This window comes from Lutzomyia longipalpis, chromosome 4, assembly GCF_024334085.1.
Source record: "Lutzomyia longipalpis isolate SR_M1_2022 chromosome 4, ASM2433408v1".
NCBI classification, from domain to species: domain Eukaryota; kingdom Metazoa; phylum Arthropoda; class Insecta; order Diptera; family Psychodidae; genus Lutzomyia; species Lutzomyia longipalpis.
The window spans coordinates 8,070,164-8,209,976 of NC_074710.1; the positions used below are offsets into that span (position 1 = coordinate 8,070,164).

Below are 139,813 nucleotides of genomic sequence, written 5' to 3' on the forward strand. Positions count from 1 at the left end.
AAACTAAATGACAGATAGAAAACATTTGGCTGTACTTTGCAGGTAACATTTAACAGGTTTTTTTTTGACAACTTGACTTGTATATCAAAACTCTTCGCGTATTTTGCTTTTATTTGCAGTGATTTTTTCTTATTTTACCATAATAATGTGAATTTAATGTCCCTAATTATCCGCACAAAGATCTTCATGAAAACAAAAGTAAAATATGTGGTCATCACCATCCTTCGTTATTTTTTTTTTCGTCACACCCGAAAAGACTTCGTGTATAAACGATATGACTCGTAGACGTAATGTGCTTGCATATCGAAACTGCGAGCCATTTCACTCGTAGCACTCGTAAGTAGAAAATTCGACATTTTTTTTCTGTGTGTAAACTTTTTTGGTATTTTTTACTTATTGATTTGACATTTATAACGGTTGACGTTTGATGTTTTGACATTTGTTTTGATGTATTTTATAACTTTTTATTTATTTATTCTTAAAATTACAGAAAAAATTGAAATATAATATTTAAAATGACAAAAACACGTTAATAAATTTATTTATTTATTTTATTTATTTGATTAATAAAGGGGTTGCCATCATTACTGATGATTCCCCTGTGTATGATATATTACGTTAATAAATAAATGTCAAACGTTAGGAAACAAACGTCAAACACAAGAAAGGAAATGTAAAACATAACAAAATGTACCATGAACTTCAGTTCAAGGTTCCTTTAGTTAAATTTTAGATCTTTCTTATGTATAATGTGTCATTCATAATGTTTGATATTTCTTTGCTTACATTTGACGATATTAAAGGTTAATAAAAATTCTTATTCCAATGTTTTTTTTTTCTATAAATTAAAGCCTATATGTAATAATTATACAGACAGTGTTATATTTCAAAATGAATTAATATTTCTATGTAAATTCTAATTAAATTGTTTGTCATTAAATTAACTTTTAATATCGATAAATAATGCAATAGTGTTTACCTCTAACACCAATAAAATCTACAAAATAACATAATGCAAAAAGGTTTTTCTCACTCAATTTACGTGAATGTAATTTTGACATAATCGGCCTAAGTGATTTAATAGTTGAATGTTTTGACATAATTTTTGTTTATTGTGCATTTTACTTTGTATTTTAAATTGAATTTTATAAACGACGATAGAAATTTTATGTCAAAACTTTGCCAAATCAGTTTTTTTTTAAATCTTCTCTATTCCATTTAATCATCTTAAGTGGGATTCACATTAAAAATTCGTTTTAATTCGTAACTTTTACATACCTAATTGTTTATTTCTAATACGGGTTCCATCCATTTAGATGATTTCTCCGTTTTACATTATTGTTTTTCAATTTTTTTTATTATCTACCTATATATCTGTATTTTCTCCATTAAGAATTTTATAAGTGCAAAATTAATGCTTAAAGGGTGATTAAAATCTCAACTCTGAATCCCAATAATGTACCTTCCCTCTTCACAATGGAAAAGTATGAAAGAGGAGAAGTACAAGCAAATGTCATACCTACAATTGAAATGCGAGTGAAAATGTAAGTGGAAGATTTTCATGGGGAATTGTTTGGAGGGGCCATGGTTTGGGGAGGCATTTTACCAGGGGGGGGGGGGTGGTTTAAAAGTGGGAGGGTAGAAAAGGGACTCAAATGCGGGGGATGATTGCGATTCACCTCGGTGGTGTCCTTTCTATTCCAACCGTCGAGAAGTAATAATAATAATAACCCAAGTAGATGGATAAAAATGATGGGAAGTAAAGGAAAGAAAATTGTTTTTAATACAAATACCGACATAACTCAGGAAGGAGTGAGGTAACTTGAGTGCGGAAGGCGCAGGGGGTGGCTGTATGTGATAAAATCAAATTCAGAAAGTCATTTATTTGAATTGCTCTCTCATCCACAATTGCGACGGGGTTGGGAGTCGGTGGGGTGGTTAGAAAAGAGGGTGGTGGGTGGTTGGAAAAAAAGGTATTGAAGGATGGGGTGATCTTGTGTGAAAGCAAAGGAAAGGTGCGACTGCAAAAAAGACGAGTTTCACATTGTCTCATGAAGTTTTTGTCGGTAGTATATGTATTCTGCGCGGGAAAGAGGAAGTAGGATGGAAAATCGAGATGTTATATGTCGTAGCAGAATGTACATAGCATCGTGTAGGTGTATATGGAGGTTAGGTAAACTGAAGGGCAAAAATTGGGCAGGATATTGAGGGTGGGAGGGATGATACAGCACAATGTCCCCGCGCACGGTAAAAACAATTAAAATTATGACTTCACCTTCCGATTGAATTCATGTGTTTTCGATAAATTCCTTCGCTACAAAGCTCGCACTGCGGGGAACAAAAGCGTGAGTTTCGGACAATTCTCCGCTTTAGCTTTTAACATGGGAGTGGGGAGACGGGGTGTTGGGAGAAAAAATTGTGCAAAAGGAGAAATTGGATGCGCGAGAGAGCTTTCTACTCCACTTGAAAAGTTTTTAAGGGTAGGTGTGCTGCTATATATTGAAATGGCACGCACGTTCTCATCCGGGATAATTTCATGGTTTTTGTTCTTGTTCAGCATTTCGTTTATCCTCCCCCAACCGCTCTCGCCAAAGAGCTCAGGGAGAGTGCCTTTTTTCTTACGATTTAATGCATCAAATCATCTCTATGGAATGAAAAATTATCTGCGAAACACAGGATGGAATCATTACCTCATCCCCGAAAACTCCATTCTCGACTAAATGGTAAAAGGAACGACAATGCGGTCCTTTGTCATTCACGGAGAACTTTCAGGGGAAAGCTTATACTGAGGAAAAATCCGTTGTATGTTTAAATATTAATTTTATGGCATCATTATTCTGTTGAAAATATGATTATTTTAAAGATTATTTTTATAATCTTCAAATAGGAATATTGCAAAATATGATAGATGTAAAAATATCGATGAATAGATCTTTTAGCTGAGACACACTTTATGCTATAAAATACTGTATAATTTTGTTTATTCATTCATAATAAGGTTTAAGTAGGTATTATTTAGCCCTCGATTTCTAAAATTAGTTGAAATAAAAAATAAAACAGAATGTAGAAAAAATCAAATGATATTTTTGATAATTAAAAAATGGGGAAACCAAGAAACAAAGAAACTATAAAATATTATTTTGCTATAATCTTGGACACAAATTATAGTATAAGATTTCACAAGAAGAATGTTGAAATGATTTTAATAGAACCGAAATTATCTATAATTTTCATTACAAAATTCTATTGGTTTGTCCAATATTTATCCGGATTTCTAACCTAACATTTTTACCATTACATTAATTGGGGATGAATGAGACAGAAAATCAAAATAGTACTGAATTTATGTGAATATCCTAGGTTAAAAATCCGTGTAAATATTGGACAACTCAATACTTTGTACTGTTCAAAGGTTAATTTCATATTGCCATAAAATTTTGAGCTTTTGTAATTCACAGGGGGCGCTGTTTCACAACTTTATAGCAATTTGTAATGCCATGAACTCACGTGAAAAGACTCTTTTAAGTATGAAAAACGTATTTTAAGTGTTTTTTTTTAATAATTTAGAATAATTAAAAAAATATATAATTTTAATATATAATTCACAAACATTTTCGTGGTAAAATTATCAATGTTCATGCTGGAATATTTTTTCTGTGTGTAAAATGTGTCGGAAGTGGGGTAAAATTTTGAAGTTAGATACTGCGCAGAAGCTTCCTGGTTTGCATGATGAATGCTTTTCCTGGTGGGATGTGAAACCTGAGTGTCCTTTTTAGTCACAGACTCACTCTTGACTACCGCGGACGTTACATTTGGTCTGTCATTTGAATTGTTCCCCCGGCAGTCGTGCGTTTGAGGCAATTTTCCACGATACAGTGCCCAAGGCACGCGCATCCATAAAAAAACGATTATTCTATCTCGGTGTCTATATAGTTGTGTGTATTACCATATAAAAAAATTATTCCATCTCCCATCCACGTGAATTAACGATAAAAAAATCCCTTTTTCATATAATAATTTCATATAATAGTAGGTAATAATAAAAAAAATATATATAGGGTACGTAGTTAGCTCATTTGGCTACTTCTCCCAGCATATATCGTACCCATTATGTATGTTTGTGTCGTTGTGATCGTGTAGAGAAAATAGGACAAAATGTGTTAATACTGCAACAAATTGTTAAATTAAAAAAAAAAAGTTAGGAAGGATTTTGTGGAATGCAATTACGTGGCTTTACTCTCTCTCTCTCCCTCAATGAATTGGAACTAGAAAAAAGGTAAAAAACAAATTAAAAAAATTGTGAGAGTGACAATTCAGCCTGTCCACATCTATTGAAGCATCAATTGGAAGTTTAATTTCAAATTGAACTCTGTGTGGTGTGTGGAAAAATATCCGTTTTGGAAAACTCTCTAGCGCACACGAGCAAACTACTCCGCCGCCTCCACCCGTTGTGGCCTCCGGCGCGGAAATATTCGGTCAAATAATTCGGTATTTTGTGATTATTATCATCGGGAAAATCTCGGTGAGTGGACAAATCATTCTACCATGAAATTTTCATTTAAAATGGATTAAATATATGCGCAAACATTACCAATATACAGCAGGAATTTATATTGGATTGAATTTTCTGAATTTTCCTATAATATTACATATTTAATGAACAGCAAGAAAAGATTTAGAAAGAAACTTGTTTATGTTTATGTTTACAACATGAAATTATGATAATTTAATTATGAAAGAAAATCTTTAAACTAACGGAAAGTTTTGTAAACAATTAATTTTTGAATAAAATTTTCCAGATAAGAGTCAGTCAAGTAGAAGAAAACAACATAATACACAAGAAAAGTTAGAAGAACAATTTTCTTCTTTAGGAAATTGTTAAAGAAGATTTTTCGATTTTATTTTATTTGCAAAAGATTAAACTTTTCACAAGTTTTTTTTCATTTTTTTTTTAAATTTGTAAGTAAGTATAGAAATACAATAAATAAAGGAATATTTCAACTAAATTGACTTTACAAATATTTAGTTAAATATTGAGGGAATTTCTGTCCAGATATTGGATAACTAAATTGCAATATTTCGGGAGGTAAACATTTATAGTGAATCAATTAGTTCTAATTGGAATTCCTTTGGTTTTAATTCTTTGGAAAATGTATTTAAATTGGGTTAAAAGCTCAATTAAATAAACAATTTTGATTAATTTAAACTACATTCTCGATTAAGCTCTCAATACATTATTGTCCTACTCTTTATTGAGAATTAGACTCAAAGTGATTCAAAATTAAAATCAGGGGGATGCCCAACCCCGAGAAATCAGTACTTTTAGTGAGGCAGCAGGTTCTTCCGATCAAAATAAGGGATCAGTTTGCACAATTCCACTTACAATCGAAAGTACATTTAATTAGCTCTCGGTTGATCCCTTCTCATCATCGAAATAACATTATTAATATAAAAAAAGTTAAAGTGTTTCTCGGGAATCGGTCGAGATTGAGCGAGATTCGAGAATTCCTCATACATTTTGTTCAACAAAAAGTGACTTTTCTTCACTGAAAATGAGGTTAAACCATCCCCTTGATTAAAATAATATATTTTCACGAATTCGTGTTAAATCAAAATCATTTTATTTCAATGATCTCATGTTCTATGCAGGCCATGAAAGAGTTCAAAGTAAAATAATAATGAGTATTATTATTAAAATATTTAATTTAATGCTTTATAAAAGACAAATTTTTAATTAAAAAAAAAACTTTAATGCATTCTGCAAAATGTTTATTCTATTTGTATTTTAAAAGGACTTTATTCACTTCAGTATGAAAAACTTCTCCATTCCAGGAGTAATTACGATACGATTTATTTTCTATAGAAGAGAAAATAAAACAATGAAAAAGTTTTCTATACCAACACAAAATCCTTTGAACGTTAGGGAAAGATTAAAATACACAAAATAATTTTATTGCATAAAACATGAGGGTAAAGTTTCATAGGTTAAACAAAACAATATGGGTTTAACGGTTTCAAAACTTGGACAAAACAACTAATTGGTAAATAGTCTTTCAAAGAGGGATAAACATTTCGCGATATTTACTTTTATGCACTACATAGCTTGCCCAAATGTGAAACATTATGTTTCCCAGAATTTATATTTATTAATTTCCTTTTCTAAATTTGAAATGCGTTAATTTTGCTTAGAACAAGTCAAATTAAAAGTTTTTACTGGGAAATTTTCTTTTAAAGCATTCATAGAATAAATATTGTCATATAAAAGACCTAATGTTTCAATGTTTTGTCTATGTTTCACGAGGATGCGAAATTAAACACCAAATAAATACAAAGAATGACTTCACCAATGTATGTTTTGTCTTTTTAATTGTGCGAAAAATTAACCGGAATGCTTTGTTAATAATTTTGACAAGGTATTTTTTTTCATTTCTTGAATTAATTCATATCGAGTCCATGTGAAACAAAGAAACATTGAAACACGCCATTTTTCTCACGATATTTTGAATCTTTGGATGCTCTCAGAAGATTTTTTATCAGATAAAACGTCTCTGTTGACCTCATTTACGTAAATTCAACACATTTCTAACTTGTAATAAACAAATTAAATTGATTCAAATTAGAGAAAGTCAAATGTTTCACGTTTGGGTCTACGTATGAAACAAAAAACGCGAAAGGGTTAAAAGAAATACAAAATTAATAGTGACGTCATTGATTGTATTTCTGGATAAATTTTTGTCGATATTTTTGACAAAATAAAAAATAGAAAGTTTCTTTCGGTGGATTTCTTATTTTTTTTTGTTCTCTGCAAAATTACTCATATATTGATTATTTTTTTTCGAAATGTGTAATTTTCCTCTATAGAAACGGGTTAACCCCTTTTATCACACTGAAATTAAATGTTCAGCAACCCATCGATTTCTGGTATTGAATGTTTTAGTCACATAATGAATCTGTATTGAATAAAATTTGACTAATGAGCATGAGCACTAATTAAAACATCGATTGAGCTTTTTCATAGAAAAGTTTTTCTCTGTTTTGCGTGATTGTGATTTTATTAAATGAAGTATTTTTGATTTGTTCTATGTAAAATGATAGGATATCAATATGTAGTATTTCGGGATTTTTGCATAAATGAGTTCAGGCTGATTGTGATATTTTATTTAAAAAAAAATTGTCATCTGATAGCTCTCACAAATGATATGTTGGGCGGTGGTAGGGTGACGGAAGATGCCAATTTATGTTAGTATGTATGTGGTACATGCATGATCCATTTGTTAAATCATTTATTAATTAAAATTTGAGTACATTTAGTTAATTGACAGATTTTAATTAAAATTTCACGCTCGCAATTTATCTCCGATGTCCACGACATGAGATTTTCAAAATTGAATTATTGTTTGGCTCAATCAGCGATTGTTTAATGAAATTATGGATTTTAATGATTAAACAGAGGGGCAATGGTATATGGGGGAATAAATGCTCAATCTCAATAATACATAGGCAATGATCTATAGTAGCACTATATATGTATGTATGTAATATTATATATTAGTGTTTTTGTACATACCTTTTGTGAGGAATGGAAGAAAATTTTAACCAGGATCATTATGGTTTTTAATTACATATCCCCCCATTTGATGAGCATAAAGCGAGGAGTCTGGTACAGCAGAAGGAAGATACCTTGAGGGTATAGGTATTGGCTTGAAATGGAAGTTGCATAGCAACATCCGAAAGGATGGGATTTCAGTTTGTTTTCCCCACACGATACATTCCATGCTTAACTCCCCATCACACTCCTCCTCTCAAGGACTCTCATTCACTGTTAATGCTAAATTGTGGAAAGTACTTTTCGCACACTATGCGCGCTTAAATGAGGAGTCCCGGGGGTGGTGGTTGGTGTTGCCTCTTTTGCACACCATTCAATGGTTAAGGATTGAGGTGAATAAAATGCTGCCTCTCTCTACATAATCCCTTTTTTCCCATCCGCGTGTGAATGAGAAGAAGTGGCAAAAAGCCCATCCCGCCCCTCCGACAAGCTCTCCTGCCTTGGGTTGTGTGATATACGAGATCCCGCGCGCGGCCCTAGCCATTCGCAATCCACTTCGCAATGAAGGGTATGTTTTCTGTATAGAGCACAGAGTGGGTGAAGAAAAAACGAGAGATGGGGAGGCCCCTCTATTTTCCACTCATAGTCACTGTGGACGTGTTTTTTGCTTTCCACCCGGTGTGCCATCGTCTTCGGAGGATGTGGAGCCATGGTGTGCGCAAAAAAAAAGCCAACCAGAGGCACATAACACACACACACTCTATTTCACCCCTCTTGTGTTTCCCTTAATGGGGACATAGATTTATGAACAACAGAAAGACGTGACAGCGCCACACGAATGAGATACAATCGCAAATGAATTTAAAAATATAAAATCACACCCCTCTAGGCCTTGGTTATGTGCTGTGAAGACTCACTTAGGGGGGTCTCTCTCCTTGCTGTGGTGCTTGGGGGGTGCTCCATTTGGGACGATGAATTTGTCCCATTCTGCTGGGAAATTTTCTTGAAAAATGACATTCACAGCGCATCCGGGGGTTTGCTGCCTGTTTAAAATTCTTTAATTATCTTAGAATGGATTCCATTTTGAATAATATTATTTTGGGGTTAATTTTAAGATTGTATTAGTTGCTTTGGGACACGATCTCCATCATCTTTATACACAACATATTCTATTTTAAAATTATGCCTATATCAAACAATTATTAGATATTTTAATATTTAAAAAAAAAAGCTTTTTTATTGAAAACTAATTTTTGTTTCTTTTGATCTTTCAAAATGGCGGAATATTGTTGCCGTTAACACTTGGAGGACCCAACATTTGGCACAACGCGGAGGATCAAATTCGTAATAACTACCAGTTGATAAAATATGCTCAATAATTAATTATTAATCAGTTTATTGAACGAAGATCGAAAGTTTCACTAATTCTTGATCTCCTTCATGCATTTCTGCATCTAATTACTAAACATTTAATTAAGAAAATGGTCATTGAAAAAATGAATTGCATAGAATCGATGCAAAATTGCCAATTCAAACGACTTTTTTAGCTACAATTTTACATAATTTATTATTGCGCCTAAATCATCACAAACTTTGATTCTTAAAGTAACTTTTTAGTCACGTCCGGCAATAAAATTAGTTCATATTAATTATTTTCACTGAGAAAAAGTGAACAAGAGTACTTTATTTGGGAAATATGGGGAAACATATCCTCAAAACCATGGCTAATATGTATTGGATTTTGACTGGTAGTTATTACCAATTTGATCCTCCGCGTTGGATTCTGACTTTGACCTCAATTATCTTCCAAAGAAAAGACCTTTCTCGAGATTTCCTTTCTGCTATCTTAAAGTAATTAAAATTCCCTACGCATAGATGCTAAATTCATCGAGATAGGTCCAATAGATTTTATTCTGTGACAATTTTTAGGTTCAAATTGGTAGCAAGTACCAGTAAAGTCCTCCGAGTGTTAAGTAAACTAAGGGATGATCTCGAAATTTTGGAAACTCTACAATAACTACTCTACTCTCTCTCTCTTTAATGAACAAAATGTGAGAATTTCAAATAATTTTTTGAGCCCAAAAATTAATTTTCAAAATTGAAAATACTGAATTCTTATCAATATTTGGCTATTTAACGAAAGTGCAAGCCAATTTCTAATTTTTTGTTTCAAAATTGGCTCTAAAACCGCTCTTGAAAGTCCCCGAGTTTCCAAAATTTCGAGATCATCCCTTAAAAGTAATTTTTAAAAAATCCTTTATCATTTAAAGTTTTTATTTGATTTTTTTGGTAGGTCTATGAACGAGGATTTAATTAAAAATTAATTAAAAGAATTTTTTTTTGTATACTTACATACATAGGCTCAAGAGGTTACATCGGTTCAATTTTGAGTTAAATCGTAACGTTTTACGTAACGAATTTGCAATTTGGAAAAATATGAAAATTTCAAATTGTTCTGGCTACTCGAAAGGATTAACACATTTTGGAAGATTCTGAATGATTTTTTCTCATAAATTCTTATATAAGTAAATCATCGATTTTCTACTTATTATGAAACTTTTCTCTCATGTTTTATGCAATGAAACATTTTATATTTCAAATTTTTTCTCTAGTCAAAATATTAGGATCTGAGGGCGTATTATGCGTATTATTTCTTCCCTTAAGAAAAAAATAAGGGTTTTGTTGTTCCAGAAAACACTTAAGAAGATCTTTGAAAAGCCAAAGAAAATTAATTTTCCTTTAAAACGAGAAATAAATAAAGAAACAAATTCCTAAATTTTTGAAAGATTTTTCATAAAATACTGAAAACATTAATAACTGATCAATTGTAAAAAAAAAGAAATGGAAAGATTTTTAAAAGAACCGACCCCAAATATCTCGGGGTTAACTTTTTTGCTGGAATTTCCTCTAGAAATTAAGCATTAAAATTTTAAATTATTATGAAAAAAAGAGATTCCATTGTCCTAATGTAAAACATTACGTAGTGTTTTAATTTTTAATTTTTGCGTGGGAGTTTTTAGCCCCTCGGGGATTGATATACGGATGGCGTGCCGAGGAGGTTGGGGATGTTGCGAGAGGATGTGATAATTTTCGGTGAACTTTGCGGAGGTACGGGTGAAAGGGCACCACGAGAAAATGGCAACGATGATTGCGCGGGGGCTGTGAAGATGGTGTGGCATTTCAGCAGCGTGGATTTTCCTTTTGCGTCTGCACATTCCGTTGTTTCCTGACAAACCTTGTGCCGAATTAATCTCTCTCTCATTTTGCCTGGCATTTCACTTTAGATACTCTTCACAAGATTGAGGTGGAGGAGTCTCCTGAGAGGTGAACTCTGAATTTTCGGTATGTTTGTTACATTTGCCACACGCAGTGCCCAAGATCCTCGTACAGAGGAGCTTCGTCAAGATTCCACAAGCTAAATCACACGCAATTACATTAGGAGTTGGAAACATTTGATAACTCCTCTGCACAGCATTTCTCCGTCTCGGGGATTAGAATTCGGAATTAATTCTCTTTTGAAGAAAGATATCATAATTTATTCTAATTGTGACAATTTTAATCAAACTGACTCAAAGTGAAATTCAATTTAATTACATTTGTGCAAAACCAGAGGATTTCAGTTAAATAGTGCAGAAATTTATGTTGGAAGAACTAACAGGGTCGTTGATCTCAACAATGATGGTATTTTGACTTTTCCACTAAATAATTACTTTGTCTGTAAATCCTAATAAAGTACGATATGAATTAGATTTTAAAAAAAAATCCACTTCTCCTCCCCCGAAGTTAATTAATGTTTAATTAGTTTGTGAATAAATTCATAATATTAGTTTTGAGAGTTCCAAAAACTTTCATAAATGATTCCAAGAGTGAATAAATTGCATTTGACGAGAACTTCTCTCATGGGGTAAACAGATATTTAATTATACTCCGCTTGAACGTCGCTCTTTAATTGGATAAGTGGACTAAATAGCTTCAAATTGAGCGGTCAATTGGTTGGATATTTCCTCTTGCCTTTCAATTACAGCAAAATAATGCGGAAATCCCAATTCACCCTTTTTCTTCTCCTTCGTATTGGTGCAAAGTTTTTGATCCTTCTCTATCTTTGATTTTATCGCATTAACATTTCCATCACGTAAAATCGCGATATGTTCAAATAGAACATTTTTATTTACGACCAAGCTATCGCGAGATGAAATGCCAAAATGAAAGTTTCACGATTAATGTGAAAAATGTACGTTTCATCAAAAGAAAAAAGTTTTTAGATTTTCTAAAAATATTTTATAAATTCTTCGCAATATTTTCTTTTTATTTTTTTGAATATGTATGTTTGTTTTATACGTTAATCAAATACACGAAAATTGATTTTACGATCTGTCTTCAACTTACAATATATATAAAAAAAATTAATTAATAAAATATAATACAATAAAGTAATTAATTAAAATACAGTAGGGGAAGACGGGGTAATTTGGCCACTTTGGCAAAGCCATTAATGGGAATATCTCAAGTCTGGTAAATGCTAGAAAATCCATTTCTTCACAGTTTATACTCCCCATAGAGATAATCAATCGTACCAAGTTTGTGGAAAATCCGATCATTAGATTTTCTTTTATTTGATAAAAATCATTTTTTCACATTTTCAAATGCTTTTAGTATTTTGAGAGTTCGTCATTTTCGATATATTTTCTTAAGCTTAAAAATTAGTTTATACGTCACTAAGGCCATTGATCCCTCAAAAACACGATAGTGTCATCCATTTTCCGACATCTCAAACAGGTTTTCCTGTGGAAATGGTTTTATCCGGAAAATCGGAGTGGGGTAATTTGGCTACTTTAGTTTTTCCAGCACAATTTTCCGACGCACATTTAAGATATTTATTGTGGTTGTGCCTTTTAATGTTTTCTTACAGATTATAAGCAAAGTAGGATAAAAAATTTTATCTAAAAAAAGAAATTTACGATAATTTGAAAAATGGCCTTTTTTAGACTTTGCCCGTTTATGGTTCAGAAAATGTTAAAGTTTGAGGCTCTGTTAAATATTTTTATCTGGCAAATTACTGGAAATGAATCTTAGATAAATAACCTATCTTCCAAAAAAATAATCGTAAAAATAAAATTTTTTTATTGTTCAAAAATTTTCATGTTTAATAATTTGTGCGCCAAAGTGTCCAAATTACCCGTGCTTGGGGTAATTTGGACACTAAGCTAAGGGTCCCAGGAAAATGGAAAATTCACCCATTTCTCATCGAGATAGGGAAAAGTGTTATATGGGGAAGTTGTAGGCCGGAAAATTTCCTATATAATAGGGCTATTTGTTTTTCTTCGTATACTACCACACTTGCTTGATATATCCCAAAAACCGCCAAAGTGTCTAAATAACCCCGTCCTCCCTTAATTATTATGTTTCTCGTGTTTCTCGGAATTTATTTTGATTCTTTGATGCTATATGAAATGTTTTTAATTACCCACTTCAGGAATATCAAATTATTTACATTGTATAAATGTTTTTCTCTGAGTTTTCCTTATATTGTGAAATTAATATCAATATAATCAGTTTCTTGAATTTTTTAAATTGTTTCTTGTGTTTTACGGAAATTTTAGAACATAAAATGCTTTTTCTTATTGTTTTGCGGAATAATTAATTTTAGCTGTGTTTCTTTCAGACACAGCTTTTGTGTACCGAGCAAAATCGAAAGTCGTCAGATCGGGCTCAAACTTGGTATGAGCACGAATTAGGGTCCCCACATTCCAAAAAACGTATGCGCCAAAAATAAGTTTTGTTCCGGCCGGCCGGCCGGCCGGCCGGATTATAAACTTAAATTGCAAGAGAACGGTGATAGATAGAGACTTGCGGTAAACGGCAAAGTTTAAATATCGACCTGAAGAAATCCGATTATGAAGTCAAATCCACCCCCCCACCCCTCCGTCCGCCATTTTGGATAACCTCAAAATTTTGTTTTCGCTATATCTCAGCCCCTGTAATAGCTAAAAATCTGAAATTTTGATATGTTGTAGAGGCCATCAAGAGCTTTCAAACGATACCTCATTTTCGAAAATCGGTCAAGCCGTTTAGTCAATATGGCCGCCACAATTTTTCATCGAAAATCGACCATAACTCGAAAACGGCTTGACCGATTTTGATCAACCCGGGGTCAAATGAAAGATCTCAACAAACCCTACAACTCTCTAGAACATCCGAAGTTTCAAAAGTGACCGCTAGGGGGCCAAAAATCAAAAACAAAATTTTCGATTAGTTTTCGATGAATATCTCGAAAACGACGACATAAATTTTTTTCATTTTTTCATATGTTGTAGCTGACCATATTATCTAGCTTCATGCCAAAAATGAAGAAATGAAGTTGGCATGTCATATCTCGGGTTCTACAAGTCCGATCTTGATCAACTCAAGCGCAAATGAAAGGTTTCGAGAAACCCTACAAATGTATAGAACATTGCAACTTCGAAAAATGACCGCAAGAGGCGCTAAAATCGAAAACAAAGTTTTCGAAAATTTCGAACTCGAATTTTTCGAAAATGGCGACATAAATTTTTTTCAGTTTTCGATATGTTATTGCTGACTTCGAGACCTTTAAAACAAAAAAAAATTTATGAAAATCTATGGATCCGTTCTCGAGATATAGCCTTCTAAAGATTTCTTAGGGTATGACTTTTCTACTTTTCCCGACTTTGCGCGTATTTAAATTAATTTGCGTTCTAGTTTGCTCTCACAAAATTGGTACACTGAAAGAAACACAGCTCCCGTAAGCTTGGTCAGCTTACCAGTACATTTTTTTACGTTATGCGGATTTTTTTTGAAAAATAAATTAATATTTTGAGGATTTGCGAAATTTTGTTCTACAGCCATATTCCGTTTTATCAAGTCTTGGTTAAACTCTTCTCACCCATTAATTTTAATGAGTAAGAAGAGTTTAACCAAGACTTGATAAAACGGGGTATGACTGTAGTTGGAATTATCGATTTTTTTCACGTAAAAGAATCTTCGAATTTCTGAAAATTATAAGTTAAAATATTTCGAAGTTCTTCTTTTTAAATAAGCTAATACTTTCCACGCTTTTTATGTGATTAAAAATTAATGTATCAATATATCTGTGTGGGAATGTATTTCCAAAGAGTCACTCCCGCAAGACATCATTTTCCCACAAAACACGCCAAGTGACGGGCCCAGTGAAGGCTAACATGTTATAGGAAAATACCCATAGCTATATGTCGATTGGCTTTACAAAAGGCAGCATTTGGTGGGTGGAGGCGGGAAGGAGAGCTCATGTGGGGTGGATTTGGTGATGGATATTATTCAATTGAAAATGTCTCGGTGGAAGGCACCATCGCCTAGCTCTCTGAATTGTTAGTTTTCTCATTGAAATACAATCAGCAAGATTTATATCTGGCACATTGTATGTGTTCAGTCCTCATCGGACGGGCAGGGTGGTAAGGGGAGTGTGGGGAAATGGGGGTGAACCAGCCGAAATTCACATGTCCAACGTAGTTGCGATTTTTCATCAAATTTACAACCCCTATCTTGTATTTCTCGCCTTGTGGTAAATTTTTCATGAATTTCAGGGAAAAAAAACGAGTGCGGGGAATATTTTGGGGGATGAAAAAAAACTTCCCCTGTAGGTTTTCCTGTCCAATACGCGAAAAAGCTTACGGGGTGGAAACGAGACCATCGAACTCAATCGATTGCGTTTGTATAAATTTCCTTGTATGGCTATATAAATTTTCCCACACCTCTTCCTCCCCACCCATCAACTTCAAATGGTCCAAAATGCTGTACGACGGAGGAGAGAGGATATAACTTTTGCACCCAAATTCGGTACTGAGTTGTCACCCGATCTCTCCTATATATTTTCTCCGTAATTCCGGGGGTTGTTTCTCATCATGCAAAATATGATTTTCCCCACCACAGCTATTGATTTATTATTTTACATGGTAGGATACACACACAATTCTCAAGACGATCTCTCGTTTGCATTGAAGTCGTCTGAATGGGGGAGGGTTGAAAAAGGACGTGGAAAATGGAGGCAGTCAAAAAAGAAAAAAAGGGGGGTTTATCATTTTTGATATTGTATGTGTACAAATATCTCGTTTTCAAGCAAAACTGTCATCTCTTTGCACCCCCCCCACAACCACTCTTATCGCCACAATGAATAAGAATTGCTTTTTAGGACCACAATGACTCCCTATCCCGTCTCAATTGAGATTTATTGGGATACCCAAGCTTGGGATTACAATGCAACAACAGACACAAAATGCTCGTTTTGTGAAAAGAGCTCCCGCGTCTAAAACCGATTGGAATGAGGAGAGATTCGCCTCCTTTTTCAGGATTTTCCCTCCTTGAAAATTTTCATTTCATTGATGCCACATAAATAATGGCAAAATACGAGGCAAAATACTCGCTTCGTTCACTTTAGCTATGTACGTACAGTGAAGTTTCACAAACCTCACAGAACATTCCAAAATGACCATTATGTCTCTACTGTAAGGCATTTAACAACTAATGAAAGCATCTGACTAAATTATGATGCTTTAGAATTTCTATAATTCATTTGTCAGCCCAACTTTTTTTGGTTTTATAGAGATTTTCCAAAATTCAAAGTAAAGAAGTCTATTCATTTCTAATGGAAAAATCCCTCATTCGTAAAAACAATTTAAACATGCAACATTTTGAAAAAAAAGATCAAAAAAGCATAAGAAATTCATAAAAAAAACTTTCCTTTTCCATTTGAAACAACTATGAGAATAATCGGCAAATATTCTCTAAAAAATGCAAACCATGACGTCACTTACTTAGTTTTTTTCCGTTAAATTTAAAAAAAAAATTGTTAAATTTTTCCTAAAGAAATCTCTGTAATTTTTCTCCCCCTCCCAGAGCCTGATGATGCTAATTAAATTTATTAGCGAAACGTCGCTATTTAGCATAAAATAAGCTTGTATTATTTCTGACTGCGATCCGAAGCTACCTCAAACACAACATTACACAGTCGTTAAAAAGTTCCCTCATGACGTCACCATAGTGTTTTTTGCCATTTTTTATTACATTTAATGAAAAAATACCTTATCAAAAATAATCGATGAAGCAGTAGAGCATTATTGCTTTATACATTTAAATGGACAAATACTGTGACGTCATTGCTTGCTTTTTTTAACCAAACATTTCCCAGGTTTCCTCAGTTAATCCTTTTGGGGAAAAATTGAGAGTCCAGTGACTTTTTCATACAATATTTGATTCTTTCTACATGATCATGCGTATCCTGATTGTTTCTATAAATTAAGGATTTTTAGATTTAAAATTAAAAGAATAAAAATTAATTTGATTAGATGAGTACGTCTATCCCCTAGGTGACTGTATGTGCAAAATAAACTGTTTATACCGTTTGTACAGTGTTAAATTCATTTTTTTTTTAAAAATATTTATTAGTGGTTCTTTGTCTTTATGGCTTATATTTATTGAATTATAAATTAAGGGGTTAGCTGTCTTTCTTTCAGTATTTCATATAGAAACGAATAAACTTCTTTTGCTCATGTTTTAGTGCGCTTAAAGGGGGTCTCTTGTGAGAGCTGGTGAAATTAAATATTTTTATTTTTCTTGGGGTTTTTCTTAAACTTGGTTTTTCAATATTGGTTACATTTGAAGCCTAATTATTGAAGAGTAAGAAAATCACTTTCCGCCATCTTAGATGCGACGCCATCTTGAGATTTTCCTCAAAACACAAAGGTAGGTTTTTCTCAGGATCTACTGGATCGATTTTGATGGGGTAAAAAGCAAATGAAAGAGGAAATACCAATGCAGATTTTGATGGAGCGGAATTTTGAATTTTCACTCTGGGGCTGAGAAAATTGGAAAAATGTGATTTTTTTTCTGATATTTATGACGTTTTTCCACTTTTCTCAGCCCCAGAAAGGAAATTCAAAATTCTGCTACATCAAAATCTGCATTGGTATTTCCTCTTTCATTTGCTTTTTACCCCATCAAAATCCATCCAGTAGATCCTGAGAAAAACCTACCTTTGTGTTTTAGGGCAGTTCTATGGAAAATTCGGAAAATCACAAGATGGTGTCGCACCTAAGATGGCGAAAAGTGATTTTCTTACACTTTAATAATTACGCTTCAAATGTAACCTACATCGGAAAACCATGTTTAAGAAAAACCCCGAAATTTACATCATTAAAAATTATGTAAATTCTAACAATTTTCCCAAGAGACCCCCCTTAAATATGAATTTGTAATAAAGTTAACATGCCCTCGCTAAATGCATAAAGGTAGTTTTGTTAGGTATAATATGAAAATATCGGAAATATGGGTAAAACAAGCTTTTGCAAAATGTACAGCATGTTGAATTAATTTCCGTGTATTTTAATATGTAAATCGGTTTTGCTATACATTCTACTTTTCGATAATGCAATATAATTACATGTCTGTTTTATCTGCAGATGCAACATACAATCCAATTAGTATTATTTTATTCAAATTTCAAACAGGTAACGATATTAAATTGGGTGATTCTGCTTTTTTTTTAAGTATGAAAATCAATGATATAAAGCTTATTATATATGTTCTATATGTACATTAGTCAAAATAAATTATATCGAAAACAGAAATGAATGGAGAAATATGAATTATTAGTTGATACAACTCGTTGATTATATTTTCTTTTTCACCTCTTTCAGTGTATAACGGTGTGAATAATTTATTGCGAAAAATGAAAGGGACACATAGCACGTGCTAAATAAAGTGATTCATTGAAAATTAATAAACATTGAATGGAAATTCTGAACAATTCCCATGTTTTTTTTAACATGGTGGTGAAAATTTAAAGTTGTTGGTAAAGTTTTAAAAACAAAAAATGACGCAATTTTTATTTAAAATGATGTAATCATACATTTCTATCTAATTCTTAGAGATTATAACGCTTTAGGAATTTATATCTTAACTCAAAAAAAAATTGTTTTCCCGGCTATTAACGAGTGTATGGAGGAACTAAAATTTAATTTCATGATAATGCAGCAAATTAAAGAATTAGTTAACTTTACAAAACCGCTCCACGTGCTGATTTGTTTCATTCTGATGAATAAAAAAGTTGTTGAACATTTTTTCTACAAATTCAAACTTTTCTGAAAGCTTAGGTATCAGTTAAATGAATATTTATAGTAAATGTTTGAAAATATTTTTCACCACATTAATGCAATTTAATTTATGAAATTTTGTAGTTTAAAAAAAATAGCAACAGTTATTAGAATGAAGTGGAAATACTTAAGGATGTTTAGAATTGTGTTTTAAGTTTATAATTCGACTAGTTTGGAGCCTATGGTTCTTTATATTAGCTATAAAATTTTTTAAAACTAGAATTTTGTAAAACTCCCATACAGTCGTGTCTGCGTAGTAGGACCGTCGTCAAAAAGACTTTTCCGCGGTAAAACAGCTTCAGAATGAGGAAATTTGCCTTCACAGTAGGACAATTAGTACTATTGGATAGGCAGGATACTAATTGTATCACTCTGGAGGTAAATTTCCTTATTCTGAAGCCGTTTTACCGCGGAGAAGTTTTTTTGACGACGGTCCTACTACGCAAACACGACTGTATTACAATGCAGAACATTTTAATTAGTTTTTTCTTCAACAATAATTCTTTTTATAAGAATTTCAGGCCACAGATTTATTTATTTTCTTTATTTCTCACAATTAATGGTTAATCTGATATAATAATTAAAATAAAATAGATTTTATTTTAAAAATTTAATTTAATTTAATTTTAAGTTAGATTTCGTGAAAATTTCAAAAAATTCTCTAGACATATTCATTCATTTTAGAATAGGGATTTAGACATGACGAAAACTCTTCAACATGAAAAGTTTCTCCATACAAGACATTCCATAATAATTTTTCTTTCATCCTCACAATTCACAACCAACCCATTTTTCCTCTTTTATGTCAATTGGCCGAAGTTTAACAATAAAAAAGCCACTTCCACATAACTCATACCACACACACAATTTGCTGACCCAGAAGAAAAATAGAATTCTTTCTCATCTTGGTGACCATTGTTAATGTTTACAGAGCCACTATCTTGCAGTACGATGGTGTTTTTTTTTTCATCTTTTGCCAAAAAGAGTTTCCCTCCTCAATAATTCAAAGCGCCGCATTTCCCGACACTTCCCGCAACATTTTTTTTTATTTTGAAAAACTACAAAACTCCGTGGTCTGGTTGTGAGTTTTTCTTCCTTCGCGTCTTTCGCACAAGGGGCGTGGAAGGAAGGGGTGTATAAAAAAGACCACCCCATAAATAACTCTCTCGAACATTTTCGTGATATTTGTAGCGCAAAAAGGTGTGGGCATATTTTTCTGGTTGTGACTTCTTTACGGTAATGACGTGAAAATGGGCGAAGGAAGAAGTGTTTGGTATGGGCTGCATTAGCAAAAGTGTGTTTCAGCATAAAATAAATCATCTTGATAAGGAATTGATATCATTCTCCCGCGCTATGCTCTTCTCCTGGTGTTGCACAAACGACTTTTCTGTGAAAATTAATATTTCTTCTTGATTAAAATAATAATTTTCTTAAGTGCACCGCCGGGTGGATCTGGGAAAATTCACACTAAACGAACGGAAGACTTTTCCAGTGATGAACAAGAATAAAGACAACGAGGTGCTCTTATATTTAAAAGTGAGGAAAGTTTTGACAAAGATTTCCTTAAATTTATACTACCTGTCTATATGGGAATTTTCCTCATTTTACTTCAGTTTTCATCATGATTTATGCTCTGCATTATTTTTTCACAGAACTACGAGGATTTTAGTGTAGGTACTTAAAACAAAAAGCCACGTTCCCCTATTACAATAGGCAAATCCATGTTAATGGGTATTGCATTCGAAGTAGTATAGCTTTTGGCGTTTGCGAAATTCTAATATTAAATGTTCTTTCTCTAGCGTTTCACCTTTCGTTCCTTACGGCAATTTTTAACGTCAAAGTCCATATATTTTCAATTTAATGACAACTCCTTTCATTCTAAAAGACTAAAGTTTCTTACCTAACGTTTAACGTACTTTTTAAAGTTTCTCAAGGCTGTTAGGGTCGAAAGCTCTGACTTGATTTGCTGCTTTTTACGTTAGAAAAGAAAATTAAAGAGTAATTTTTAAGGTTTGACGTTTTCTCTGGTTTTTGACGTTCTTTTTCTAGTGTTTGACGTTCATGGCCTAGAGTTTGACGTTCATTCTCATTTCTGACGTTCTTTTTATTAATAATAATGATTTTCCGGGTTTTTCGCCGGTAAAGTTGGGATTTCTCCCCCAGAAAAACTCACGATTTCCAGAGCTTTCGGCTCCGTTCAGAGCCTTCTTCAGTGGCTACAGAGAGAAGGAATTTATTTACAAACATTTTCTACAAAACAAGACAATTTTCCACTCACTGGGGAAATTTTCTGTAAACTAACAAAAATAGAAATATCTAACATTAAAAACAAGAAAACTCGGAAAAATTTGAACTTTTATTAACGTTTCATATTTATTTTTTAACCAAAGTTCTATTGTTTGACTTTTTTGTTGTTTATTGTAACATTAAAAACGTTTAAAAACTCTTATTTTTAGCTGTGATTCTTTCTTCATTCTTTCTTCTTTCTTGAGCCTCGATAGTGCAATGGTTAGCGCACCAGCTGCACAACACCAACGTCGAGGTGGCGGGTTCGATTCCCGTCTTGGTCAATAGATTTGATCATCTTGGCCTGCGCTTCCTTTCTAACCCTTAATCCTTCTATTCACTGCTTTCTTCCTTCCCACAAAAATAGCTCGACGCAAATTTGGAAACTGCATGCGTTTCTCTCTGGCCTCCACAAAAAAATGGAATGCAACTCTTCTGATGAGCCAACACAGTGGATCATCTCTGTCCTCAGAAAAGAGCGGGACCTACAATGGCGAGAGTATGGAGCTGCCTCATCACGCCCGGTATACTCCATCTATGTGTGCACTGGATCTTCTGAAGCGGTCAATCTTGGGGCCCTCCACTTGTACCATTACATGGACAAAAGCTGAGCGTGGTGACAACGCGGATATCATTCTCGATCGGTTGGACCTTTCCTACCACAAAGCTCGATGCAAATTTGGAAACTGCATGCCTTTCTCTCTGGCTTCCACAAAAAATGGAATGCAACTCTTCTGATGAGCCAAACACAGTGGATCATCTCTGTCCCCAAAACAGAACGGGATCTTCAATGACGAGAGTGTATGGCTGCCTTGTCTCGCCCGATGTGCTTCATCTATGTGTGCACTGGATCTTCTGAAGCGGTCAATCTTGGGGCCCTCCACTTGTACCATTACATGGACGCTGAGCGTGATGGCGATGCGGACACCATTCTCGATTAATTGGATCAATGAAAAAGATTTGTACTATCTCTGTAATTGTAACTCTAAACCAGCCAAAACAGCCTTGGAGCTATTAGCTGTGTATCTTTCAAATAATGTAAAAATATTTGAAATGAATAAAAATGAATGAAAAAATGAATTTCGTTTAAATTAATTTATTAAATTTTTAATTTACAATTTTTCTGTAATCTCTAATGAAAAACGTGAACAACCTGAACTTTCAAATTACTTTTCCACACAATTTCAGTTAAGGCTCAAAGCAAATACTAAAAATTAACATTTCTCTTATTTTTTTGCTACAAATCGCTGTATAAAGCAGTGATCCGATTTACCTTGAATTTTTAATTTTTTTTTAAAAAATTTCCAAGTTTCACATATTAGAGAAAAATGGGAAAAACCAACCCTTTTCATCCTATACGATGATAGTAGTTTTCCTTTGAAAACATTTTCAGTTTTATTAAAAGAGGTAACATACCGGTGATACTTCCTCTTTTTGTAGCAATATTGGTCCAAACGGATGTGATTAAAAGGAAAATTTCGCGCAAGGTAAACACAGCACGTTTTTTTGCCAAAGAGGAAAACTCGTATGTTGTGCTCCAACACCAAGAGAGAAAGCAATTTCTCAGCGAGTTCTGTTCTGTACATTATATTTGTACGCAGAATTGGGAGTGAATTGTGGAACAATCCACCTTAGATTGGTATACATAGCATAAAGTGATCCCCAGGGGATTCAGGACAACATCCTTTCTTTTATCTCTGTGCTCTTTCCACGTGTGGGGCGGGGGTTGTGTGTGCTTCCGCCGAATACTTTGCACACAGTGCATTTAGTTGTGAAGGGGGATGAATTTTCACGATGATTCGTAGGGAAGGTGCGGGATGTGGCACGACATTTAGCATTGTGAAGCTCAAGTTCTTGTTTTGCCAAACAGAGTCGGGGGGGCGATGTCATGAAGGTTATATGGGTGGGTATGGTGTGTGAGAAACAAGAGAAATTACGCCATATGAGGATCCTTGCCGGTACTCCCTTTAGCTTACATTTTCCTCCCTCCTCATGTGAGATGTTTATTATCACATCGTAAAAAATATATTAAGGGTATATAAGATATAGCATGGGAAAAGTGGTGTGTGGGTAGGGGGGGGAGGTGGAAATTGGTGGGAAGGAAGAACAGGAAGAGGAAGAGAAAAAAAATGCCAAATGGGTGGGCCGGAGGGGATAGAAAGAAACAATTTTGCCGCACTTAGACTTTTAATTTATTCGTCATAAAACACGACAAGGGATGCAAGAGGGAGTGTGGGTGGCTCTTCAGCGTGCCCTTTATCAAATATTATCCACTCTGGGCGCTTGGGGAGGGGGGTGTGGAATTCATAGCACAGAGGGATTGAGGTGGAAAATTTCGGGACGAAAGAAGAAAATCCTCAACGCACAATCCATTTTGCTCCGGAAAACGGCTTGTTATCTCCACACTTAGCTCCCCTTTTTACCCTTCGTATTTTTTCTTCTTCCTGTGGCAACATAGAGGGGTGTGTATACGCTAAGAATTTATTGTCCGTTTATATTTTGGGAGGAATGATGTCTTGTGCGTGTTTTATTCATTGCACATAACTAAGAAAGAATTTTTTTCTTGCCTTTCTCTTCACATGAGAATATAATGTTGCTGGATCTCAAATACAGACTATCAAATAAATTTTGAGACACTGGGGGCTTAATTTTTTTTAAAGGAAAATTAAAGAATTTTCTGACAAATTAAAAATTAATTTACAATTTTTATTCAAATAAAATATTACTTATAGTGAATTTTAGGTATCTCTTAGATCGAGTTTAACGGAGAAATTCGAAAATTCAAAATATACCTTTGATAGAGGAAAAAGCGATGGTATCTATATAACTGTCTATATAAATTGTGCCTCATACCGAAGACAACGCGTCTCTAACTACGGGAGAAAGGGTTTAGTGGAAAGTGTAGAGAATTATATCCGAGCTCAGCGTTAGTTCGTTTCGCAATTTCGCGCCATTTCTAGCGCACACAAATACAGGAAGGAGAATGAGGTAGGGTGGGGAGGGGGAGATGGAAGGATGTGAGTATAAATTGAGGATGGTAGCATGGTACAGAACTAAGAACCAAATTGCCGGTGTTTGAACCCCTTGAGGGGATCCACTCGATTAGAGGGAAAATTTTCGGTTTTACTACCCTTAATGGAGATATTCTTGCCCCATCTATGGCGTATAAACATACGTATGTATATGTAGTAGTAAAACTATTCTACACCTTAGGCTATAACCCCATATAAAACAATATAATCCCCATCTATGGGGAATCCCATAAATACATTGCCCAGTGTGTGCGAAAATTGCACCAAGCTATCGTAAATAAATCAGTGATGGGATGATAACTATTCCCTCCTCCATCCACTCAAAGCCATTTGCAGTGCTTATTTAACTTTCATAGAAAACCCCCAATGGTCAAGTCTTTGTTCTCCAACACTCTCATTCTTTCGTCCTTAATCAAATTTATTATACATATATATGATAGTTTGAAAACTAAAATTGGAAATTTTCACAGTAATAGGGGAAGGAGTTCTAAGTATGGAATAGATTTGTTTTAAATTGTATCTCCCAGTTAAATTACTAAAACTCATTTTAGTTTAGGTAAAAAAAAATTATATTTAGCAATTAAAGAGCTTAGAAGTTTTCATTTGAGCATGATTTTTTGTTTATTAAAATCGGATAAGTAAAATTGAAGTTTTGGCTGATTTTTGAAAAAAAAAATTACCCTGTAAATGAATTGATTGAGTCAACTAGAGCGCAATTTCATTTATCAAATATTGGGTCTTTTTCAGCGACCAAGAAACCCTTGAAATTCGCATTAAATTTTTGAAATTTGTACTGAAATTTCAACATTAGAAGGATTTTTTAGTGGATGAATATGACCCATTGGTTAATAATTGAAAAATTAATTGAGTCAAATCTGATTGCTCAATAATTGATTAAATTTGAGGTCCTACATTGACTCAATGTCGATACTATCAAAATTGATTCAATTATAAATCGGTCAATAATTGACCATGGATTGATCACTTATTGACCAAAAATTGTTCTTCAAATTTTTAATCAATCAGTAGGTCAATTTATGCTCAATTATTGATCCATCAAATATTTTTTTTTGATGAACCATCTGTAATTCACTCCATTTTCGCGCAATCTTCGATAAATTGACTAATTTTCTCGAAACCTTTGTCACTTTATGTACCAAAAGTTCAATAAATACAGAATAATAAGAATTTTTAGGTTTGACCTTTCGCGTTTATTCTAGTTTCTTTCATCTCATGTCAGTTGACCAATAATTGAGCAGTTATTGTCCATTAATCCTATTGATCAATTGATTCAATATTGGGCAAATTTCTTTAGTGGGTTGAATAATGGTTAATTATTTAAAGCTTTCAAAATTAATGTTTATCTGTTTTTTTTTTTTTTAAATAGCATCCCATATTAACCCATCCTCCCCTATTTGCTCTAATATTTATTTCATTAAATTAAATCCTATTATTCACATTATTTATGTACAAAATAAATGCAATCGTTAACAATTATTATAAATCCTTCTTAGCACTAAATTAATAAATTATAATTTGTCTTGGATATAATTGGAAGATTCTTAGGATATAAAATAAATTGAACTTTAATCCATGCCTATAAATAAAACTCTCCAATCTGATATTCCGGATATTCCCTCCTCTCACACATAAATGTATTTCATTTTAATTTGCGAGTTTCTAACGTAGCACAGGATTTTCATGTAAAAGCCACAATGAAATTGGCCACGACGAAGAGATTTTCACAGAGTGGACGGGGAGGGTAGAGAAAATGCATGAATAGACAGAAAAACGACGTCGGAAATAACAAGGTAATAAAGGCAATCGCACTTGGAACACCTTTTGTATATCATTGCCTCGTTAGGGACGTCCATTTTCTACACTTCACCCCCATTGCTGGGGTCGTCTTTGCACTCTCTCCCCGGGGATATCCCATCAACCACTTCTCCCTCTTGCCAACCCTGCTGTAAAGTGAAAAGATTATAGAAACACGTACACATCTCGCAGCCGTATAATGCCGTCAGCGGAGCATTTCGTGATTCGAGCCCGAGATATAAAGCATAACACCTTAAAATGCAATCTAATAAGCCACTAAAAACACCCCAAGCCAGAATTCATATTATATGGAAAATTTGTATGGCAAGCAGACCCCATTTTACGGCCACCCCGCTTTTCTCTAGAGGGCCCGGAATTGGGGGCAAAACTTGTGAAGATTGTTATAGCCATGGAAAACTCCCACAGGGAGGTACATATTTTTTCTTCTTCTTGACTCCACTTCACATCAGAGAGCATTAGATTGAAACCACATATGCATTGCAAGATGGGGCATCGGTACAAGACAAAAATATTCTGGTAAAAATTCTTCCAGAACAATCGCCCACACTATGGCAAAATTTTCGTATTGTACATATTTCCCTATAGCAGCAAAATATTTTATTGAGCAATTTAGGAAAATACCCCATGAGAAATAATTTTAAATTCACAGACTGAATATAATCCGATTATTTGAGCAAGCAGAGAGAGTTCCAAACGAATTACGTGAAAAGCTCTCTTCTCACTCTTCTAGTGCTTATTTTTTTTCCTACCCCATGCTGGTTTTATTTCAATTTGCCATGGTGGAGGACCATCCCCATTGAAAAATTTGAACACCCTTTTTTTGCTGTGTCTTTTTTTGGGGGTGCCATTCATGGGAAAATTACAAAAAATTATCCAGAGAGAAAGCATGAAAAAGAGATGAGTGGAAAATGGAAATTTGTGATTTAATTTATTTAATTTATAAAACGGGATTTAAGCCCCATAATCAGACTTTTTAAAAATTAAATTGCCGACAAACTCTCAAAATAAGAAAATTGTGTTAAGAGTTGTTTTTTGTACATAGCGAATAATACAGGCACGTTTTGCTGTAGGAATTTCGTTTTTTGTGGGGGTGAGATTTGTTGTACTATACCTACATGTTTAAGGTTATTTTATGAGATTGAAAAATGGAGTAAATAAGATAAATTGAAGCTTTGAGCTTAATCAATTTCTCCCGAATCCTTTCAAGTTTTTTTTTTTTAATAAAATCTTTTAACAATAGTATTTCCGGAAAATTAGGATTAAATGGTTAAAGAAAAGTTTTAAATCTGACAATTATATTCTTCTTATCTTCATCATTTATTCATATTCCCTTTTCAAGGAAAATTCTTAAAGTTTAGTTCTATCCACAGCCCATGGAAAGTATGAAAAAGGAAAATAATAAAATAGAGAATGACTTGATAATTTTCATATTCCTCCCTCTTTTGTTTGCTGTGTCCAACCAATTTTCCTGGTGAGATTTTCGGGGGTATTTCTATTAAAGGAAAATTCTGACACGGTGTATAAGTTAATGTTGACCAACACCTCACAATATAAGAAAGTACCCTACTCGGAAGTCGTCCCTTCCTTACCCCCAACAACTGATATTAAGGTGAACTCCACAATAGACGATGGCGTCACGGTGGCCTCCATTAAGAATTCTTATCACCCGGAGAATCATACATTTCCCCCATCAACAATTGAGGTGTGTAAAAGGGGTGGTGTATAGTGAGCTATGTGATGGAAACTCATGTGATATGAACGAAGAGCTAATAATGTCTGCGGAATATATGTATGTATATACTGAAAATGACAAAGAATTTTAGAAAAAAAATGTCAATTTGCTACACCCGCAATTCCTTCTTTAGAGGTGAATGAGTTGTCAGCACAATTTTGTGGTTTTTTTCACGTTAAATTATTCTTTTAAATTCAAAACTTTTGTACTAATCAATTGTGGAATATTTAATAATTTTTTATTTTAAAAAAAGTTAAGTTTGATATCATGAAAATTCTCTTTAAGCATGATGCAATCTGTCGCAATCTTATTAGTTTTTTGATAAGATTTATGTTGTGCAGTTTACATAAAATTTAATTAATTAATTTGATATGTGTGGAAAATTGAGGAGATTTTTCCTCCTCCCTTGTGAGTTAGACAATTTTGATTATTTTTTGGTTATTTGCGAAATTTTCTAAATTTTCATTTTGTGATAAACCTCCTTAATCAGTCCTAATCATCCTGATTATTCTAAACGTCGCTGATTGCACAAAATGTCGCGTTTTTCTTGTCTTCTCCCGCCTTGACCCCTTTTCCGAGGAAATTCTTGTTCGAGAAACTGATAAAAAGTATTATTTGAATTTGGCGCGCACTCGAAGCGAGATAATCACGGTGGTGAATTCGAGTGGTGAAAACAAGGAATGTGGGGAAAAGGACAGATTTGGCGGCAAAAATAAATTATAATTTATCGCGTAAAATTCGGAAATTTCATGAACATTGGGCCTTATTCAGCGACCAAGAAACCCTTGAAATTCGCTTGAAATCTTTAAATTTCATTACAAAATTCAAAGATTTCAAGGGTTTCTTGGTCGCTGAATTAGACTCATTCTTCATTCGCTCTTTAAGCACTTTCAATGGAAACTTTGTGGGAAATGGATTAATTATTTAGCTGATTCAATTAAGCCCTTCGACGTGAACTAATTGACTTAATAAGTTACAAAATTGACGCCTAAAAGTAAATAAAGTCGATTCCCATGGAATTTTCTAACATCATTAATTAATTTGCAAAGAATTTGTAATTTGTGGAAAATTTAAGCAATTTTTTTTAAATCTATTTACGCGTTTCTTTTAAACTTTCCGTTAAAGAATTAAAATCTTATTTTGTAAAAAAAAAAATACCCAAAGGAAAATTTTAAGACAATTGTTGATTTAATCTTGATTATATATTTTTTCTGCTTTGGTGTTTTCCTGTGGGATTTTGAGAAAATTTACCCCATCCCCCAACATGTCTTCCATTCAATGTGGTTTTTGGGAGGATTACCCAAAAGATTTCCCCCGAAAGCTCTCTGAGGCTAAGAAACTCAAATGACTTTCACATTGTTGGTAAAATCGCTGTGAGAGATGGAGGATGGATTTGTGGGGCAGCTGGGGATCTCTTTTAGCACACTGCCTGAATTGTCTTTCATTTCCTCCTCACGCACAAAATCAACATATGCCCCCACTTATTTTTTGCTCCTTGCGGGGCATACAAGCTGTGAAGAAAGAAACCAGATTGAGATGATGATCGTGGCAATTTTTTTTTTGGCTTCTTTTACTTTCCCATTTCTGGCCAGAAAAAAAGGATCCACCCAGGGTACAAAACAAAGGGCAAGCAGGAGGAGAATTGTGGGTGGAAAATCTCCATGTGCTCATGGGGTATATATATATGGGGGGCGGGGGGTTGTAGGATTGCTCTTGAAAACCCCTATCAGTCGTCTGGTAATCCCTTCCACCCTTGTGATGGGATACCATCTCCATTTCAAAAGGGATAACAAGGAGTGAACGCAATTGTTGCGAGAAGGCGGAAGTGAATCTCTAAGCTAAAATATCCCATTCTGAAGAGACACACACACACTCACAAAGACTAGGGATGAACGACCATTATTGTTGCAAAGACCACCAACCGCATCCACCCCCTCAAGTTAGAGATTCACTTCCAAGCCATCAAGTAAATTGACACAATTGGACGACAATTTTGACTTCTATTCACGAAATGGTGCAGGGTTAGCACTCCAAATGAATCTCTCCCTCTCGAGAAGTTCAAAAGAAAACTCAGAATAACTTTAAGCTCTTTGAAAAAATATATTGGTCATCCTGTAGTTGATTTCTAACCCAGATTTTTTGAACAAAACAGTGCAAGTACATAAAATTATCACGCTAAATAATTAATAGAGAAATTGCTGTTGGTTTATTGAAAAATATTGCCGCATAGAATGGGTGAAAGAATATTTAAAAATTCTACCGCAAAACAAATATGGTATTCATGGGGGAAATTGATGGGAAAATCGATAAAAACAGGTGAAATGGATAAAATATCTAAATTAGTCAATTTAGTGGTATCCGCACACGTGCGAAATCTCCCACGTACACCCCGTGTTTAACAATAGATTTAGACAAAATTGAATTCGTAAATTAACAATATATTTCCGAAATATTGATGGAAATAAACCAATATACGTGATTTTAACATTTTCATTCCACAAAATGCTATTCATCCATAATTTTACTTTCAAATTAAACTTTATTTTTTCTGTGAATTTTATATAAAATGAAGAAAAAATCTTTGAAGTTTTGTGGTCTCTTTCAAAGATGTATAAGCATGTTGATGGGGTATAATGGGCTTTGGGAGTGCTCCTTAAAATGCAAAACTTGCACAGAAACCACAAATTGTGCGCTCCACCATATAAATTTTTAATCTTCAATGAAATTCCATTTTAATATAAATTTTTGACGATGCTCTAAGGTTCTTCTGACAGACTCCAAAAGTTCCGTCATGTTTTTTTTTTGTAAGTACATGAAAGACTTTTACTCTTAAATATTGTATATGTAATATTAAATATTCTTCCTGCCAAAGAAGTTAAATAAACCTTGAAAGGTGAAATTTCGTTGTAAAGATGTGCTTCTCTATGGCTGGAATTTATTTACTTTTAATTAAATATGTTTAAAATTGTTTCTATCAAGGCTATTGGTGTGAGAAGCTTAAATTTGTGGAAAAGACAGTGTGGTGATTGAGACACACAATTTAGGGGGAACTTCCACATTGAGCTTCTTGGAATGTTTATTGTGGCTTTACAAGTAAATTAATTGAGTATCCTTCATTTCCTTTTGCAAAAAGGAGTATAATTTTCAATGGATTTTTTCACAGAATTTTCATGTCATTAGCAAGTTATTGCTTTTGGGAAATAAAGTGTAAATTCTTGTTTTTCATTTAATTTGATTAAATACAATGATTTTTAACCCTTGGAGGATTTTGCTGGCTAACGTGATCAATTTTAAATCAACAAAAAAATAAAATCTGTTTAACACTTCCTGATGAATTCTACATCCATGAGTAGGGATGTTCAATCACTTCAATTTAATTTTTTCTAAGGGTTAAAATAATTTGAAATATTTTCCAAACTTTATAAAAGAAACGTAAGGAATAAATTTAAAAAAAAATACGTAACTGACAGACGTAAGAATAAATATTAAAATTCAAAAAGGAACGTTGAACGTTGAAAACGACATGTCAAAAGCGTCAAAAGCAAGAAAAAGTCAAAATTTTCATCTTCACTCAATTGTTGAAAGATTAACTGTTGCAAGCTCTTGATTTTTTTTCCAATCGGTGAGCAGTCAGATGAAAATTATGAAAAATAGCGTAATTATGCGTTTCAGCGACGTTTCGCCAAATTAATTGGCATCTTCAGGCTCTATTTACATAGAATCAAATGATTTGAATTTTACATTCAATTCCCACAGTTGTTAGACAATGAAATAGTCCTCATGCTGATGTAAGTCTTTGTAGAATAGAATTATGTAGTTTTTCCCTCGAATGCAATTTGTAAAATCCAAATCATTTCATTCCATGAAGATGTGAATTTTGACGAAACATCGCTGGAAAGCATAATTGTGCTGTTTTTCGTTATTTTTGTCTGACTGCACACTGATTTGAAAAAAAGAAAATTAAATCCTTGCTCAGAGCTTTTCTTCGACGTCGTAGAGAAAATTCCTTCTTGATTTAGCCTTTCATGGAAAGTATGAAAGGTGTTTAGAGTGGAAAAGTGAGTGAAATAATGAAATTTGTATTCACCCGCTTTCCATGACCAGTACCAAAGAAAAAAATCAAAGACATGAGTGAATTACTATGCGGAGAAGAGTTTGATGTTTCCAACGCATAAATCTCTTCTTCGGGGAAAGTTTAAAGATTTTGTGGATTTAGTTTTTTTCTTCACACAAAAAGAAAGAAAAATCCGATTGTGGATTTCTTCAGACTTTTTTTTTGCTTCTTTTTCTCCTTCTTCACCTTTCTGGCAGCGGAGAGATTGACTTGAGATGCAAACCATGCCTTAATTTGATTTTAGAACACTACAGGAGTTTTTTTTTAAACGTGAAGCGAAAGGATTTTAGCAAGGATTCTAGAGACTTTCTGCGAAAGTTTTTTTTTGTGTGAACTTTTTGCTTCTTGGAGCTTAAATTGGGGAATGGGGTATTTTTTGCCATGGCATTGAGGAGGGTGGGTGTATACTAATAAATCCGAGATGGAGATTTTGCTGGCGACCCAAGCGTATACAAGAGATTTATTTGGTATGAAAAACCCTCGTAATATTGGGTGCGTGTCTCTTGTTGAAAATGGTTCGTGGGCGCGGGTTGAAGGATGTGGATGACACAAGAAATGATGATCAATTTATATTCACTTATTACATGGTAACAAGATACATCCGAAGCTTTTTCCTCGTGCGGCTTTTCCTTTCGGCACACTCCTACTATGCTATATGGGGACTTGATGCCACGCAGTATGCTGGGAAGGGGAGAGCCCCCATCCCCCAAAAGACACGGGGATGATGAAATGAAATTTTTCACTTGGACTTGGTTCACATTTCTAGGGCGCATATATTAAGTGACTCTAGTCCATCTCCTGATATATATTATATTGTAGAGGATCCATCCTTGGCCATAGCGTATATGTACGTATATATAAGTTATGCATGTGAACATTCTTCCCCTTCTATCCGTGGAATTTAATTTAGCCCTGAAGCTCCTTCTTCCTCAGCGTCGCCATAGCGCTTGTCCTCGTTTATGATCTCAACCCATTTTGCCATGTCTTTTATATGCCCACATTCATAGCCCTGGTGGATGGATTTCACAAAGCAGATAACAAAGCACAACTCTCAAAATGGATTGCCTTTTGTCAAGAGCCTTTTCCTCTGCAACACCACTTCCAAATTACTAGGAAAAGAGGATCCCTCTGATGCATGCATTTAAGATATACCATTGCGAATTAAATACATTTTCATTGCCAACAATAGCACACCAGTATTCTTCAAATTAATTCCTCATCCTTTTCTGCGTCCATGTGGCATTCTTGATGAATGGCATGGAACACACACAGTCTAAATTAAAATTGACAATGTGGTTTCCAAGAATTTTGTGAAAATTCCTACTGGAATGTACAGCAAATAATTAATCTCACTCTTTGACAGTCAAAAGAGTTGATGAATCGACATTTCAAACTCTCTCCATCTCAATCAAATGCCACACAGTATGCAAGAAATATTACGTAACTGATTTTAGTTTCTTCGTTTGAAATCCGTAATACCTGCATTGCAGCTTTTGAAAAAAAAAATAAAAAAGTCAGTTCCAAGAAAAGAAATAGCTTTTAGCCAATATTTTTAAAAATAATCAGAGGTTTTGAGCCAAAATTCACTAATAAATTCGTCTAAGGGGTTCGAAACTATGTAGGCTTAAGTTATCATAAACTAGGCTTGAGTTTTCATAAACCAGGCCTACATTTTTTGGGCCTAACTTACGTTTCTTAATCTAAGCCTAGGTTATTGAGGCTAAACCTCTATTTCCTAAGCTATGCTTAGATATACATTAAAAACTTTTTAATCTAGGACTGAGTTTCTTGAGCTAGACTTAGGTTTTTTAATTCAGACCTAAGTTTATTAAGCTAGGCCTAAGTTTTATACCTGGGCCTAAATTTTTGGGTACGGAATTAAGTTTTTTTTTAGTTAGGTTTAATTTCATAAAAGCCTAACTAAAGCTTTTTGTGATAAGACGGTTTTCGTTGTTTTTTCTCACTTGCTCCTTGTCAAATTGTATCGCGCTGTCACTGTTGAACAAAAAACGCAAATTCTATGTTTTTTACACCGCATTTCTTGTTTGACTTAAGGGTCTGGGTTTTTGGTAAGAAAAAACTTATTAAACCGTGTTTTTTTTCTTCAAAAATGCTTAACTATTTAAACTAAGCTTAAGATTTTAGATCACAGGTTTTTTAATCCGGTTTTTAAGATTTTAGGGTTAGATCAGACTTATACGAGGCCAAATGCATTTCTGGGTGATTTTTACCGATTTTAAAGCTCAAAAAGGACCAGGCAAAAATATATTGATTTTCTTTGGGCTCTAAAATCACATGAAAATTCATTCTGCTTCAATTCAGCTTGACCTAACTTAAAAATGTTAAAATTCTGACCGCAAAAGACTTAGACTCGGCATAGAAAACTAAAGCCTGGCTTGAAAAATTAATCATAGCTTTGGAAATAGACTAATTTTAACTAATTCCTTGATCTTAAAGATCTCAAGCTCTAATGTATCTAATTAAGATAATTAGCACAGATTCTAAGAGCTATATTCTTTCTTTTCAATGATAATGGATTGAACCATTGCAAATCAACCCCTAAACTTATTTTTGTTCGTCTTTGGAAATAAAGAGAAATACTTCATTTTTCAGAACTATTTAGATTTATCAAATTTAGATATGCAGATAAAATGTTATGTAGAATTTTACCTCAGAGGATACAGCTGAAAATTTCGTCAAACCTTACAAAAAATCTTATCTGCTTAAATTTAGAGCTAATCGGTTTATTTTTTTGTTTAAAAACTTTTTAATCATTACAATAATTTTGATTTAACGTGAGATTTTTTCATCAGTTCGCTTTAAATTTTTCCATACGATTTTCCCATAGTATGAGCAGGTGGCTCTATATATCGGTAAGACTGAGTAATACGATTTTCCAAAGATTTGTTTATATGAAGTGTAATATACAGACAAATATTAATTTAATCATTCAGATTAACGAGCAACTATAAAGTTGTGGTGTAATACAAGAGGATTTGTTGCCATAGACGGTCATTATTTCTTTGTATACATACATTACATATCTGTTTGAAATATTTAATACCACTGTAATGAGACACAAAATAACCTGTGGATGCCCGATGGATGTGGCTATGTATGCGGATTTGGCCAAAATGAGGATTTTAATCTTCTCTGGGTGGATGCTTTTCGGTGTGATACTAAATCATGTCGCCCACTCGCAATTTTTGCTCCTCATACACAGAAGACCATCATTCCCCGTATCCCCGCCAGAGCGGAATGGGGCAATTTTAATTACTTATGATCCCACCAGAGCGCAAAGGAAAGAGCGAGGGACCTTCTAGAGCAAAAATGAGTGGGTGGGTTTTGTGCAAAAGTTGATATGAAATTCCCGCATTGCTTTCGGCATGCAGAATTGCACGCGAAACGCGATTATGGATGACATTAAAATTCTTTTGTGTCAAAAGCACCACCACCGATGGAACTTTCCAAAAGAGGAGGAATTTCATTTGATTTAACTTCATATTGTTTTCTTGCACAGCCACTGGACCCACGCTCCTCGTTTTTTTACCATAGCACTCCCCCATGGGGCATATAAAGAAAATTTATATAGAGAACTTTCTTGGCTCCGTTGGAGACCGAAAAGAATGTGAGTGTCGTGGCAGGAAGTTTCACACAGGACTTATACTTTTTCCCCTTATTTTGCGCACTCGGTAATGGGAGGAAAAGAAATTGAGAGCAACTGCCAAGAGCTTTCGAAGATTGATTCAGGGATCCAATATATTTGGGTATTAGTTCCTATTCAAATTGAAATTTTAGTGAAAATTAATGAGGAACTTTTCAAATTAAAGAAAAACTAATTTTGAAAAATGCTGAAATTTTTTTTTAATGAAAAAGTAAAGTAAAAGTGAAATTTCACAATCAATCGATTACATTATTGCTCCACCCATGAATAAATCTCAGCGTGTTATGCATATAGAGTGGATATAGCGCATATTTCGAGGTGTGGAAAAATTGACTTGGAAGAAGAAAAACTTTTTTGGCTGCGAGAAAACTATTCGTGAACTGTACTCAATAGCCTCTATTCTTTTATTGCACAAAAAATATTCTCAAACAATCCCCAAACTCCACCCACTCAAAGACAAAAACAGACTTTCTCTCACAGAGAAAAGTTCGTCATAATCTTTTTTAAATAAAAAAAAAAAGAAATGTTTGCCTCTTTTTTCCTTCATAAATTCAGGCATCTTCCTGAAGTACTTTTTTCCCTTCCATTCGGAGTTGAAATTAAAGGAAAACCTTTTGTAAATCCCATCCAGAAATTCTCCTGAGAACTGAATGGTTTTTGGAGAAGATGAAAGAAAGCTTTATTGCTGTACAAAAATATTTTTATCTACTCTGTAAAATGTTTGAATGGAAAGAAAGGAGATTCTGCTCGAAAGAGGAAAAATAGCTACTTATATGTAGGTACATGTTTTAACCTTATAAAGGATAACTTTAACCCTTTAACGTCCAACGTGAAACATAAAAACATTGAAACATGCGCTCTTTTATCGCGATTTTTATTCTATGAATTTTTTTTAGAGGACTTTTCTCACTCAGAACGTCTTCTTTGACCCCTTATGCGTGAATTTGATGCATTTGTAACATGAAAAAACAATTACATTCATAAATAATTGAAAAAATAAAATGTTTCACGTTTGGGTCAGCGTATGACCCAAAAAACCTTAAAGGGTTAAAATTGTCTCAAAAAAATTCAATTCCTAACCAATATTCATGAAAATTCGCGATAAAGTTCCCAAGCTCTTCTTTTCACAGAATAAATTCAACTTTTGTGGAAATTAAATCCGGAATTAAATGTTTTTTATGCACTCAAAAGTCACAAAATTAACGTATGGTACTGAATTGAGAAAAGCAGGGATAACGTTAAGGGGAAAATAAGAGAAAATCTTTTCTAGAGGTCTTTATTTTTAAAGCCAAGCTTGCAGGATGCAATAAAGGCTCAAGAGTGCAAGAATGAATCAAGAACATTCAAATAATCAACAAAACATTTAAATGGGAATTAATTTGAAGAGTCATTTAATGCTCCGTGAAACGTTAAATAAATGTCACTTGCAACATTATACTATGTACAGATACAGATTCTCATACATAGTTTGAGCATGAAGTTGACATTATATTGTGAAAATTTGCAACATGTCAGCTGAAACAATGTTAGTTCTATCCAGAAGTGGTCACAAAATAAAGAAAGAGAAAAGTTTTATTCACATGAGATGCGACGAAGGGTTGTATGAAGGAAAAGGGGTGTATTGAGTTGAGTCTTATAAAAGTGACTTATACTATTCATATATAATACATACATATGTATATAAAGAAACGGAATGAAATTGAATGAAACAGGAGGGAAATTTGATCTTACTGTCATGTCTTATATTCCTCCCAATAGGTCTCTTACGTGTATCCATTCCGCACATATCAATAAAGTAGCTTTCAGCCACTTTGAATGGGATTTGCCTAATGGTTTCCTCAGTCTATTCTCTCCCACATCTTTTTCTTTGCAAAAGCTCCACGGTGAAGCTTTTGAAATTGTTTCAACCCCTTCGGAGTTATTTTAACCTCCGCACACACTTTCACCATATTTTTTTCACTTCTCTTTTTTTCTGCCTTTTATTGCACAAACGAGACTGAAAATACCTGAAAGATCATTGTAGGTGCTATTGCTTCTACATGGTGAAGAAAACTCACCCCCATGGGGGGAGTTGTTTCAAAGAATAAATTGCTCACATTAAGTGAAAGACCATTTCCGACTCAATATAGCCTAGCCACCTCTCGCTCTCTACATCTCCTCAATGGGAGTGAACACGAAAGGGATGGCTTCCCATACAGCACACGGTGGAACAACCCCCCTACCTCTTTCCGAGAAGAATTGAGGGTGTCAGTTACTCAGAGTGACTTCTCTTATGGGGGCGTACAATGGAATGGTGGGGGCGAAAGAGAACTTTAGGTGATTCCAAGGGACGCCCTTTTCACATTCCCAAATGGGCATCAATGCCATCAAGGAAAACAGTCAGGAAGGAACGAAGACAGCCCACCCTCAAGGAAGAAAAAAAAACCTCATGAACTTTTATTACTCAGACTCATCCTGCATTCACAATTCAAAATTTTTTACCTCCCCGCCACTTATTTTTCTTGTACACCGAAGAATGAAATTAAACATCAGTTTAGGGGATGTTTTGGGGTTGAATCTCTGTACTATGTACTTATACTAATACGTACTATCTACACTTGATGTAAAAACTTTAAACCGTCAAAGTGGCCAAATTACCCCGTCCTCCCCTAATATAGTTAAAGGAAATTGGGGGAAATGCTTTAAAAACAGAACGTTTCAATTAATAAATTGAATTTAGAAAATGCTTTGAAAAGAAATTTTTCCAGAATCTAAATATAAGAGATAGTGAATCATTAAAGCAACAGAATTTCTATATAGGTAACAGGGGCAAAATGGTGAAAGTGCAAGGGTTTCGAAAATGACCTGAAAATGCATTTTCCCGTTAAACTAGAGAGAAATCATCTAAGACAAAGTTGTAGCCTGGAAAATTTGCTATAAGATAGTTGTCAAATTCCGTGGAAAACTCAAATATTTCCACGGAACTCAAGAAAAATTATCTCCCAAAAATTCACCATTTTACCCCACGTTCCCCTATAGGAGTTTCATTTTAGAATTAACTAACCCACCACGTAAAATCAACGTAAATTCCTAATTTTCCAAATGAAAATTCTTCTCACATTGTCCACAAGTTTCCCAAAGGGTGGCAATCAAATTGGAAAAGCATGTTTTTGTGGGGTGTTAGAAAATTTTTGGATGTGCAAAATGAAGGCCCAAATGAACAAATAGAAATTTTTGTCAAGCAGATTTCTCTGTCATATCACCATAATTCTCTTCAACCTCCAAAGGGCCATCCATTGTATACAAAAGACGTTGCAAAACAATAGGAATGTTTTTTGTAATAAGAAACCCACTCGGTATGATTCATTCCCTCATCTCATTCTAGCTCCGTTGTGGATAATATAAAGTGTATGTACAACAAAAAGCTCCTCATCCCTCACCCCTTGGCAAAGTTGAGGGAAAACAAACAGAACGAGGAAGCAAGGCTTTTTTAAGGATCAAAAAATTTACAAATATATTGAAAAATTTTGCTCCAGGATGAGCAGTAAGAAATATAATAAGGACATAATACTGACATATTGACTTTTGGAAGTAGGAAAAGGAAGGTATATATTTTATTTTTCATAAATACACAATCAATTTACTTTCATTCATAAATAACTGATGAAATTGTAGGGACTTTTGGGGATGAAATTGTTCATTGGGGTGGTTTTGCTGAATTTTATAAGCAAAGAGCGAATGAACTTTTCATGGAAAATCAATGAAATCATGAGTTTGATGAAAATAACTGGGCTAACAATGAGGTACTTTTAATTTATTTTTCAGATTCTTAAGAATTTTCATTCAATTTAAAATTAAGATCAAATGGTGTTATAAAATCGTCAAAATTTCACTCTAAATGAAAAGAAAATTCGCCACTACTGTATTTTTATTAATCCATAACTTGAAAATAATCTTCCTTTAAATTCTGTACTCTCTGTTAAACCAAAACGAGAGACTATTAGTAATAAAATCTCTCTCTATCTCGCAACACGAATACGGAAGGAATTATTAAAGCTCCCCAGATAAAAGCTCGAGTATTCATGGTAATAATTGAAGCAAAAATAATCCGCAGAATTTCTATTTGGCATTAGGATTTCGTCAGTGTGGTACTTTTTTTTACGAGGATAACGATAGAATCTAGGGGCGAGATCTTTTAGGAAATCCACATAAAGGTGAAAAATGTCAGGCGCACCTGAAAAGCTCCCCTCAATTACCGCATAAGAATGAACAATTGCAAAATTCATCGTGTGTTGGCTAATTCACAAAAATTTCCTTCTTCCTCCGCCCTCTCGGTACCCCTGACCGGAATCTTGGTTCACCCAAAATGTCCTAGGAGAAGATGAAAAGGCCAAAATAGAGCAAAGACGACGGAGGTTGGGGCAAAAAAAAAACGAATAGGATAGAAATGGGAGAATGTGTGGAGTCAGCATAAAAAAATGGCAACGCGAATGCTTGAAGGAGTGGTGAAAAAAAATCTGAGAGACTATATAGAAAAAAAAGCAATGGGGTTGGGGGCAGTGGGGCTAAAGCACCCATAAAAGTTTCCCGAGGAAATTAAGTGTTTCTCCTCACACTCTTCGTGGTGTTTTTCTTATTTTATTTATCATTTTTTCCTGGTAATTTTGTTATGATACCATTTTCCGCATGGAAATGGTTTCAAAGTTGCACACCATAGCGCGAGAAGAGCACGACGAGGGAAGGGGGAGAGTGGGTGATTTAGCAGAAAAAGGGCACACAGCCCACCCACACCTCTACTAGATGTTCTCACCAAGTCAAGGTAAAGGAGTATTTGTCCTCATGCGCTGAAGGGGTGATTTTCACAGCAATTTTCTCGCATACTCCATCTCCCTCTTTCAATCTCTTCACACTGTTTTTCTTCATTTACAACCCTTCCTTTTGCACTTCTTCAACCCCCTTTTCCTATTCATCAGCCAGCACCAACACTGTAGGTTTTCTAGCAATTGGTGAGAAATTTCGCAATAATTCCAAATTAATCCACCCTGGATTTAATTTTGTAACCCTTGACATACTTTCGTTGGAAATGAATAAAATTTTCATTTCCCTTCTGAGGAAAGATTTCCAAGAAAATTTCTTAAAAAAAGAAAATCTGAACTTTCAATGTTTAAAAAAAAAAGTTTGGAAAGCAAGAAAAGGAAATTGCATAAAGTTATTTACTTTGGAATCAGAAAGGGAATTCTCAGTTTGAAGTACCGGTAATAGAATTCAGAGACCTACATAAGTTGCAATATTGTGATAAAGGCGGTGCAGATGACATGGAGTTTTTAAAATTATTAATATTTGAATTAAAAACAAGAAACTTTGAACGGAATAATTAAATAAACAATTTAATACAACCGAATATGTAATTAAGGGGGTCTCTTAAGCAAATTGTTAGAATTGGCATATTTTTAATGTTTTCATTTTTCTTGTGGTTTTTCTTAAACTTGGTTTTCTGATGTTAATTGCATTTGAAGCCTAATTTTTTGAAGAGTAAGAAAATCACTTTTCGCCATGTTGTGATTTTGATGGGGTAAAAAGCAAATGAAAGAGGAGATACCAATGCAGATTTTGATGTAACAGAATTTTAAATTTCCTTTCTGGGGCTGAGAAAAGTGGAAAAATGTGACTTTTGTTCAGATATTTTTGACGTTTTTCCAATTTTCTCAGTCTCAGAATGGAAATTCAAAATTCTATTCTGGTACATTTTCCACTGACATGTTCTCTTTCATTTGCTTTTTACCCCATCAAAATCCATCCAGTAGATCCTGAGAAAAACATACCTTTGTGGTTTGAGAAAAATCACAAGATGGCGTCACACCTGAGATGGCATCAGGCCTGAACATCAATCACTGCATCATATTCTTCAGTCGTTAAATTTCTTTACATTATGTCAAATATTCAAGGTAACGTTTCAAACGTTCAATGTAAAATGTCAATCGTTAAAAAATATTTTAAAAAATATGTAAGTTTGGAGGTAAAATCTATAAAGCTTAAATTATTCTGAAAAATAATACATTTCCGTTTAAAATCTGCTTATTGGAATTCTCTTAGAAATGTTATATTTTATTTGCGTTTTTACCAAAAGAAAAGAAATTTGCATTTGTGACTCTTTTAAAATAAAATATAATAGAGTTTGCAGATATTTGCTTGAGTCTTTTGCCATTTTGTTCATTCTTCTCAAAAACTGAAAACATCGTAAAAACATCTTGTGCAATTTCCTTTTTCATTTTTAATGCGCATACGTGTATTATTTTTACTCATGTTTTCTCCTGAGCACTTTATCTTTCAAATGTCATACGATAGAATAGAAAATTTCTAGGTAAATGGAATAGGTACATATCTATGTGAATTTCACATATGTATGTTAGATGACATGAGAAGCATTATGTATAAAAGTGTGTGAGCTTTTATCTTAAGTTAGAATCTTTTATAGAATCAATTTAATATTAGAGAAAAAATGATTTTAAATTGCATTCTAATGCACATCCAACTGCTGATTTAATATAGAGGGAAAAAAACTGTGAGAGGTGGATTGGAATGGATTGCAAGCAAAATGATGTCACTTTTTCAAACTTTTCAACATATTTTTTTCTCCCTGTTCTAAGAGCCCGCGGGAGTTTAGGCTGTTCGAGAAAAAAAACATGGTGGGAGGTGAGGCAATTTCCGTTCAGAAATTCGCAATGTGCTGAATAATTTGTCGATCCGACTTGATAAATTGATACACACTGAATTGACAATCTATCATTTTCGCTTTTGGCACCCACACCGTCACAATTTTTCAACCCCTTTTCTGTGTGGCACAGATGATGTAAATCGGTACCGGCAGAGGGTCACAAACTCCTCACCCTTAAAAAAAAACGTATTCAGTATGGTGATTCCCGGAGGTGCTTCCACTATTGCTGGGGATAAAAAAAAACTCATGGAGGTGGTTGGGAGTCATTGCATATAAAACCAACCCCCTGTCGAGTGAACAAAATACGAATAATAGGAATATTTTATGGAGTTTGTAAATTGAGTTTCAACTCCTTTATGCATGTTTACTTTTGCAGAAAAAATGGGGGTGTAGGTGTAGTTTTATATATAAAAATAATAAAAGAATATTATATATGTACGTAACAATCAGATTGACTTTCTAATATACACTTCACCCCATAAATTCATTGCCTAACGTAAAATTGTAAATTAATGCTCGTTTTTTTTTTTTGAGAGAAATAAATTAAAAAATTCCCCAAAGCCCAATTTTATTTTGATGGCGGAAATTGCGAAATGGAAGAGAAGGCATTCAGCAAAAATTTTGATGGGAAATTTCAAAAAAGAAGCATTTTTCTCCTTATCGAAACATCTAATTGGATTTCCGGGTGGATTAGTAATTTTCTCGTTTTTTTTTTGCTTTACCCTCCACATTGCCCCCCGCTTTACACCACCCGCCTACATTCAATAATTTTCCTTGCGTTTTCCTCGCGGCTTTTCCACCAAGCACTCTAATGGGGTGAAATTAGGCTGTTAGATTTTTTTCTTTCTCTTCTTCTCCTTTCCCTCTAAAGGCGTCACGAACCAATTGCACTTGAGAATCCACCGAAAAGGCGTCAACCCCCGAATGACTCGTCAAGAAAATTCATCAAGAGACGATTAGAAGATATAGCTGACTCCTTGTTTTTTTTTTCTTATCTGCATGCAGAGCTTAAATTGAAAAATTCTAATAAAAATTTCACGTGAAAAATGTGATAGAAATTGTGATGAAAGGAAGGTTCTCCTTGAATAATACGAAAAATGTGTTTGCGAAGAAATAGTTGCAATGTACATAGGATATGATTCAAGTCTGCATTACATTTAATATGATTTTAATGTATGTACAATATATAGTTTAAATTGAATGATAAAATCAACTCGTATCTTCCTTGAGAAGCTCTTCGGTGTTGATACTTCCGAACATTCCTCAAATACAGATAAATCGATGAATTCCACCTTTTGAGCCAGAAAAGTATGGAGAAAGAGGAAGTTGGGTGTAAAAAGACTCGAAATTCTCCCCATGTCATGATGACATAGCGAGAAAAGCATTTGGGGCGAATGATTTTCATGGAAAGCTGTGCACGCCATCGAACGCACACGACATATGGATGAGGGATACTTGAGAAGCAAGAGAACCCTTGACTTTTGCCCCACTCACATCCCACCCATAGATTGCCAAAGTATCGTGAAGTTGTGCGCCATGGTGAATTCATCCCAACTCGCGTGAGCTTTTTCCACCCCACGACGAGAGCTTTTTGCGTCTTCCGCAAGAGACTCGTTGCGGAAGACGCGAAAGAAGCGGAAAGGGCGGAAGGGTGGGATAAAATTAGAAACTCCAAGTGAGAAATCTACACCATTATACCATCCTCAATTCACACTGGAAGCGCACCCGAGCTCAAGTCCCACGAGGGTGCCACTTTGATCCACTTTATGGGGGAGAGGTTTCCTTGTTAAGTTTGTGTTTTTTTCCCTGCCACCAAAACCACCGCATCTTCGTGCCAATAGGAAAATCCACATGATGTCGTGTGGCAAATTTTCCGCACCATTCCCCACCCTCTTCACCAATTTACTCACACGAAGCTCCCCTTTTCACGCGTCAACGTTCACACCAATTCTCCCATGTGAGCTTTAAGGGAGCAAAAAAAAGGGAGGCTCACTGCACAATTTACTTCAATCAATCCCACGAATCTTTTCGGGATAAAAGCCCTACTGAGATAAAACGCTTTGTAAGGAATCTTTGGTAGACATGTAAGAGAGATATTTCAATTTTAGTCACGAATTTAACGCAATCACACGGTGATATGTGCGTAAAGTGTAACAAGATTTATTTAATTAAAGCTCATGTTAGAGATTTTTGTACATACCTAAAATTGTAAAAATATTGCTACAGTAGTGGGATATTTTCAAGATAGAATATCTTGTTTCATTCATTGTGAAAAATTATCGAATTTAAATCAATTGAATTATTATTAAAGATTAAAAGCTTAAAGCTCGTGTTTAGTTTTTCGAGGTGATGAAAATAAACCAAGGGCGTAGATAAAAATTTATTTTATTTAGTTTTCGTTTTGTTTTTCTGTTTTTTTTTTTTTTTTTTTTTTTTTTTTGAAAAGAAAAAGAGCAGATTTTGACAATTTTTACGATTCTTATAATTTTTAAAATAGGTTTCTTTTCTAACGTTGACATTTTTGTGAAATGCTTGACGTTTTTTTTTGTTAAGGATGAATTCTCACAATGTTTAGGGCTCTCGGTCGATCGCAACTCTTTAACTTTTTCATATGACTGTAAAAATTAATGTATAGTCCGCAAGGAATCTTTATGTTCACTGGGCATTAATAAAGTAATTCTATTCTATTCTATTCTATTTTATTTTAACGTTATTTTAATAATCGATATTTCTTTTCATACGTTTGAAATCTTGTTATAGAATTTGATAATTTTCGTTTTCTTTTCTACATTGAAACGTTTTTCATTTGAAAAGGTTTTTATTTTTTTTTTTTAATATTTAACAGGAATTCTAATGATTGATATTTCTGATCTAACGTTTGATTTTTTCTATAGTATTTGTCAATAGATTTAAATTTGATGTTTTTTTTTCTAACTTTTGACGTTAATTGCGACGCTAAATGTTCATTTCCTATAATTTTAAAAATTCTATTTTACGGTATATATTATTTTAAAAAAATAGAAAAATAATTTCCTCCTATATTTGTATTTAATGGGAATCAGGGAAAACATAACAAAATCCGAAAGGAGCTTTTGAATATTCATCCTCTGTCACAAGATTTGTTGGACGTTTCTGTGAGGCAAATATACAAACATATGGCATCTGGAGGAGGAAAAAGTGGCTCCTGAGCCTCAACCTTCTGTGTGTGTGGCTCTCAAACACATGTTCCTGCTGGATGTTATTGTTCAATTCCCAAAACAAATAGCAATTCACATGGTGGCACTGTGTAGTGTGGAGTTTTCTTTTGGGAAAATGGAAAGCACTCATGTAATCCCTCTGTGGTGTGACTCCACCAGACATTTGGCATGGGCGCCATATCAACGTCGTCTATACCCAATTCAATAGACAGAGTCCCCAAAGATGGTATACGATGTGTGTTGTAGATTGTGTTATGTTCTCACCGAGATGTGGGACTAAAGGAATTTCCAAAGAATTGAAGAAATAATATATCGTAGCATTATATACTTACAATTTATGTATGTTATGTATATAGAAGAGTTTTAGGCTGTGGGTATATAAATTGAAAGGCTTTTTCTTGTATATCTCCTGTGAGTTTTTGTATGTAACAACAGCAGAGAACCTCCGTGCTAACCAACAATCCTCAAACTAAAGACAAACCCACTCATGTTGGGGGATTTAGGGGGTGAGATTTATGTGAATGGATGTCGATTGTTGGATATAATCTCATGTGTTGACCACAATCGTATGTGATTCCCATACGTGATTTTCATTACTATACGTTTAGAGACCTCCAATCAGTTGGTCATTCACCACATATGTATACCTTCACTTTAGGGGATGAACACAGTTCCGATTAAAAGCTCAAATACCATCTGACTTCTATTCCATTATTATGATCCTCTTCATACAAAATCTCTTCGAACCTAATACTAGAATTATTTGTAAAGAAGTTAGTCACAGAAGCAATACAAAATAGGATGGTGAAGTGTTTGTACTCTCACTAATCGATTGGTTGGCATACAGAAAGGTAATTAGAACCTTCTAAATATTTAAATTGTAGGCCTGTTTTACTAGTCAAATTAATTATATAATATTCTTTCATTTGAAATATCTATGTTGATACTTTTTATAAAAATTCAAACATTAAAGAAACGGGTTAACGTAAATAATAATCAATAAGATAAGAATTAATAAGAATAATCAAATGCCAATTTATCCCAACTTATAATTCGGAAGAATTTGAATCTTTTCTTTTAGCGATTTTCTAATCTGACGATTTTTCTCACTATTACTCATGCACGAACTAAAATATTTTAAACATTAAAAATTTTAGGGAAAAAATATTTAAATTACAGGATAAAGATTTAAAATAAAGATATTTAAATTGAGAATAAACATTCTACATTGCCGATTTTTTTATGATGGATAGGAAAGAGAAAATTTATGGAAAAATTCAATTCAATTTTTTTGTCATCTTCATCCTTGGTTTTGCCAATTTTGAAGATGAATTTAAAACCATCATCAGCCATCACACCGTGTCAGTGTCCAAAATGGAGACAAAGAGTCTAACCCCATTTGTCTCACATCAGTCTCCCCATCCTCCTCCCATCTTTGTATGTAATTCAGCAGCTCCATAACTTGCTAGATAAATCTCTCAAGCTCATTGGGGTGTGAAGCTCAACCCCGAAGTTTGTGGGATAAGTGTCAATTTTTTTTCCTTCTCTTCTCAATAGTTTAGTGGATTATTTTCTCTGTGCACAACTTTCATGTTAGACGATACGATAAAAAAACTTGAGCAATCATATCCGTAGCAGCCGCATCTACACAACCACACAATAATGGATCCTTCATCGTATAAAGTTCCATGCAGTGGAAAAGTTTAGAATATTTTGTAAAGTTTCCTTCCACAAAGAGCTAATTCGGCCATTAAGAAATACTACGGCGTTGTTCTTACCCGCGTGATTATGATTATGATGGTATGTCATTTTCTCATAGCAATTTTATCCTCCTTTAGCACTAAAAGTAAACCACAATCGCGACGAAACACCATGCACCGCACAAGAGTGAATAAATTGAGAAAAGTTCCCACACAGCATCCCTTAAATCACATCTAATTGGTAATTTTGGGATGTACGAGAAAGTTGGTGAAGCGCTGTGGAAGTATCGTGTCAATGAGATAAAATAGGACAGGGTGTATAGAAGGGGTGTTTTCGCCTGTTAAAACAACCCCCTTTTTTGAAGCAAAATTTCTTGATTGGAATGAGTCAGGGGAATGATTAAATTATCCTGAATTTATTATTTTCTTTAACGCAATTAACCTTTTCTTTGTAGGGTTAAATACTAACCATACATGATTAAAAATTCAAACTAAATACATAAAATATTTAATTGAATTGAAATAAAACATTTTTGGACATAGTGTGCGTAATAATTTTTGGATTTGACATGGTTATAAAATTAATATTAATATTATAGCCGAGACACATTTTGTGCTATAAAAAGAAAGAAATCCTTTTATATCCTGTCAAATAAACTATTTATTTTCATGTTGATTTTGTAACAAGTTTTTTTCAACTTTTTTTTTGGAAAAGACAATTTGAAAATTTTGAATACCCAACCAACAGAACCAAGACACATTTTTGCTATAAAATTTAAGAAAACATTTAATATTTTGTCTTAAATTTTATACTAAAAAGACATTCTTAAAATTTCTTAAGAGTTATGAGACGTTATGTGGTAAGAAATGTATAAAAAATCATTCTTTTATTCTAAAATGGAATCGTTCCAACCGTTGGGTGTGTGTCAAGGGTGCTATAAAAACATATATTTTGCTAACAATGAAAATTATGCAATATTTTTTTGTAGACATTGAAGATACAAAAAACAAGATTTTCAAAAAAAAAAATCAATCATTTTATGAAGGAGGAAAATAAATCAATAAATTGAGAGATTGAAACTTTAGGAAAAAATGAGAATATTCTTATGATTTTATATTGCATTTTATCTCCAAAAACTGCACTTTCCCTCTGAAATACTAGTTTATTTTTCATAATTTATACTATATGAGAATTTCCACTGTGAAAGCTACTACTTACTGCATCCGCTTTTCACAACCCCGCAATAAAGTACCCTGTAAATTTGCTGCAATTCCGTCGAAGAATTTATGGGGTTGATGGAGAGAAAAGTGGGAGAGACAAATAGAACAAATTATTGCTATTTGATCTCGCCACATTGGAAAAATGTTCTCTTTCGCGTGAGATTTTCCCCCCTCTCCACACAATAATACATGTTATGGTGGAAAATTTTTAGAGTGGTTGGAGGTGAATGTTACAGAACGAATGTGAAGGTGATTTTTGTGTTGACGACTGTGTGGGATGGCGATGGGAAATGGCAGTAGAGAGAGTCTTAAAGTATAAATGTATACATATGTACATATCTCTAAACCTACATAACATTCCCCATATAAGATCACATGTATTGATTCCGTCTTTAGCGACCATCTTTTCTTAGCACGAAGGTGAGGCGGGGGGACGCGTGAGGGTATGGAATTTGGTGAGGGAGGTAAACAGCCGGAAGTGAATCTTATCGAGGCGAAAATTTATTTTGTGGAACAAAAAGCCACCCACAGTGTCGCCGCCGAAAGGGAAATTGTCTACCGCATCGGATGTTACATAAAATCACTCACACCTTTTGACTAACTCCCCTAAGACTCTTTCTCGCAGCACCCACACCCCCGCCAAAGACAACCCCCTTTTACCGTCTCCACTCTCTTTGAATAAATTCAGTGTGCCGCCACTGCGAAATGGTTTATACATAGAGACAACTTCTCTTCTATGTATATAGAAAACCATAGGAAGGGTTTGGGGGTGCAAACAAACTTCCATAGTCAATGAGGATGATTCAACTTCTCCCTAACACACTGTGGAGAGTGATAAGAAATCGTCTGAGCACTTCCACTTGCTTTCCCATTCGTCGTACCCCATTTGGTGTGGCACATACAGTGTATATAGTGAAGTATATAAAGCAAAATGGGCCCCCTTAGTCGTGTCATGATTTCCCAATCAAATTTGTGGTGAGAAAAACTTTCTTCCAAGGGGATTCTTTTAATGCTTGTCCGTAAAATGCTTTCTTTTTCACCCTCAGGGAGTAACACCGAAACTTCTTAGCGCTATACTACCACCCCTCACACCACAAAAGGGAAGTTTCACGCAACGATATGCTATTTTTCTACACTTCACCCTTCCCCACACCCCTCTGTATACTACCTCCTATGCTATATACCTATACTTTTGTAAAGTTAAAGGCAAAAAGCTCCCAGAGTGAAAGCTCCGCTCTTTTGGCACTTAATTGCTGGTGAGAAAGCCAACAAAGTCAAGTGGAAAATTATGCAAATTTATTCAATTGATTGCCACCATTAAAAATTACCACTTTAATGGTATCCCCTTTTGATTGTTTCTATTTATTTTAATAATTACCATCCTACACGAGGGTCTCCTTTAACATTAATTGATATTTTAGTGGTAAAACTGTGGTTGTTTTTTTTTTTAAAGAACTCTTTATTATTAGTTGGTATACCACAATCGTGGCATACCAAGTATTTTTTTTAGTTGTTTTATTGAATTTCTTACGTACAGAAAAGAAAAACTTTAAACACCAAGTATTAGGTAAATCATTAGGCAATTAAACGTTAAAACGACTGTAAAGATTATGATTTATATGGAGATACTTTTAATTTATTTTTCAAATTCTTCAGAATTTACATTTAACTGTGAGGGTGGAATTCACTACTCAGTCAGGCTTAAAAATTTAAGTCAGTTTTTAAGTCGGTGTTAAAAATTTAAGTCAGTTTTTTAAGTCGGTCTTAAAATTTGTAAGACGGTCTTAAGATTTTAAGTCGGTCTTAAGGTTTTAAGTTAGTTTTCTTTAAGTTTGACTTAAAAAATTTAAGTCGGCCTTAAAATTTGTAAGTCGGTCTTGTTTTTAAGTCTGAATTAACATTTTACAAATTTTATTTGGAGATTGTCAGATTCACTTTTTGGAACTTAAAAAATTGAAAAGTGTAATCATTAAGTACACTTTTCAATTTTTTAAGTTCCAAAAAGTGCATCTGACAATCTCCAAACATCAAAATTTGTAAAATTTATTGAAAAATATGCAATTTGTTAATTTGACTTACAAATTTTAAGACTGACTTAAAATTTTTAAGTCAGACTTAAAAAAAACTTACTTAAAACCTTAAGACCGACTTAAAATCTTAAGACCGTCTTACAAATTTTAAGACCGACTTAAAAAACTGACTTAAAACCTTAAGACCGACTTAAAAACTGACTTAAATTTTTAAGCCCGACTGAGTAGTGAATTTCGCCCTGTGAGTTGATACCAAAAATCATAAAATTTCCTTGCAAGGTAGCAGAAGCTTTCAAAATATATATAGCATGAGTTACAAAAATCAATCCAGAACATATTTTTATTTCTATTTTTTCGGTTAAAATAATTTAAAGTTAATTTTTAGTTTATTTTTTTCGGAGGGGATGCCTCTGAAATTTCTCATGGAAATTCATGACATTTAAAAAGAATCTATTAGTTTTCAAAGATATATCCAAAAGTATGAATAATACATAGCTTTAAAAGCTCCTCTTTAAAGCTTTCCTCTCAAGTCTCAAATACAAAAGTTCATTCAAGAATTTTTGAACTAGTCGACAAAGCTTGTTAATTTTTCATTTTATTTCTATTAAATCTCAACTTTATGCTTTCCCAAATTAGCATATTAATGATTAAACAATGTTATTATTTAGTCACTTAAAATTAAGTCATACAACAAGATTGTTTAATTATTTATAACAATTAAGTGTCGCCTGGCAAAATGCAAATATCTGCAGAGAAGACAAATAAGTAGACGAGTCAGTGTGGGAGTTTGCCATCTGGGAAGATGTCTTTTTCTCTCTTGTCAACAAATTCATTGCTTCGAATCTTTTCTCTGGCAAACTCGAAACAATTACCACGTCTCATGGGAGGTCTGGGGAGGGGGCAGCACACACATACGCCATTTTGTTTGTTTAATTAACTTTTGGTAGAAATGACAGAGCAACAAAAAATTCCCAATAGTTCGTGAAAATATGAATGAGGGCGGAAAGTTGTTGAATGCAAAAAGGGGGATTTTGGGGTGGGAGAAATATGTATGGTGTGTACTTTGAAAGGAAACACACAGAGAGGGTTGTAAAAGGGAAACAATGAGCATAGTAAATTTTTCAATATTTATCTTCTACATCCGACAAGCATTACACAAAAAAAAAATCATCATAACCCCTCCACGTATTGCACAATCACTTTGCTCCCGGGGAATAATGGTTGGATGCACTTTCACCATTCCATGGAGGCTGCTTTTTTGTCTCTCTCTTTCGTTTTCACAAAAATAAAATATATATCAAGTTGCAGCAGATGGGCTGCAGAAAAGCACATAGTTGCCTTTTGTCAATGTCCACGGAGAGCTTTATTTATTCTAATGCAACTTGAAACTCATAATATAAAGCAGAGACATTCCTTCCGCCCTGGGAACTGTCTTTCAAAAATACAAGAGCTAAAGCCATAAGAAATGAAGCAACAACAGAGTTATTTTTACATTTTTGCTGCTGTTGTTATAAAAAAGAGCTTCCGGAATGCAATATTTGCAAGGAAATATTTTTCAATATGAAGAATCAATACAAAAAATGATTGTGAAACATTTTTATCGAGATGGAAAAAATCGAGATGGAAAATATGAGGAAAATCTTTTGCACTGCAACTATTTTTTTATCCTACTGAAGTGGAAAGCTATTTTGTTTTATGATTTTTTGAGTTTTCAAAAGCTCTTGTATTTCTTTCCTCGAATACAGAGGGGTTCCTAGTGGTTAGGAATAAATTTCTTTTAGATTGTTTTTGGTTTCACAGAGTCGATATGAGTAATGTAATTAAGCATTTACATTTTGCATTAATTGGTGTTTATTAAAAACATTAGATTTTTCAAAATAATTCATTTTAATTATTTTATTTATTATTTATTTTTAATTATAATTTAAAGTTTTCTTTATTGACTTTGACTGCATAAAGTATTAGAAATTTTCACACAAAAAATCAAATGAATCTGATTAAGGGGAGAGTTGGATTTTAATTGAGAATTTTATAAACGATTTTGATAAAATTGATATAGCAAATATTAAAAAAAAATCTTCGGTATTCTCTGTAATATTTTAATTATTTTATTAAGTTATAAATGTGCTAAATTTACGTAGAAAAGCCAAAGAAGACGTTTGGGCTGACTGAGGAATGTTCTCCGAAATGATCAAATATAGTAATTCTTATGGGATTATTACTAAATTGTTTTGGAAACTCAGGAAATTTTAAAAGCGATTTTTGGGCCAATTTTATAACAAATAATTAACAATCTGCTTGCATTCAGATTAATTGGCCAAATGATTAGTTTTTAGCATTTTCAATTTTGAAAATAAATTTTTGTGCTCAAAAAGTTATTTGAAATTCTCATATTTTGGTCATTTTGTTCCATTTCACCATCTCTTATTAGTTGGTGTTCCACTTCGTGGCCAACACCAAGTATTGTAATCGTCGGAAAAACCGACCTCCTCAGATCGGGCTCAAACTTGGTATGAGCACGTTTTAGACAACCCACATTCTGAAAATGGTGGTGGAAAATTTTTGATCCGGCCGGCCTGCCGGCCGGCCGGTGCGCCAAACTTTGCCTTATATCTCGAGAACGGTAAGAGATAGAGCCTTCAGGTTTGAAGTTTTCTATAGAAATGTGGGTGTAAAATTTCATTTTTTCGCATTTTTAAAATCCAAGATGGCCGCCGTCCGCCATTTTGAAACACCGTCAACCACTTTCCTTATAGCTAGAGATCTGAAATTTTAGTATGTTGTACAGCTCAGTGATACGTTTTCATCAATAATTCATACTTGAAAATCGGTCAAGCCGTTTAGCAAATATGGCGGCCTAAAGCAAAAAGTGTTTTTTCGATATATCTCGAGAACGGCTTGACCGATTTTGATCATCTTTGTATCAAATGATGGGTTTCAAGAAGCCCTACAACTGTCTAGAACATTCCAAGTTCCAAAAACATCCGCAAGAGGCGCTAAAATCAAAAACAAAAATTGACTAACTTTAAGGGGCAATATCTCCGAACATCTGTTATAGATTTCCTTTAAATTTTGATATGTTGTGGCCTGACTCAATATCTGTCATCAGTCCGAAAATGAAGAAAATCTATGTCGCCGTTTAGAAGATATGGCCATTTGAAAAATTCTTGAATTTGAAAAGTTCTAAGAGCCATATCTCTTGAACCGCTTGTCCGATTTTGCTCAGTTTGGTATCAAATTAAAGGTTTTGCAATTATCTACAACTTTCTAGAACATCATTAACCTCTAGAGCCATTCCTTTAGGACGAAAAATGCGAAAAACTCTTTTTGTGAAACAAAAATCCGCCATTTTGTGTTTTATAGGTGACCTTGAAAATCATTGAGATATATGTCAAATTATAGCTTATTTCAAGACCTTTCCAAAACTAGTCACGAAATTTCTGTAGGTGTTATAGAACTAGAGATATGTCCATTTTTATGCATCAAATTGCTGAATTTCACAAAAAATTTCAACTTTGCCTACTAATATTGCTCACAAATAGTATTACAACGCATAAACAAACTTCTACACGTTGTGGGACACCAACTCTTATAACTGGACGCGTTATGATTGACTTATGTATGTATTTTTATTTTACTACCTCAGAATTTTAACATATTCTGATGGAAAATCAGAAAAAAAGATTCACATAGATAGAATCACACAGATAGGAAAATTATGAGTAAAATATTATTTAAATATGTAGGTACCTACATAAAGTGCAATATAATCATACAAAATGTGTTAAAAGGTTTGAAATAAACGCATAAGGCGATTAAAAAGCATTAAAAATGCTTAATGTCAAAAATAGCTATAAAAGGGGAAAAAGTATATGTACCTACCTATACATAATGGTGAAAAAAAATGCTATCAACTTTGACAAAAAGAGATAAAAGGGTTTTATAAAATCGATAAAAATGTTTAAAACGTATAAAAAGAGAAAATAAAAATGAATACGCCTGGTACCAGGCGTCTCCATATGGATTTTTAAAAATATATTTCTTGTCTTTTAGCAATTATTGCTAGATTTTCATCTGCATATCATACGTAGATAAATTTTCTTAAAATAAAAAAAATCTCCTCTTTTCCTTAAAGTTTCAGAGATAGTACAAGAAATACGAGAAGGAGAGTGTGAAAGAGATGTAATGTCTCGTGGTGTCGTGCAGTCAAATACTAAATCAGTTTATTTTAACCACTTCATTTGAAACTGTATCCCTGCGATTTTATCAGTTAATTTGGTGAAATAAAAGAGCGAAACCGCTCCGTCCTTCGCCAATAAAAATAAACACGGAGCAATGCTGGTAATTGGATTTTCACCCATTCCAGGGTATTTTGCTCTCTCTCTCGCTCTCTCTCCTTTTCAGGCCGGAATGAGCTCTCTGTGATTCAGTGTGGAAAGGAAAATTCCTAAAATGATGGGAGGGTGAGAGGGTGTGTGTTTATATAGCAAACCACCCCCTTGTTAGGCATCTTTCCACTAAATACTTGAGAGGAATGAAAGAGTGCAAAAAGGCAACACACAGGACGTTTTTTCCTCATCTTCTTCTCTCATTCTCTCCTCCGTAGGGGAAGCAGCAAAACCTCCTGGCACGGGAAGTGTATCCCCCCACATCCTGAGGTGAATCCATCTGGGTGACCCCATCACGAATTCTCGGCCAAGTGCGCAAACGAGAGGGATGGATCGTGGCAAATTGTTTGCCAAGTTGATACTGGCATTGCTGAATGTTCTTGTTGGTCAGCATCAGCCAGGTGAGTTTGAATAATAAATTAGTTCCTGGGAAAGTCGACACGATATCACTTGGAACAGCATCCCCCCGAAACACTCCATCGTCACTCACCAGCAATTTCACAGTTCGTGAGAATTCTATGAAATTCTCGATGTATGTAATTATGCCACCGTGTTTTGAGACATGAAATCTGCATTATAGAACATTTAATGCTCCATTTCCATCAATCAATTCTTTTTTGATACAATGTCATTAATTTTAGGAACCTTTTGCTATTAGCTGTGATTCTTTTTTTTTTTCTTTGGTCAAATGGTGTTCATCTGCGAATATTTGATACCAAATATTGCGAAATATATACGAATAATCGGTTCTATTCAGTGACCAAGAAATCCTATGTAAAGAAATTTCAAGCGATTTTCAAGGGTTCTTGAGCGCATTATTATACAATTTTGCGCATTTTTTCTTACAAATTATCTTTTCACATTTTATCTGTAGGGGAATGTGGCCCAATTCAGACCTCTATAGGTCCGCGCATAATAAGAGAAAATGGTATAAAATAAAAAGCAATATTCTAAAATTTGGTACTATTTTAAAGCTCATTTAATGGTCTTTTAACTCCTGTAACTTACTACATTCAATTTTTTATCAGTTTCAAGTAATAGCGGATTGAAAAAAAAAGGCATTAAGAGGTCCAAATTGGACCACGTTTCCTTTCATTTTGTTTCATTTTTATCGCTTTTTGCATTATTCTTATTGAGCTTTAGTTTTGCTAATTTTTGTCACATTTTTGGTTTTCTTTTCCGTAATTTTATTGAATTTTTGCGTTTTTTTTTTTTTGCTTTTTCGTTGCTCTTTATGAGATTTAATAGTAGTTTAGGGGAGAGCGGGGTTAAAAAAGTCACTTAAGGGTTTAGAAAAAGCTCAAAATATCATATTTCCCAAACAGATAAAACGAAATGTATAGCTCAATTCTTTAGGATATTTCTTGCCCTACAACTCTTTCTCAGATCATTTTGTTCTATCTAGCTAGGAAATATGATATTTTAAGCTTTTTCCAAACCCTTAAGTGACTTTATTAGCTCCGCCCTCCCCTATCCTTTTTTTGTTGAAGAATTTTGATATAATTTAACATGAATATCAGTGGAAGGATTCCGTTATAAAATGCAATTAATGTAGTTTTCCTACAAGTAATTTTTAGAATAAATTTGTGTGTGAAAGAGGTTTTTTGTGCGTTTCATCATAATTTTTCTTTCAGCTCATTCTTACACGAAAATGTTTAACCCTTGGAGGATTTTTCTGGCCGATGTGGCCAATTCGTTTTTTTTTAATTGCCACAGAATTAAAATCTTTTTTTTTCCGTGTTAAATTCTACGTCTGTGTATACTTCAAGATTGTCGAAAGAAAACTTGGAAAAATATTTTCTTTTGAGAGAAAATGTAGGTATGTCAAACTTTTGGGGTTAGAAACCTCGTCGATCCTTTAAGTGTTAAGAAAAAATAAATGTAAAATCGTATAGGAAGGTTGCATTTCACATTACAATCTAGCTACATAATGTAGGGGGACATGGGGCAATTTGTTAGTTTTTTGGGAGAAACATTTTCCTGATTTTCCTGAAAATATTTGAGTTTTCTCATGACGACTATCTTATAGGAAATTTTCCGGGCTACAACTTTGTCTCAGACGATTTTTCTCTATTTCAACGGGAAAATGCATTTTCAGGCCATTTTCCAAACCCTTGCACATTTGCCTGTTTCAAAAATCATGGGGCAAAATGTTAGTTTGCGTTTTTTGGCCTTAAATTTCAATTTTATGAATTTATTTCATCTAGACACTATAAAAGCAATTGATAATAAGGTATTTGTGTAACAATTAGAATTTTTTTTTAATAAAAAAAATACAAAAAATAAAAAAAATGAAAAATTTATGAAATTGCACTTTTTATTTTTTAAATAATTTTATATTAGTAATAGAGAGTAATATAACATGCTAAATTATAAGTATTAAGTGTACTGACTAGGGAAAAATAAAATAAATAAACAAAAAAAAGTTAACAGCCTTAAAAACGGTTTCTAACATTTTGCCCCAAGTGGTACTTTTTAGTGTCAGTGTTCTACGGGAAAACCCGGAAAATTTTTTCGGAAAATTTAGACTAGATTCGTGTTCAGCAATAGTTACTCTATCTAAAAATACATTTGGATCAAAAAAAAAAATACAGAGAAATACGCCAAAATACCATATTGAAATGAAAGGTGAAAGTAACTTTGAAATTCGAAAAATTTGTTTTTTAAATAAATCCCAAAATATTAGATCAATTATTATAAAACTTTATAGGCTTAGTTAGAGTTATAAAAGATACCTTTTGACTAAATTAGAACAATTACGAAATAATATTTACTGAGATATTGGAGATGTGTGGTCTTGATTTTCTAACATTTTGCCCCATTTCCCCCTATGTATTTTTTTTTTAAATAGCAATCATCCCTGAGTGGTTGAGAAAATGATCAATTTCCCATCACCCCTGGTGAAGATTTTAATCATATGACAATAGGTCAATTATGCGAAATAAAGAGCTCAAAGGGAAATTGTAATGAAGTTTTCTCCTCAAACACATTTCGCAATATTTGGCATGAAAAGTCAATAAAACATTTTAGTCGGAGGGTATCGTCAAGAGGAAATATGGGCATGTGTACCATCCTATGTCCATTTGTGTTCACTGCAGAAATAGAGGTCCAAGGGGGTGGGTGGCTTTAGCAATTGCTTGTGGATTGATGCGCAAAAGTTCTCGAGTGTCGTATTTGATTGGATTTGTGGAGAGTGAAATGGATATATATGGGAAAGGTTTTATTGTTCCTTTGTCACTTCAGGTGTCTGCCAGAGTCTATCAATGGATACACCACACATGGATAGTGATGGACTTCCAACAGTGCTACCTAAATTCATCTCACGAGGGAATCTTTACAAAGTAACAACGGGAGATATGGTCACCCTTCCGTGTAGGGTGCAAAATCTCGGGAGCTTTGTTCTACTCTGGAGACGTGGGAGTTCCGTCCTAACAGCTGGACCGCTCAAAATTACACGTGACGCACGATTTAAGCTCGTCGATACGTACGACTTGCAGATAACTGGGGTTAAAACTCAAGATGCTGGGGATTATATTTGCCAAATTGGTGATCAAGAAACTCGCGATCAGGTGCACACCCTTGAGATTCTTGGTAGGTTTCTATTTGTTCTCTCTTTTGCAATTTTAGGTGCTCAAATCACCTCAATTTTTACAGATTTTTCAAATTTTAATTTGAAAATAAAAATATTTTCTTTAAAATATTTTTTCAGTACCCCCAACGGTACGAGCTGTACCCCAAAATGGTCAGGTTACAGCACGAAAGGGTAGTACTGTGACATTGGAATGTAAAGCATCTGGGAATCCTGTACCGTCGATTTATTGGTACAAAAAGGATCCCCTGGCGGGTGCAACACATCTCTCAGATAGTTCAACCCTTATCCTGGAACGGGTTGAAAGGCAACATGCTGGAACGTATCAATGTGCAGCTGACAATGGTGTGAGAGATCCCGTCTCAGCAGATGTTCAACTCACAGTTCTCTGTAAGTACAAACTTCTTCCTACTGAATTGCTACGTCTCCAAGAGGAGTCAAAGGGCGCAAGCAAGACGTGCATTAATAGTTTTCAGATTGACTGACAAAGTTTAATATTGAGAAATACATTTTACAACTTTTTGAAAGGGTATCCAAATGATTTCTTTGGTTGATTTACAAGGCAAAAAAAAACTTCCTGCATTTCGTGTCATTTCCATGACAGAGTCGACACTTAAGGCAATGCCATGGGAAGTTCAAAAGTCGCAACTAAAAGTTACATCAAATGAAAAGTGTTTCATCACGTTTTCCAAGATGGAAAAAAATCTTGCACAGAGAAGGAAATTTTAAATGCATTCTAGGAAATTGAATTCTTAATAAAAATTGGATCCTCAATTCAATATGTCGGAATATGGATTTTATTAGGTATACCCTTGGCAGCAGTACTGAGCATTTATTTGGCAAATACATTAAAAGCATATAAAATAAATAAGATTATATTTTGAAAACAACTAAATTAAAGGAAAATGGATCATAATACCGACTCTTGCTTAATTAACTGCAAAATAAATTGAAAGCAAATGATATAAATAAAATAACATTCTGAAACCAAGAAGTATGAATATTAGTTTTCTTACTTGCACTTCAGTTCAATTACTTGGCAAATGAATTGTGAACATATAAATGGAAATTACTATTCCTTAGTAAATAAAGGAAGAAATATGAATTTATTCAGTTACAGGTATCTACATTACCTCATATTATTTATTTCATAAATAAAATATTTACTCTAATGTTCAAGTTTGAAAAGTTGCTTATTTTCCACCTTTAAATAAAGAATTAAAATTAGCACAGTTCTTTCTAAAAATCAATGGAGAGGCGTTGTCAGAAATCTATTCAAAGATTTGTTTTTTTTTTATGTTTTAATTTTAAAGAAAATGAAAATTATTTAAAAATAGACGATATTTATAAAAATTGAATTTCCTAAATCGACTTAACGTCAGTTGTATTCAAATTAACAGCCTGGATTTTATTTTATTTTTCATAATTCTGGGTTTTATTTTTAAAACTTTGCCGTGTTTTTTTTAAAGCTTGACATTTCTTCAATATTTAAAAAATCCTCATTTTAATGGTTTGTAATGTATTTTGACATGAGAAGAAATTTTTGAGACCTCCTAAGAAAAACGTCTGAATTTTTTGAACTACTGGAATACTCTCCTGGAACGGTAGTGTAGGCGGAATAAAGTCTTAGAAGCTCATATTTTGACAATAAAAGCTCAATTAAATAAAAAAATCAATTTTCCTCCAATTTTTCACATAATTTTGAAAAATTTAAGCTCTATACAAAACATTTTAAAATATTACATGTATTACTCAAATGCATAGTTTTATATAGCTCCATTAGTGCTCAATATTTGATCAAATATTGATTCATTTCCTTTAGTGGGTTTAGTCTTTAATAGTATCGACATAAACATTTCTATTAAATTGATTTTCAAACATGTCTCACATAAATTTAAAACTTATTTTATTTACCATCGAAAATGTCTGAAAAATCACCATGAAGATGCACGAAATATATCATAAATATAATGTATAATATTTTTTTCATCATACTTCTGGCACAACAGGGAAAATATATCGCATTATTTTGCCTCCACCCACATGTATATACGTTTTCATGCAGAAGGAATAAATAATACCTACAAGAAAAAAAAGCTGAGAAAATCACCTCGGAGGTGTTTAAAACATCCGCGTGTGGCATGAAGGAGCCGAAGGCACTTTGTGGGTGAATTTTATTTGCGAATATTTTCCAGGAAGGAATTTCAATACATAAATAAATTTAGCGATTTCACATGCTAATCCCACGAGTGATTGTATACAGCTGAGGGTTGGGGGGAGGCGTTAACGCTCCACCCCATCCATCGAAATGGTTTCTCCTCTTTTTATTTCACGAATTGCTCTAAATTTTATTTACCATTTTATTTGATGAGGATTGGAGGAACGAATTTACAATTCTTTAAGGGATAATGCTTGAATCGTTTGTTTCTTTTTTTATGAAGAGAACAAAAATCATGAACAAAAATTTATGTGAAAAACTTGAGAAAATGGGGAATTTTTAAAAAAAATCTCCTTCTGGTGAGCGTCAATTTGTTTTGATTCAGCAATTAAAACATTCGAATTGCCAGAGCTTTCGACACTCGGCGTTTCATCCTCAGTGGTCAAAAACTAGTGAATTAATGCTGTGTGAATCACGTAATAAGCAAGAGAAGTGAGGGCATACTAATTACACAAACTGAGAATGCTGAAGGCATGTAAACTTCTAAATTTTACAATAAATTAAACAATTTTTAAAATTAATACAACAACAAGAGATGAAGAGAATGATTGTTTATTCTCACCATTCGAATTCACCATCTTTGTTATTTCACCTCAAATTCAAACTTATATTTTTTTTATCCGTTTCTGGAACAATTATTTTATGATAACTCTACATAAAAAAAAGTTCTTAGAATTTTTTTCAAACTTCTTCATGCTTTCTTGCCATGTATTGGGGCGAAAGTATAGGTAGGGGAGATCGGGGCTAATAAAGTCACTTAAGGGTTTGGAAAAAGCCTAAAATATCATATTTCCTAGCTAGATAGAACAAAATGATCTGAGAAAGAGTTGTAGGGCAGTAAATTTCCTAAAGAAATGAGCTATACATTTCGCTTTATCCATTTGGGAAATATGATATTTTAGGCTTTTTCTAAACCTTTAAGTGACTTTTTTAACCCCGGTCTCCTCTACACATCAAAAATATTTAACTTTTCTTTATTAGAATCATCTAAAATTCTTCTCTACGATCTATTTCTTTCCATTTAAATAAGAATATTATTCTAAGCCAAATCATCTGATTAGTGTGCAAATTTATAAGCAATATGTATATATAGTTTGTGTACTAATTCTATAATTTTACGCCTCAACACTACTTCCCAAAAATTATCCATTTGCAAACAATGTTGCATGAAATAATCAAAATATGGATCAGATTCAGGCAAATGAATTAATTTGCATGCTCTAGTACGCAGAAGTGGAATCAGTGAATGAACCTTGTAGTTGAATTTCATTAAAAGTTGTTTTTCCCTCCTCCTCCACCACCCGTAGGGAGGCGAAATTTCAAATTACAATTAAATTTTAAAAACCTCCCACACACCCCTCCTTCACCCCACAACAGCTGTCCCTCGCTATACACAGTCACATTATTGCCATCCATCCACGCCTCCCATACTCGAGCTTCTCTCGGGTGGGATTAAGTGGGGCTTTAAGGAAACATTTTCCTTTGCCCCGAGCTTTGAAATGTAGAGAATTTATTGGTGCACTTGATGGAGGAATTTATTGCTGTTGTGATTTTCTTATTTTTTAACAAAATGAAAATGTAAAGGCGCATGGATACTGCTGCATTGATATTGCAAAGACAAGAAAAAATTGCTCAAAGAGGCAGAAGATTCGCGAGAAATTTATCTGACAAGACTTTTAAACTTTACACTAACTGACGCTCATGTTGTTTTTTTTTCATACTGATTGTGAGCAAAGAAAAATCTCACATTTCACAATGAATTGCTTTTCTTTTCCTCCTGTTTCGCTATCCTTCCTCCATTCTATGCTCATAAAAACGATTAAAAGCACACATTCGCACAAGAAAAAGCTCTCAAATGCCTTCTGCAGGTTTTCTTGTCTATTTTGTAGTCTGAAAGGTGTTACTGGCGGGAGTTTAACAGGAATGTTTTGTTTTTGATTTTTTTTTAAGCTAGAGCTATGAATTAGCGGCTATTGAGACATATTCTTGCACTGATTTCAAACAATGTCTTATTAGAATTTCCTTAGCTAAATTTTAAGAAATTTCAAAAAAAAACTTTTTCTAAACACTTTTAAATGCAAAAATTGTAAAAAAAAATCATGGGCATATTAAGGAAAAAGAAACCTCTTTTTACATAAAAAATTGAAATAATATGCCTCAGAAAATAACTTAAAATCAACCTTTCAATACACCCTTTAACCCTTTAAGGTCCATTGGGTCATACGCTGACCCAAAGGCTCGATTTTGAAAATGTTAATTTTAAATAGTTATTTTCTGAATATTGAGTCCAAATTAGTACAAGACTATGTCTTTACAATCCCTGATCATTTTATGACCATAAAAGGACATCCCCAAGGACACCCAGGATCAGGAAAGACGAAGGACTGTAAATTTTTGAGTTGGGGTTTTTTTGCCAAAAATGTCTTATTTGAACTCAAAGGAACCCATAAAAATTATTTTTAGTTCAATCAACTTGCTAGATTGATCGCGTACATTAAAGGGTTAACAATGGATGTTTATTTGAATGATTTTTAAAAAGAAAAATTTCAAATATTAGAAAATTATATAGTAGTTTCAGTGGTATATTCCTAAAATAAATTTGAACATCCTAAAAATGCTGACAATTCAAGTTACTTCAAGAAGTTTTTTAGAAAAGTTTTTCGGTTTGAATAAATTAATTTTAAACTAAAAATTACATTACAATTAGTCAAACGTGGAAAGAAAAATATCAAATGTTATAAAAGAAACTTTAAACGTACCTATCAAAGAAGCATTGAAAGTTTGAAAAAAAATGTGAAATGTTTGAAAAGAAACGTCAAATGTCTGGAAAGAAAAATAGAGATTATGGACCTGAAAGGGTTAAAATGGTGGTACAACCTACACACAGAGAAATTTTGACCAAAAATCGTAGTGAAACTGTCAATTTTCGTGAGTAGGCCACTTACATTCGTTAATGACGAGTATTTCCTATATTGTTTACATTAGACAGTGCGACTCAAACAGAGGTTATGTGCGAATATTTCACTCGCATTCGACTAATGCGAAAAATTTTTCTGTGTGTATATATAAATTGTGCCTTATAAGGATTTCCAGGCGCCATTTTGAATTTTAGGAGATACGCCAGTAAAATTCAATTTTTATTTTTAAAAAAAATCCGTGCTAAAAGGGTTGACAAAAGTTCTATTCTATCCACCTATCAATTGATCTCTAACGAACCACAATATTAAATGAAAAAAAAAAACAAAATATGGCCATTGCATAATATTTTAACCATCTTGACAATTTGCACTAAAACATATTTTTTGCATATAAAAAAAGGAATTATTTTTCATGGTTAACATAAAATAAATTCAGAATAAACTTTCCAAGTTGTATGCGGCAGCAAATTTATTGCCAATGAAGTTGACAACGAAGTCATAATCTTATATGGGTGCAAAAGGGGAGTATCTTCGTGCACTCAGGCTGGTGGAAAATTAAAGTCTCGCCCCAGTGAGTTTGGGACAAGCTATATATATGCATGTGAGGAGAAAGTTTGTGCAGCTTTGCAAAAAAGGGGCAAAAGCATCGCCACATAAATGGTCCAACTTAAATTCCCCCAAGCGTGGAAGTCAACGAAAATTTCCGCCTACGCTCCTTTTTTTTTGCCTTCGCTCTACTCTCTCGTATAAACTTCTTTTAAAAGCCACTATTTCAATCAACTCACTGCAAATTTCCACTGAATAATTCATGTCCAGTCGGTGGAACGTGTGAAAATGCCATTTAATTTTCTCCTCATATTCATCCCACCTCAACCCCTCATCCCCACACACATGACCATATTACCCCCCCAGGAAGATATATTATTTTAGAGTCACCTCCTGCATTACCCCACCATACCACACAAATCACTCGCGTCTCGCTTTGTAGCTTCCACATTATATTAGTATGTATTTCACGTGGGCGAAGCTCATCTGTATCAATTACCTGACATTTTCGTTTAACATCCACCACCTCGCATGACATACGGTGTACTTGCAGCCACACAATGTTCAAATAACCCCGACATTTCTCACCTAAACAATAGGAAGGAGAATTAGGGGTTGGAGGGAGGTTTGTCTTTTCTTTCATCACCTCCTCCTTCCGGGTGGTATCTTGCCCTCTTCTTGCCCTTCAATCGCCGCAATGTATCAGTATGTGTCTAGGTACATACATTTCTTGAATACATGCAATAATACCTTAATGAAGTTTCTAAAATTAATCTCACATCGGGTCGTATACAACCACAAAGAAATCCTTGAAATTTTTGAAATTCCAGAACTTTCAACGATTTCAAGGATTATCTTTTCTCTGAATAGGATCAATTGTTTGTTTTTGGGATCTTATTTATTGCACTATTGCAATTCTTTATTAAATATATTTTTTAATTGTACAGTCAGGTATTACTTAGCGAATTTATTTAGATCATGGATTTTTGTACGTTGTCTAATACCACTCATTTTGTTCCTCATCAAAATCGTTTTTTGGGAAAGTTTTTTTTGGGGATAGATTCTTAGGTCTCTTGGGCAATAATTACAACCAGAATGTTGCAAAATAGCGCAATTATATACTAAATAAATGAAAATGAAAATGTATTTCCAACAAAGGAACTTTAGGTGTTTAACTTTGGCATAAGGAGAGCTTTTAACAAGTATCAACCACAGAAATAATCTGAAAGTTTATTAGAATAAATCTATATTTCAATGAAAAAAAAATTATAGTTATGTTGAGGTATTAATTTTAATGACTTCTGGCAAAAAAAATTTCTTTAATAAATTAATTTTAATCAATAACTGTTTGAAAGTCAATCATAACGCGTCCAGTTATTAGAGTTGGTATACCACAACGCGGATGGGTCAGTCTATGCGTTGTAATTTAATTTGTGAGTAGAATTAGTAGGCAAAGTCGATTTTTTTGTAAAATTTAGCAATTTGACAGATTAAAATGCTTATATCTTAAGTTCTATTAGACCTACAGAAATTTCTTAACTAGTTATGGAAAGCTATTGAAATAAGCTATAATCTGATGTATATTGCGATACATTTCAAGGTCACCTCCAGAACACAAAATGGCGGATTTTTGTTCTACCAAAACAGTTTTTTGCACTTTTTGTCCACAAGGAATGGTTCTAGAGGTTTCTGATGTTCCGGAAAGTTATAGAGTTTTGCAAAACCTTTAATTTGATACCAAATTGAGCAAAATCGGACAAGCCGTTTAAGAGATATGGCTATTAGAACTTTTCAAATTCAAGAATTTTTCAAATGGCCATATCTTCTAAACGGCGACATAGATTTTCTTCATTTTCGGACTGATGATAGATATTGGGTCAGGCTACAACATATCAAAATTTAAAGGAAATCTATAACAGATGTTCGGAGATATTGCCCCTTAAAGTTAGGAAATTTTTGTTTTAGATTTTAGCGCCTCTTGCGGATGTTTTTGAAACTTGGAATGTTCTAGACAGTTGTAGGGCTTCTCAATACCTTTCATTTGATACCAAGATGGTCAAAATCGGTCAAGCCGTTCTCGAGTTATATCGAAAAAACACTTTTTGCTTTAGGCCGCCATATTTGCTAAACCGCTTGACCGATTTTCAAGTATGATTTGTTGATGAAAACATCTCACTGAGCACTACAACATACTAAAATTTCAGACCTCTAACTATAAGGGAAGTGGTTCACGGTATTTCAAAATGGCGGACGGCGGCCATTTTGAATTTTAAAAATGTGAAAAAATGAAATTTTACACCCACATTTCTATAGAAAACTTCAAACCGGAAATCTCTATCTGTTACTGTTCTTGAGATATAAGGCAAAGTTTAGCGCAGAGGCCGGCAGGCCGGCCGGAACATTTTTTTTCCACCACCATTTTCGTAATGTGGGATGTCTAAAACGTGCTCATACCAAGTTTGAGCCCGATCTGAGGTGGTCCGTTTTTCCGACGATTACAATACTTGGTATGCCACGATTGTGGTATACCAACTAATAAACAAAAAATGGCAAATATTGCGTGAAAACTGTAGGATTGATTGATAATTGCACGAAAATTGTATGATTGACCATTAATTGAGCATCAATATTGGTTTATGGATCAGTGGTTATAGGCATAAATTGACCAAACAATTGATGAAATTATTTGAAGAACAATCAGTCGTATTTTGCAACAAATAAATCCTTGAAATCACAGAGAAAGTCTTGGAATTTCAGTAATTTCTTGGTCGTTAGGACCGAATATTTTGCCAATAGTTGATCAATCTGTGGGCAAAAATTGATTGAGGTGAAATTGACTCAATATTGACTCTATCAATATTGAGTTTATTAGATCCGGAGAAGTAATGGGTTGCTAACGAGAGACTACCACATGAGGGCCTTTTTACGGATAGGAGTGTTGGCGGCTGGGGTGCATTTTCGGGCACTTTGCGCCCCAGGCTTTCTGATTCAGTTACTTGATCTGACTCAATTTTAATTATTGATCAATCCTTAGTCAATTTGATTGAATTAATTATATTTAAACACTTTTTGACCCAATCAGATGTTTACTAGGTATCTTATAAAGTTATTCTCAGAAGAATTCTCTTCTTTCACGTGGAAGAAATTCCTTTGAATCGCTTTAGATCTCAGTTTTTATTTAATGAAAAGTAATCCTATATTCACCTTAATTATAAATTGAGTTTGCTCTTTAATACGATCTTACTCTGTCCTGAAAAAGTATATTCATAAAATGCAATATTAAAAAAATATATAATATTATGTATAGAAAATGTCCCTTTTGTGTGGGAACATCAACAGGGGCGTTCCTCGCATGCAATGATTTTCGATAAAAAAAAAAGTGGTTTAAAATTGCATGTTAATTGGAATCTCGTGCCAATAAGTTCTCACTGTGTTTGCATAATTTTATTGCAGCATTTTTCATTATAACTAACTCATATACTATTTATTATTATCCTCTGTCAAAGATATTAATTTTTACAAATGCTTATTTTGTGCTGAAAGTATTGTTTATTGATGCGAAAAAATCGATCGTAAGTCCTGGAGGAAAAAAAAATATAATTGGAATAACTATTTGACATTTTAATATTTTTCAAGCTAATCTATTAAAAGGCTTTCCCGTCTGTTTAGCTATGCATTTTCACACCGTTGGTCCGATCGCGATGTTTGGTACAGAGACTACTGATACCAGGCGATTGTCACCAACGAATAAATCTTCCATTAAATCTATTTCAATTCATCACAAACACCCGCGAAGCGGGGCGAGGAAAATTGGAGCGAAGCGTCAATTTACTTCGTCCACCCCATAATTTTCACCTAGCTTGAAATTCTCATTAATTTTGATTCAAATTAAATTTTGTTATAAAATGTGAAAAAAAATCATTGACTGCTGGAAATCACAGGGTAATTCATTATGAGTTTTTACTTTTGTGAAATGTCAACTGATATGAATTTTATTTAAAAAAAAAAATGCCAATTGCAGAATTCAATAAAAATATCAGCGGCAGATATTGAATGAAAATTCTCTTTCAGCATTCAAATGTTATTTTTTTTATCACTTCAAAAGAAGCTTTGTATTAATGAATATATAAAATAATTTTAATTTATTGTCAAAGAAGGATAAAGCGTCGTTAGTATTGATATTATGAATTTGATCTCCTAATTAACAAAAAGTAAAATATGTAGGTTAAATTCATGATGCAAATTAAGAGCGTTTTATCTCCACTCACCGTATTTTGAGTCAATATTGTGACTTTCCCGCTATATTGGAAAATGAAAATTTAATTAAACAAATAGGTCAGGTAATAACGTCTCATTAGTTCGTCAAAAAATCGCCTGTTTCGACATCTCGTGAATGTCCAAACACAGGCCTAATATTAAAATTTAAACAAAAAAATCACTAAGCTTTGCACGATTGTAAAGCAATCAGCTAAAAGTTGATGACAGATATTTTATATTAAGAGGGATTTTTTTTCTACATACTTTGTATCAATAAAATTGTTTTGAGCTCATATTATTTGGCTTTTGAGCTGAGCTATTATTAAAAATGCTGAAATACAATTAAAATTTCATGAAAAAAAGAATAATGTGATTTATGTAAAAGTAAATTCAATAAATGTCGATATTTCAGTGTTCCCACTTAACTATTATTAACGTCATATCATGCATTAAATAACACTTGAAGTGCCCCATAATTATGTGAAAAATTTATCATTTCAAAAGGTTAATAATTAATTTATGAAGCTTTTATTCCAGGCTAAAAAATTGCGCATTTTTTTTTTTATTTAGTAAATAAATTTTCGCAAACCTATAAGAGCTATATACATACATTTCTGTTCGTATGAGAGCAGGTATGAGAGGAAACCTCATTGAACAAATTAAACTTTTATCCCCACTCAAATCTTCCTGAAGGCTGCAAATTAATTGCAATAAATGAAGATGGAGTTTCAAAATGACGAATTAAATTAATTTTCATCGAGGGTGGATGCTTGAGTTTTCATATTTGTCTAAGGATTTCCCCACACTCAATAAAGTTCTACGGGGGGGTGGTTAAATTTCCTGTGAGAAAATGCATCCGTTGTAGCATCTCAACTTCATTGACTGCTTCCCTCCCCTCAAGACTTCATCCCAACCACATATATAGATACCATATGGCATGAGGATGAGGAATACTCTCTCATAAGTTTCTCTCGATGTTATGTTTCAGAGACAGTTTTCCTTAGAGCAATAAGCAATATTGAGGCAAATGACGGAAAGTTTCCACGTGATTTATTGTTTCGTTATATTCTGTCTTTTGCAGCTCCACCCGAGATTACGGTGGAGAAGAGTTGGGTACATGCAAGTGAGGGGTATGACATTGAGCTCTGTTGCACCGTGCACGGCGATACAAATTCCGAGATGCTGTGGTTCCAAAATTCCTTCCTACTGGACGCCACAGATCGACGCACGATGCACTCAGTCGGTGAGCAGTACATCCTGTCCATTAGGAATTTTCAATCATCCGACTTTGGGAACTACAGCTGTGTGGCTGATAATTCATTGGGACGCACGAAGAAGTACATTGAAGTATCAGGACGTCCGGGACCGGCTACATTCCTCTCACCGGCCTACAGTGGGCATCTTGAATTCTACAATCTCACCTGGAACATCGAATCGATTCCACCACTTGAGGAAATAAGGCTTCTCTACCGGAAGTTGTTGGTGAGTTTATTTTAAAAAAATTTCTTTAAATTCTCTTAAATTAAAAAAAAAAATCCTGGAATTTGATAGGAAAGATATTTTTTCACAATTCAAAATTAAGAAAATTTCGTTTTTTTTTAAATTATGTAATGTTAATTAAAATGTCGTGTTCCAGCTTTATTGTAGCATGACTGACAGCCTTCTTCTTGTCTTTGTAAAGGGAAAAATGTTGAAAGAGAAACAAGTCAATTATAGGTCAGATTTCAATCGCTATTCAGTACAGATTTTACTTTCTCTTTACGATTAATTTCTAAAAACAATTAAAGAAAGAAATAAAGAATTTTTATACCTACTCCAAAAAAAAAATAAAAATGTTGTGTTCGTGTGTCCAAACACCTTCTTATAATTCATTAAACGTTATAAAAACATGAAAATCATTCAAAAGAAACGTTAAACATAGAAAAGCAACATTAAAAGTAAAAAAAAATATTCGGGAAAGTATTTTTCCATTTCACTTCATCATTTTTACGTCGGCTACACAAAAGTAAGAAAAGATACGTTAATTTTTTTTCTTCAAATCTTAGAAAAGAACCGTCGGATGTTGAAAAAGGATCATCGTACGATTAAATGTTTTTATTTTTCTTGGGGTTTTTCTTAAACTTGGTTTTTCAGTGTTGGCCACATTTAAAAACTTATTATTGAAGAGTAAAAAATCACTTTCCGCCATTTTGTGGGCGACGCCATCTTGTGATTTTTCTTAAAACACAAAGGTAGGTTTTTCTCAGGATCTACTGGATGGATTTTGATGGGGTAAAAAGCAAATGAAAGAGAACATGTCAGTGGAAAATGTACCGGAATGGAATTTTGATTTTCCATTCTGGGGCTGAGAAAAGTGGAAAAACGTCAACAAATCGTTAACGAAAATCACTTTTTTTTTTCATTTTACTCAGCCCCAGAATGGAAATTCAAAATTCTCTTTACTTTATTGTTTTAACACATCCTGGACGGCTTGACGCACATCGGCGTCCACTGACAGTTCTCAATTCTGTACGCTGTAACAATTTGCCACTCTTTTTGCGTTTGACATTTACCCGGTAGGAAAACTTCTCCAACATTTTTTCAGCCAATTTTGATTGCTGACTCGTAAGGTGTTCATATATGATTAATAAATCTATTATTTATTAAATTTATGAAATGATTTGAAATCAGCATTTAAAAGATTTCAAATAAGTTGTGACAAGAAAAAGGAATTATCTAGAATATTCTAGATAATGATAATTCTGGATATTATTATCCTATGAAGGAAATATAAATAACAGACTAAGTATTTAGAATATTCTAGATTTTTTTAAATCACACTGTCAGAGTAGATATTAGCTAAATACATGTATTATGAAGTTTTCAGAATTTTTAGAATAAAAAAGTCAACCTGCTTGTTGACGTTATCATCAGGTGATTTAGGTTATATATTTTACGAAAAGAAAATTTTCCTCTTGCATAACCTCAATTTAATTTTTGTGATAAAAAAAATGCTTCATAATGTTTAATAGCAAAAAGGAAACTCGTCTGAAAGATTTTCACTGAAATTATCCCATAAATCTGACTTTTTTCCACATGAATATAAAAGTGCGGTTATGTTGGCATGAGAAAAAATGCCATATACATATGTCCAAAGATTTTTGAAAACTAAATTGTGTTTCCTTTGCGATAATTTTATATTAAAAAAAATTTGTGTTACACATAACTGAATATTGTGTCAAATAAATATTTTCTAATAACGTGCGAAGAACATAAGAACATCATGGTCCCACCGGGTAACATTTCTGGACGCCAGTGACTAATTGTTACATGTCGTGTAAAAAACCTTTGGGAAGTATTTTACCCGTCGTCAGTGTGTTAAGAGCTTTGATATTATAATTTAAGCTAGCTTGCTGTCGAGCAAGAGCACGCAAGTATATGTATGTAGTACATTGTAGACTTCTTTATTCAAAAAGTAAAGTTCAAGGGGTGTTTATCTGAATGAAAATCTTCGGATCTTCGGATTATTCGCCAAATATTCGGATGATTCGCCAAGATTCGGATTATTCACCAAGATTCGGTTGATTCGCCAATATTCGGTTGATTCGCTAAGATTCGGTAGATTCGCCTATATTTTTTATGCACAAATAACACTTTTTAGGCAAAAAACTATAACTTTTAAGCATTTCGCGTATTATAGACGTACCTAAATGTGTTTGTTTGAATTTTTTGTACTATGTTTCAAATTTAGAACAATTTTTTTGTAGAAAAAGGTTCTCAAATCGTCGGAAAATTCGATTCTCTAACTTCGGGTCCAAACTGTGCTTAAAACCACGTTTTATACATCACATATTTGTTTCGTAGAATATGGCCTGTAGGCCGTCAGCTTTTTGTTGGTCAAGCTGGTAACAGATATTGAGTCAGGCTACAACATATCAAAATTTAAAAGATTTGCCTAATTTGGATTCGGAGATATTGCCCCTTAAAGTTAGGCAATTTTTGTTTTTGTTTTTAGCGCATCTTGCGAATGTTTTTGAAACTTGAAATGTTCTAAACAGTTGTAGGGCTTCTCTATACCTATTTGATACCAAGATGATTAAAATCGGTCAAGCCGTTCTCGAGTTATATCGAAAAAACACTTTTTGCTTTAGGCCGCCATAATTGCTAAACGGCTTGACCGATTTTTAAGTATGAGTTGTCGATGAAAACGTCTCACTGAGCTCTACAATATACTAAAATTTCAGATCTATAGCTATAAGGGAAGTGGATGACGGTATTTCAAAATGGCGGACGGCGGCCATCTTGGATTTTGAAAATGCGAAAAAATGAAATTTTACACCCACATTTCTATAGAAAACTTCAAACCAGAAGTCTCTATCTCTTGCCGTTCGAAAGTTATAAGGCAAAGTTTAGGCGACCGGCCGGCAGGCCGGTCGGATCAAAAATGTCACTCCAACTTTTTCGTAATGTGGGGTGACTAAAACACCTAAAATATAACTTAAACGAAGTTTGAACGCGGTCTGAGGTAGTCAGTTATTCCGACATTAACTATTCATGAAGAATATTGATCAAAATTCGCAAATATTTGCATAATTTCCCAATATTCGCCAATATTCGTGAAGATTCGGATTATTCGCCATGATTCGGATGATTCTCTAAGATTCGTCAAGATTCGCGAAGATTCGCCTAAAATACCCAAAGATTCGCCAGATAAACACCCCTTGGTAAAGTTATTGTCTACCAGATTTCCTTTGTTCAGACCATCCCATATACATAGGAAGGAAAATTGCTTCGTGGTACTAATTTTTGTTTTCCAGCAAACTATCCATTGCAAAACGAGGGACTTTTGTACAATAGCCAGGTGTTGGCAATAATTCAGACAACTTCTCACGCATAACCACCATCGTTTTCTCTGGTTACATTTTAGATGAACGATACGTACCAGCATCCAGGGAAGTGGCACGACGTCGTGCTGGTGCCTACGCTGACACGTTCGGAGCCCAACCACTTTGTCATGTCGCACACCATCAAGGGTCTGGAACGGAATTCCGTCTACGAGGCGATTATCCAGGCGAAGAATCGATATGGGTGGAATGAGGTAATTGACATGGGGCCCCATTTCACCATCGACCCCCATAAATAACCCGATGGATTGCTGTCAAATTGACGACGGTGGGAAAATGTTGATGAGACGATGGAGACACTCATAAATCTCCACTCTTGCCACTTCCTGGGGTTTCACACTTATATTTTCCCATTCAAACACACACGCACTTTCTCCTGGACGTTTCTTTGAATTTCCTCCCAGGTATTCCTCCTCCGCATATAACCTACCCCGCAGGCACGTTTTCCCATAATTTATTTCTATATGGGATTGGTTTGTGGGATTTCTCTTGAATCTTGTGAAAATGGCAAAAATCACAAATTGAGAGAGACATCCCAATTTATTAAGCTGAATTGCATTTAATACGAAAAATTACATTTCACAAAATCCAATAATATTGTTCATTTCACTTGAAGAAATCGCGAAATTTATTTGCTGTTAAAGATCATTTAAAAATTTAAACAATTTATCTCTTCTTTTCCTTTTATTTTTTCTTTTCTTTTTCTTCTACAAAAAAAAAGAAGAAATCTTGTTTGTTGTTGAATTCACAGCATTCCACTGAAAGGTCTGGGGGAAATGAAAAGTAAAGAAATTGGTCTCCAGGTGTTGCAAGTTTTCCTTGAATCAATTCACAAATTGATTGTACTTGACAGCCAAACAATTTTCTCAGATTCACTGGCACTTTTCCTGATGGAAGCATTTGCGTCAATGAGAAAAACATTCCTAAAGATGATTTTCTCATTGTTGTTCTGCCCCATTTTGACCCCCATCCATCGTTTATGTGGGAATCAATTGAAATTGTACGAGGAATGTTGAGTTGGGAGTGAAAAGGATGGTGGTAGGTAAAGACATTTCAACTTCTTCTTAATTTTTCTTAGAATGATATTAATTATTTTTTTCCAATGAAAAGTACTTTGATGCTGCTTGGGAAAAATCTCTCGGAATTTTGTGATTTTCACTCTGCTAAATGTTATATGGACAGATGTTTATGACTTACTTATATTACACAAGAAAATTGTATTTTCCACAAAAAATATTATAGGTAAAAAAAGTAGAGCTATTCCTCACTCTTTGCTGCAATCTGGTGTTAAAATGGGAGTGGGTAACAAACTTTGGTGAGCAAATATTTGAATAATGCTCCTACATGCTGTGATATATTTTTATGTTGTGATTTCACTGTATAGGTGTGTAAATATTAATTAAAATGACACTGTTTGATGTGAAATTAACATGTCCTGCACTAAACTAAATATACCGTCCAACGACAGCAATCCATCGTGATATCCTACATGATATTTAACACTGTCTTTTGCAATCAAATACCCAGTAAACATTTCCTGCTCATAATTTATGCTTCAACTAACTTCCTTTCAATACTATTACACAAATATTGAGTTGAAATTTCCCCCTGAAATTATTTTATCAAATTAATCAATACCTTTTTGGGACAAAGAATGATTTTTGTGAATCAATAGTTTGATCAAACATTGCGCAAAGGTTGATTAGAGTTCAACGAGAGTACTGAGAGTATTCTACTTAAATGCTTTAACATCAATAGAATGAAATCCGGGATATTTCATCGCTTTCTTTACAAAAAAAAATTTCTACATATTAATCTTGACCTCAGTTTCTTATTTTAGGATTTTTTTAAAAATACTTTAAACGGGTTTCATATAAAAGATGATTTCCCACCTAAGTTTCTGACCAATCAGTAATTTTGCATACATATTAAGAAATTAAAAACATTTTAATAAAATTTAAAAACTTTTTACAAATCAATTTTTCCGTTAATGTGAAACAACTTTTTGATTTAAAGACTTTTAGTTAATTTTTCACTTATTTCTCTCTCAAATATTGTTTTTACAAATTCTTTACATCTTTTTTTACATTTTTGTTTACATATATTTTATATGTATAATGTGAACAAATAATTTTACATGAAATTGCCCAACTCTGGTCGGAATAGTTTCAAGTGAATGTCGAAAAAAGGTTATTAGCCAGTTTAATTACTCCTTTAACTATTAACCCATTTTAAACTATCCGGATAAACAAAAAAACATGCATTATTTTTAATGCTAAGTACGTTTACCGATTTACCTTATTTAGGAAAAATGTAGTTTTTCTCTATACTAAACTACGGGTTTGTTTAAATCGGTATAGTCGTTTTGTTAAACATTATTGTTTAACATTTTCGCTTTTGACAATATAGATTAGGTATTGATGAAGCAAAAACCGTCAAATAATTTTAAATCTATTTGAAATAAATTAATTAAAATAGTTTTAAAACCAAAATCTGTCTGATTTTGTTAAATTGGCGGTTTATTGAAAACGGGTCTAACTATTTTTTAGCCAATAGTTTTTTATGCCAATAACCGCTGAACTACCAATAAAAACGACAAATGGTCATCACTTGGAGGATACGAATTTCTGACCTCAAACTTTGACTTTAATTTTCTACCATAAAGAAAAGTTTTTTTCTATTTTTTTTTTGGAAGAGCTTCAAGTAATTAAAGTCGCCTACAAATAGATGTAGAATTTATAACAATGAGTTGGATAGATTTTATTCTATCTCGATCATAAAAAAATGGAAATTATTCAAAAATATTAACTTAATTTTCTAACCAAGAAAACTTCTAGGTCTTATGATTACTTTGATAAGGTTTTTCCGGTTTTTCGTTCAATCCATAATTTGTAAGGCTGTGTCTAAGTAGGGTTAAGGAACGTTTTCTAATAACATTCATTTTAAAACCTTGAATTTTTGAGCATTAAATCAGCCACATAATTGATCATTCTTTACTCAGCAATTGCCCCAATATTAAATATGCAAAATTGCCTCAAAATTCAACTCAATAATTGATCAAATATTGCTCAATTCTGTTTACTGGGTATACATTTATTTGTAAAAAAAATCACAAAAGTAACAGAAAAAATGTCTCTCTATTTTTTTCCATCGTGGAAAACCCTAATGGGTTTCCTATAATAAACACCACATTGGAATACGTACCACCCAATGGCTCCGGTAATGACTGTTTGCACCCAAATATTTGCCAGATAAGTGATATCCATCAGTTTTACACACGGAATTCGGAAGCACCGATGGATGACATGGACTTCATAATGAGTTCCATGTCCTCAGCCGTGGGTATCGATTGGGGTGGCATTGTAGCGCACTTCCTACCCATGTTGCCGCTCCAACTATGGATAATTACATCGTAAGAACGAAGGGAAAGTCCGTGTGGTTGTTTTATACCATAAATACGATAGAGTGAGCTTATCCCTCACACAACATGGTGCGTCTTTGCCAACATCATCTCTTAACCATCCATATTGGTGTGTTTTCCCCGGCCCCTGCATCTCATCATATTCCCACTGGAAGACATGTATCAGTGTTAACTATCTTAAAAGTCAATGAACATTCACCAAATAAACTACATGTGCATGCAACGAAGACGGATAAGAAGGTACTCGTGAAGGTCAGAATCCATTTCTGAGCGTGCTACAATATCAGTGTGTTGTACCCCCCCGAAAAAAAAGTTTGTTTCCCCATTTGAAAGCTCCCCTATCAGAGATAAATTTATGCAAGTGCCTTAAATCGTGGAAAAAAACATTCTTGGTGAATTGAGGAAAAATTGAAAAAAAGAAAATTCAAGTACTGAACTGTGTGTAAGATAAGTATATCCTAGGTAATGAAATTTAATCCATAAGTGGTCAATAGTATTTAAGGGTGATATCTATTTTAGTCGGAGTAAAGAAAAGAATTTGGCGTTGAGATAAAGAATTAGCACACAGATGGGTGAGTTTTTTTTTAAACTACGGAAAATGTATTTTGAGAGGTCAATAGATGTGTTTGAGAATTTTTTTTCGAGCCATTGAATAGCAAAGATAATGGAATAATAATGAACTGACTCTTTTATTTGACAAGTAATTACATATTTTTACATTACATTTCAATAAACATTTTATTTCATTTTAATTTTTAATAACCATTAAAAATTAAATAGACAAAGGGTTGTTAAGGTAATGTACCACGTACCTTTTGAGATGTAATTGGAAAAGAAAGAATTAATTATTAGCCCTTTGCCTCCTTCAGCCCTCTAAAAGCTCCTCAATCCTCTTCCACGTTCTCACCTTGAATTATACACGGAAAGGTAGAATTAACTCAATGTGAAAGCTTTCTCCAGTCCCCCCGGAAGTGCATACCTTTAATTGATAAGCAGAACAATTAATCATGAATCTTCTCCGGTCGGAGGACCAGGAATTTTTTGTAGATTCTTCTCCTCGTGGTCCAATAAAGGCACCAATGCCTCAGTAAGAAGATAAGGGGAAGATCAGATGGCAGCACGACGTGATCACAAAAATCTACTTTTTTCTTTTTAATCCACAATTTTATTAATTCAATTTAGTTTAATCCACCACCTGAATAATTTATTTTCTTCAATTATAACTTTTTAATATAAGTTTTACAATAATTTCTCAATAATTTCTCAATAATTTCTCAAAAACTTTGCTAAAAATTTCCACGAACAATTTTTCCACGTAAAGCTCAAAACGGAAGTGATTGTACATAGCTGTCACAAACAGCTGCTGAGCTTTTGGGACTCACAAAGATTACCGATTTTTTAACGTGGCGCTACGCGCGCAAAAGTGGCGCACGCAGAATTTGAATTTTTGATCTTCTATTGTAACGGGTTAACGAGCGGAGCCAACAGGTAATTAAAAAAATTCCGGATAATTAATATTTGGAAAATATTTTTGATTTTTCACTGGAAAATTATATGAATTATTGTTTCGAAAAATTATTATAAAAGCTTCCCATTATTACTTTGAAGTTTTTACATTTTGTAAGTTAATAAAAGTAAAGTCAGGAAGCTTTTTCAATGATTTTAATTTTGATGAAAGCTTAGTAAAATTTGCATTTCTTTTCTATAGGTAATACAAAATTATTATTAGTTTAAGTATTTAAGAAAAAAAGAAACAAAATAACTTTTTTTTTCAAAGAGAAAAATTTTCCCATCAAAATCATCAGGAAATTAAATTGTTGAAAGATGCAAAAAAAAAGAATATTCCGAATCTGCGCAACGTAGAAATATTCAGAAGGAAAAATTAAGCAAAAAAAAGAAAAACAAGTTTGCTGAGTAAACATTTATATGGGAAAGAGTAGAGGTTTATAAGAGGTGGATGCGTTGAGGGGAAAATGATGAGCTTTATTTTCAATTTGGCAGAACATCCATTTGGGCGGGTAATTGAGTGAAAAGTGAAGGAAAATTTGCCATAGCAAGAAAATAACGAGGCTACAAGTGAGTCCTTGCATCTTTTATTCTAAGATTCTTTTTTATTTGTCAGTGGTATGAAGGGATGTAGTTTGCAGTGTGCACACGAAAAATTCGCAGTGTTTCATCCTGTGAGCTTTACAATGGAATAGAGAGAGAAAGAGAGGGAGAGAGAGAGCTTTTGAGAGGGTTGAAAAATGAAATTTATTGCATTGAATCTACTTCATTGTAACTAATTTTCACTTTCGTGCTATTTAAATATTTCATGAAAATTTAATGAATTAACACTGCAATTTTCCCCATATAAACCACTATTTGCATTGTTAATTATCTGCTTTAGACCATTCTACAGCTCTCCTCATTTTTCCTTCAATGAAATTTTAACGAGAAGAGGGTACTTTACACTCCTCCTTTTTTTCATTCTCCCTCCAACCGAAGCTCCTGAATAAATCTCCAATAAAGACATGTGATTTAATTAATTTCACCCCATTCCCATCTCTATTGGAGGCTTTCCTTTCTCTTCGAAGGATTTTCCCTCCTTTTAATTTTTTCTCTCTAGTTAAACTTTTTTTTTGCATCAAAGAATCATTTCATGAATAAAAAAAACGTTTTCTTTAGCCCCTTTTGCTATACAAAAAAATCCTCATTCATCCGAGAATACTCACAGAACTTTAATGAACTTGTGCAAGAATCCTAAAACACGAATTAATTTGTGGTATTTTGCTTTTTTTTGCCATTCAACTTAAGCTTCTTTCATTAAATATTAAATGAAAATGAGTTAAAATACAGCAGAGAGCTTTTTTTAATTCGCTTATTTATTTTAAATTATTGAATAATATAATATGAATATAATATTTGTTTTAATTAAATATTAATGATGTTGGATATATTTTTTTAACTACATAAAGCCTTTTTGTAACTAAAAAAAATATTTTGTGTTTTAGTAAAAAAAAAGGATATAAAAACCTGCTTGTTTTATAGGTTGATGTGAAAATAGGAAAATCTTTCTTCTCTGGTTTTATATTTGGAAGTTTTTACTAATTTTATTAGTTAAAAAATGTATATAATTTTGAAGCATAAAATAAGAAAATTTATCAGAAAAATCAATAGAATTTTAGGCATTGATTTTTAAGTTTTTTAATCTAATTTTAAATAAACGAATTGAATATGTACATGACCCTCAAAAAGTTTCCGGGCAAGTAAGAATAGGGTATTTTGGAAGGCAAATTTCAAGTGGCTGCATCTCCGGCTGTGGTCAACCGATTATCTAAAATTTATTAGTTTTGGAAAGGAGAGAAATGTACCTTTCTAAAACTAATAAATTTTTGAAAATCGATTGACAACATTTGAAGATACAGCCTCTTGAAATTTACCTTCAAAATACCCCATTTTTGCTTGCCCGGAAGCTTTTTTGAGAGTGTATAACGGCGACATTTCTATCTGAATGACACATTCTTCAGAGCATTGAAATCAAGAAATGCTATTCAATAATAAACTCTCCATCCATGGAAATCTCATTAAGGATTTCTCAGTATGTAATATTCATTTACAAAAAGAAATGTTGTCTCACAAAAACATCATAAAATTTATCCTCAATCTCTTTCATACCCTTTATTGAGGAAAAATCAATGAATATTTGCATGTTTAATAAACTCCTCATCATTTCGCAGAATTTTGTGTTTCGTAATTTTGCATCGATGGCTCGAAAAACGGAAAATTCCAAACTCTCAACTATATACCTCTCAAAATTATCTAACTAAAAGCGTCGTCATGGAAGGAGGGTGGGTTAATATATATGTATGTATATGGGAGCTTTTGTTAAGCTCTACATTTTGTCAAAAACCCCTCTCTGTGTGTGGAAACTCGATATGGAGAGGGGGCGCACGATAGTAAATCACTCTGTGCTTAACGAAAACTTTTTCCGAGGCAATGTGATAAACTATCGAGTGAAGAACTGAAATTAAATTCTTGAGAAGAGACTTATGATATCACAAATTATCATTAAAATTACCTAATAAAACATTAGATGAGTAATAAATGTATCTCCTATAAAAGGCAACAAAAAAATGTATAAGGAGGATGGATTGTAATGCATGTCTCATAAATAAAAACAATGTAAAGTGTTAGATGAATTTTCTCGGTTATTTTCTCTCTTTTTCCCCTTCCTTTCTTTTCTATATGGACATGAGTACCGTGCTATAAACAGCTCCTCTCTGGCTCTTAAGCGGACTTCAGCGACGTGGGTAAGAAAAATGAAATATTATCCAAAAAGAAGTGAATTAATAGGTATCCGTAAATAAACTATATACACTGATAAATAATCTCAATGGGGTAAATAATTCCATGTCATTCAATGCGATAATGACTCATTTTCTCATTTGTTCTTATCGTCGTAAAAAAGGGGTTCAGGTGTTTAGGATTGATTTTATTGATTCTATTTTATTCACGTAAAAATATTTATACTTTTTAAGCTTTTCCATTTTATCGTAAAAAAATAAATGTTTGTGATAGTTGAGATTTGAATTTTTGACTTAATTTAATTTTTAGCTGTGATTCTTTCGAAGAAAAGAATAGCACAGCTTCTGTGTCCACTCTAAAACTCAAGGTCGTCGGATCGGGCTCAAACTTGATATGAGCACGAATTAGGGTCCCCACATTCCAAAAAACGTATGCGCCGAAAAACTTTTCCGGCCGTCCGTCCGTCCGTCCGTCCGGCCGTAGTTTGGAGCTCAATTACAAGAGAACGGTAATAGATAGAGACTTGCGGTCAACGGCAAAGTTCAATTATCGACTGGAAGTCGTCCAACTATGATATCAAATTCAGCCCCCCACCCCTGCATCCGCCATTTTGAATTTTTTTCAATTTTGTTTTTGCTATATCTCAGCCTCTATTATAGCTAGAGGTCTGAAATTTTAATATGTTGTAGGGGCCCTTAAGACCTTTTCAACGATACTTCATTTCCAAAAATCGGACAAGCGGTTTAGCAAATATAGAGTTCTATCGTAAGTGGGCTATAACTCCTAAACCGCTTGACCGATTTGGACCAAACCGGTTTTGAATGAAAGATCTCAATGAGGTCTACAATTATCTATACATAGGAACTTTCAAAAGTTACCGCTAGAGGGCCTACAATCAAAAACAAAATTTTCGATGAGTTTTCGACCAGTTTTCGATTAATATCTCAAAAACTGGACGATAGATTTCGATTAAATTTTAGTATGTTATAGGTGATAGGCACACCTTTTAACCAAAAAAAAAAATAAAAAAAATTTATGTCGTGGTTTCAGAGATATAGACCAAAACAGGTTTCCATATGTACCCATTGTTGTAATATTGCCTTATATCGGATTAACGGTACTTGATAAAGACTTTTCGATTGAAGTTTCATCAGGTATAGTGGGCATGACCTATCAGATTTTACTAATTTCAAAATTCAAAATGGCCGCCTTCTGCCATTTTGTTACATCAACAATTACTTTCACCTATTCACATATATTTTAAACAAACTAATTGGCGCCCCGCGAAGCGGGGCGCCTTTTTTATACATAAAAAATATAAAAATATAAAAATAAATAAACCTATAAATATACATATATTAGTACAATGATGGTCCAGCAGAGTAAAGGGAATGTACTGGTAAGTTCCACACTTGGACTGTCATCTGAAGGAAGAATCACAGCCCGTAAGTGAAACTTACCAGTACATTCCCTTTACTCTGCTGGACCATCATTGTACTTTTTTATATGCTTCAAACTTTAAACCGTCGGCCATTAAAGTTAGAACACTAAAAGAAGCTTGAAGAAGTTATTTATAGTTTACGCAATTTGTGGGTGAAGGAGGTGAAAAACAAAGGATTGTAAGTATAGCAAATAGTTTAAATTAAAAATTGTTGAATATAGAAATAAATACATAAACAATATCGGAAAGGAAAGTAGAAATTGGGCAAAATAAAAAAATATTCTTAAATTTAATAATTTCTTGTCATTGATCAAAACAATAAAATCCTTCGTTACCTTCCAGATAAAACTTTCTTTTAAGGTATTTATTATTTTGTAATAAATTTCCATAAACAAGAGCCTCTCTCATAAACTTTCGCTTCTATTATGCTCTTATAATGTTTGAGATGAATGAAAAGACTTGGAAAAGCTCTCAATTTCTAAAGCAATCAACTGATTATCTTCCACTGTGTTATGCAGAAAGAAAATTTTTAAAGTTTTTTTTTTCATCAAACTCTTCACAAAGTAAATTATGTACAAAAAGTTAGTTAATTAGACTAATTAAAATATCAGCTTGATTTACGTTAATTTCAATTTATTTTTGCTGTAGAAATTTAATTTTAATTACAAAATAAAGCATAGAAACTTAATATTTATCTTTCCCCATATACCGCATTAATGTAGGTACTGTACTCACTTTTGGGGACTGTACGACTGAACCCAACTATTATGCAATCACCATAATATGATGTGAGACCAGTAAAAGGCATACCCATGTGGGTGAGCATATCGTCAAGAGAGATAGTCCAGCAATCAACGATGCTCATTTAATTTTAATGAGCCTGGTCACCTGGAAAGTCTATCCTTTCCACATGACATACCATAAATTATTTATAATTCACATTTAATTTGTCAGTGTCGTGGTTTCCGCTCCCGCCTGTGCGAGGAAGGGGTTGAAAAAAAAAGTTTCACCTTCAACCCTTCGTGGTGTTTAACCCCACCTCCCCCACATAAGCTCGTTAAAGCTCCCTCGCAAGTAGCTTAGAGCATGGGACAAGGGGAAAAATTACTCTCTTCCACGTAATTGATAATAGTTTTACGTCTCACACCTCCCGCACCCACAGTGTGTTCAACTTTAGACATTTTTTTTTAACACAACAACATCAGTAAAGGGAAAATTTATTTTGGAGCTTTTCCCTCCTTCCTCAACCCGTTCTGGGTGAAGCTCATACATACTTCTGGTGTTTTTTCCTCTCACGAAGGCACAAGAATGGAAATCAATTTATGACCCTTTTTTTCCTGACAGACGAATGAAAAGCACGTCAAAATTGCAGGAAAATTTGAGTGGCACTTTTTATCAAAAGAATGGTTCATTTTTTTGTGGTAGATATTTTTTATATGCATCAATTCTCAATGATTATCCACATTCAAATTAATTTAATAAATTGGCAAAATGTTCTTTGGCAAAAGCTTTTTTTATGAAAGTAAATCTATGTATTCTAACACAGTTTACTTGTTGATTTCCTACATTAGAATCTCTAAAAATTAAATGAACCAAAACAAAACATTTTAAATTGCCACACACTTTGTAGACCTGATGAATGGAGGATAGAGCCACCGAAGAAAATTGAGTAATATTGAGATAATTTTACTTATTAGAGTTAGGTCAGAAACAGAAGTCATTGTGGGCGTGAGTGAAGAGTGGAAAATTGAATTTTCTCTCAACTCTACCGGAAGTGTGGTTGTGTAACGCAGAAACATAGGGATGACCCGTGGTACAAAGCACAAATAACGACTGTCACGAGCTTTGACACACCAACAGTCGCGCGAAAAAGGGGTTAGAGAAGTGTACAGAAAGCACCACACCGCAAATGGACGATATAATGCTACATGCTACCTATATAATGTAGGTAATATGTGGTGTAGGTAGCATACAATGGGGGTGCTCGCGTGAGGTTGGCGATATGTTCGTGCAAACAATTTTGTTGAAAATTGATTATTAAGGGCTGTTGAGCTTGTTGTTGCTTTACAATAAACACTGGTTTTTAACATTAAACTAAAGCTAATTTAACACATTAACTCACCTCCAATGCGTCCACAGCATAAATTCTTGAGAAACTCGCCCTCACACGCGATTATGCCTCCACTCGCTTCCTCTTCCTCACATCCTTTTCTCACCCATTTTCTATATTGTAAATGAACCTCCCACACCCACATAAAGGAGTTGGGGCACAGAGAAATTTAAGGGTTGTTGTTGGGGTTCAGTGTATTGTCTGACTGGGAAAATATTCTGGTGAATAAATTAATAGAATAAATTGAGAAAAGACTTTTTGAAAATTATTTTTAATTAAAAATTAAGTTTTATCAAAAATATAAAAAGAAACTCTTAAACATTTCCAGTAAAAAGTTGGTGAGCACCATCTAAGAAATCCGTACACGTTACGGTTCATTAATTCTAAAGGAAGAAATGGAAGAAAAGCCCAGAATTTCTTTACATTTTTTTTTAACTTTATGTTAACTAAAATATTAAATCTGTTATAAATGAAAAATTTTCCATGAGCTCTTATTAAGTCCTCTAATTCGTCTAATATACAAAACTCTGGATTGAAAACGTCCCATTGGTCGTTGAGAGATAATTATTAAAATATTCAAATTTTTGGAAATTTATTGTATAATTTTTCTAAAATTATTGTTCAATCATTCCCTTCTAAATATTTTATTGATAAATTCTAAATTCTTCAGATCAATAAATTTTTATTTTTCTCTCTAATTTTTCCACCCCATTCGGAATTAAAAAGTTACTCAATTATTGATCAATAAATTGCCCCTGACAGTAATATTCCACTAGAAGTTGCCTAAATTGATCAAAGATTTAATGAATATTTAATAAAATTAAAGCTAATTTTGTAAATTGGCGAAAATAGATGTGGTTAGAAATTTTACTGACTAACTGATGAAATTGACTAATTGAAAATGATTATAGTTTAATATATTTTTCCAGGAAAACTGGAAGTTATTTATAATGAGTTGAAAAAATAAATATTCATAATGAGTGTAAAATATAGTAAAATTATTTTGCTAATTTATCACAAAAAAAGAAAGAAAGTCATTAAAAAATCCTACCATATGGGACACAAAATTGCGTCAATTAATTAAAAAATATCCTCCTCCATACCCTTGCAATTACCACCTAATTTCACTGTCTGGTTTTTTTTATATTATTATTTACCCCCTGGTGGAGTTTATGCGCAATTGGGGCGAAAAATTGATGGGCAAATTGAATTTTAATGCATGTGCGGATAATACGCGGGTGGGGTTTGGGTATGAGCTCAATTGTGAATAGCCAAATTGTTTTGTGGCTTAACCCCTAGATTTGAGTATAAACCCACGGCAAAGTGGTGCGGATAAGCGGGGGGGATGGGTTGAATTGGAGGAAATCCTTGCCACACAGAGGAGCTTATAAAGCAAAACACAATGGTGGTGAATTGCGTACCCTCCTCTCCGGAATTGTCCCAAAAATTCTTCAGCAAAATGAAGATGCTGGACTGTGTGAGAAGGCAACAAAAATTCTTGGTGGTTTGAGTAAATTCATGAATAAATATTTGATTAATGCTAGGAAAATTAAATTACAATGGATTTTGTATGGAAAGTTGTCCTTAAAAGTCTCCTTTTGTGGTTAATTTATTAAAATTTTATATATAACGAAGAGCAAGATAAAATGCCTGGCTAAAAAGTTGGTCTCAGCCGGATCAATTTCCTCTTTGGGATTTTTTTTCTGTTTTTCTTCTTCTAAATTCGCTTTCAAATCCTCGACGAAACTTTTGGAAGTGTGGCTTATTAAATAACAATTAGTGGAGCTTTTAAATTATTCGGTTATTCGTGAAATAATTATTTAGCTTTTTTTATACAGTTTGCACGATTTTTTTTTCATTAAAATACTCCAAGAATGTATTACAATGAGGTCATGAAACTTCTAACTCCTGCTATAATGTGCAGTGTATGTACACACATAGTTAGACAAATAGAGAATTGGATTGAGCAAATATTTACAAAAGACAGGTAATTATATTTATTTTTAGAATGCAATTATTTTCACAGAATTCCTTACACATGATGTTTTAAGGATATGTTTCATCAACAGATAATATTAAATTCATCTTCCATATCTTACTTCCTGCCTCCTAGTGATTCCTCAAACTCAACCTCAAGTATAATACATCCTCAAGACACAGAGAAAATGTTAGTTAGACAGTGAGACTTTCTATGTTGAAAGCATATCTCTCTTTCTGGAAGTCCTGCCGAGAGTAGCTGTAGCAAATAATATTTCAGCTCGTTATGTTGCTTTCTTATGCAAATGACTTGAGACATCATCCATTGCAACAGCAGTTAACTTCTGATTATGTAGAGAATTTGCTTGAGTTGTGGATGAACAGTGATTCCGTTCAGTCTGCGATCGAGAGATTCGAAATCCGTCACTTCAATCTGAAAAAAAAGGAAAATAAAATTAATAATAATTTTTTTGCATTTCACTAAAGTTTTTCTTAAGTAGTTTTTGATCCTTCTTTCTGATATATTGAATTTTTATTTAAAATTGCCCCAGAAATTGTTTTAAGAAGAAAATGAATTTTCCGAAACGTCGCTGAATGCATAAATTGATGTTTTTTTCCCCTTTCAGTAGGTCACTCCTCCCTTGAAAATTCTTTAAAAATAAATTCGTTGCAGTTGCTAAAAATTTGCACAATATTCCTTAAAAAAGCTTAATTTATTTCTCGTACTAAATGATGCGTTAAAAAGGCAAAAAAAAATTGCTGAAAATAATTCTTAAATACAAATATAATGACTAAAAAGTTTCTTCGTTTCTCTATAAAAAAAATTCTCATTGAAAGAAACATTCGTGTAGAGATATGCGTAATAGAGAATAAAAAAAAGATAAAAAATTACTTAAAAAAAACTTCTCATTCTCCACTGGAGTTAGCCGGGAAAAGTTGATAAAGGTTTGCTCAAAAATGCACACGATGACGTCACAATCGTGTTTTTAGTTTCTTTAAATGCTTGAATCATTCACGCTGATGTTTCTTCGATAATTGATGAGAAGTCTTTTTTTTTTATAATTCATTACATTGAAAGAACTAAAAAGCTGTGTCTGAAGGAAACACAACTAAAATCACAAAAGTGACGTCATTGCGTGAATACTTTGAGAAAATATTTTGAGATTTTTCTCAGATGTTTCTAGTGAAAAGTCAATCATAACGCGTCCAGTTATAAGAGTTGGTATACCACAACGCGGATGGGTCAGTCTATGCGTTGTAATATAATTTTTAAGTACATAGTATTAGAGGCAAAGGTGATTTTTTTTATGAAATTCATCAATTCGAAAGACAAAAATGGTTATATCTCAAGTTCTATTGCACATACAGAAATTTCTTGACTAGTTTTGGAAAGGTATTCAAATAAGCTACAATCTGACATATATTTCGATACATTTCAAGGTCACCTCCAGAACACAAAATGGCGGTTTTTTGTTCTACCAAAACATTTTTTGCACTTTTCGTCCTAAAGGAATGGTTCTAGAGGTTTCTGATGTTCTAGAAAGTTGTAGAGAATTGCAAAACCTTTAATTTGATACCAAGTTGAGTCAAATCGGACAAGCGGTTCAAGAGATATGGCTCTCAGAACTTTTCAAATTCAAGAATTTTTCAAATGGCCATATCTTCTAAACGGCGACATAGATTTTCTTCATTTTTGGACTGATGAAAGATATTGAGTCAGGCTACAACATATCAAAATTTAAAAGATTTGCCTAATGGGGATTCGGAGATATTGCCCCTTAAAGTTAGGCAATTTTTGTTTTTGATTTTAGCGCCTCTTGCGGATGCTTTTGGAACTTGGAATGTTCTAGACAGTTGTAGGGCTTATCGAAACCTTTCATTTGATACCAAGATGGTCAAAATCGGTCAAGCCGTTCTCGAGATATATCGAAAAAACACTTTTTGCTTTAGGCCGCCATATTTGCTAAACCGCTTGACCGATTTTCAAGTATGAATTGTTGATGAAAACGTCTCACTGAGCTCTACAACATACTAAAATTTCAGACCTCTAGCTTTAAGGGAACTGGTCGACGGTATTTCAAAATGGCGGACGGCGGCCATCTTGGATTTTGAAAATGCGAAAAAATGAAATTTTACACCCACATTTCTATAGAAAACTTCAAACCGGAAGTCTCCATCTGTCACCGTTCTCGAGCTATAAGGAAAAGTTTGGGCGACCGGCAGGACGGCCGGCCGGCCGGCCGGCCGGATCAAAATTTTTCCACCACCATTTTCGTAATGTGGGAAGTCTAAAACGTGCTCATACCAAGTTTGAGCCCGATCTGAGGGGGTCGGTTTTTCCGACGATTACAATACTTGGTATGCCACGATTGTGGTATACCAACTAATTGGGAAGTTTTTTTTGCAGATATCTTATTCTTTTCATGGATTTTCTACAAGATTAGGCCTTTGCTGATACGTATGAGAGATTTTCCCACACAGAAATGAATAAACTCCTTTTTCTGGATTTGTTTTTTTTTATTCAGAAGAAATCTTGTGCAAAGTAAAGTGAAGGTATTTCAAAGAAAATTTGAATAAGAAGGAATATAGTTTATACATTTGTTTACCTGAATTTTCACCAGAAAAGCACACTTTTTGGATATTCTCACCTCATGACGTGTATCCATCTCACGGTGGATTGTGGTGATGAATCGCTCAGCAAAAGCCACAATTCCGCACCATGCGCGAAAATTGATTTCCTCATGTGTGCTCAGTGCCAGTTTGCCGGCAATGGAGGCAATTGTATCGGGAGTACCGTGGGGATGTAGCGCGGTTTTCAGTGCCTCCCATACCTCGTCAGTGGGTATGAGGCGCTGACTGAGGTATTCACTCGCTATGTCCTCGCACGATGGATCCACATCAGCTTCACTATCCCGTGGCCCCGGGTTAGCTTCTCTTTCACATAGTTCGTCAATTTTTATCTCAGGAAGGTACCTAATGAAGATACGGTGGTAGAGTTGCTTCCGATAATTGGACACGTGGACGTATTGGCTCAGGTATTCCAATGGGGTGAGTTCTGTAGGAGAAAAAAGGCATGTCCAGCGTGATTTTTATGACGACATGTACCTGGAAGCAATATCAGGGAGGAGGTTGGAATTGCAATTTCACGAGAACCAGCAATGGATAAACGTTGGGAAGTTAGAAATCAATGCTGCTGGTTGTCTGGGTTGCCCTCTATTTCGAGTTTTCCTTTCAAGGATCTACGTGAGCGCTCTTGTGTTTTAATTTACATTTAAATAACGATTCAACAAACAGATAAATGGACAATAGGACAAGATTTTTTCAAAAGAATATTTTTTTTATAATTTTTCAAAGAGGTTTGTTGTTAATTTTGCAAGTTCGATAAGCTATTTCCGGGAGAAATTCTTATAAGAGGAAAATATTTAATTAAATTACTTCTCATGGTCATCAATGGACAGATCATTTTATTATTATAGACAGATGAATGACGTATTTTTAAATGACTTTTCCTCATCTCAACGTTCCCAAGTTAATTAATCGAATAACCGGATTTAATTGAAAGAGGATTTATTTTCCTTTTAAAATCCTGCCAGGAAATGTGATTTCCTTCTCGTTTTTTTTTACTCTCGTATTTGACTTATATTTTATACATAATATATAGGTATTTAAGTATTATGTATGTATGTAATTTGAAGAAAGATCGTGGAGAATATAATCTTGAATGAATGCAATGAATATTAAATTGATGTGTGTGGAATTGGCGGTGGGAGGGAAGCGTATGTTTGAATATTCATAATCATGTATTCATGATGTTTCCTTTAATTAATTGTGCAATTTAATCGATAATAGAAGAGATTTTCTTTGTCAAATACGTCAAATATGTATGTTATCTAATAAAAAAAAGTAACAAAACTAAGATAAAAATTTATATATAGGAGTAACTGGGGTAAAATGGTGAATGTGAAAATAAAATTTAAATTAATATCTCAAAAAGTAGTGGGTAATCTGACTAATTTTGTCAGTAGTTGCACTTCATACTCCTACCTAAGCCTAGAAAGATTCATAATAATTGATCCATTATTTTGGCTTTTATTTGAAAAACAAATTTTTCGAACCTCAAAGTTACTCTGACCATTCAACTACTTAACTTTTGGCGAAATTCTCTGCATTTTTTTTTATCCAAATGCACTTTTAGATAAAGTGAATAATGCTAAACACGAATCTAATCTCAATTTTCCAAAAAAATGTTCCGAGTTTTCCCGTAGAACATAGATAATAAAAAGTACCGCTTGAGGCAAAATGGTGAATTTGGTGTTTTTTTTTTAAAATAACCTTTTAAAATTTTGAAAAAATATTTTTCCTTAATCAGTATAACAATTATATACAATTTATGATGTTTGATCACTCACTATTACCAATTTTTATAAACTAAAAAAATAAAAAAAGAAATTTTATTTTTTGTATTTTTTCAATTAAAAAAAAGTTTTAATTATTATATAAATCTCTCATTCTCAATAGATGTTATAATTCCTTGCTAAAAGAATTTCATTAAATTAAGATTAGCGAACAACAAACGCAATTCACCATTTTACCCCATGGTTGGGTCAAGATGGTGAAAATGTAAGTGTTTGAAAAATGGACTGAAAATGCATTTTCCCGTTAAGTTAGAGAGACAACGCCTAAGACAAAGTAGTAGCCTGGAAAATTCCCTATAAGATAGTCGTCATGGGAAAACTCAAATATTTCCAAGGAACTCAGGAAAAATTATCTCCTAAAAATTCACCGTCTTACCCCAGGTTCCCCTACTCGTAGAATTTCAAGAATATTCAGAATATTTGTAAAATCATGAAAAAACAAACCAATGTTATTAAAATCTTTGCAATAAACTAGTTAAAAAATATATAAAAATATTTGCAATATTCATAAAATATCTTTTGATATACCTACATTATCTCGATATTAATCTGCTTCAAATATTCATTTTTTTTGAAAATAGGTAATACCAATGAACGATGAAAATATTTTACAAAAAAATATCAATTATTTCTTTTCAGATTTGTGTTACCTTTCAGAAAAAAACCTTTCATGGATTTAACGATAAATCTTTTTTAATTTTCAAATATATTTGATTGACATGACTGATTGTTTGCTCCAACATTTTTTCAGCGAATTTTTAGGTGACCTCCCATCACCTCAAAAATTCGCATAAATATGGGGTAAAAGGACACTGTTTGTTCCCTCGCTGAAAGATTTACAATTTGCACATCAGCTGGTTGTATTGTTTGGCCAAAATTGTTTCGGCAAAATGTGGGGGTGGATTTCGAAAAAAAATTGCATTTTCACTGTGGGGGTGTAAATAGAAATTTGCATGAAGCGTTCCCATTTCGACGGTCAATTGGCGCTTTGTTTCACCATAAATAAAAAGTCCATCGAAGTTGACAGAAAAATTCCCCATAAAAAAGGGGGGTTGCGAAATTGCGTTGTTAAAAGCAAATTATTCCTTTTTATCAGTTCTCCTGGTGTGAGGATGGGGTAATTAGGTACGCAGCACGTGGTGTTTGAGAAGGATGAAAAAAATCGCGCACATGGTATAGCTTCCCTAGTCTTCGCATAATTCTCTCATGGCAAAGAGAGCAAAGATGAAGAATTAATTGCAGTTGAAGAGTTCTCGCGTCAGTGCGGAAATTCCTCGAAATTACACCATAAAATTATTTTGAACTTTCCTTTGGAGCTTTCATGCTTCGTATACTCCTTCGGGGGCTCAAAAGTTGTGCGTTTGCCGGTGGGAAAAGAGATTTGTGGGCATGGGGGTGGAGTAACTTACCACTTAGAACCGTTGAATCAATCGGTAATTCAAAACGTGATACAAGTCTTGTGTACTTGCGAGGCAACGTGAGCCACTTTTCGTGATTCACATCTGGTAGATTTAAACTTTCCCTGATGCCACGCACCACATCCGGTTCACGGGGTTCCACGTCAAAGGGGAGACTCCGAATTGCTTCCCTCAGAGCTGCGTTCATCTAATGGGGGAGAACGGAGGGAGGAAAGACTTTTTTCTTTAATACACGATTTATATGGCTGAAATGAAATTTTTAAAAAGAAAAGAATTTAGGTACTGACAAGAGCTCCAAAATTATTCTCAATGAGATCCACGCTAATTCCTCTCCGCAATAAGCTCAGAATTTCATCGTCGAGAAACGAGGACTCCCTCACACTGCTCCGACGTCCAGGTGGTGGAGAATCTTGGGAGGATTTCTTCGGAAGCATCAAAACTGATTCATTCGTTGCAAGAGATGGACGTTGACTCTGACTAGGGGAGTCTGGGACGAGGGTAGCCACCTACAATATGATTGCAATGTGTTAAAGATAGAAAATCAATAAGGGATGGATTGTGTATTGAATTTTGCTTGAAGGGCTATTATGCATTGAAGAACAATACATTAATGTTTCAAAATCAGCTTTATTGAAGGGTTTTGCTTTGAAATCTATTTGATGAGCTATTTTGACTTGATTCACCTGTGGGATGAATGGATCATATGCATAAAGGATTTAGAAGAATCATCCTCCAGCTATAATGGCATTCCCATTATAATTCTAGTAAATACAATAAATCTATAATCGCATAGAATTTTAGAGCAACTTCCTCGAATGGAGCTTCTCAAAAATTCATAATGCTTCCGTTTCATATGCATTATGCATAATGTCCTTTTTCTTATTTAAAAAATTCTCAATAAATAAGGAAAATTTTACAAAAGACTTTTCTTTCAAAAAGATAACTAATGTGAAAGAAAACTTATCTTTCCATATTTTTTTTTAAATTATTAATGATTTTTTTATCATGATATGGCCCCAAAAACATGTATACCTATCTATGTATATCTATATGCAGGTATATAAATTTTCAAATTTTCCGAGAATTCTTTGTAATTTAGTCCTCTGAATAAAATATTTGCGAAAGAGCTTTAACATATAACGTAGTGCGCAGATGAAGCCAGTAAAAGCTCCAAAACACCTAACAGATCATCTAACGTTCATAACTTGGTGAAAATCTCTAATTTCCCAACACTTTACTCCCACCAGATTCAAAAGCCTGTGAGAGATATAGTAATTTTGCGAAGAATTTGCAATGCTTCCAGTAAAATTCATCGAAGTTTTGTCTTTGTTTACCAAAGGATGTTGCCAAAAGTTGCGTCAACTTGAAATGCAGCTAAAAGTTAGTTTTTGAGACATATAGCACCCCCTTCCTACATGCTCCTTCTGCACATTCCAACAAGAAGCGTCAATTGGGAGAGTTTTTTTTGTGACTTTTTGGATCATCTCTTAAGAAAACCCCCATGGGGGGAGATTTTATTGGCAATGGGGATGAAGTCGGAGATATATTTCTTGCATTTCTTTGCTATTCAAACATACTCGTGTGGAGTTTTCAGTGAAATTTCTTTTTTAATCTCTCTCATAGTGAGACGGAAAAGTTGGAGGACTTTTGACATTGCCGTTTGTTGGGGTAATCTTGAAAAGAGGGTTTTTGTGCATGATAAGCCGTATGTACCGGAATTCTCAAATGATATTGTCAAAAGAATCCTTAGAATTTTTCAAAAATTTTCTTTGAAGAATCTCTAAAAAATTCATTGAAGAATTCTTTATAAGAAGTAAATCTTAAATTATAAAGAGCTGTAAGATAAATTTCTTTGCGTTTGTTTTTAAAAAGAATTCGTCAAAGAGTCTTCACAGACCTTTAAAACCAAGGTCTAAGGTTTAAGGAGTTTTAAAATGAACTTAGGAGGGAATGAAAAAAAAACTTTGAATTATTTATTATTATAAAGTTTTCTTCCAAAGAATATTTGAAGGATTATTAAAATTCTTCTTCACAGAACTTTTAGAAAGAATTCTTTAAAGTACGAGTATCTAAAGGGATTTTCTTTCGAGAATTTATAAAGAAAACTCTTAAAAGAATTCATAAGAAAGTTATAAAATAAATTCTCAGGAATATTCTTAAAGGAAGTGCCTTGAACATTTCCTAATTGAATTTCAACTGAATTTCCAAAGAGAATTTTTAAAAGGAATTCCCTGAAAAGAAGAGCTTACCTGTGTTACAGGATCTTGATTTGGACGGAAGGTAGCTGTATCAGTTTGATTTCTATTCTTCTTTTTCTTCTTCCCCCTCCTTCGTGGTTCCTCTTCCATATCATCCCGGGAAAAGGCACAATTTTGCTGTGGACTCCCATTGCGACTCTCCTTGGGTTCGGGACTTCCTTCTGATGTAATAATAGTCGGTGGCACTTGTCGCTGATCTCCCTCCTGCACATCCGGATCCTTTTGCACCTTGTCCGTCTGTGATGTCCAATCAGTGAGGGTAGAAGTCCCCGGGGCTGGTGATAAGTCCGATGGAGCATTCCAGTACACAGTCTCCTGACTATGGCTTCGTCGGAGATCCAAAATGATGCGTTTTTTTGCACTCGAGCAGAAGGTCTTTGGTTCAGGTGTGACGCATCGTCGGGAATTCTTCATGGAGCTGACGCTAACGCGAGTTTTTGTACTAATTACAGTTGGTGTGGGTGTCATGGGGCGACTATCTGTATCCGTAAATCTCCGGAAGAGCTCCTCCGGAACATTTTCAGGCAAATCATAGTCGGACATCCGAACACTGGTACTCCTGCGTCGCCCACCGGATCTTGCTGAATGCTCCTCGGAAATCCCACATGCCGCAAGAGTTTCATTTCGCTAATTAAATTTTTGCATCAGAGACAAAAAAATTCATTATTTCCTCTTTTTCCTTTTTTTCTCACAATTTCGGTGACCTTTTTTTGTCATTTTTTTCCTCGTGCGCGGTAATTAATAAATGCAAAATTCATTATAATAACCGCAAACAAGGAGTTTTTCTCTGTCCTCCAGAAAATTAGCAAAATATTATACGTTAAAGGAAAAATCATGGTAGTCGTGAACAAACTGACCCTCTACGGGAAAAGTTTGCTTTGTGGGATGGTTCATTAGAAATTCTACCTTCTATTAAGAGGAAAAATTCATGAAATGAAGAGCTTCGTGGTAGGAAATATTAAAAAATAAATAAGTTTATTTTTGGATATTTTTATAAATTCATCATTTTGATTAGATGAATTTAATCAATCCATATTGATTTATTTTTCAACAAAATTTATGAATTTATAAAAAAAATCTAATAAATTGAAATTTCTATATTTTTTATATTGTAACCTAGCGCGAAATCTATTCTAGGATATGGATTAGACAATGGGCCTAATTCAGCGATCAAGAAACCCTTGAAATCTTTGAATTTTGTACTGAAATTTCAAGATTTCAAGCGAATTTTAAGGGTTTCTTTGTCGCTGAATAAGGCCCAATATTTTAATAAAAATAAAAAAATTTTAGGCCATACAGGGTGGTGCAATTGAATTAGCAGCTTTTGATAATTTATTTGTGCAATTATTAGAGCAAAAGGAGTAGGGAGTAGGGGTAACTGGGGCAAAATGCTTAAAGTTCAAGGGTTTCGAAAATGGCCTGAACATGCATTTTCCCATTTTCCCCAGGTTCCCCTATTTTGAACGTTAAATCTTTGTCAAACGAATTCAACGTGAAAAAATTACTTTTAGAATTTTCTACTTATCTTTTAAACCTATGACATCTTGAATTAAAATGTTTGGCATCTACTTTTAAACTTTAGATATCTCAAACGTTTGACATTTCTTTCGAAACATTTAACGTTTCTTTTCTAACCTTTGGCATTTTTTTCAAACTTTTAATGCTTCTTTGATACGTTTAAAGTTTATTTTATAACATTTAATATTTTTCTTCTCACATTTGACTAATTGTAATGAAATTTTTAGCTTAAAACTAATTTATTTAAACCGGAAAACTTTTTGAAGAAATTTGAATTATCAGAATTTTTAGGATGTCCAAATTTATTTAGGCTATGCCACTGAAACTACTATATAATTTTCTAATATTTGAAAGTTTTCTTTTTAAAAATCATTCAAATAAACATCCCTTGTTAAAGCTCTTTTAAAATTCTTAAATAATACCCTAAAAAGGAGTTTAAAAAGTTTTTATTGAACTTCCACGAGATTTTACAAATTAAAAGAATTTTAGGTAGCTCTCTTTAAACTTCTGTGGGAACACAAATGATTAAAAAATGTTCCAAATTGTTGTTCAAATTCGTAACTTTTGTCAAAGAGTTTGGTATATGTACTTGTGTGGCAAATTAAAGATGGAGCAAATTGACGAAGAAAGTTGCAAAGAGGTGGTGTGGGCGTTTTGGTGGAAAGGACTTTCTGTACAAATTGCCATGCGAGAAATGGAAAGGCAAATAGTTGAAAAATTGTAAAATGGTAATGGGAAGAACAAACCCAAGATTGCTTCGCAAGTTTAACAACATTTTTAACTTCTGGAGTAGCTGGATGGTTGCACAACACAGAGCAATTCTTCGAGTAGGGGTTGTAGATTGCTGCAAAGGGTCGCAGAAGAAGTGGTGCACGGTGTGTCACTGCACAAATATCCGTAATTGCTCTCGATAGTGGCTGTTTGAGGAAGTCACAAATTATTGCATGTACATACATACATACATATATAGCTACATCTAATATATAATCTATATCCAAAAATGGTACCCACTTGTACGATCCGTTGCCCCACTTTTGGTTGACTGGCAATTAATCCCGTGTGACTGGAAATACTCATCGTTGTGAATGGGTTATGTGTTACTGTGGCTGCAGAGGACACAAAGAGAGAAAAAAAAAGCGAGGATACGAAGTGGAATTGAGGGTCCTTTTTATTGTGATGTCCATGCCATAGTTCTCCACGAGTTCCACCCACACCCCCCCGCAGGCAATACTTCCACCCCAAATGCCACACTCAACCTCACAATTTTACGATCTGGACACAAACACACACTTTTATCGTGTGGGTAGAATTAAATTTTTGATTCACACAGCAGAAGCACGAGGCGAAAATGTGGGCACTTCTGGGGGGCGGGGGATGGTCCACAGAGTGGTCCTTCCACCATGAGATTCACACACAATTGATGGTGCACCAGAAAAAAGGCTACCAGGAGATTTGCCAAAGAGAAAATGATTTCATTTGATTTTATTGATCCAACACGTCGTTACCGAGGCCCCCGTTCCCCACACAATGGCCCCCATTCTCGATGAAGAGCCCAACATTTTCTCTTTTCCTGCTACATTTAATACAATGTAATTTATGTCAAAGTTTCACCCTGTAAATATTTCATTAAATCAATTAATCCCTCAGTTTTTTTTTTAATTTATAATTGCATGGACTAAATATTGCTGAATGAGGTTACAGTTTGATGGCATTTTTGTATATAAATCAATTATTAATTATTCGATAAAAATTATTTTTATAAATGTCAATTGCATTATTTTCAGCAAGATATTACTGGTGAAATTAACTCTGATTAATACGTTAAGTAATTTTAATTTAATTACATACTTTGAGTGACAAATATTCAAGGGGGTGTTTTTAAGAATAATTTGTTATTTTTTTTTTATAAAAAAACGCTAAAATGGATTAAGAAGAATAAATTTCAATTTCTTAAAAATCGGTTGTTTGCATTTTAATTTTCAGCGTCAATTTGACTTTTTTTCTTACGACGGTTTTTCTCTGTCATTTTTGACGTTTGTTTTTTTGAAATTAAACGTCAATTTGACGTTTATTTTCAAACTTTTGACTTTTACAAAATATTTGACGTCTAATTTCTAACGTTTCACATTAAATAAAAAATTCTCACGTTTGACATTTATTTTTAGATAGTTGATTTTCTATTGACACAACATAAAGTTATTTCTCTAATACTTAAAATTACTTTTATAATATTTGACATATCTTTTTCAACGTTTGAAAATTGTTTTAAAACGTTTGACGTATATTTCAAAATATTTCATATTCTATGAAAATTTCTAACGTTTGATATTTGTTTTCTTATGCTTCTACATTTATTATTTACTAAAATAATCCTTTTGACTTCATTCAAATTTACGATAGAAAGAAAAATAAAAAAAAGGTTTTAAATAGAAAAAAGTCCAATGTAGAAAAATCCTAAATGGCGTAGAAAATCATTGAAAGACGTACAATGCAGAAAATAATGTTGCCTGGAAACAAATAGTCGGTGATTGTTGGAAATTACTGTGCTATACTCTATTCTCTTAAATTGGATAAATTCTCCATGCTGTATTTTTTTGTCTTGTACACAACAATGAGCCCCTGTAGAATGTCATAGAGGTCAAGAATTATTGGATTTTCTTGCTATTTTTGGAAAAGTTAAAAAAAAAAGAAAGGAGGAATCACCTGAAAAGCTCTTGAGGATGTCGTAATTTCTGTATGAAGAGTCACAGATGAAAAGAAGAGGAGGGGGTGGTGAATGAGTGTGCGGGCATTCTAGCAGAAAGGTACGAAGAATTTTAATTGGACTCCACGAAGAAATGGAATAAATGCCATTGGAGTCCGCGTGGGAAATTAAAACTTTTCTTGTCCTCACTTGAAATGGATTTTTCTAGCGCGTTTTCCTTCCTTTTGGTGTTTCTCATTTGGAGGAGAAGAAGTTTCCTAAATGACTACTGAGGAAAAAAGCCATTACCTCGTTTCCTTGTGTCAAAAAGACACTTATACCGATTGAAGAAGGAATCCATTGAGATGCATTTTAAAATGTATTTATTAGTGACAAGTAAAGAAAGGAAAGTTTTTCTCATTAATTCTTTGTAAATGTTGTGAGAAGAACTAAAATCAAAGCAGAAAATTTCAAAGGGTATACTCGAATGGAATGGTCAGATTTTCCCAATTTTACATTTAGTTTACAATTTTACAATTTTTAAATTTAGTTGGAAAAATAATATTATTTCTCAATTTATTTCCTGTTGAAATGTAATAAAGGGAATTCCATTCAAGTGTAAAATATGTAGAGAAGATAAATATTTTTATTATATGTACACCTACATACATACATACATGCATGCATACCTACATAGTACATAGGTATGTTTAGTGTGGAATTTTCAAATTAATAAATTCTCCACATCAATGTAGTACAGAGGTTTGGACAATTTTCATATTCACAACCCCAATATCATTTCTTGTTTTATTAGAAATTAATTTTAGTTGGTGTGGAATTTAATCATATAGCTTTGAAGAAAAACCCCCCATAGGTGCTTTATTAAATTTTCACATTTTTCTTTGTGTAAAACATTCATGTATTTTTCATGATCTTTCCATAAAATAATAAAAGGAGGAAAAGCTTATGATGTCTTTGAGTAAAATAGGAGCTTTCTCCATTTGGATATATTGTCTCGAACAGGTTGAATTATGCAAGCGGGGTATTCCTGAAGAATTTTGCATCTTTTCCCCTCACTTCTTCCCTTTTTTCCGGAATAATAGATATCCTGTATAGCAAGAAGACATCCTGCCTTAGGATATATGAGCAAGTACATATGTGAGGTAAAGTTGCTGAGTACAAAGTTAAATCAATACCTTTAGCAAATGGTAAATAGTTTATGGGGTATGAACAACAATCTATGAATTTTATTCAACTTACTCCCAACATAAATTCTTTGTGAGAACTTTGCTGTTGCTCATGGAAAAGTTTCCGCATGCATCAGTGTTTGCTCTGAAAGTCGTAACAATATTTTTTTTATTTGATCATGAATTGCATTGAAATTGAAACAGAATTTAACCAATAAATAACCTGCAAACCTTTTATTTTCATTAGTTCATTTAGAAAAAAGAAAAACTTCAACTTACAATTTTTTTAGAGTGCTCCATCAGGAGCTTTTCCCCTAAATAAACTTTCATCAACATAACCACAATAATTAGCTAATTAGTGCTCATTTTGAATGCAAACATAATTTTAATACCTTCAATGTGAATTCAATATGACTTGTAAGAAAATGTTTGAATAGTTATTTGAATAGCCGAAAGCATTGGAAAGCTCTCAAAGTTTGAAATCGGCAAAGGGATATTTTTGAATTAAGATTACCCTAATTGGTATTTATTGCATGAAAAAATATTTCGCTCTTTGTAAAGAACTCTTTGATGTGCATCTTTTAGTGCAGAATTCATTGGTGTGGTGGATGCTAAAAACTTCAGTAGGTATTTTTTCCAGGTGCAGACTAATGGGCAAACGGGCAGTTCTCTACGTGAGTCAATTCTTTGGACGACGATGTGGAAATTGCACCGTGAAGTGAATATATGATGATAATAATTGAGGGAACGTAAAAGAACTTTCGTGCCATGAATGTGATAAAAAGCTCTTTCAATGAGATGAAAAATAAATCCAAAAAATAAATCATCGCATTTTTAAAAATCATTTTGTAAAGAGATTTTAATGTTTTGTTTTTTTTTTGGTAAAAAAATCATTTCTTTTCAACACTCATTTTATAGTATTTGAGAAAGATTATATACTTTGATTGATATGATTTCATGACGATTCACAAAGAAGCAGAAAGCCCATAAAAAAATCCTTAGAAAAGTTCTCTAATCAATATTCCAGGAAAGCTCCTTAAATCAAATCTTCTTTCAATAAAATTTCAAAATTCAATTCAAATTGCAAAATACGAAAGGACTATTTATTTTAATTCGTTAATTTATTTGAAATTCATTGCTAACTAATTAAATAATTCAATCTTAATAAAGCTGAAATGTTTGTTTGATTGTTTGTTGCACTTGAATTCCTCCTCTTGGCTGATTGTGATGAAATTCAGTATGAAAGTGGAGGGCCCCAATACGAATCGAAAGCGCTATATGGTATTCCGCCCCCCCCCTACCTTCATAGCGCCTTCACAAAAAATGTCTTAAAAAATTTTTTTTTGTTACCTGCTGAAGGGTCAGTAACATTTTTTTTATTTTAAAGAATTTGTCGGGGTACTCTACTATTCACCCCCTTCCCCAACTAATATGCGATCCCCTATTACAGCTTTAATAGGCCAGCTGAGATGTAAAATTACCTCCAAATAAATGGGGGACTAACCAAATTTTGCACCATTTGATTCAGAGAATTATAATAAACCTTTTTATACTTACTACAATGCTCTAAAACTTATGCTCGTTTCAATAAATGCGTTTAAATAGTTCCATACATTTTCCCATAGAAGCCACCAAAGCCATTGAACGAACAAGTGACGTCACTGGGGTGTTCCAAGAAACTGCTCACACAAACCACATAAAATACTATAGTTTTTACAATATCCACTCAACAAATTATAACGAGGATTAAAAAAAGTACTTCCTACATGAGATAATGCAGAAATAATAAGTAAAACACACATTATTTCACAAAAAAAAAAAATCCCCACAAAAAAGAAAATATTTACTCGAAAATTCTCAACTGTCAAATCATACTTTTTCGGAACACGAAATTCAGCGACGTTGCATGTTCGTTCAATGGCTTCGATGGCTTCTATGGAAAAATGTATGAAAAATTTTTCAAACGCATTTTCTGAAATGAGCATAAGTTTTAGAGCATGCACGTAAATTTAAAAAAAATTCTTATATTTTTATGAATCAAATGGTGCAAAATTTGGATAGGCCGAATTTATTTAAAAGTTTGGGGTCATTTTCCGCTAATTCTACTGGCCTATAAATGGAATTTGCTCACACATGATTGGGGGCTCGGGTTGACTAGTAATTTTCATAAAAATCATGACATTCTTCTCTATAGTCTTACCTTTGTTCATATTACATATGATTTATTTGCATTAGGAGCTATTTTTAAAGAAAATTCTTTGTTTAGGTTTATACTTATAAAGAGATTTTTCAAGAATTTAGGATAAGAAGATAAAATGTTCAATTTGGAGCATTGATTTATGTGGCGAATGAACTGTGAAGATTATCTATTTTTGTCATCTTTCAAGGAAAGCTCTTATTCATACCTTTATTATGTATGTATGTAGCGTATAAGGTAACACATTCACATGAAAGTACGATGCACTCAAGTTTTGCATAGTGCACCACCACACAGTCCCATTTCCTGTGGTCTCGACGGTCTCCACAGCCATCGTATTCCATGACCCCACTTTATGATTAAAGTTTCCCTAACTGGCACCCCTCGCAGGGGTACTTAATTAACAATTTATTGATGTGGCTCAATGCGGAATAATTCATCGTTTGGATATTGAACATGAAATTAAGTATTACGTACACCTAATAATTCTCACCGCGCGTCTCACGTTTCATCCCCATTTATTCTTGCACGTTCCTCTCCTTTCCGACTTAGGTGACAGGAAGTCCCTTTTCCCTTAGCCAAGGAGGTGAGACGTGGTGCCGGTAACTTGTGTTGAGTTGATTTCATATTCATTCCAATTTGCTGCAATTCACAAATATCTATCTACACACACATATGTATGTATGTAAAAAAAAAAGATTTTTCTTCGACATTTCTTGTTGGATACTTCCGCTTTTCCTCTTATTTCGGGGACGATGTGGTTTTTCCTTGTTAAAAAATGTGGAAAGAAAAGTGGAGGATGCGCGTCTGCAGTGCTGAACGGGGTTGTGATTGATGAAGGTGCACAAGGCTAGACAGTGTGAGAACATCATATTCCATTTGTTGAACAGCAGTTGCCGTGTCAGAAGAAGTTGCGAGCATCTGGCACAATGCAAATGTTCACTCTGCCTCCAACCCCAAAAAGTCCCTCTCACCAGGTTTTGTGGGAAAAAGCGTTCTCTCGCTTTTGCCAAAGTGCTTGCAACAATTTAAGCATAACCCCGCGCGTTCCCTACCAATAACAGCGCACTCCTCTGCTACTCCCATGGCAAAGCAATTACCTCCAACGAGTGGAGGCACCCTCGACGAATATATAGGGCGAAATTACATTTCGAAGCAATATTTAATAAAATTTTGTAATATTGTTATCAGGAGCCCATTAAACAATTAATGTTGTGCAATAATTCACAATAAATTTTATCAAGAGATTTTTCTACCATTCAACGTCAATGAAATTAATTTGCTTTGCAAATTTCATACATTTCAACCCTTTTTCCACACACACCCCCCAACGCACTATATATATGTTTCTATGTAGGTACTCTCAGTTATGCCCACTCTCCCTTCCTGTCGCACAGTTTTTTTTTACCACCCCTTGCTATCAGAAGTGGTGAATTTAGCAAGTACACACTAAAAGCTTTTGGGAGAGCTTTCACTTGCATTTAAGGGTTGAAAAGTAATATTTCACTTATGAAAGAAATTTATGTATTATCAAATTTAATAGAAATCTTTATATAAACCTGAAAAGTCTGTCTTTCTGTTTGTTTGTTTGTTTGTGGCACAAGAACTACTCCGAAACATCTGGGCCGATCGTAATGAAGTTTGGTATGGAGGTAGTGTTAAAGCCGCATTCAAGAAGTTTACGGCACACGCCTATAAAATTTTTGGGACAAAATGTTTTTTTGAGATGACGTGGCCGGAAGTTGGATTCTTGTCAAAGTTTGTGCTTGTTGAGTGAATAAATCAAAAGTTCTTGTAAAGATAAAAATTAAAATTACTTAATAAAATCAATACTGTCCACTTTTGAATCGTCAATTACATTGCCACGCACTGCTCTATCGCAAAAAGCCTGAACCTGAAGAAAACTTTTTGGCCATCCTGCTAGATGAAATTGTGTTATACACAGGTGCATTTGGGACTCCGCAGACCAACACCATCGCCCTTAACAGTGAGTAAGATTCACTAACTATGTGGGATTCCGCCCCCTCCTGAGATTTTTACCTCCTGAAGGATTAGATATCGGGTTCATTGGTTTATTAAAGCATATTAAAGCCCCACACATATTCCTAGACAACCAAATTTTACATCATTCGATTGAAAAAGTAAAATAAATTTTGTTTCTATGGAAGATAATTCAGCTATGTGGTTGACTTTTTCATTAAAGGCTTTATCATGTGGTGGGAATAGTAGGTTTAGTAGACGGAACCTATACAGTGGGACCCCAGTACAACGACCGCTTGGTTATAGGGGTAACTGGGGCAAAATGTTAAACCGCAAGGTTCGGAAAATGGACTGAAAATGCATTTTCCCATTGAGATAGAAAGAAATCGTGTGAGACAAAGTTGTAGCCCGGAAAATTTCCTATAAGACAGTCGACATTATAAAATTAAAATATTTTCTCGGTACATACCAAGGAAAATATTATTCTTAATTAAAATTAACAAATTGCCCCATGTTCCCCTACTACTCTTGCGCATTGAAAATAATGAGTGTGAAGAGTACATCCGAGTGGTCGTTGTACTGGGGTCCCACTGTATATCACGTGATCAGCGTCAATATGTGAACAAAAAAATGTTTAAGTCCATCAATATGTACAGGTGATTTGTGATAGTAACTTACAAATTTTAAACATGAATGCTCGATATCCAGGAAATAGCTATGATTGGCACGTATTCGAAAATTCTTTCCCAAAAATGAGAATTGAAAATTTAAACATGGAAAATCCAAATACATGTTTTTTGGGAGATAAAGGGCATTCTTTATGATTGTAGTGGTCAGAAATCCAAATAATGACGCAGAAAAAAAATATTTTGTTGTATTCTGCGAGCAAGAAATCTTTGAAATTTTAGTAAAAATTCTTCAAATTTCAAAGATTTCTTAGTCGCAGATTAGGACCCATAATTCATAAAAAAGTAAGAAGACAAGTTGGATATTGTATTGATGTGTTAAAGGGGAGATGGCAATGTCTAAATAAATATTGACCTCCAATATAGTCATGAGATAGCAGGATATATGATTTATGCAATTGGAACTTTGCACAACTAAGTATATTCGCCATTACGGTGTAAATTCCAATTTCCGCAGATTTGCTAGGGAATATTGAGACAAATCGACGCTCCCGTAGATTATGAACCATACTCCTATTCGGGAGCGTTGAAATGTTCTATTTAAAGATCATGAAAATGATTTAGATGATGCAAACAAAAGCAGGGAATATATCTTGTTATAATTACTTAAAATAATAAATGTTTTGAAAATAAAGTAAAATGGAAAATGGAAATGGAAGCAAGATTTTACATTTTACTTCAACATTTCACGTCGGCTTCACTTAATTAGTTTTGAAAATAACATAAAATGAAATCTATTGTTCCCGCGAGACTTGGAAGGGTGGAAAATCTGTCTCATTTTCCCCTTCGCTTGTAGAAAGTTGGCTGGAGAATCCAAAAATTTCATGCTATATGTGGAACGCGTACAATGTGCGCCAATAGTGAGCCAATAGTGAGCCCCTGGCCCACCGTGTGAAGTATCCCGTAGAAGAGGGCACGGAAGCTGATGTCACAGCCGTCGAAGCGACTTCCCCGAAGGAAAGCCGTCCGAGGAGGGCACCAGAAAAGGATTCAACATCAAGAAGACTACCTCCAGGATAGCCCACAGAGCCGCGATAGCGTCGGGAAAACCCAGAAGATCGTCCAATGAGCCAGATGGCCATCGAAGACATCACAACGAAGACACAGGGACATCCACAAGACATAAAACTTGAGTATTCGTGCCATGCACGTAAAATTTGATTTAAAAGAACACAAGTAAAATTGTAACACAAAGTAAAAGGACAAAACAACATAACTTATAACATTAAACAATAAAGCCACACACATAACATTTATAACAAATTATACGATCACACAAAGATTAAAAATCTTAAAATTTATAATGAAATAATTTATTAAAATAAAAGCCTACAAAAATTCACTTAAATATATCCACCCTTCTTTTAATGGGAGGGTTGGTATATTTTTAATAAACACTCTTAAAGAAAATGCAGCACGATGCACTTTTAATTTAAGAAATCGAAGTGTGGGAGGTAGGGGAAAACCCCGAAAAAATGAAACTTTAAAAAATGACGAAAAAATGGAAAATATTATTAAAAATTTTTTGCAAGATAAAGATTTGTCGAAGTGCATTCACATGCTTTCAGTATTGGTGAAATGAAACCATTCTACAATTTATGTAGGTATACTTTATGTCTTAAATAAAATTTAAATCAAAGAGAATTTTAGTGAGAAAAGGGATTTATTGTGCAACAGCTTCAGGAGGAAGCTATCGAAAGTACATAAGATACATAAGTCCCTAAAAGGAACCACAGCATTTATTTGAATCAGTAGAAAAGTTTTGGCCCAATTCTAGACGGAAGGTTCATTAAATGATTTTAAATGTAATTACAGGTAGGCTATGATTCTTTGACTTGAAAATTAACCTATACAACATTGTATTAAAATAAAATTCACTTCAATTTTGAAATTTTCAATATAACAGATAAGTTTCAATGAAATTTTGAGGGTTGGGTAAACCTTAATGCACATTGAGGGTAAATTTGGTGTGGATATTTGCTAAAAAGGGAAAATTATGTCAATCCTGGAAACAAACCCAAGGGGTTGATGGAATGAAATATCAACCCTTGATGTAGGGGAGGCGCTAATATGTTCTATATACTTATGTAATATTTAATTCTCAACACTGACACGTTCTTTTAAAGGGGTCAAAAGGGTCTCTCTGCCGGGGTCAAACCACCATCTAATCCTTACATGTGATAGTAGCCACAATGATTCCCGTGAGAACGAGTGCAAAGAGAACTTCCGTTCGATGTTCATTCTCATGCTGTTTTTTTTTTCACTTCGCGCTTAATCCGCCCCCTTCCGAAAGAGATTTAATCAGAATGCAGGTTGCTATACTCCTTCGAGTCGTGATCCTCCTCCTATATATTTTTACTGGGCCTCATCTGTGTAAAATGTGAATGAAATTCTTTTGCTTAAAAACAGATGAGTTGGATGGTGGTGCAGGCATTTTTGGCGCCAAAATTTCAGTTGTATATACTTATATATGTATGAGAGAAACCACAGTATTATGTATGTATGTAGGTCTTGTCAATGCGTCGAAATATGATGTGGAATATGATGTCCCACCCACATGAGGGGGTGGTGGCCACAAATCCCTCGGCAAGCACCAAACCACCCCCGAGCCGAAGTTTTTGGCACAACGAGACAATTGTACTCCCCAGCAGAACGGTAATAACCAATCTATATGCATAGATTTTTCTGCCACCCGAACACTAAAGCTCCGCATTTGCCAACACGGGTGCCGAGTACGAGGGAATCTCGATACTTTATGGATGAAACTTCATCTCAGTGGCCACCTAGTGATGGTTCGTGGAAACACATCAATAAAGTTCCATTCACAGTCTTCAAAAATATTTTTTCTCCATAATTTTGGCAAATCTAAAGCTCAATTTTGGAATTTTGGCAGTAAGAAAAATGCAAAATTTCACTTCTATTTATTGCAAGATATTTTATTGTGAAACATTGGGGAACTATTGTGAATGGGGCAAACGTTAAAGTTGATATCACCATTGAGAGAGGCGATATAAAGCTACGATGGGAATATTTCGTGCCATAAACTCTCTAATGTTCAACGAGGCGGGTGGCTTTTGGGGGTGGATGGCAAATAAAATGACATGTACTTGTCCTTGCCATAGATTTTTGGGTCCATGCATTATTGTGGCTATAAAAATGATTTGTCAGAAATGTTCTATTTCAAAGAAATCATCAAAGTATTATAATTTACTTCAGAAATTCTAGATAAAGCAAAAAATCAGCAATAGGTTCTTAACAGTAACTTTAAATAAAATTTGGTCATTTTTTATGTCGTTCATTGGGGTTGTTCTCACCTATTAAGAGGCAAAATTTGAGGGTTAAAATTAACGATTTGAAAGCGCAAATATTTAAAGGATTTTTTTAGAAGAACTTTTTTTTAAAAGAATATTTGAACTATTTGTAAGATTCGTGATATATTCTGAAAATAATTTGAAATTTTTGAGAATGATCGGTTTATGATCAATACTTTAGAATATTTGTAATTCTTCAAAATTCTTTTAAATATCTTATGAATAAATTGCAATGTTTTTTAAACAAATATTAAAATATATCTTCGAATTTTCAGAAAGTTTCAGGAATAATCAGAGGAATAATATAAATATATCAGGAATAAGTGAAAAAGAAAGAATTTCAAAGAAAGAATATTTTGAAAGGTTTTTAAACATCTTGAGAATAGTTCTTGAATATTTGTAAATATTTTCAGAATATTTAAAATTACAGAAATATTCGTAAATAAAAAGTTTTTTTTATAAATAAGTATTTTAAAACTTTGTGAGAATATTCTAAAATTTTCAAATTGTTTTCTGATAAATTTTGACCTCAAATTGCTCTTTGATTTGTATTTTCTGTATAGTAAAAAAAAAGTATGAAAAAAACACACAAAAAGAAGCCAAAACTGAATGAATCTTCGTTGCAAATGAATTGTACCAAAAGAAGATTCCAAAATCCAATCAAGGAAGATTGCCGAATGAAAATCCTGCACATTTATCAATGATTTGGACGTAGAAGGAGGTGAAAAGGAGATGAAAAAGGAAAAGAAAAAGAAGTTTTCGTGGTTTGAAATTAATTCGCAAGATATTTCTTTCGTAGAAGATGCTCAGATGAGTCTTTCCTTCTAACAACAAAACGCCCCAAAGGCATATCGCTCCTGAAGATACAAAGAAATTAACAAAAAAATTCTTCTCAATATGAATGAATTTTTGCTCCTCAAACCAAAAAGCACAGACAAAAAGAAGAAGCATTTCCTTAAAGAAAATATTTTTAGAAATTCAAAACAAAACTGAAAAAGTCCAATTTTCGCCTTCCAGACAATGCGCTGTAGAGGAAAAAAAGTCCCAAAATATTCGTAAAATTCCAATTTCACGCAACTCATGTGAAGTCACAGCTCAGTGATGGGCTAATTATGTTGAAAATTTTTCATGTATTATGGCATTTTGATGGATTTTTCACGAGACAGGCCAGATGGTTGGAAAATGTCGAAGGTAGCAAATTGATGAGTTATTTGTCCCATTCCCGCCTCTCGTTGTACAGTTGACAAAACTTCTGCAATGGCAGGAAACATGAGAATTGACTTGTGTTCTTCATCTTTGCCGCAAAAGTTTTTCACTTCCATCTCTCTTATTGCTTGTGGGTGGAACTCCTCAAAATGCATGCTGAGTATGTCACAGATATTGCATTTGACTTGTTATCTATTAAATATTTAAAAGTTTCACATTGAGGGGAGTTTGTCTCATTGAAATATAAAGCAAATATTCGGAATTTTTGGGAATTATTCGGAATAAATTGAAGAAATTTTGCCAAGATTTCTTTCATCTATCCGTGTATCTGCGGGATTGATTATTAAATTCGGAATAAAACAAACTCATATATAGCTATTTTATCTCTTCTTAGTGTTATAACTTGGTGTAGCTTCAGTACATGATTAAATCTTACAGTGTTAAGCTTTTTCTTTCTTTCAAAAGTTCAGAGGGTTATCTTAGAAATCAGAGTCTCTTTTACTTTGACAACATTAACCAATTTTCTCCATTTTGAGAGAGACAGAGAGTTTAACATCCACACAGTATTTCTGCTGAAATGAATGCCAAAGAAAATCCTGAGGGAAGAAAATTATTCCATTTTCACCGCAATGTTGTGAAATGGAAAAAGTTTTTCAGTAGATGCGAAAAGCTAAGATTCGGATGAAATTCCACACGAAAGTCACTCAATGATAACTTCCCCCTCATACCCCTTACCAATTTCCATTTTCATTTATTTTTCCTTTTCATTTTGCAACCGTCTCACAGAAGTTGCGCTGCGCACTCATCAGACCCCACGGCGGTGTTAATTGCTCTTAGAAAGTGTTCTTTTAAAATGATATTCTTGCAATTTCTCGAGAATGCATGATGGGAAAAAAATAATTACATGATTCCGTGGAAAATATTCTTGCAAAGGGGGAGGAGAAAGTTTCTCTTGCGGTGAAAAACCACAGCACCGGGATGAGAGATGGGAAGAAAAAAAAACTTGTGGCCTCTGCGAAGTTATTTCGTGCTCCAGTGATTTTTATCCCTTCTGGGGGAAGTTGAATCCCACCAGGCAGAATCCCTTCACAGCTGCGTCAATTGCAGGGGTATACTACACACGGAGAGGGTGGTTTCATTTGGGTTTTCCATTCGTCAGTGTCGCTCTCTTGGAACATCACCGCAAAATCCAAGCACCTACCCACCTTATTTTGGTGGACGATACCTCATACCAGATTTGTGTTCAAACTTTTTTCCTACCTAGTTTTTCTTTTTTGAAGAACCAACGATGATTTTCCCATTGGAAATACACTTTTCTCAAAGTCTATAATTTTCTTTTGAAGAATGCAACCTGCACTATGTAAGATATAAAGTACATGCCAAAAGATTACGGATGAGCAGAAATTGTGTATTTTTTTTTTAAGGAAATTTTCAAAGGTTTATATCTCAAGCTGTTGTTAACCGATTTTCAAAAATTAACCGTATTTGGAAAGGGAATTAAATTACCTTTTCAATGATAATCTATCGTTACACAAGCAGCCAATATGCAAGAGATTGAACTGAAAATGTTCGGAATTGAACAAGACTTCTTTATTCAATTTATATAACAAATAGCCAACAATGGGGTACTTCAGGGGGCGGTTCCAAGCCTTAGCAATTTCGGCTAAAACAAAGATATTCTACATTAAAACCTATCCAATCATTCCTAATCAATTTTACTCACATTGGGAATAACTATCCCTCCTTATATTTGGCTTGGTGGTCTTTTTTCTAATCCTTTAACTTCCTGTAATAACAATTATAATTTATATTAGTTGGTATACCACAATCGTGGCATACCAAGTATTGTAATCGTCGGAAAAACCGACCACCTCAGATCGGGCTCAAACTTGGTATGAGCACGTTTTAGACATCCCACATTACGAAAATGGTGGTGGAAAATTTTTGATCAAGCCGGCCTGCCGTCCGGTGGTCAACATTTTGCATTATATCTCGAGAACGGTAACAGATAGAGACTTCCGGTTTGAAGTTTTCTATAGGAATGTGGGTGTAAAATTTCATTTTTTCGCATTTTCAAAATCCAAGATGGCCGCCGTCCGCCATTTTGAAATCCTGTCAACCACTTCCCTTACAGCTAGAGGTCTGAAACTTTAGTATGTTGTAGAGCTCAGTGAGACGTTTTCATCAACAATTCGTACTTGACAATCGGTCAAGCCGTTTAGCAAATATGGCGGCCTAAAACAAAAAGTGTTTTTTCGATATATCTCGAGAACGGCTTGACCGATTTTGACCATCTTGGTATCAAATGAAAGGTATTGAGAAGCCCTACAACTGTTTAGAACATTCCAAGTTTCAAAAACATCCGCAAGAGGCGCTAAAAACAAAAACAAAAATTGCCTAACTTTAAGGGGCTATATCTCCGAACATCTGTTATAGATTTCCTTTAAATTTAGATATGTTGTAGCCTGACTCAATATCTGTCACTAGTCCGAAAATGAAGAAATTCTATGTCGCCGTTTAGAAGATATGGCCATTTGAAAAATTCTTGAATTTGAAAAGTTCTAAGAGCCATATCTCTTGAACGGCTTGTCCGATTTCGCTCAATTTGGTATCAAATTAAAGGTTTTGCAATTACCTACAACTTTTTAGAACATCAGAAACCTCTAGAACCTTTCCTTTAGGACGAAAGGTGCAAAAAACTGTTTTGGTAAAACAAAAATCCGTCATTTTGTGTACTAGAGGTGACCTTGAAATGTATCGAAATATATGTCAGATTATAGCTTATTTCAATACCTTTCCAGAACTAGTCAAGAAATTTCTGTATGTGCAATAGAACTTGATATATAACCATTTTTGTCTTTCGAATTGATGAATTTCATAAAAAAAATCAACTTTGCCTACTAATACTACTTAAAAATTAAATTACAACGCATAGATTGACCCATCCGCGTTGTGGTATACCAACTCTAATAACTGGACGCGTTATGATTGACTTTCTACTTCCTTTGCAAAATGGCCATATTTCCTAACCTCTCTTTCTTTTCGCCTTCTCAACAGCTTTTCCCCTGATTCCCGTACATTTCCTCCGTGTATTTCACCTGAAATATGACTTATTCTTATTTCTCTTCTATATCTCATTATTTTTATCCTACTTACTTCGATAATTAATTCACAAATTAATAAAAACGTGGAGCGACTTATTTCACAACTTTCCTCATGTCGCTTAACTCTTCTTCTTCTAAACTAACCTAATCACCCTGAAGTTTAGCCCATACAATTTGAATTTGAATCTTCAACAGAAAATGTGTGAAATTTAAGAAGAAAAAAAGTTTTTCACATAAGTTTACCAAAATGGCTGCCAAGAAGTAATGGTTTGATCGATTTTCAACTATTTTCCAATTTTGGAAAGTTTTGTATTCTCATTACAACCAACTTAAAAATTTTAAGTCCGACTGAGAAGTAAATTCCGCCCATTATTAGTTGTGATTCTTTTCTTCTATGAGTTTGTTGCTACGAAACATTAATGTGAATGTTTTGAAATATTTAAAGGAACAATATTGGTAATGGCCGCCAATTTTTGGATATTTGGAATGAAATTTTTGATGGCTTATTTCTATGTCATCCTATAGGTAAGTGGTAAGTTTTTTTTTAGCGATTTTTTATCCTTATTTTGATTATCTGTGAGTTAAAATTGTTTTCTCAGCCCAGAGAGCAATTCCCATATATAGCTGAATAGAGTCCTTTGCCTTATAAAATACGTAATTTTTGCTCATCCGGAAACTTGTTAAGGGTAGTGTATGTTTAATACCTACTCGGTAAAAATTAAAGAATAAAAAATTCAAGAAGACTTTTATTTACCAAAATATCCTCCTCGTTGTCCTTTAAAGCTCCTAGTATCTCCCCATCTCATCCTTGCGATTAATCTCCGACTTTTGTAGAGTGTTGCGTGTGGGTCGCATCGTAAAATGCATTATGAATTCAAATCCGGGGATTTAGGAGTGGAGATTTAAAGGCTATGATACCGAATGTACACACAAAGAATTGCTGAGGGTTGACTTTCTTGGCGCGTCACAATTTCTTCTAAATAGATTCCAAATGGGTTCAGTCAAGCCTCAGCTTAGAGTGCGGCTTTTCTTGAATCTTCTGGGTAGCGCCCCACTTGGTGGCACACCTCGATGAATCACATAATGTGCTCAGCAAACAATAGATGAGGACAAACAGTAGCTAATTTTTATGATGTGAAATGATCATTGTTTAGTCTTTGTGGGTGTTCTTCCTCACTTCAATTCGATGCATTTGTCTCTCAAACCCAAAAATGTATGAATGAGGTAATTTCAATCATCTGCTGTACTCCCACGCCAGTGAGTATTTGGCACACGCTCGTGGGTGTTTTTGTCAGTGAGAGAGAGCTCTTCCGTGGTTCGTGATCCCGCGTCAGTGTGCGGATGTCGTGCTACATACAGAGGTGGTTGTGAGATGGATGATGCTGTCTTATGAGCCACAGCAGCACTGAAATGAGGGAGGTTGAGAAAATTGATTGAGTTTCGGTTTCGGCGCGCAAATTCTCATCGCATATGGGCTGATTTGGGAGTCATCAGACATCTGCCATGACACCCCAGCCGGGGGAATTTATCACGGGAGACCATCGTTAGTATTCCAACCCCTCGTGGCACACGATCCACAATCCAGATACAATTCACATCCACACACATGATCCGAATGCCAGTCACTTGTGCCGCCTGTGAGACACAACTCAAGCTGAAAGAGCTGATAAGACGCCAGACATGTTCGACTGAATGCGCCTGACGTTCCATGGATATATTTTTGGGGTGGTATGTTTGATAAGGATTTTCATTTCAGACTTCCTGCAAGAGGAGTTCACCCCCTGTGTGTCTCATATAGATTTTTTTTCACCCATCCACCACCTTCCCACTCCAGGCAGGAGAGCAGCAGAAAAAAAGTAGGTACCAAGAGAAATATTTTGTGTATACACGAGAAAGTGCTCAATTGCACAATTTTTCCCTTATCTCAGTCAGACCAAGCATAGTTGTTACCTATATTTATATACATACTTCTCTGTGGGGGCTGGATTTATCGCGAGGGAGGGTTGAGAATTTCTTGGAGGTGCGGAAAAAAAAGGCAACGAGGGAACTAAATTCTAATTTATTCTGCACAATCACGGTTGGTACGGGGTAAGAGAAGTAGTTTTTGTGTCTAATTCTAGAGATTAGAGATAAAGGGTGAAAATTACTTACAAAGTTCGGCCCAGACTGTTTCATAAGCTAGGCTGAAGTCTTTTAAAGTAGGCCTAAGATACTAAGACTGGATCTAAGTTATCTACAACTAAGCTCAAGTCAAGTTTAAGTCTTTGAGCTAAGCCTATATTTTTTTGAAAAGTTCTTGAAAAAAAAAACGGATTTTCGGTCGTATGCTTGGCTATTTTTTTTCCTTTACTAAAATGCCGACATTTCGGACTTTTTAAGTTCTATCTTCGAGCCTACAACATTTTTTGGGCAGAACTTAAGTTTTTCAGAGTCAGACTTTTTAAAATTCATTTTTATACGCGAAAATAGCAAGACACATTTTATCGCTTTCGGGTATCGAAATTGGAGAAAAAAAACTATCAAAAATCATAAGACCTTAAAAAATTGACATTTAAACGCTTAAGTCTGACCTAAAAAACTTAGGTCTAGTTTATAAGACTTAAGCCTAGCATAAAAAACTTAGGCTTATCCTAAAAAACTTAAAACTAGCTTAAGTAACAGCCTAACATACAGAAAGGAGCTTAAACTTCATACCTAACAAAAGAAACCTAAATTTAAATTAAAAAGTATTTTATTAAAAAAAAATTTTGGTCGTGTTTAAAAAATTAAAGTCGAAAATAAAATTACACCCTAAATATAAAATCTTTATTAACTTGTGGGCATTACTTTTAATTTTTCCTTTTCATGCTTTTTATATTTACGCATTTTCACATTATATTTTGATTTGTTAACTTTTTTTATATCATTTTTACCTAATTATTATTTTGTAGCAGATTTATGTATTTTTCACATTTTCTTGAATTTTTGAAATATTTTTTTTCATAATATTTATACCATGTAGGGCACCTTTCACAACTTTCTTGTGTCTTATGTATTTGTATATCTATGTACTGTATTTTATAAAATTTTCAAACAAATATGGATAATTTTTTTTAAATATATACATAAACATAATTTTAAATGTGTCCTACGACGTAAAGAAAAAGTGGAACAAAATGATTAATTTATTGTCTCAAATCACTTACCATTGAAATAAGACCAAGAAAAAATTTTAATATTTATAGGAAAAAGGTGATAATTTGTTAATTAAATTCACGTGAATTTTACATTAATTACGTGAGTGGCTTTTTTATGTGACAAAATACAAGAATATGAATATTTATTGAACAACATGCAAACATTGTTCGTGTTAATGAATAATTAATATTTTTATATTTATTTATTTTCATTCATTCATTCATTCATTTATTCATTTTCATTCCTACAATTTTTACATGTTTCATGCACTATTCACAAATTCAATTTGATCCAAGTTACATCAACTTATGTAGAATTTTTCGGAAGATTACTCCACACCTAGTCGATAGACTGTTTGGGTGGAGGGAAGATCCTGTCGGAGATGTTGGTGCACGGGAAGTTCCGCTATCGCAGGCGCTGGCTGCTAGCATTGGCACTTTTTCGCCGTTGATGATCCACAGTGCAGATCCATATTCAGCGTTGTCCCTCCGCCTACAGATGGCACTGGTGATCTTGGCTCCGACCCATATAGGAAGTTCCGCAAACACAGGCACTGACTGCTAGCAGCTGCACATTTTTCGCTGGTGGACCGGCATATAGCTATGGACATTGGTGGTTACTGTTGTCCCTCCGCCTTACAGATGGCACTGATGCTGATGTTGGCTCCATCTCGTAGTTGCACAAATCGTCCGAGCAGGAAAGGAATAGCTGTGGAGTAGAAAGGAAAGAAAGGGAAGGAAGCACTAGGCCAGAAAACGGCAAACCGCTGCGGGAATCGAACCCACAACCCCAGCGATGAGTGGCATTGAGTGGCGCTTTAACTCTCTTTGCCACCGGGGCTCTTTCATTTTATATTCTACCCTCAACATGATCCCCATTAAGTGATGATTTTTTCTTCACTCGGATAAATCAATTGCATTTGGAAATGTTTCGTGTTTTGCGGGGGTGAAGTTTGCAATTTTATTTTGGCTGAAAGAAGAACAATTTAGAGGAGGATTTTGGACAATTTAGAGATCATTTAGTGGGGCGTTTAGGTAAATTATAGGCATTGCCTTTCGACCAAATACCTCCCTCTGTTAGCTGCTAATTGACCTTCTAACGTGGCAAAATGCTTGTCTTCCACATGTGGGAAGAGTTGGGAAAAAATGAAAATAATTACACCTTTTCGATCATCTAATCACACACATTTGAGAAGAGAGGGAAAAATAGTAGAAAACACCCTACAATAATGTTTTGTTATACCTTTGAGGTTTTTTCTGCATTTGCCAAATGTTTCCTCTGTATTCAATGGAATTCTATTCATAAAACAGTCGTATTATGAAAGAAAAGAAAGATTTTTACGGAAGAGATAGTTTATTTTTAAACAATTATCACTAAAAGTTTCAAAAAATCTTTACTGTCTTAACTTGTAAATTTCCCGAATTACCTTATTCGTAAAATACTTAGGTATTAGAATTAACGACTAGGCAATAATAAGTGTACGTATTGCTGTATATACCTACTCCTTTAACCTGCAACAGTGGCAAAAGGGGAAGGGTGAACGGGTCCCATTTGCGATTGTTGTCTGTTGAAGAATAAAATGCGGAGCTCGAGGGCCCTTTTGCCACTTATTCACCTCAAAATTGCATAACGCCCACCGAGCACGATCTTCATAATGTGGTTGTGCTGCAGGCTCCGCGCTACTGCACCCAAACACCCAGTCCCTCCTCTTTTAAATGTCTCTAGGAAGTCGTAAATCATGGGAATTTCGTCCCAAAAATTGCCTATTTGGTCAATTTTGGATAGCCACACAATCGATTTTTCGCCCCAAGAAAGTTCTCTCAGTGATAACCTGCATGTGCCCTCCGTGGGCTATTTTTTTTCTTTGGCGTGTGTGTTAACCCATGACGCCAAGACAGACACACGTCAATCAGAGGTTTTGGCGAGATAATTACATACATTATAAGCATAAGAGCGATGATTTATTTATTTGAATGCAAGTTGACATCTTATAGTCTAGACGAAAATTTTAGCGGTTAAAATTTAGAAGAATTTCCAGGAAGGATTTGGGTCTTGGAGGTAAAATATTCTCAATTCATACCACAATGTATATATGGACATCAATCAATTTATCTGCATCGCGAATTTTAGAAAGGTATTTCTACCTAATTTTGGACCTCAATTAAATATTATTTTTAGGTCAAGTATTGAAGGAAAATTGTCTCAATGTTATTGATCAAATATTGATCAACAATTTAAGCATGTAACTCACAATCAGTGTTTGGAAAATTTCACAGGAAAATTATCAAAACGCAAAGCTTTTAGTACATTAAACTATATTTGAGTCAATGTTCACAAATATGATCAATCTTTATTCAATCTAATTGAGACAATAATTGCTCAATCATTAAGTCTGTGCTGTGCATGAAAACTGATTGAGAAGAGATTGATTTAAAATTTTGCTTTTCACTTCATTTGATTCAGAAATAAATTGTATGTCTATTTTAGTTTTTAATAAAATATTATAAGAAAAAGAAAACCAAAAAAAGGTAAACTGGCATAAATTGTATGATTGACTGACAATTGTATGAAAATTGTGTGATTGGCCAATCAGTGAGCATAAATGGTTTTATTGATCAATGAATGAGCAAAAATTGATCAATCGATTGATGAAAAATTAAAAAAAGTAATATTTTTTCACTATTTGATCAATCCATGATCCATAACTGGTTGAGTTAAAATTGATGCAAAATATGTGATTGACTGATAATTGAGCGAAAACTGTTTTATTGAGTAATTATTGAGAATTATTTGAGCAATAATTGATCCAAAATAGGATTAATTGACCAACCAATTAATAAAAAAATTTGGAGAGTTATATTTTGTCGCTTTTTGATCAATCAAATTATTTTATTGAGCAATATTTGAGTAATACTTAAGCAATTGATTGTAATTTGGTTTAATTGACTAACCTTTTTTTGACACTATTTTGATCAATCCGTGATCCGAAATCGGTTGAGTTAAAATTGACTCAAAATTGAGTGTAATTATTGAGGCAATGTAGGTTTGAATAGAGGGTCAATTAATGAGAAATCATATTTGAGCATAGATTGATCAAACCTTGGTCAATAATTAAACAATCTGATTGATTCAATTGTGATTGAGTACTTGTTGGCTCACTCAAAATGTTTTACTGGAAAAAGGTAAAATAATATTTTTGCTATGAAAACCAGACATTAAAAAAAAGTAAAGACCTGGAGGTCATCTCTGTGGCCAGAAGGGTATTTCCTCGATGACCATGAGCATCCCAAGTGCGGAGCCGATATTCTGGGATCACAGTATTATGGTACAAAAATAATATTATAAACCTGTGGATGGAATCAAAAGCCGAAAAGGAGGATGATTAATTGAGAGTGGAGAAGGCACGTCTCGACCGCAGAGAGTGATGATGATGAAGATTAACCGAGAGAGTGCATGAGCTCAAAGGCGTCTGGTTTGTTCTCTTTGTGTACACATATGCCCTTTTTGTCTTGCGCATCCAGATGGAGATCCGCGTGTAAAGGATGAGGCTGTGGGGTGCAGAGAAAAGGAAATCTTCTCTCTGGATGACCCCCCTTCTCTCTTGAAGATGCTAAGATTGCGATATTAATTGCCCACATCGCACGATGATCAGAGAAGGATGACGGGGGAGATGTGCAAGACAGTCAGTCAATTGTTTTTTGTTCCCACTAATCGACCGCGACAGTATGCTCGCGGAATCCCCATCGTGGGCTTTTGTTGTGACTGATGGTGACTCCCAGTGTCAGCAAGAGGGACCCGCATCGACTGTGGGTCACACGAGAGCTCCCCACGGTCATTTGCACACGCAGAAACATGAGGTTGGGGGTCAGGAGATCACTGAAGGCAAATACATTTCCCCATTTGAGTATCCCCAGTCACATGGTTATTATTTATGAGCAAGTCGCCCTTTCTCTCTCTCCTGTTTATGCTGCAATGAGCCAGGTGCTGGTGGAAGTGGCGCATCTCATGGGTTTATACCTTCCCACAATCCCATTGCCCCAAGGCGCACACACGCAGCAAACTTCTTGGAGCTAAAATATGAAAATTCGTCAATCAGCTGCTCAAGACGCTGTGAGTCTCAACTTTGACCTTCGCCAAATTAATCTCATCGCACATGCACTTTCTTAAGGTAAATTCCTTTGTACAGAGCAGAGAGTTTAAAAAATGCTCTGTGAAATTTTCAGAGACTTCTGATTGTTTATTTATCAGATTAATTAATTGTTTGGAGCAAGGTGAATTTCTTATCAAATTGCTTGGGATATTTTGACCAATAATGGAGGGATGTTTGTGAGATATTGTGAGAGAAGATTTAATGGGGCACAACCCTTTAAATTTCACGTCATTTTATCATTTTTTTTTTTTTGAGAAGAATAAAACTCAATTCTTTTTGGACAAAGGATTGGGCAAAGATTATTTGAAAGCCCAAACGTTTTCTCTTCTTCTAAATTCATATTATTTATAATTTTTGTCTGTGTAGAATGTCCCAAATTGCCTCTTATTGGGCAGAGAGAATTGCTGTGAGAGAAATTATCAAAATTACCTAATAAGTGTCGGATTTTCAAGGAGCAAAAGGAGTATAGTGGGAAAGGAGCTCCCTTCACTGCAAAAACATCCCCACAGAGCGGAAGAATATAATTGCGTGAAATTGCATAAATACACAGTGCGCGATCGTTTGCAGGACGGATTAATACCACACGTGGAATTGCTGGACGTGCATGGGCAATTTAGAGGGGGCAACCGAGGTGCAGTGGTGCGCACACATAGAGAAATCCACAAGAAAATTGCAGATAAGTGCCCAAAAGTGGTGCCCCGCAAGACATGGCGGAAGCACGTGACTGTGGCGCATTGTCCAGTCGCACCGGTGATCACCGATCATTAGATGTTGTGGACGTGATTTACGAAGTCGCTGATCGGTGTGCCAGCCACTGGATCATTACCAGCGATGGCCCCAACAATTGCCATTTTACTGCCATTTGAGTCCTGTCTCATCACAGTTGTGCGGGAGATTATGTGCAACTAAATTGCCCCTGGAGCATAATTAGGGAGTTCTCTTGTTGACTTCTCTGCTGAGATGCTGCGGCTGCTCCACACCCAGATTATCTTTGGGCAATAATCACGGCACAAAATGTTTACCAAATTGTTACCACTCAATATCAGTTGGGAGATTTTTTTTTCGTCAATTTCTCTTGAGTTATTTATTTTTAAAATTAAAAAGAAAAACTAAAATAAAGGGTGAAATTCACTAGTCAGACAGTCTTAAGTTTCTTAAATTTTTCTGAAGATCTTTTAGCTTTCTGAAGATTATTTAAGTTTTATTAAGAATGTCTTAAGTTTTCATAAATTTCTTTAAGAAAAAACTTAAAGTTTCTCAGGAAAAATTTAAGATTCTTAAGTTTTTTTTAAAGGGAAACTTAAGATTTCTTAAATAAGTCGAGCTTTTTGATGATTTTGATGATTTTTACAAAATTCAATGTCCGAAAGCGATCAGAAAAAAATCATCGAAATATGTGCATTTAGCTCGATTCTGCCTGACTGAAGATATCATAAGTTTTGCTTAAGGAAACTAAAAAATCTTAAATGTTTCTTAGAAAATCTTAAGTTTTTTCTTAAAGAATCTCAAGAAATATTATGAAAACTTAATAAATCTTAAGAAAACATTAAGGATCTTAAGAAAACTTAACTCCTTCTTAAGGAATCATAAATCTGTCTGAATAGTGAATTTCTCCCTAAGTTTCTTTCTCCACTCATCTATCCCTTTTACCAGCCTTGATTTTCTTTCTATTTTCCTAACTGAAAAATCTCTTGAATTGCAAAAAAAAATTAACTAATTTGTTTCCTCAATATTTGATCAAATATGGTTAAATTTTCATTCTCGCAGAAAGGGAAGCGACTTTAATGACTTTTTAAGGAAACAAGGCAATGCTTAAGAAAGAGTTTATTGCAAACGAATGACCTATTGAGGCATATATTATGGCAATATCTCGCTAAATTATCTGGAAATTATCACACGGGGAAATTTCTTAAGCATACATTATTTTTTTTTTATGTTGGATTTGCATATGTATGTAAATGAAGGTGGAAAATGTGGTGCTAGTTATTTCTTACTGGAGTTTTATTTGTGTACCTTCGGAAGTGAATAAGGGTTAGTTTTTATCATTTATCCATGTTGCCCAAACGATAATTTTTATCAATACTTAATTTTATTTTTTTTGTTATTTGAAAAGTAATTTTATGAAGAAATTTTCTTAAAAAATTCTAAAGCAATTGAGGATGAAACAAGAAGTGAAAGTAATCTTTAAGAATGATGTTAATGATTGATTTCTTGGAGGTTATTGAGCCTTTCAGTGGGTGAGCGAACTAACAAACACTCCAGAAGGGTCGAGAACGTGACTTTAGTCCATTTTGTGGAATTTTCCGTGAAAATTCCTCTTAATCGACATACAAACATTTTCACTAACATCATAGATTTTAAAAATGATCACAAAAAGTCTAAAAACAGGCGAATTTCCCACTCATTCAGCGATGTTTCGATTAATTTATAAAATTTATTAAAAGATACTAAATTCAAATTGGAAAGAAAAATATTTTTCTTCAATTCAATTTATTTAATTTCTATAGCGGGGGTGAGTTTGATTTATATTCAAAAAAAATTGAAAGATAAGAACAAGGAATAAATACATGTGTAATATGCAACCTCAATCCATAATATGCAAATTGATGGTGCTTGATGTTGATGATCTCTCTCAAGTTGCGATGATTTGTGGTGCGGATATAAATCAAATATTAGTTAAAGGCACACGAATACCACATATTGGCATAAGAGAAAGGATTCGCAGAGTGCTGGCAAATAGAGAGATATTTGCATAAATATTGCCGGCAGACGCCAAATGAAAAAGCATCGCGCGTTTTTCAACCTCTAATGCAATTACAGATATTGCCGTGATCTTTTTCACCGTCAAACCACCACTCTTGGGCAATTTGTCGCCTCCTTCGGCTCACCCAAAAGCTCTGTCTATCCATCTCATTCTCTCATGCCTCAACGATGGCTATGAAAAGCTCATCTCGCGTGGAAATCACCCTCAGCGCGCGATCGAATGCAAATGAAGTGCAGTAAGATCTCGTATAGATTGAATTGGAAATGTTAACCATTCTCTCTGCATTGCCGTGCTGATATATTGTTGGTTACATTCACGACCCGGCATCTAATTAAAATGGACTTGAACGATAAATTAGAGCTCTACTGAGTTGACCCTTTTGCTCAAAGTTGCCTCCGAGCTATCTTTTCCGTTTTCACGGATCGACGCGTCATGGCAGAGGTGAGAATTGTGCCAGATTACTTTCAGCCGGCTATATATTCAAAATTTGATATTATTTTTTTCTATAACTTTTCAGTTTTTTTTAAAGATTCCGTTAAAAAATTAGAGCGGGGAGGTTCTAAGGAATCAATTGTGCGGGAAAAATATATAAAAAATTGGTCAATATTTGATCAAATATTGACGGTTTTATTGAGTATTTCTTCAAATTAAAATTAACCAATTTATAAATATTTCTTAAGTTTGTTTTTATAATGATTTTTGTATGTTTATTAATTCTGTGTAAATCTGTTTAATTTTTAGATTTCTGTTTTTTGTTGTTGACTCAATTATTGAGCAATATTTGTTCAAATATTGAGGGTATAATTGTGTTGCTATTTCTTTAAATTAAAATTAACGAATTTATTAATTTTTGAAGTTTGTTTTTATAATAATTTTTGTATTTTTATTGTTTCTGTGTAAATCTGTTCAATTTTTAGATTCTTGTTTAAAGTGATTGACTCAATTATTGGGCAATATTTGTTCAACCCTCAAAATGTTTTGAACTTTATAAATTAGCTTTTCAGCCTCGTAAGAAGAGAGTTCTCTTTAAAACTGTTATATTTTTTTAATTTATGCATTTTTTATGGGAAACTCAACCCAATTATTGAGCAATATTTCTTCCATAACATAAATTTTTGCATTCTTGTCTTCAAATTCAATTAAAAAAAAAGTTTTTGATCAATTTTACTCAAACTTGCTCATTATTATAAGAAAATCAAATAATTGGAAAAATGACGGGAAAGCTACGAAAAGATATTTCAATTAAACTTGGAAAATTATTTATTTTTCTTCATCCATATTCCATTTTAATGTTCTTAAACTACCTCTGAAAATTCTTATTAAGGGGGTGGGGGGCATTTTCTTCACATTAATGTGGGAATATTAGAATATTAGAATTTGAAATCAAAATCAAAGTAGAGTGTGTGCGAACATCAGAGAGAGAGTAGACGACAAGTGCAAAGAAAAGCCGTGAAAATTTGTGACGAAAGAAAAATCACCTCATGTACCATCAACCTCTTTACCAATTAAATAAACTATTCTACATTAATAAGAAATTTTCGTACTTTGAGACGTCTTTAAAAGAGAGCTTGCAAATGTTTTTCAGCACAGTATCCACACACATGAGGTGGATAGTGATAAAAACCGTTGACACCTTCTTCATCAGCATTCTTCCAGAATTGGTATGGGATGTTTTGCTGGATATTGGAAGTGTTGTATGGGGGAAAATGAATGGTACATCGACACACGGAGGCGCTTTCCACGTGAAAATGATTGTGCAACATTTCTCAAAGGCTGAAGATGGACGATGCCACTGAAAATTAATTGCAACGCCTCTCAAATGGACTTAACAGGAGGAGGGCGGAGACTCCACCAGCGGGTAAGGAGAAATCAACATCGATTGAACTTGATTATTTTGGCGGGAAACACAAAAGATCACACAACAGCATCTGCAACAATCTCGGATTAGAATCTTCCGCCGTTGAACGCCTTTTAGGCGAGATTGAGGTTGCTGAAGACGAAGTAAAAAAAAAGTGTGTGTTTGGCTCAAATGACGATTCGTCTCATCATCATCTTCCAATGAAAGAGCCCACCGGTACAAAACAGAAGTCCTCATGCTGCAAGTCATCTTGTTATAGAAGCCATCGTATGAATTGTTATTAATCACGAGCAATATGTTTCGTGTGATTAGGATTTTTTTTTGTTATTGCTGAAAAACCCTCCCCTGACTTAATTTTTAGTCTCCTTCTTCACTCTGCAATGTGCTCATTTGCAAGATAAATCGTCGAACATGGAAATTCTATTTGCCATTTCTTATTTTATTGCATTGATGACTAATTTGAAGTTGTCTTTGAGCTATTTAAATGCGGAATATTTGGTACAGAAAATTTCGGATGATATTTGCCAATGGAATGGCGTACATTTGTGTGGAAAATTCATTGCATGAGCAAATGGGATTGGTCAGGGAATCATCTGCATGCTTTTTTTTCGGTGGTTTGTGCGGTTGGGCTGAAAATGATGATTGCTGGAGATATCAAAATGGATTTGCGAGAAGCTCTCATAATACCAGAAGGTACACACAGACAATGGAGGTCGATTTAATTGGTGGCTACCAACGGGGAAAATGGGATCCACCTCATCTGCGAGGGCTTGCGATTGTTGTCTGTGGTCACATCAAACTGCCAATGTCCGAGGGAATGAATTTATTTGGTCTCCTCTTGGCCGCGGTGCGATCTCTCCGCGGATTGGAACTTGCATTGGATGCGGAGACGATGAGAATCCAGCATGTTTGTACCCATAAATTATCCACACTCCGCAAACTTTTCGTCTTGCACTTCCATTTGGAATGAAAGAGCGCGAGGTACAACGCAGAGGTAGAGAGATGGTGGAGGTAAAAAAAAAGACCAAGAACGACACTCAAACTCAATTGCATGTGCGTCGATTTTGCAGCAGCAAGAACGGCCACAGAAGTGCACCAACATGTAAAAGTACATGGAGTTGGTGCATGAAGGCTGTATTTATGGTTTAGCATTTTCTTATGTAATTTTTCTTATCGCTACATTTACTCCCTTTTGATTATTTATTAGGAACCCGCCCCCAAAAGAGCAACCTGAACTTATTCTCCTGTATGCCACCAAAAAGCTCTTGCAAAATTCATCGCAATCTCACTGAAACTCACGCAATCTATGATGCACTTCATACCCCCCTCCTTCTTTCTAAGAACCACAAAGTGCCACCGAAAGTCTCATTTAAAAAATATATACATATGTATATCCAGGTGCATATTTGCAAGGTAAAAGCAGATGAACCATAAATTGACTAAAAAGTCCAGGAGAAAATTTTATAGTCGTGTTTTATTGATATCTCAAACAGTTGCCATCAATTTAAGTGATCAATAAAAATTCATTTTATTAAGAAAGAATACAATGTCTTAACAATTAAATTTTCTCGGTGCTAAATTTTTCTAAAATGTCTCAAGTGACTTTAATGATAAACAAGAAGGGATAGCATTACTTTTAAAAGTATTCATGACAAGGGGTGGTTATCTGAATGAAAAATAATTGAATATTCGGAATATTTCTGAAAGAATCTTTAAATTCAGGTGAAAATCCATAAAATATGTAAAAGAAATTAATTAAAATTTGAAATTATTCATCAGGTTTTTTCTTCTTCTCAAACATATTTGAAAATTGCTTTTGCAAGGGAATTTTACACAGTGATCGATAAATTTTTTTCAAAAGGTGTTTATCTGCAGAACATTTTGGTTAATTTCGCGAATCATCCGAATTTCAATGAATATAATCATAATTTTCTTAGCTCAAAGATTAACCTTTTAAAATCTATTGGGTCATGCGCTGACCCAAAGGCTCGATTTTGAAAATGTTTCATTTTATCTAGGTAGTTATTTTATGAATATTAAGTCCAAATTAGTAAAACATTATGTCTTTACAATTTCGGATCATTTTATGACCACAAAAGAACATCCCCATGGACTCACAGGATCAGGAAGGACGAAAAACCGAAAATTTTTGAGTTGGGATTTTTTTGTTAAAAATGTCTTTTAGTTCAATCAGCTCGCTAGATTAGTCGCGGACCTTAAAGGGTTAATCCAAAGACTCCTAAGGATCCAAAGAGTTTCATTGGAATAAACATTCCTTTGAATTTTTCTTTCCAGAAAATTGTATTAGAATAATTTAGTAAAACTGTCGTTTTTTTTTAATCCTTTTATCTAACTAAAATAAGCAGAATTTGAGCTCTTAGAATCATTCAAATAATCCCTTCACCACATTCAATTTTTAAAATTTTCAACCCTTTTTTTCTACTCTTTTAGAGGCTCTTAAACTAATTTACTGTGTACTTTTTCAAACCAATATTAAAAGAATATTTCAGGGTGGAAGTATAGAGGGAGGAAAAAAAGCAAAATGCAATTGAAAAGTCATTTGGTGGATAATTTATGGAGAGTTTTCTTCCACCCTTACCCCTCGAATCTTATATTTTGCTCTACCCCAGGGAGGGATTTTCATTTTTTTTTTGGGGGGAAACTCTTTTATGCGCCCTGTTGTGATGTTTTCGATAACAGATGCGCTTCAGTGATCCCCTGAGGCGATTTGAGCACAAACCAACCCCTTTCCCAAAAAATTTTGCCCCTCACAGTCTCGTCTGTAGCACACATTCTCCTAGAGGGTTTGTCTCGGTTTATTTTGTTTGATGCTCTCAACACTCTTCAGCTCTCACCCATGTACGCGTACTGTGTACAACATCCGCATGGAGGAGAATCTCACGAAGGTAAAGTTCCTGCGGGTGGTTAGAGGTGGACAAAATGTAAAATAAAAATGAAAATGTGAACCTCCCACTAGGGAGACCCCGAGGGCGACCCAGGCGACCCAAGAAGCACTCGAATAATTCACTTTAAAAATCCATCTCTGCCATGGAGGATGGAAAATTGCTCTGCTGCGAGAAAATTGAGTTATATAGAAATGGGAAAATATGCATTTTTCATCGAGGCCACCGTCGAGATGGAAATTAGTGAAAGTTCCACTCTCACAGGTCACCATCACCTCTTGAACTCTGTCATGAAAAAAAAATCTCTTTTGCGACAAATATTTGATTTTATTCTTCACAATTGCAAAAAAAATCTTACCGTTGTAAATTGAATTTTATCTTCTTCTAACCTTCTGCGGCCTTTTACCCATGGGGGTTAAAATCTCCAGGAAAATTTCCATGAGTTTTCCATGGGTCAAAATAAGCAATTGAGTTGAAAAAATGTCATAGTTTTGGATTTTCTTATGCAAAAAATATTTCTGAACTACTCAGGAAATTTTTAAAGTTTGTAGTTTGAGACCACGTTGAAATTTTCCGATGATAATGGATGATAACTTTGTCGTGCTCCTGATTAACCTGAAAATTTTCTTTTTGGGTGTTTCTAGAGCAATAAGAAATATACCTTTCACCTCCACAGAACTACCCCCTCCTTTTGAGGATTTATCTCCTTGGTGAACTGCTGAGTGTGATGGAAAGAAATCGTGATCTTTGGCTGTGACAGGAGTTTGGGTGGTAATCTTTAGGACCGGCCGTGGCGATAGCGAAGTGCACGTGACTGCACGTGCCACTGGTAACACGTGCTCGCGTGAAACTCGACGCTGTGCCGGATTTCGCGCAAAAAGGAAGAGGGTTTGTCAGCTCACGAGGGCGGTGGGTGGCCTAATGGGATGATTAGTCGCAACAAGGGTACTTTTCACTCCATGCAGTATCGACATATTTCCTCAAAAAGGGGGTGGAATAATCTGTAGGTGGGCGCGGTATGTATGAAATATGAAGTGAATGACATTCTTGTCTCTCTTGATGTTCGCCGCATTTGCAAAGGCAAAAAAAAAGCCAAATGAATTAATTAATAGAAAATTTCTGCATCTGCGTGAGAAAATTTCCCATTCATCGGTCTAAGAGATTGCTCACTTTTCACCCATTTGTCTTTTTTTTCCACCTACACGTGGCACTGTGTACACACTTTCCCGATGCCGTGGAAATTGCATGAGAGCCAATTACTTCTGAAAAATATTTTTCCCTGAATTTTTTTTTTACTCATCTCTGAATCGACATCGAAAAAATATTATTTTATAATTTTGGGAGTTCATTTTGAAATATATATGTATATAATATTTGCATATTGTTGAGCATATGTAGCTGGTGGATAATAATTTTTTTTTCATCTGGGTTGGGGGTGGAACAATATAAATTGTTATATATAATTTCCATCAAAAGCAAACAGACTGTGAGTCAACCAGCAGCAGCCCCGAAAGGGATGGAGGACAGGGTGATTCAGGGCATACAACTCGATTTTCCACCCCATATACTCTCGAACGAAAGCAGCCCTCGGCCATTCAATTCAACGATCTTGTTTAACTGTTTTGCAACCCATCAAACATCACAAATCACCAACCATGTCTCACCACTTAGTTTGCTATTGCTAAAAAAAAAATAGAAAATTGCTTAGAAAATTTTAAATATTTTCTTGATTTCCTGAAAGATGATTTGCTTATCTTTAATTTAACAAAAATTTGGTTTATTTTATTTTAATATATTTTTTTTGTAAACGTTGTTTTAACAAGAGTTGAAGTTCTTGCTGCAATTTTATAAATACCTACATACATATATCGATTTAGAGCTTTAAGTTTCAGAAAAAAAGTTAAAGATTTATCTCTTTATAGTGGGAGATTCTGATAAAAATCTTTCCTTTTCTTTTCTAACAACTTTAAATTTTGTTGTAAGATATCTAAGATATTGACAGATGGAACTTTTAAATCGTTCTGTTGTGGTTCTAATAAAAGAAAAATTAAGAATTTGCAGTTCCAGAAAACTGTTTGAGATATCTTTAAAAAAAGCACTGGAAAAGTAATTTTCCTTTCAAACCCGATTAAAGGAAGGAAAAAATGTCAGAGTCTTATAAGATTTTTCCCAGAATACCAAAAATCTTATAATTGTTGAATTATGAGGAAAGAAAAGAAAAGATTTGTATCAGAATTTACCCCATAGAACAACTAAAAAAAACGTTAACGAAGAGAGAAATTCTGTAATTTTTAAATTTTCGTCTACTTACGTTAATGTTCTCAAAAAAAAAAAAAACTACATTAAAAAATCTAAATTAAGTATTTTTAATTATTATTTAGGGGCAGAAAAATAACAGCAAAAAATGCTTTCTAAGTTTGGCTCAACCAAAATATGTAAGAAAAGGTTCCTAAAGCGCATTTATGCAATAATTTAGTTGATTAGTTGGTATATTTTTAAATTAACGTCTTTACAATTGTCCCACCCCCTCATATGCCAAACACCCCTTTCTCACTTGACAGAAAAAAAATCCTTCAGTAGAAGAGAAGAGTTTGATGGAAAAAAACGCCCCAATAGGGTCTTGTGAATAATTTATCTCGTTTAGGTCACGTGTCGGTGTTTCTGCTGATTATCCAATCAAGGGATGCGTGTGAGTCCCTCAATTGTGAAAGAGGAAACTCTCGCTTTTCCTCGTGTTACTTCTCAAATAGTTCACCCGATTCAGCAGCAATTGAGACACTTCTGGCACCCACAAGCCCAACACCAATGGAAATTGCATGAAAATCATTGCTCTGCATCTTTTTCGGAGCAGCAGCATAAAAAAAGAGAACGCACAGAGGGAAATCCCCTCGTGAAAAAAAAGAGAAGAGAGATCAATCAAAACATAAAACTGATCCTGAGGATTTGATATGGCTCAGTAATCTAAAACCTGATTATATTCCTCTTCTCAAACCAACCCCTCAATGTTGTGATGCTCATGGCATCAACGTTTGTGTGATGTGGCTCAGATTTCACTTTAATTCCAAATTGCTTAAATACGAATTAACCTCGCCCTGTCTCGGCTGGCATCTAGTCTTATTTCTTTCACGCAATTTTCCACACAGAAGAAAATCTTCACATTCAGCACTTTTCTCTTTATCTCATGGATACTAAATGTCTTCTAGAAGAAAATAGAATTCTCTATCATAGGAAAATACTTGGAAAAATGATGCGGAATTAAGATTGAAAGGAAAATTCCCCAAAGGATGCTCTTAACTCAGATTTGCCATTTGACTAAACTCGGGAAATTTTCTTTGTTGACTTTGTGCCCCTAAAATATATATATATATATATTTTTTTTTTTTCATTAAAGTCAAGGATTCGGTTAAAGAAGAGTTTTATAATCTTTTTGCTAAAATTTCAAGAATTTTGGTTAAGAATTGACTTTTCTAGACAATTTTAAAGACAGAATTCACGGAAATATTAAAAAAAATTTCCGGGGAAAATCTGGGGTAAATTTTAATATTCAGCAGTAATAAATATTTTTAGAAAAGGAAAATTTCACTTTGTGTGAGACAAAAGAGACTGGTTTCAATATTTAGGGGAACGTGGCCCAATTCGGACCGCCGCCCAATTGCGACCGCACCTTTTTCTCGTAAATGACGAAATATTATAAAATTAGTTTCACTACATTATGAAGATATTATAGTAAGGTAATGTTAGCGCCTAAAATAAATTAATTTGGTACACAACAGGACGAATTAAAAATCAAAATTCATTTTCAGCACTTGGCCGACATTTTCTGATTTTAGAAACGAAGTTGATATGAGTTTTTTTCCCACTATTATGTCTCATATTATGCCGCGTTTGTGTAGCTTAGAGGGTCTAGTTTATTACTTGATTTACAATTTTTTGAAAGATTTTAGGTATTTTAAGTAATTAAGTGAAAATGTAATACATGCAGAATGGTCTAATTGCGACCCCCAAAATGTTTCAATTCGGACCGTCTATTTCCACCACTCACCACGGTGAAGCTGTCGCGCGTGCGTGTAGTAGTGTAGAAGTGTCTTTCTCACACAGACCGCGCTGTGTTTTGATTTCAGGAAAATCAATATTTTTTCACGTTTCTTGAAAGTTTTTTCGCAGTGAAAATGTTCCTAAAGCCAAAGGGGAGTGCAGTTAGTGTAATTTACGCATTCCTCAGAAGAATTTTCGTGGATTTTCTGCGAATTACGTCAGTGAGTGCGCAATTGTCTGTGTGTATGAAATTCCGTGTAGTCACCTCAAGGGCGAAATGTCAAAACAAATGTGGGGAAAATTGAAAATAAATTCTTGATTTTCCGGCTTTTCCGTGTAATTCATGGCAGTTTTCCTATTTATAGTAGTGATAAAAGTGACCTACTAGTGAAAAACCAACAAATTACGGCAAAAACAGGGGGTCGCAATTGGAACACTCGGGGGGTCGCAATTAGAACACCGTGGTGAAAAAGTGCAATTTTAGCACCTTTTTTTAATTCGACTATTACTCAGAACTGGTAAGAGTTAGAATGTTTGCATCTATATAGAACAAAGTTAGCCTATTAAATGACCTTTCCAATGGTACCAAACTTGAAAAGATTTAATTCATTTTAATATGACTTTTTTCAATCCTTCTGAAACAGAATTTAGGGGGTCGCAATTGGGCCACGTTCCCCTATTATTTTTATTCAATATAATGTTTCTTTCACTCGAAACAGATATTTGGGAGTCCAAATTGGGTCACATTCATCTATTCTTAATATTCGTAATAGTTTTACGGATTTATACCAATAAAATGCGATTTTTAAATATATTTTTAGTCAAATTTTAAATATATTTCCTTAAAATATCCCTTTAAAAATTATTTAAAAAAAAAAGAATTCTTCTTGTTAATTAGAATAGAATGGAAAAGTAAGTAGTATGTAATGTCCTTTGGCTAATAAACATAACATAATCATGAAAATAAGAGCTCTCACTCCCTGATTTTCCTGCTATCTATGTTCATACATACATATATTTTGCCAACCCCTAAATGCATCCCCCTGCGAGAATATAAATATGATATTCTCTCGCCACTTCACCCTCTCAGTGACCAAATTATGCATTATTTATCGATCATGCCACAACACAATGGTGGTGCTGTGCACAACCCGAATTCCCTTTGCCAGTTCAGGCTACAAATTGTCGCGAGGAACAATCTGTGAACATCCCACCAGTATTTTAATGTGGAGCACATCTGTCGAACTTCTTGGTGGGCAATAAAATATAAATTACGAGCGGGTGGATTTGTGACTTTTCCAATCACCCCAATACCACCCTCTACGCGTACTAACGCCCAATGACCATCCGGGGGCTAATTTGCAATTGCAAATCTCTCAGTGGAATCACATTGAAATAAATTCCACAACACCGAACAGACTGTCGCGCATTGGTGCAATTTTGGGGTATCACAGAGAGAAATAGGGGTGCATTTTTCGTATGATTCCCATTGCTATTTGTCATGATACAGAATAAATCAACAAAATCTTCCATATGTTGTTTAAAAAAAAACAACCACGATTGGTTTCCATTGGTGTGTGTGTAGAGAAACATTTCACCTTTGCGGTATAAACAAACTTTAATCAAGCAACTTTGGGATTTCCATTAATCTCACCTGTCGAGTGGAAGTTTTTTCTTTTAGTTCGTAGCGCACAGGGTTGTCTGTGATGCAGCAAAAAGGGTATATGCGCAGCATAAGAGGATTCACATTTAATTTATTCAAAAAAATATATGTTCAAAAGGGATCTTGCATTTTTTTTAAACATGAAAAAAAAGGTTTATCCGCACGTCTCAGCTTCATGAGATATGGTTGTGAATTAAAAAATGCAAAATTTAAAACTCCACCCATTTCCGCTCTCCTTGTCTCAGAAGGAATGTAGCTCGCAAATTGCTTTTTTCACTGACCAAATGACCAAGTGAGGGTTCTAAGTTAAAGCCAAGGGGGGTTTATCTGGACGAAATTATTCGGATTATTCGCCGAGGACATTCAAATATAAGTCTGTGCCTAAAAATGTACTTAAATTCAAGCATAAAAAGGCCTAAGTCAAACCGAAAGGTAGTAAATTCAAGCCGGAGAGTTCTAAATTCAATTCAAAAAAGTATAGTAAATACCTCAGTCCCAAAAAGGTACAGATTCAGGAACAAAACTTTAAAAAAATATTTAAAGTCTAATAAAAGACTAAATTGAAGCCAAAAAGTAGTAAATTAATGCTAAAAAGTAGCAAATTGACCTAAAATAAGGAAAAGATTAACCCTTTAACGTCCAACGTGAAACATAAAAACATTGAAACATGCGCTCTTTTATCGCGATTTTTATTTTATGAATTTTTTTAGAGGACTTTTCTCACTCAGAACTTCTTCTTTGACCCGTTATGCGTGAATTTGATGCATTTGTAACATGAAAACACAATTACATTCATAAATAATTGAAAAAATAAAATGTTTCACGTTTGGGTCAGCGTATGACCCAAAAAACGTGAAGGGGTTAAATTCGACATAAAACCCCAAAATATGTTTTTGGATTTTTATTCGGTTTTGAGTTGTTCGGTTTTTAACAAGAGGTTTTCATGTGAAGTGAAGTCAAATATTCAGATCTTCGGAAATGTTCAGATGATTTGCTTGAAAAGCTTAAATATTCGCCAGATAAACACCCCTTGCTTAAAGCTTAGTTTTTTTATAAAAAAAAATGTTATTTTTTGAATTTGTTTTAGCACTGAAATAAATAATTTTGAGGAGTAAAAATGTGTAATCTGGATAATGATCACGATTCATTAAAAAATCTTCTCAGTCTTATAGATCATATGAAAAATAAACTTCTTATAAGTTTAGTCATATGAACGACCACATGGAAAAAAAGTTGGAAAATCCTGAAGATTATTCTTTCAATCTTCAAGATGACATCTGTCCTCTTATCATCCTTTTCATTCCATCCAGGTCAATTCCTCCCTTAAGCATCATCAAACTAAACCATTACATTGTGTCCAGAACAAATGCCCAACTCCCACACAACTCAGTCACCCTTCAGGGGAGAGAGAGTGTGAATAAAAAATCACCAAGAATAAAAAAGAATAAAAAAAAGAACGAATAGAGAGATGACCTTTGACATTCGCACCCAATAATGATTTCTTTATGCCAACCTCAATGATTTTTCCTCAGCCCAGCCCCTCTTTTTCCACGTCGTAGTAGTAGTTCTGTGCTGTAGCGCGTGGGATCTGTGAGCAGCAGAAGTACTTAAAGCGTGGGTGTTCTCATTTTTTCTCCCCGGGAATTTCCTGAGGGCGCGCGCACTTTAATATGCCCCCAAACTCGGTCGTGGAGTTGAAACGGAAGCCAATAATGAAGCGATTTAAATGCATGGAGCGAATACTCCACCACAGTGTACAGGACAACTGGGTTTGGGGTCTATATGGGAGTTCTTCTCATCCCGTGGGTCGAGATGACGGTTGGGATGTGTGATATGATATGGCAACAGCGCATTCAGCCCTTATCGCTGTGTACCGTCGTAAAGTTTATTATATAGCCTCCGCTCTCTAGGTGCCACTGACCATCCCTTTTGTGTTTCTGAGGCTCTTTTTTGCAATGGCAGAAAAGATCCCACACCGACGGGGTCTCATGGGGGTGGATGGAAAGTGCGAGAAATACCCTTTGGGATTCTGGGGCGAGGAGATTGCTGATAGGCCGACTATCCCGAAAAAGGGGGTGGAATTTTAATGAATTCCTCACGCTAAGGGTTATGCTGCTACTGCTGCATGTTGCTCTTGGGAATTTTGAGCTCGCCTTTCCATTCCATTTCATTTATGAAAGAATTCTTTGCGAAAGGCTACGTGAAAAAGGTCAAAGGGCTCTGTCCTTAAATTCTTTTATTTAATTTTCATTCATTCAATGCATTTTCTTCTATATTAATGACTTAGGCATTTTTTTGTTTATTATAATAATGGAAATAAGAACCGAAATATGGCAAAGATTTTTGAAAATTTTTCTTTCGACTAAAAGAAGGTTCTATTTTGACAAGAATAATTTTACATTTTTTTTCAGGAAAATTTACAGAATGATTAAAATAAAATAGTTAGTGTTGGCCACGAAGTAAAACACTAACTAATTTTAAATTTTAATATGTACTACGAATGTAAGTTAAAAAAAAATTTTGGAGATGAATTTCTTTGTTATTTATTTCTACCCGGCGCCACCACTTGAACTGAAATTGAGCTTATTAAAATATTAAAGCTTATGAAATATTTAAACCGAAGCCTATCTGTTTCTATTTGAGCTGCAACGATCTTTAAAATCTTCATAATTTCTGTGCTTTAACTTTGACTTAAAAACCTTTAAAACCTTAGGCAATTGAGGTGAAAAAATTAGTGAAAAACATGAAAAACAATACTATGAAAACAATGAAAAAACTCAAACCTTGACTCTCACAATGGCCCTAGAATATTCTATCATTCTATAGTATATGTATTATGTTAATTACTAATGAACTAATTTAAATCATCTTAATATTTTTCGTTAAATTTACAAAAAAAGCCAATTCCAAATAAACAAATCAGGAAACTTGATGAACTCTCTGTGCATATTCTCGGTGAACTAAAGTGAATTAATGTGTGGAAATGAATTTGAAGATGAAGGGAGAGAAAACCCGGAAATCACATTTTGTGCCTCTGCGTCGAAGATTTCATTACAAAAGCAATCTCAGGCATTTCTAGCACCCAAATCAGCCGCTAATTTTTCCGCAATTTGCTTGTAATCGAATTCCGAGCGATTCCTCCCGAGAGGGCACGCATACACCACCCCTCTTGTCGCAACACAACCCCCGGGGATGGTGTTTACACGAGAGGGCAAAAAGAAGGGTGAACACACCAAGGGGGTGCTCTCTGGCGGACACATGTCGAGGGTTGCACAACATCCTGCATTAGGCATGCTCACACTCACCCCCTTAATCATCCTCACAGTGGAATTTCTCTAGTATTTCAAGGGGCATTTGAGGGGAACAAAAACCTCCAGAAAAACCTGCATAAAGTTCATTTTCTTTTGTCTTGCACTTTGCAATTGATTCGTTTCGGAACATGAAGAATTTATCAATTGCTTTGTGGGGAGTGAGGGTGGTTTTTAGGTGTTAAAATTTTCTTCAATGAAACTATTGTTTGTGAGTTGAGGAATTGTGCAGTTAGAATGCCAAATTAAGGATCATATTTAGCGACTAGGACTTCCTTCGAATTTCAAGAATTTGTTCTAAAATTTCAAGGATTCAAAGGATTTCTCGGTCGCTCAATACAACCCAAAATGCAATAAAGCGGAAAATTTTTGGGGAAAAGAAAATTTATTTGTGTGCAATGCACCAGGAAAATTTTCTTTGTTGATTTTAAGTGCATAAAATTAACATTAAAAAATTAGTTTAATTTCTATAGAAGTCAAATAAACGCCTAAAGAGTTTTTAAATTTTTTGAAATAAACAAGAACCTTTGAGAATTAACTTTTCAAGATATTTTTAGCGTCAGACTTCACGAAAATTAAAGAAAAGTCTTTGAGTATATATCAGCTAAAAGTGTTTAGCAAATAAATTGCTAATTAAGCATTTTTGATCTCAATATAACGCAATTTATTTGTTAAGAAAGTTTTAAAAAAATATTAAGGGAACGTGGCCCAATTCGACCTCCAAAGGTCTTCGAAGAGAAAGAAAAAATGGTAATGAATAAGAAGCAATATTTTTAAATTTGGTACCATTTTAAAGCCCATTTAATGCTCTTTCTACTCCCAAAACTTTCTATTTTTAAAAGCTTTATTAGTTTTAAGTAATAGCGCATTGAAAAAAAGGTTGTAAAAGGTCCGAATTGGGCCACGTTCCCCTAAATTTAATTTTCTGTCTTGGAAAAGAATTAAAAGAGCCCCATTTTTGGAAATTTTCTTTCTTTTTTCCAAAATAAGAGAAATTCCCTAAATATATACCCCTAAAAGAGCTAAGGGATGTATGGGGTCGTAGGAATTACAGGAGGTATGTATATGTTAGGGAAAAAGAGATTGATGGCAAAGAGTCGGCAAAGGGCGAGAAGATAAATTGAAGAAGAGTACACTTGAGGGAATTCTCTGCTCATCTGCCATGAAATGGTGTAGCAATTTTCCAGCCAAGCGCACAGAAGTACAAAAAGGAAAAACAGACACACGCACATGGCTTTCTCGCATTTTACGTATCAACCCCGTAAATTCCTCTTTTAAGGATGCACTCAAAGGGGGGTGGTGGACAAAAAAAAGTGAGGGAGAAAGATAATTAAACTGCATTTTTGGCATATTTCTCAAAATCACCACCATTGCGAATTGCACGAGCATTTGCTTCGAATTCCCACCACAAAAGCTTTCATTGCACGCGGAAAATTCTTTGGATTCTTTGCGTCTTCCTCCTTTCTGTGTGGCGGAGATTTTATCTCTCCATTTGTCTAAAAAACTTTGGCTAATGGCAAATATTTTTCTTGTTTTTTTTGGGAAATTCAGGTGCATGCCTCAATACGACTTTTCCCTCAAAACTCATGCCACGTGTTAATAGCTCGCGTGATCCTCGGTACTGTCTGTGTCTTTTGCCACACATGTCATTCGTGACGCCTTCAATTCAACTTCCGGTGCACCACCGTATTGAACTTAAGGGTTGATGGGGGGGGGAGGAGGGCGTAGAGGGTTCCTAGAGTCTCGAGAAATGTCTAAAAGTATCCAAAATCAACCATACTTGAGGACCTTTGCGTGACTTCTTTTCCTCATTGCCGCTGTGTCCGCATTTCTCTGTTTTTCCTCAATCCATCATGCAATGGCTTTTTTTTTATATTCCAAAAAATAAATTCAAAGTTCAGAAAGGGTTGTGTGGGGATGGAATAGTTCAAAGGAAAACAGAAAGATAGCCCAAAATCATTAATTTTATTGACTTTTCAGCATTATCCTCTTTTTTTGTTACCCTTCATCGAATCCCCGAATGCATTTCAAATCTTTGCAGAGATAAATCAAATTCTAACCACTTTATCACATCTGGGATCGATTTTTGGGCAAAATGCAAAGGGGATGATTAATTCGGTGGGCACACCAGTACCAAAAAAAAGGAGAAGGGCAATCAACTGCAATTTGTTGACAATTCACCAACACAATGTCCACCTGCTCAACTTTTTTTCCACCCTCGAGTTATTTTATAAATATAGCAATTTGCATTTCAAGGGTGTAACAAACTATGTATGTATATAGTTAATTTTGTCGACCTGTTAGTGTCACAGAAAAGAGAGAATTCTGGCCAATATTCCGCCCACTGGGTGCAAATAATTATACACATTTTTTTTCAAACCACTCTGAGCATTCTTAATTGGCAATTTTTATCGTCAAAGTGATAGTTATGAAATGAAAAATTACACTTTTTTAGCGATTACATGGGTGAGCGATTTGTGAAGAATGGTGTACGATATATTAAAGGTTTTTTAGGGGATGGAGAGAGTAAATAAAGCATTCATATGTGGGTGAATCGAACCAACCTCATCATAGTTTTGTCTTAAAAAATAATTTATCTTTTAATTATCCTCTATATAGTAATCTGACGGAATTTTAATTTTTTTCGTTGGTATAGGATAAATCCTTCCGATTGCGTGAGCCAAGGGACGGTAGGTCAACCCAAACGTATATTCTTTCAATTTTAGGGCCAAAGCTTTCGACGCTTCTGTGCGTCTTCCTCAGTGGCTGGAATTTTTATAAACATTTCTTATAAATTGATTTGTAAGCGACGTGGGATCAAAGTTGAAAATTGAGATGGGAAAGAAACCCAAACTCGCCGGTAGCGTCGCGTAGAAGAAATTGTGTCTAGCTAAACACGAATTTTCCCAAGCTTTCGGCAGGATTCAGCCTGCCTTCCTCAGGGGGTAAATTACGTTATACAAGCTCTAAACTCCGTCAATAAAATTTACATCTGGAGGAGCCGAGGGGCATGGGAGCTAGAGTCTCCGCGTTTCCCGTGTCAACTTGGGAACAAAACAAAGAAACTGAATTCTGGCTGAATCCTGCCGAAAGCTTGGGAAAATTCGTGTTTAGCTAGACACAATTTCTTCTACGCGACGCTACCGGCGAGTTTGGGTTTCTTTCCCATCTCAATTTTCAACATTTCTTATAAATTTTCTTTCTAATTACAATAATTCATTTCTTTCAAGTTTTCAAAATTTCCTAATTTACTCAATTGTGTCTTTGTTTGGGAATCGTCGAACGTCTGAATTTTGTGATCATGCGGATTTTCACGTAGGGGGATTTTATTTTTTAAAAAAAAGAATAACTATGCTATCTATGGGACAATTATTTTTCTTAATTTTAACTTCTTTTTTCCTCAATTTTCTTTCACTTTTCTTTAAGCAGAAAGACAGAGAAATCTAAAATTTTAAGGAAAAATTTTCAAATTGTTTTTTTGAGCCAACGTAGGATAGTTAGAAGGATTCTTAAGATCCATTTTTCATTGGTTAGCGTGGGAAGTTAAATCTCAATCTAGAATTACAGACACAATTATGTCGGATTTCAGGAAAATTAGTTTATCAGAATCAAACGTATATGTACATTAATTGATAAAAAGAAAATTACAGAAAAACAAAGACAATCAGGCAATTTTGAAGTTTTCTAAAAAAAAAAAGCTTAAGGGGTAGATTCTAATAAAAATCTTTTCTTTTCTTTTCTTACAATTCGTCAGTTATAAGATT

General features: G+C 34.1%; 2 protein-coding genes and 1 long non-coding RNA gene across 4 annotated transcripts; 1 reads left to right on the forward strand and 2 right to left on the reverse strand.

The window, feature by feature from the left end:
* Positions 1-3,760: 3,760 nt before the first annotated feature.
* On the forward strand, positions 3,761-78,446 carry LOC129796145 (limbic system-associated membrane protein). 2 transcript variants are annotated; one of them, XR_008751180.1, is made up of 8 exons: positions 3,761-4,522; positions 54,800-54,982; positions 57,825-58,172; positions 58,291-58,560; positions 69,191-69,591; positions 73,016-73,186; positions 76,244-77,209; positions 77,902-78,446. XR_008751180.1 is itself a non-coding variant. In XM_055837909.1 (7 exons), the coding sequence occupies exons 2-7, from the start codon at positions 54,910-54,912 to the stop codon at positions 76,406-76,408; spliced, it is 1,428 nt and encodes a 475-aa protein (XP_055693884.1). In that variant the 5' UTR covers positions 3,761-4,522; positions 54,800-54,909; the 3' UTR covers positions 76,409-78,446. The 2 variants fall into 2 exon arrangements, 1 of the variants encoding a protein (XP_055693884.1); XM_055837909.1 differs by having other exon boundaries at positions 76,244-78,446.
* Positions 76,111-77,500, reverse strand: LOC129796290 (uncharacterized). The gene is made up of 4 exons (XR_008751207.1): positions 77,393-77,500; positions 77,226-77,320; positions 76,443-76,561; positions 76,111-76,387 (listed from the first exon to the last, which is right to left on the reverse strand). It is a non-coding gene; the product is annotated as an uncharacterized LOC129796290 (long non-coding RNA).
* A 7,778-nt stretch (positions 78,447-86,224) lies between the features above and the next one.
* LOC129796097 (uncharacterized) lies at positions 86,225-97,334 on the reverse strand. The gene is made up of 7 exons (XM_055837819.1): positions 96,849-97,334; positions 96,584-96,754; positions 94,311-94,946; positions 92,349-92,567; positions 92,053-92,248; positions 88,877-89,283; positions 86,225-86,661 (listed from the first exon to the last, which is right to left on the reverse strand). Exons 1-7 carry the CDS (start codon positions 96,912-96,914, stop codon positions 86,566-86,568), a joined length of 1,791 nt encoding a protein of 596 aa, XP_055693794.1. The 5' UTR covers positions 96,915-97,334; the 3' UTR covers positions 86,225-86,565.
* Positions 97,335-139,813: the final 42,479 nt, after the last annotated feature.

Excerpts from the sequence above, each read along its gene's own strand:
- LOC129796145 (XM_055837909.1), top strand. The coding sequence starts at position 54,910 with ATGGATCGTGGCAAATTGTTTGCCAAGTTGATACTGGCATTGCTGAAT. Across the intron at positions 54,983-57,824 it reads TGTTGGTCAGCATCAGCCAG|GTGTCTGCCAGAGTCTATCA; the intron begins GTGAGTTTGAAT and ends TTGTCACTTCAG. Across the intron at positions 58,173-58,290 it reads GCACACCCTTGAGATTCTTG|TACCCCCAACGGTACGAGCT; the intron begins GTAGGTTTCTAT and ends ATATTTTTTCAG.
- LOC129796097 (XM_055837819.1), bottom strand. The coding sequence starts at position 96,914 with ATGAGTATTTCCAGTCACACGGGATTAATTGCCAGTCAACCAAAAGTG. Across the intron at positions 92,568-94,310 it reads ATCAAGATCCTGTAACACAG|GTGGCTACCCTCGTCCCAGA; the intron begins GTAAGCTCTTCT and ends ATCATATTGTAG. Across the intron at positions 89,284-92,052 it reads TGATTCAACGGTTCTAAGTG|AACTCACCCCATTGGAATAC; the intron begins GTAAGTTACTCC and ends TTTCTCCTACAG.